The 144,179-nt window shown below is 38.5% G+C and overlaps 1 protein-coding gene, 7 non-coding genes and 1 pseudogene across 9 annotated transcripts; 3 read left to right on the top strand and 6 right to left on the bottom strand.

The window, feature by feature from the left end:
* Positions 1-26,795: 26,795 nt before the first annotated feature.
* Positions 26,796-33,408, bottom strand: LOC130969791 (uncharacterized). Of its 2 annotated transcripts, none has more exons than XM_057895679.1 (12): positions 32,843-33,401; positions 32,422-32,582; positions 32,178-32,255; positions 31,570-31,649; positions 31,197-31,281; positions 29,292-29,711; positions 28,748-28,855; positions 28,252-28,319; positions 28,044-28,131; positions 27,860-27,931; positions 27,716-27,769; positions 26,796-27,359 (listed from the first exon to the last, which is right to left on the bottom strand). In XM_057895679.1, the coding sequence occupies exons 1-12, from the start codon at positions 33,273-33,275 to the stop codon at positions 27,279-27,281; spliced, it is 1,728 nt and encodes a 575-aa protein (XP_057751662.1). In that variant the 5' UTR covers positions 33,276-33,401; the 3' UTR covers positions 26,796-27,278. The 2 variants fall into 2 exon arrangements, 1 of the variants encoding a protein (XP_057751662.1); XR_009081920.1 differs by having other exon boundaries at positions 27,343-27,359; positions 28,245-28,319; positions 32,843-33,408.
* A 96-nt stretch (positions 33,409-33,504) lies between these two features.
* Positions 33,505-33,577, bottom strand: TRNAA-CGC (transfer RNA alanine (anticodon CGC)). Its single transcript has one exon. It is a non-coding gene; the product is annotated as a tRNA-Ala (tRNA).
* A 7,809-nt stretch (positions 33,578-41,386) lies between these two features.
* On the bottom strand, positions 41,387-41,494 carry LOC130971401 (small nucleolar RNA R71). Its single transcript, XR_009082622.1, has one exon. It is a non-coding gene; the product is annotated as a small nucleolar RNA R71 (small nucleolar RNA).
* Positions 41,495-42,435: 941 nt separating this feature from the next.
* Positions 42,436-99,051, bottom strand: LOC130966614 (zinc finger BED domain-containing protein RICESLEEPER 1-like; annotated as a pseudogene).
* LOC130972315 (small nucleolar RNA R71) lies at positions 51,609-51,716 on the bottom strand. Its single transcript, XR_009083502.1, has one exon. It is a non-coding gene; the product is annotated as a small nucleolar RNA R71 (small nucleolar RNA).
* LOC130970898 (small nucleolar RNA R71) lies at positions 65,353-65,456 on the top strand. Its single transcript, XR_009082144.1, has one exon. It is a non-coding gene; the product is annotated as a small nucleolar RNA R71 (small nucleolar RNA).
* LOC130970913 (small nucleolar RNA R71) lies at positions 72,310-72,417 on the top strand. The gene has a single exon (XR_009082158.1). It is a non-coding gene; the product is annotated as a small nucleolar RNA R71 (small nucleolar RNA).
* LOC130972062 (small nucleolar RNA R71) lies at positions 79,871-79,974 on the top strand. The gene has a single exon (XR_009083263.1). It is a non-coding gene; the product is annotated as a small nucleolar RNA R71 (small nucleolar RNA).
* A 7,284-nt stretch (positions 99,052-106,335) lies between the features above and the next one.
* Positions 106,336-106,439, bottom strand: LOC130972240 (small nucleolar RNA R71). Its single transcript, XR_009083432.1, has one exon. It is a non-coding gene; the product is annotated as a small nucleolar RNA R71 (small nucleolar RNA).
* Positions 106,440-144,179: the final 37,740 nt, after the last annotated feature.

Below are 144,179 nucleotides of genomic sequence, written 5' to 3'. Positions count from 1 at the left end.
TTACAAGGTAACCATAGCTTGCTTCAAGCCGACAATCTCCGTGGGATCGACCCTTGCTCACGCAAGGTATTACTTGGACGACCCAGTGCACTTGCTGGTTAGTTGTGCGGGATTGCAAAAGTGTTATTGCAATTTTGTGCACCAAGTTTTTGGCGCCGTTGCCGGGGATTGTTCGAGTTTGGACAACTGACGGCTTATCTTGTTGCTTAGATTAGGACTGTTTTATTTTTGTTGGTTTAGAGTCTTTTAGTTGAGTCTAGTCTCATATTTTAAGTTTGGTGTCCATTGCATGCCTTTGTTTTTCTTCTGGTTTTTCGAAATTGCATGTTCTTAGTTCCTTTTTGATTCATAAAAATTCTAAGTTTGGTGTCCTCTTTGTGTTTTTCCTTTAAAATTTTCGAAAATTAGTGTTTGATTTTCTAAAAATCTTAAGTTTGGTGTCTTTTTGTTGTTTTTCTCTTTCCTCTTTTTAAAAATCAAATCTTTTTCATAAAAACTTTTCAATCATATCTTTTTAATTGCTGTTTTCAAAATCTTTTTAATTAACTGATTGATTTAGCTCTCAATTTGCTTTGATCTTATTTGCTTTTTGATTTTCGAATTTGTTTTTTTTAATTTCCTTTTGTTTTATTTTAATTTTTCGTTTAAAATTCAAAAAAAAAAAACAAAATTTATCTCTTTGCAATCATTATCATTTCCCTTTTGTCCACTATGGACTCAAGTGGAATTAATCAGTCCAAGAGGACTCTGGGGTCATATGCTAACCCCATTACAGCTGCATATGGGAGTAGCATCTGTATACCTCCCATCAAAGCAAGCAGCTTTGAACTAAACCCTCAACTCATTATCATAGTGCAGCAAAATTGCCAGTATTCCGGTCTTCCACAGGAAGAACCTACTGAGTTTCTGGCACAGTTCTTACAAATTGCTGACACAGTACATGATAAAGAGGTAGATCAGGATGTCTACAGACTATTACTGTTTCCATTTGCTGTAAAAGATCAAGCTAAAAGGTGGTTGAATAACCAACCTACAGCAAGCATAAAGACATGGAAACAGTTATCAGACAAATTCCTGAATCATTTCTACCCTCCAAAGAGGATGACACAGCTAAGGCTGGACATCCAAGGCTTTAAACAAGAGGATAATGAATCCCTTTATAATGCCTGGGAGAGGTATAGAGGTATGCTTAGAAAATGCCCCTCTGAAATATTTTCAGAGTGGGTACAGTTAGACATCTTCTACTATGGGCTCACAGAAAAAGCTCAGATGTCTTTAGACCACTCAGCTGGTGGATCTATACACATGAGGAAGACAATTGAAGAAGCTCAAGAGCTTATAGACACTGTTGCTAGAAACCAATACTAATATTCTAGCAGTGAGTTCGTTCCAAAAGAGGAGGTCATGGCATTAGTCACTGATCCTAATCCTCAAGAACAGATGAATGAGCTTAATCAACAATTGCTCCTGATGACAGAACAGTTAGCAGAATTTAAAGAAATGCTCCATGATACTAAAGTTGCTAACAAGAACATAGAACTGCAGTTGAATCAAGCAAAACAGCAAATATCTAAACAGATAACAGAAGGATGTCAAGCAGTTCAACTGAGGAGTGGGAAGACACTAGTTAACACTGCTCAAAAGAGCAAAAAGCCAAACAAGGAACAATTGACAGAGGATAACCAAACCACTATTCAAAATCCCTCTGAGGACAGTAAGAGCCCAGAGAGGAATGTTATTGGCGTTCAAACGCCAGAAAAGGGGGAAAAGCTGGCGTTTAACGCCCATACCCTGCCCAGTTCTGGCGTTCAAACGCCAGAAAAGGGGGAAAAGTTGGCGTTAAACGCCCATTTTCCTCCCAATCCTGGCGTTCAAACGCCAAGGGAGAATCAGACACCTGAGAGTGCTGATAATAATCCTTCCAACAAGGCCTCTTCAACCACTTCTGTAAGGAATAAACCTGCAGCATCTAAGGTTGAAGAATATCAAGCCAAGATGCCTTACCCTCAGAAACTCCGCAAAGCGGAACAAGATAAGCAATTTGCCCGCTTTGCAGACTATCTAAGGACTCTTGAAATAAAGATTCCGTTTGCAGAGGCACTTGAGCAAATACCTTCTTATGCTAAGTTCATGAAAGAGATCTTAAGTCATAAGAAGGATTGGAGAGAAACTGAAAAAGTGTTTCTCACTGAAGAATGCAGTGCAGTCATTCTGAAGAGCTTACCAGAAAAGCTTCAAGATCCTGGAAGCTTTATGATACCATGCACATTAGAAGGTGCTTGCACCAAGACAGCCCTATGTGATCTTGGAGCAAGCATCAATCTAATACCTGCATCCACTATCAGAAAGCTTGGGTTGGCTGGAGAAGTCAAACCAACCAGGATATGCCTCCAACTTGCTGATGGCTCCATTAAACACCCATCAGGCATAATAGAGGACATGATTGTCAAGGTTGGGCCTTTTGCCTTTCCAACTGACTTTGTGGTGCTGGAAATGGAGGAGCACAAGAGTGCAACTCTTATTCTAGGAAGACCTTTCCTAGCAACTGGATGAACTCTCATTGATGTACAAAGAGGGGAAGTAACCCTCAGAGTCAATGAGGATGAGTTCAAGTTGAATGCTGTAAAAGCTATGCAGTATCCAGACACACCAAATGACTGCATGGACACTGACATTATTGACTCTCTGGTAGAAGAGATCAATATGGCTGAAAGCCTAGAATCAGAGCTTGAGGACATCTTCAAAGATGCTCAACCTGATCAAGAAGAACTAGAGGAAGTAAAGGAATTTTCGAAAATTCCTCAGGAGGAGGATAAACCTCCCAAACCTGAACTCAAACCTCTACCACCATCTCTGAAATATGCATTTCTAGGAGAGGGTGACACTTTTCCAGTGATTATAAGCTCTGCTTTAGACCCACAGGAAGAGGAAGCACTGATTCAAGTACTAAGGGCGCACAAGACAGCTCTTGGGTGGTCCATAAGTGATCTTAAGGGCATTAGCCCAGCTAGATGCATGCACAAGATCCTATTGGAGGATAATGCCAAACCAGTGGTCCAACCACAGAGGCGGCTAAATCTGGCCATGAAGGAGGTGGTGCAGAAAGAGGTCACTAAATTACTAGAGGCTGGGATTATTTATCCTATTTCTGATAGCCCCTGGGTGAGCCCTGTCCAAGTTGTCCCCAAAAAGGGAGGCATGACAGTGGTTCATAATGAAAAAAATGAACTGGTTCCTACAAGGACAGTCACAGGGTGGCGTATGTGTATTGACTACAGAAGGCTCAATACAGCCACCAGAAAGGATCATTTTCCTTTACCATTCATAGACCAAATGCTAGAAAGACTAGCTGGTCATGACTATTACTGCTTTTTGGATGGCTATTCAGGCTACAACCAAATTGCAGTAGATCCCCAGGACCAAGAGAAAACAGCATTTACCTGCCCTTCTGGCGTGTTTGCCTATAGGAGAATGCCTTTTGGTCTGTGCAATGCACCTGCAACCTTTCAGAGGTGCATGCTCTCTATCTTCTCAGACATGGTAGAGAAATTTCTGGAAGTCTTCATGGATGACTTTTCAGTATATGGAGACTCATTCAGCTCCTGTCTTAACCACCTAGCACTTGTCCTGAAAAGATGCCAAGAGACTAACCTGGTTTTAAACTGGGAGAAATGTCACTTTATGGTGACTTAGGGAATTGTCCTTGGACACAAAATTTCAAGCAAGGGAATAGAGGTGGATAAGGTAAAGGTAGAGGTAATCGAAAAATTACCACCACCTGCCAATGTTAAGGCCATCAGAAGCTTTCTTGGGCATGCAGGATTCTACAGAAGGTTTATAAAGGATTTTTCAAAAATTGCCAAACCTCTAAGTAATCTGCTAGCTGCTGACACTCCATTTATCTTTGATAATGAGTGCCTGCAGGCATTTGAGACCCTGAAAGCTAAGCTGGTCACAGCACCAGTTATCTCTGCACCAGATTGGACATTGCCATTTGAATTAATGTGTGATGCCAGTGATCATGCCATTGGTGCAGTGTTGGGACAGAGGCATAACAAACTTCTGCATGTCATTTACTATGCTAGCCGTGTTCTAAATGATGCACAGAAGAATTACACAACCACAGAAAAAGAATTACTTGCAGTGGTTTATGCCATTGACAAGTTTAGATCTTATCTAGTAGGATCCAAGGTGGTTGTGTACACTGACCATGCTGCTCTTAAATACTTACTCACAAAGCAGGATTCAAAACCCAGGCTTATCAGATGGGTGTTGCTTCTGCAAGAGTTTGATATAGAAATAAGAGACAGAAAAGGGACAGAAAACCAAGTGGCTGATCATCTGTCCCGAATAGAACCAGTAGCTGGGGCGTCCCTCCCTTCTACTGAGATCTCTGAGACTTTCCCAGATGAGCAACTCTTTGCCATTCAGGAAGCTCCATGGTTTGCAGATATGGCAAACTATAAAGCTGTGAGGTTCATACCCAAGGAGTACAGCAGAGTGCAAAGAAAGAAATTAATTTCAGATGCCAAGTACTACCTCTGGGATGAACCATATCTCTTTAAGAGATGTGCTGACGGAGTGATCCGCAGATGTGTACCCAGAGAAGAAGCACAAAGGATCCTATGGCACTGCCATGGATCACATTATGGAGGACATTTTGGAAGTGAGCGAACAGCCACTAAAGTCCTCCAGTGTGGCTTCTACTGGCCTACTCTCTATAAAGACACCCGAGAGTTTGTGCGTAACTGTGACAGTTGCCAAAGAGCTGGTAACCTGCCTCACGGATATGCCATGCCTCAACAAGGGATATTAGAGATAGAATTGTTTGATGTATGGGGAATTGACTTCATGGGGCCATTCCCACCATCATACTCAAACACTTACATTCTGGTGGCAGTAGACTATGTATCTAAGTGGGTAGAAGCAATTGCTACACCCACTAATGATACCAAGACCGTGCTAAAGTTCCTCCAGAAAAACATCTTCAGTAGATTTGGTGTTCCCAGAATACTAATCAGTGATGGGGGCTCTCATTTCTGCAACAAACAGCTATACTCTGCTATGGTTAGATATGGAATCAGCCATAAAGTGGCAACTCCGTATCATCCACAGACAAATGGGCAAGCAGAAGTCTCTAACAGAGAGCTAAAAAGAATCCTAGAACGGACTGTGATGGCCCGAAGAAAGGATTGGGCAAAGAGCTTGGATGATGCTCTGTGGGCATACATAACAGCATTCAAGACTCCTATAGGAACCTCTCCATACCAACTGGTGTATGGGAAGGCCTGTCATTTGCCTGTGGAACTGGAACATAAAGCCTATTGGGCAACCAGATTCCTAAACATGGATGCTCAGTTAGCTGGTGAGAAAAGACTGCTCCAGCTAAATGAGCTAGAGGAGTTCAGACTCAATGCCTTTGAAAATGCAAAAATTTATAAGGAAAAGGCAAAGAAGTGGCATGACAAGAGATTGTCAACCAGAGTCTTTGAGCCAGGACAAAAAGTTCTGCTCTTCAACTCCAGGCTCAAATTGTTTCCAGGAAAACTCAAATCCCGGTGGAGGGGTCCGTATGTGATTACAGGAGTGTCACCATATGGATATGTTGAGCTTCAGGATATTGATTCAGACAGAAAGTTCATTGTTAATGGACAGAGAATCAAGCATTATCTTGAAGGCAATTTTGAGCAGGAATGCTCAAGATTGAGACTTGAGTGATTCTTAGCAGAAGTCCAGCTAAAGACAGTAAAGAAGCGCTTGCTGGGAGGCAACCCAGTCATTAGGAGGGTATATGATTAGTTCTTACAAGGGCAAGTATCAAAAATGAAGGAATTCACAGAGTTACAGAAGGATTCAGCTCAAAAAGCAGAGAAAATGAGCTTACTGGCGAAAAAACGCCAGTAAGGGGCATTTTGGGCGTTAAACACCAGAATGGGTACCATTCTGGGCGTTTAACGCCAGGAATGGTGCCATTTTGGGCGTTAAACGCCAGAATGGGCACCATTCTGGGCGTTTAACGCCAGGTGTGCAGCGTCCTGGGCGTTCTGAAAAACGCCCAGTGACAAAGGATTTCTGGCGTTTAACGCCAGCCAGGGCACCTGGCTGGGCGTTAAACGCCCAAAAGGGGTAGCAAATGGGCGTTAAACGCCAGAATGGGTGCCATTCTGGGCGTTTAACACCAGCTTGGTGGGGGGACCACAATTTTGTTTTCAATTCAATTTTTTTTCAAACTTTCCTTTTCTCACCCATACTTTTCTACAAAATCACACTTCAATCATTCATCATTCACTTTTAAATCTTCAAAAATCAAAACCACTCTTCAAATTTATTTCAAATCAATTACAAACATTGTTCAAAAATTTCACCCTTTTCTCAATTTTTTTTCCATATCTTCTCAAATCTCCTTTCAAATTTCTCTCTTCTTTTTCGAAAACTCCCCTCCCCACCTTATAAATAAACGTTTGGCTCCCTCATTCCATCACACCATTCGAATTTCCTCTTCCTCCCCCTCTCTCTCTTTTCTTTTGCTTGAGGACAAGCAAACCTCTAAGTTTGGTGTGCTTTTCCGTGATCACTAAGCCAAGATTCATCAAGATCATGGCTCCTAAGGGAAAACAAACCAATTTAAGAGGAAAGAAAGAGACTAATCCAAAGAATCTTTGGAATCAAGAGAAGTTCTTAACCAAAGAACATGAAGACCATTATCACAAAATAATGGGTCTGAGGTCAGTGATCCCGGAAGTAAAATTTGATCTGAAAGAAGATGAATATCCGGGGATCCAAGAGCAAATTCGAAACAGAGGCTGGGAAGTTCTAACCAATCCTGAGACAAAGGTTGGAAGGAACATGGTTCAGGAATTCTACTCAAATCTGTGGCTGACAGATAAGCAGAGAATAACTGGAACCGCTTACCATACCTATAGAACCATGGTCAGAGGGAAAGTTATGTACTTCCATCTGGACAAAATAAGAGAAATCTTCAAGTTGCCTCAACTGCAAGATGATCCTGACTCCTTTAATTGGAGGATGGTGAGAGTAGACAAAGGGTTGGATCAAGTTCTAGAGGACATATGCCTCCCTGGAACTAAGTGGATAACCAATTCTAAAGGTGTCCCAAACCAACTCAAGAGAGGAGACCTCAAACCAATTGCAAGAGGGTGGCTAGACTTCATTGGGCGTTCCATACTGCCCACTAGCAACCGTTCTGAGGTTACCATCAAGAGAGCAGTGATGATTCATTGCATTATGCTTGGAAAAGAAGTGGAGGTTCATCATGTGATTGCCTGTGAGATCTACACAATAGCAAATAGGAACTCCACTGTAACCAAATTGGCGTACCCAAGCTTGATCTCCTTGCTCTGTAAAGAGGCTGTGGTGAAGATAGAAGCAGATGAATTCATACCCATTGAACATCCAATCACCAAGAAGTCAATGGAAGGAGCAAGAGGAGCAGGGGCGTGAAATTCAAGAGATGAAACGCCAAAAACTCTCCTCCCAAGCTGAGGGAGCATCCACTTCTCAAAATCAAGGTTGTTGAGTCCTAACTCTGTGAAAACCTCTATCATTAGGAGCCTATTTTTTTTTCTCGTTTTTCTTATTTTATTTTGTTTTTCTATTTCTAGTTTCATCTTATATTTATTTTCTGAGTCTTGTTCTTAATTCATAATTAATAAAATTAAAGTTTATGCCTTAAAGCTATGAATGTCCTATGAATCCTTCACCTCTCTTAAAAGAAAAATGCTTTAATCACAAAAGAACAAGAAGTACAGGATTTCGAAATTTATCCTTGAAACTAGTTGAATTAGATTGATGTGGTGACAATACTTTTTGTTTTCTGAATGAATGCTTGAACAGTGCATATGTCTTTTGAATTTGATGTTTTGAGAATGTTAAATTTGTTGGCTCTTGAAAGAATGAGGAGAAAGAGAACTATTATTGAGGATCTGAAAAATCATCAAATTGATTCTTGAAGCAAGAAAAAGCAGTATTCAAAAAAAAAATTTCGAAAAAAAAGAGAGAAGAAGAAAAGAAAAAGAGAGAAATAAAGTTGTGAACCAAGGCAAAAAGAGTGTGCTTAAGAACCCTGGATACCTCTAATTGGGGACTTTAGCAAAGCTGAGTCACAATCTAAAAAGGTTCACCCAATTATGTGTCTGTGACATGTATGTATCCGGTGGTAATACTGGAAGACAGAGTGCTTTGGGCCACAGCCAAGACTCATACACTAGCTATGTTCAAGAATCATTATACTTAACTAGGAGAATCAATAACACTATCTGAGTTCTGAGTTCTCATAGATGCCAATCATTCTGAACTTCAAAGGATAGAGTGAGATGCCAAAACTGTTCGGAGGCAAAAAGCTACTAGTCCCGCTCATCTAATTGGAGCTATGTTTCCTTGATATTTTGGAGTCTATAGTACATTCTCTTCTTTTTATCCTATTTTGATTTTCAGTTGCTTGGGGACAAGCAACAATTTAAGTTTGGTGTTGTGATGAGCGGATAATTTATACGCTTTTTGGCATTGTTTTTAGTATGTTTTTAGTATCTTTTAGTTAGGTTTTAGTATATTTTTATTAGTTTTTAGTTAAAATTCACTTTTCTGGACTTTACTATGAGTTTGTGTGTTTTTCTGTGATTTCAGGTATTTTCTGACTGAAATTGAAGGTTCTGAGCAAAAATCTGATCCAGAGACTGAAAAGGACTGCAGATGCTGTTGGATTCTGACCTCCCTGCACTCGAAGTGGATTTTCTGGAGCTACAGACGCCCAATTGGCGCTCTCTCAACGGCATTGGAAAGTAGACATCCTGGGCTTTCCAGCAATATATGATAGTCCATACTTTGCCCAAGATTTGATGGCCCAAACTGGCGTTCAAAGTCACCTACAGAAATTCCAGCGTTAAACGCTGGAACTGGCATAAAACTTGGAGTTAAACGCCCAAACTGGCATGAAAGCTGGCGTTTAACTCCAGAAAAGGTCTCTACACGAAATTGCTTCATTGCTCAGCCCAAGCACACACCAAGTGGGCCCGGAAGTGGATTTTTCTGTCATTTACTCATTTCTGTAAACCTTAGGATACTAGTTTACTATTTATAGGATCTTTTGACATTGTAATCGGTACCTTATGACCTCATAACACTTTTTACACGTTTCTTGTACCTTCCACGGCATGAGTCTCTAAACCCCATGGTTGGGGGTGAGGAGCTCTGCTGTGTCTTGATGGATTAATGCAATTACTACTGTTTCTTATTCAATCATGCTTGTTTCCATTCTAAGATATCACTTGCTCTTAACCCGGATGAATGTGATGATCTGTGACACTCATCATCATTCTCAACTATGAACATGTGCCTGACAACCACCTCTGTTCTACCTTAGATTAAGTAGATGTCTCTTGGATTCTTTAATCGGAATCTTCGTGGTATAAGCTAGACTTGATGGCGGCATTCAAGAGAGTCCGGAAGGTCTAAACCTTGTCTGTGGTATTCTGAGTAGGACTCAATGATTGAATGACTGTGACGTGCTTCAAACTCCTGAAGGCGGGGCGTTAGTGACAGACGCAAAAGAATCACTGGATTCTATTCCGGCCTGATTGAGAACCGACAGATGATTAGCCTATACTGTGACAGAGCATCAGGGACGTATTTTCACTGAGAGGATGGGAGGTAGCCATTGACAACGGTGAAACCCTACATACAGCTTGCCATGGAAGGAGCCTTGCGTGTTTGATGAAGATGACAGTAGGAAAGCAGAGATTCGGAAGATGGAGCATCTCCAAAGCCTCAGCCTATTCTCCACTACTGCAAAACAAGTACCTTTTTCATGTTCTTTTGCTTTTTACAATCAATCCTGATAATTTCTGATATCCTGACTAAGATTTACAAGGTAACCATAGCTTGCTTCAAGCCGACAATCTCCGTGGGATCGACCCTTGCTCACGCAAGGTATTACTTGGACGACCCAGTGCACTTGCTGGTTAGTTGTGCGGGATTGCAAAAGTGTTATTGCAATTTTGTGCACCATAGGGTAAGGTAGGGTAGGGTTTAGAATTTTAGGGTGCAGGTAGGGTTAGGGTTGAGAGATTCTCAACCAAGCGGGTAGGGTAGGGTAAAATTTTATTGAGATTTTCAACCTGCTGATGCGTGAGCATCTTTTCTATCTTTTCCTAGTGAATTTGCATTTAACTTGATAAGTTTAAGAAATAATTCATTATCTTTTAGCCACTATGGATGCTACTTTAAGTCTTGTGCAATTCAATTTATTTTAGGTAGCATTTGGTTGGATTCGATGGAAAGGAAGCATGCAAAAATAGAAGGAATCGCAAAGCTGTCCAGCCTGACCTCATCGCATTCAATCGATCATAATTTAAGCTACAGAGGTCCAAATGAAACGGTTCCAGTTGCATTTGAAAGATAACATCCGGGGCTTCGCAACGATATACAATTTACCAAAGTTGACTTGGAGTTTAAGGGCATGCACGCGCACATCACGCGCGCGCGCACATTGAGGAAAAGTCCATCGGTCCGCACGTGCACCTGGTGCGTACGCGCGACATGCGCGACGTACTGCAAACTCAGAATTCACCCCCAGTGATTTCTGGGCTGCTTTTGACCCAGTTTTTAGCCCAGAAAGCACAGATCAGAGGCTGCAGAGTGAAGGAATCAAGTGGTCCCCATCCATCAATTGAAGGCTTGCTGATTGTCATAATTAATTCTAATTTAAATTTAATTTTTAAATAGAAAAAGATATTATTTAGTTTTAGAAAATGGTAAGTATGGTTTTGGTCCCTAACGTTGAGGGCCAGAATCGAAATCGTCCCTCATCTAACTTTCGATTTAGAATCGTCCTTAACGTTTTTTCGTATTAAAATCGTCCTTTTTATTTAAATTTTTTATTTTATTTCTAAACTACCCCTGCTTTAAAAAAATTATAAATTTTTTTTAAAAAAAAGGGGAGAGGGGGTGGGGGTGGGGGAAGGGGGAAGGGGACACGGGGGTGGGGGGAAGGGGAGAACGGGGACGGGGATGGGGAGGGGGAGGGGTGGGGGGAAGGGGAGCTGGGGTTGAGGTTGAGGTGGGGGGAGGCGGAGGGAAAAAGGGGAAAGGCGGAGGGTATTTTTGTCCAAAAAAATAAAAAGGACGATTTTAATACGAAAAAAACGTTAAGGACGACTCTAAATCGAAAATTAGATGAGGAACGGTTTCGATTCTGGCCCTCAACGTTAGGGACCAAAACCATACTTACCCCTTTTAGAAAGTAGATTTTAAATTTATTAGGATTAGATATAAAAAGATATGCAACATTGAACTTTTCATGGAATTCCATCTCAGACAATTTACCTGAATCCTTATTTTTCACTCTTTTCCATGAGCAACTAAACCTCCACTGTTAAGGTTAGGAGCTCTGTCTATTGTATGGATTGATACTATTATTTTTCTATTTTAATTCATGTTTTGATTCATATTTCAATAATTGTTTTCATTCTTTATTTTATGAATTTGGGTGGAACGGAAGTATGACCCATGTTCTAATTGAGTTTTTGTATAACTTGAAAAAGCTCTTTACTTGAACAACAGCTTGAAAACATATTATCCTGAATTTCTAATTGTTTGTATTTAACGGGATACGTGACATATAATCCTCTTATTTTTGGATAATTAGGATTCGTGTGGCATATAAACTGGAATTTGATCATCACCCTCTAATTGGAATTAATTGACCAAGGAATTGGCAGTTGATGAATTTTAGAGGAGACTAGAAAGGTCTAAGGAATTAGGGTCTAGTCACAAATAGTTTGCCATGAATTAAATCTTGCATGATTAAAATAGTTAATAAGAAAAGTCAACCAGGAAAATAGATAACTCTGAAGCCTTAACTGTTTTCTCCTATATTTTATTTTCAACTTGATTACTTGCTGCCTTCTGATATTTAGAAGTCACTTTTTAAACCTTTTGAACATCTCAAAACCATTTTCTGCTTGCCTAACTAAGTAAGTCATTTAACCATTGTTGCTTAGTCCATCAATTCTCGTGGGATCGACCCTCACTCACCTGAGGTATTACTTGGTACGACCCGGTGCACTTGCCGGTTAATTTGTGGATTGTAAATTATCGCATCAAGTTTTTGGTGCCATTGCCGGGGATTGATAATGATTAATAACTATTAGTTGTTTGATTTCTTAGATTATGCGTTTTTGCTTATTTCTTTAAATTTTCAAAAAAAAAATAAAATAATTTTCTTCATTTCTGAAATTAAGTTTGGTGTCCCCTTAGTTGTTGTATTCTTCCCAATTAATTATTGAGTTTAAATCTCCTCTATGTTCTTTCTTTGTTGTTTGCCTGTTTACCACATGGTGCGTTTAATTCTGTTTGGTGTTTTGTGCTAAGGAAAAATAATGGAGAGAGATCACATGGGTTACTACTCACACTCAAGTAGTGATTCATATTATGATGGATGGAGGAACTATCCAAATTTTGGTTGGCAAAGTCAAAACCAAAGAGACTTCAATGCTCTATGTTCTAACTATCAAGAGCCACCACCTCCATATTCATATCAAGAACCATCATCTTTCTATCCATACCAAGAACCATCATCTCCTTATTCATATCAAGAGCCACCATCTCCTTATTCATCTCAAACACCATCAGATCTTGAGCTCCTCATGAAAGAATTCCTACATGATATAAAGACGAGTGTCAAAAATGTAGAGAAACATGTGTAGTCGCTAATCAAGAACCAGGAAGAGGAATAAGCAAATTCCTTCCCAAAAGATACAATGCAAGATCCTATGGAAGAAAGTGAGGAAATCAATCAAAGGAGTTTATACTCCAGTGAATTAGAGAACTTTCCACCCTCACATATGGAAGAAGAGGAAGATGCACAACCTCTCATGCCCTTTGTAAGCAATGAAGAAGAGATTGAATTAGAAGAAAGCTACCGAGAGGAAGAGGTTGAAATTGAGGAAGCTTGCAAAGAGGTGGAAGAATTCAAAGAAGAACACAAGGGAGTGGAGCTTGCAAGACCTCTCCCAAAGCCATTACCATCCAATACAACATAACCCTGGAATTCATTCCCACAATCAACACTCTTAGTGCCTTGTCACTTGCTTCAACTTGCTCGAAGGCATTATGCACCTAGTTTGGAACCCCGGTGGCCATTGGAATTACAAACATTGGTGGAGATTCCTGGATCAGTACAAGCACAAGCCACCATGACAAGGAGCTCACCACATGTCTAACTTAAGGACTTTAACTAAAAGTGCTTGGTGGGAGACAACCTACCGTGGTATGATCGTTCCTTTTCATTCTTAGTTATTTTTCGTAGTAGTAGTTTTCTTACTTATTTGAATTTTATTGAGTTTCCACTATTTTTCTGATCATGCAGCTATTTTAGAACAGGAACCTGATATTCAAAAAAAAGAGGGGATCGACGCGCACGCGCCTAGTGCGCATCCGCGTCCATAGTGAATGCAAATTGAGGAGATTGAACAGAAATTTGCGCTGGAGTTATGCAGGAACTATGCTTCGCGCACCAGCTCACCCATGCGTATGCGCACCAGACGCGTACGTGTCCCACTGGTTCTCGGCAATCCACGCGGGAGCGCACATGGCGCGCGCACGTGCCTTGAAAAATCGACATAAATGGGTGCATGGCCGAGAATTGTGCTGACCTCGCGCTGGATTTATGCTAGAAGCACAGATTGACCCACGTGTACACGTGCCTGACGCGTACGCGCCATTTTCACCACTTGGCAATCCACGCGCAGGCGCACTGGACGCATCCGCGTCCCTTCCCTTTTTGCAACCCGCGCGCACGCACGCAGTGCGCGTCCGCATCGGTTGCGCCGCATCAATTACTCAGAGCGCCGCCCTGTTTTCATTCTCTCTCCTCCCAAATCCTAATTCTCTCCCATTCTTTTCCCCTCTTATTCTTCTTTTATCATACTAATTGTTTATTTTTCCTTTCCCTCTCTATTTCCAGTTCTTCTTTGCTTGAGGACAAGCAAACCTTTAAGTTTGGTGTTGACGCTTCGCTTATGGCTTTTCTGTTTAGCACCAAAGGGAGATGAATGTTCTTCATGGAGGAATGAGATGGCCACCAGCATAACTGAGGTGGTTGAGTTCCTTTCATTCTATTTCTCTTCCGTTCTTATTGTGTTGTCTTCTGTTCTCTGTTGCTTTGATTGCCTGTATGATCTTTAGTACTATATATATATATTACTCACTAAGCTTGAATTCAAAAGAAAAAGAAGTGATGTATTGCATGAGAGATTGAGTTTAATTTTTAGAGTAGTCTTATTTACTTAAATGTGGTGGTATTATTTGTTATTTGAATGCATGACATCAATAGTGCGTATTTGAATGTGAATCAAAGAATATTGATGTATAAGGAATAGGAATTTAGATAATTATTATGACTTCTCTGAAATAAACAAAAATTTAATCCTTGAAGCAAAAGAAACAGCAAAAGAAAAAAAAACTATAAAAGCAAGGTCCAAGGCTCTGAGCATCAATGACTAGGGAGGTTAGACATGATTAAAAGCTCAAAGAGTTGTTTTCCAAGTCATCTGCTTGTGGTGTGATTGTGTCAAGTAATCCTTGAGACAAAACACTTAGAGTCGAGACCAAGTCCATTCAACAGAGTATGCCAAAGGCTTTGAGCACCACTGTCTGGGAGTAACTGAAAGAAAAATCAGAACTTAAAGAGAGTTTCCCAGTTAAGTGCTTGTGGTGTTTCTGTGTCAAGTAACCTTGAGACAAAACATTTAAAGTCACGGCTAGGCTCAAGGTGCAAAGCACCAAAGAAAAATAAATTAAAGAAATTATGTTGTGTTCAAGGATTAAACTGGAGTATAAAGATCAGAGAATTCATAATATGATCCGGATTCTAATTCCGATGACACTGACGTTCCTCTGATTCAAAGGAGAGTGAGATGCCAAAACTGTTCAAAATTACAATGAATAAACCCCATTTTAAGAATAGACTTGAGCTTAATCGAACTATCATTCTCATGCAAATTCTCATTCTAAGCCTATATTAGTTTGGTTGCTTAAGGACAAGCAATAATTCAAGTTTGGTGTTGTGATCCGTGAGCATCTTTTCTATCTTTTCCTAGTGAATTTGCATTTAACTTGATAAGTTTAAGAAATAATTAATTATCTTTTAGCCACTATGGATGCTACTTTGAGTCTTGTGCAATTCTGTTTATTTTAGGTAGCATTTGGTTGGATTTGATGGAAAGGAAGCATGCAAAAATGGAAGGAATCGCAAAGCTGTCCAACTTGACCTCTTTGCATTCAATCTATCATAACTTGAGCTATAGAGATCCAAATGAGGCGATTCTAGTTGCATTGGAAAGATAACATCTGGGGATTCGCAACGATATACAATATGTCATAGTTGATTTGGCTTTTAAGGGCGCGCACGTGCACATCACGCGCACGCGCACATTGGCAAAAAATCCATCGGGGCGAACGCGCACCTGGCGCGTACGCACGATATGCGCGACGTACTCCAAACTCAGAATTCGCCCCTAGCAATTTCTGGGCTACTTTTGACCCATTTTTCAGCCCAGAAAGCACAGATAAGAGGCTGTAGAGTGAAGGAATCAAGTGGTCCCCATCCATCAATTGAAGGCTTGCTGATTGTCATAATTAATTCGAATTTAAATTTAATTTTTAAATAGGAAAAGATATTATTTAGTTTTAGAAAGTAGATTTTAAATTTATTAGGATTAGATATAAAAGGATATGCAACATTGAACTTTTTAAGGAATTCCATCTCAGACAATTTACCCGAATCCTTATTTTTCACTCTTTTCCATGAGTAACTAAACCTCCACTGTTAAGGTTAGGAGCTCTGTCTATTATATGGGTTGATACTATTATTTTTCTATTTTAATTCATGTTTTGATTCATATTTCAATAATTATTTTCGTTCCTTATTTTATGAATTTGGGTGGAACGGAAGTATGACCCATGTTCTAATTGAGTTCTTGTATAACTTGGAAAAGCTCTTTACTTGAATAACAGCTTGATAACATATTATCCTAAATTTCTAATTGTTTGTATTTAACGGGATATGATGATTAGATTTTTGACGGTTTAGAATTTCACAAATGAAATCTCGTTGAAGTATAGTTTCTAAACCAACAATAATCCTTTCATGCAAAAAGTTGTTTGTCACTACTACAAACCCCTAAAATTTATAAACCGAAGTATTCAAACCTCGGGTCGTTCTCCCTAGGAATTACAATAAAGTGTCTTGTTATTGGTTGTGAGTTATTTTGGGGTTTTGATAAGAGGCATGAAAGATAAATGGCAAGAAAGTAAACTAGTGGCAAAAAAAGGTCTTGGCAAGGGTTGGTGGTCAAGGATCTCTATCCTAATCACTAACCACAATATGAGAATTGGCAAGAATTAATCTCATTAAATCATCCTCTAACTAGTAGTAAAGGAATGTCAAATGAGCTATATCAATCCTAGTCCATAAGTCCTAACTCTCCACTAATTCAATTAGTGAGAACTAGAGTCAATGGATCCCAATCATCAATTACTTGGACATTAGTAACTCAAGAGTTTCTAAGTTACCTTTCCAAGCCAAGAACATAAAATTCTACTCTAAAATCCAACCAAACATTTCATCAAACACTTGGAAGGCACAAAAGAAAAGCATAGTAAATCAACAACAAGAATTAATTCTAACAACAATCAAATGTAAAGAATTAGCAACAACAATTAAAGAAAACAAGATCTACATGAATTACCTCTTATTGAATTGAAAGAAAATGGAAGAAACAATAGTAGATCTACAACAAAACATAAGAACAACATAAAGGAAATTACAACAAAAGAATAGAAGAAGATGAATGTAACAATAAAGAATTGAGAAGTAGAAGTAGAAGAGAACATGAATTAAAACCTAGATCTAAGAACTAAACCTAATCCTAATCCTAATTCTAGAGAGAAGTGAGAGCTTCTCTCTCTAGAAACTACTTCTAAAACTAAACTAGGCTAATGGGTTAAAAGTATGTAAAGTATGTAAAAGCCTCCTGATTCCCCTTTAATCCTTGGTTTAAATAGCTTCAGAAATGAGTTGGATTGGGCCCACAAGGCTTCTAAAATCGCTGGCCACGTGTTGCATTAAGTGGGTCATGTGCCACCATCGGCGCGTCCGCGTACCGTGCGCGTGCGCCCCTATGTGAGATGCAACTATGGCAAATCTTATATCATTTCGAAGCCTCGGATGTTAGCTTTCCAACCCAACTGGAATCGCATCAATTGGACCTCTGTAGCTCAAGTTATGGTCATTTAAGTGCGAACAGGTCGGCTTGATAGCTTTCCGGTTCTTTTATTTCTTCATGAATTCTCCAACTTTTCATGCTTTCTTTCTTCATTCCCTTGATCCAATCTTTACCTCCTAAACCTTAAATCACTTGACAAACATATCAAGGCATCTAATAGAATCAAGGTGAATTAAATTTAGCTATTTTGAGTCCTAAAAAGCATGTTTTCACATTCAAGCACAATTAAAGGAGAATATACAAAACCATGCTATTTCTTGAATAAATGTGGGTAAAAGGTGATAAAATCCCCAAAAATCAATACAAGATATACCCTAAAAATAGGGTTTATCAGGATACGTGACATATAATCCCCTTATTTTTGGATAATTAGGAATCGTGTGGCATATAAACTGGAATTTGATCATCACCCTCTAATTGGAATTAATTGACCAAGGAATTGGCAGTTGATGAATTTTAGAGGAGACTAGAAAGGTCTAAGGAATTAGGGTCTAGTCACAAATAGTTTGCCATGAATTAAATCTTGCATGATTAAAATAGTTAATAAGAAAAGTCAACCAGGAAAATAGATAACTCTGAAGCCTTAACTGTTTTCTCCCATATTTTTTTTCAACTTGATTACTTGCTGCCTTCTGATATTTGGAAGTCACTTTTTAAACCTTTTGAACATCTAAAAACTATTTTCTGCTTGCCTAACTAGGTAAATCATTTAACCATTGTTGCTTAGTCCATCAATCCTTGTGGGAGCGACCCTCACTCACCTGAGGTATTACTTGGTACGACCCGGTGCACTTGCCGGTTAGTTTGTGGGTTGTAACTTATCGCATCACCCGCGGGTAGGGTTAGGGTAGGGTCCGAACCCTACCCTACCCTACCCATTGCCAGTCCTATATCGCATGCCCCATACCTGGTGTGTTGCACACCCACTCCTTGCCTTGGCCTGGGAGACTTGTTTTAGGCATGTGGAATGCCCTATGCCTGGCATGTTGCACGACCCTTTTAGTGCAAGAGTTGGCCCTTTGGGACTTTGGCCCAGGGTGCCACTTACTATGACTGGCATGTGGCACGCCAACTCCCCTGTTTTAGTTGTGTGGGCCAGTGGCAAGTCCTCTTGCTGGCATGTTGCACGCCACCCTCTTTGCCTCCTAAAGGTTGCTTTCCTTGTTGGCTCTCTTTGGTCATGCTTTGCTCTCCTTTTTCTATCATTCACCTACAATTATCAAGAAATTAAAGCACTCAAAGTACTCATTCTCCTTTTGCTATCTTCTCTAATCTTATCATCAATAACCAACCTCAAAATTCTTCTCATTTAATCTCATATATCATTCTTTAATTAATCACTTTAAGGACTAAGTAAACCCAACTTTCAAGATTCTCAAGTTCCATTCAATTTATAGCTAAATTTCCTTAGCTCTCATCTCAGAATTCTTAAAAAATCATAACTTATTAAATAAAACTCATTTTTGTTTAACCAATTCCCAAAACAAATTTCAACTTCATTCATCAAATTCAATTTCTTTTAAATTCACTAAAAACTTTTCAAAACATAATTCTTCAATCCAAATTTTCCAAATAAAGCTTCAAAAAAAGTCTCTAGTGTTTTATGAAAATAAAAACCTTTATTTGAGTCAACCCATTTTTAACATAACCCTCAGTCTTACACTTATTATTTCTAAAACCCTTAAATTGATAATTAATAAACTTTTTAATTCTTTAATCAATTACACTTCTTTGCAGGTTAGCTTTAATTACTTATATATATTCTTTTCGTTATTAATCTAATCAAGTAAGTTAATCCATCGAATAACTTCACAATTCAACTCAACCAAATAGAAACTCATTTGATTTTAACAAAATTATCACACTAACTTCAACTCCATGTTAAACTTATTTTAATCACCCCTTACTTTAAATTCATTCAAAACCCACAAAGACATAGCCCTTCAATCGGAATTAATCAAGTTAAATTCCACAAAATATCTAGGCTTTATAGACATAACGATTCTCATCATCCTTATTATTCAATATCATTCAAGTCTTATTAAATGTCTGCAGCATATCTCCTAAAATTTTAACTTTTCCACCCTCTAAAGGTTTCCTCCAAACCAACATCTCTCAACCATTTCCAATACCAATCTAGTTTTCAATATATACAAATTAATTTCTATCAAATTTTCACTAAACCACTGCCACAACAACACCAACTCAAAGAAATCAACATAATCACCAACTCAAGGAAATCAATAGAATCTAGAATTCTAACAACCAAATCAAATCAATCACTTTCAAACAATCAGGTAAACAATCACAGTTCATAACCACAAACAATCCAACTTCTCATTTAATTTTATTGCTTAAAGACCAAAATCACTTAACCTGTTCCATTTATCCAAAATAGTTCAGTTTAATTCATAAAACTCACATAGTCACAAAGTTATATTTTTCACATTGATATCAATTTATAACCATTCCTTGAAATAAAAGTGAGTTTTGAAAAAATTCCTACCTCAATTAACTAAAACCCATTTAAATGCAATAATTTCTCTTTTATCCTTATTTCACAGTAGCAACATCAGCTCCAACCATTTCCTGTGGCAGTAACAACCACAAACATAGTATGCAATGACAGTAACTCAACCCTGATACATTAATGTTGTAAAATCCTTAATAATCTATAATAAAACACTAACAACGAGGGTTCCAGAACAAAAAAAAACTTAATGTACTAAAAAGGGATAAAGAAATCGGGCAGCAACACCTCCGACGGTGCTTCCGGCGACCACAATGCCATTTTTTTGACGACCAAGCACGGTGGCACAATTCGAATCGAACCAGAAGAAGCGATAGCGATCCCAAGAAGTTTCGATGAACTCCAGCGATGACGGATTCCACTAGTGACAACCCAGACAACGGCGATAACGCAAAAGGTTCAGCTGCGATGATCGAGTGGCTTGACGGTGACAGGAACGACGGTAACGAAGCTGGCTCATGACTTTCTCTCTCCTCGCGCTCTGTTCCTCCTGCGTCGATTTCCTCAACGACAGCCATAACCAAGATGATGACGACAATCTCGACGGCGAAAGCTTCTTGTGGTAGCAGCGGGGCGCAACGACGGTGGCCAGGCTCCTTCCTCTCTTCGCGATTTTTCTCTCATGGGTGTGACACTCTCTCTCCCTCTCTGTATTGGTGATGGCACACCAATTTCTACCAACGTTGTCCTCTTCTTCTACCGCTCTTCCTTCTCTTCTTCCATGTATGTGTGTGTGTTGAGTTTTAGGGTTAGGGTTATGGGAAAAGGGGTGGCAGCAATGAGGTGTGTGTGTGTGTGTGTGTTGTGTTTGTTGAGTTTAAGGTTAGGGTTTGTTTTGGGTAAAGGGGTAATAGCAGTTTGGTAATTTTAATAAAATTAGGGGATATAGTAGTAATTAAAAATCAAATATAATTATTTTTGGGAATACTATTTAATTATCAGCTTATAAATTATTTTTAGATAAATACTCTAATTTAAAAATTAGAGATAATCAAATTAATTTTTCTTTATTCATAAAATAATACTCGATATCTCAATATTTGATTTAATTTATTTTGGTATATAATTTTCTGAAAATAAAATCATAATTAAGTATAATAATTCACAAATAACTCATTATTTAATTTCTAAATATTTGGGGTCTTATAAGAAGCATGATGGTAGCTGAGTACACCTGAAAGTTTGGGAACTTGTGTCGATTTTTGAAGGTATGCCAATAAAATCTTGCAGAATATAAAGAGTAGAAGTGTATTAATTATGAAGGAGGACTTAGGAAGGAACTAATGGCTTCAGTGGGACCGATGGAGATTAAGAATTTTGTGGAGTTGGTAAATTAGAGCTAGTTAACTTAGGAATGCACCAAAAAGTTGGTAGTGACCTGAGCAAACCGTCAGAATTTTTTCTTCAGGAACTTCAACAGAAACCTGGCACCGCATGGAAGGAACATTAAAAGCAATGGTTAGCTACAATGTCGAGATCCACCCAGCAGAAACCCAAACCCTCGACTTAATCTGGCAAGTCAGAACTAGAGACAGGACCCAGGGAGGCAGTCCCCGATTGCTCAGGCAGATCCCACTTGTGCTAAGTGCGGGAAGAACCATGAGAGCAGGTCATGCTAGCATGGAGCGAGTATTTGCTATAATTGTGGTAGGCCAGGGCACATAGCGAGAGATTGCCACGTTAAGTGGAATGGACTAGTATCCCATTAACCTCAAAAATAGGGAAAGTTTTTTGCGATGACCACCGAGGATGCTTCTACGTCGGATTCCCTCATCCAAGGTAAGTGATTTGTTAACAGCAAGACCCTAACTGTATTTTATGATTCAAGTGCATCTCATTCTTTTATATCTATAGAATGTGCACGCATGCTAGGACTAGGACCCTCTATACTTCAATATGATTTAACTGTCCATACACCCACCGTACAAAATGCTGTTAACAGCTTAGTTTATAGATGTGTACCCTTCGTTTTTAGAGAGAGATCATTTACACTTGACTTAAGTTGTTTGCCTTTGCTTGGTATTGATATCATACTAGTATTAGATTAGTTATATATGCATCATGTCTTTCTTGATTGCTCTAAGAAAATTGCTTTGATTTTGTCTGTTAATAAGTTTGTCACTATCTATAGTTATTATCTAAACTCAATAATAGTAAACCTTATTGGGAGAGAGTGTAGAGGTTTTGTTCTCTTAGCGGCTAGCTCAACAAAAACTGAACAGAATCTAGAGTGAATTCCAATAGTAAAGGAGTTCCCTGAGATTTTTTCGGACGATATTCCTGAGTTTCTTCCATAGTACGAGATAGAGTTTACCATTGAACTAGTGCCAGGACTGGGACCAATCTCAATTGCTCCTTACAGAATGTCACCTCTAGAACTCTAGAACTCAAGAAATTGAAGTCACAAATAAAAGAATTGATGGAGAAGAAATTTATCCGACCAAGTGCATCGGGGAGCACCAGTCCTACTAGTAAAGAAGAAAAATGGTAGTTTCAGGTTCTGCGTTAACTACTGATATCTAAACAAGATCACCATCAAGAGCAAGTACTCTCTTCCCAAGATTGACGATTTGATGGACTTGTTGTGCGGAGCTTCAATTTTCTCTAAAATTGATTTAAGGCCGGGATGCCATCAGATTCGAGTCAGAAAATCAGATATACGAAAGCCTACTTTCTAAATAAGATACGATCACTATGAATATATTGTTATGTCCTTCAAACTAATGAATAATCCTGCTGTATTCATGGGCTATATGAACAGAATTTTTCGCCCGTATCTGGACAAGTTTGTAGTAGTGTTCATCGACGATATTCTGATTTACACAAGGATAGAGGAAGAGTATGAGGAACACCTGAGGATGGTATTACATATTCTAAAGGGAAAGAAATTATATGCCAAACTCTCTAAGTGTGAGTTTTGGGTGAAAGAAGTTAAGTTTCTGGGACATATAATATAGAATGGAGGTATAGAAGTGGATCTTGCTAAGATAGAAGCTGTGGGAACAACCTAAGACGGTCACTAAGATTCGGAGTTTCCTCAAACTAGCTGGATATTATCGAAGGTTCATCAAAGGATTTTCTTAGTTACCTTTACCGCTAACTCAACTCACCAAGAAAGAGGTACCCTTTGTTTGGATGGATGAATGTGAGGAAAGTTTCAGGACCCTCAACGTAAGGTTGACAACAGCACTGGTATTAATTCTCCCAGACCCCCAAGGACCATTCAAAGTTTACTACGATGCTTTGCTTAAGGGATTAAGGTGTGTATTGATGCAAATTAAAATAGGAACGTGGTAACTTATGCATCAAGACAACTCAAACCTCATGAATAGAATTACCCGACTAATGACCTGGAGTTGGCAGCTATAGTATTTGCTTTCAAGATTTGGAGACACCACTTGTATGGAGTCAATTTTGAGGTTTTCTCCAACCACAAGAGCTTGAAATACATTTTTTACCAAAAGGAACTCAACACGAGGAAGAGGAGATAGATTGAATTCTTTAAGGACAACGACTTCAAACTAAACTACTATCCCGGGAAGGCAAATGTGGTAACAGAGGCCCTTAGTAGGAGAATGCAAGTCTCTCCTGGATAAAAATTAAGGAAGAATAACTGAGGACATCATTTGAGGGACTCAAGCTAAGACTAAGAGAGACTTCACGGGGAACGTGTTTAGCACATATGCAGTTAACTCATGGCTTTAAGATGACAATCTGGCAAGCTCAAGCTCAAGAGTCGGAGATGACCAAGTTTTCGTCATGTGTTGACAAAGACCAATAGGGAGAAGTAAGATAAGACGCTGAAGGACTATGGCCATTCAAAGGTAAGATATGGATTTCGGATGCTGATAATCTGTGACAAGAGATATTAAAGGAGGCACAAGATGGCAGATTTTCGATCCACCTGGGCATCACTAAGATGTACCAGGATTTGAGCCAGATGTTCTAGTGGCCCGAAATAAAGAAAGACATAACTACCTTTGTTTCGAAGTGTCTCACATGTCAGAAGGTTAAGATTGAGCACTAAAAATGTCAGAAACTCTTTAGCCTCTGGAAGTGCCACGGTGGAAATGGGAGGCGATTACTATGGACTTTGTTTTTGGACTGCCAAAAATCACATCTGGGAATGACGCTATCTGGGTAATTAGTTCTTATAAAATGATCTCTGTTGGGGTTAAAGTCCTTGAATATGCTTTGAAAAAACCACACACATGCACCTTCAAAGCTTCAATATCCTCTGCCCATTCTCCACTCTCCCCTCTAAATTTAAGAATTTTATTTTTCTCCTCCTAATAAGGGGTTCTTGTATGATAATACTTTGTATTCCTATCTCCTTGAATCATCTAATTTTCTCTGGATTTTTGGAGCCAAAATAATTGCTTTCTGTCCAGAATATTTTCTAGATCGCCGCTAAGTTCTTCCTCTAAGTTTTTAAGGAAGACACTCTTACCATACCTGGGAGAATTTTGTTGCCTTTTAATCTGTTGAGTAACGATTTTTTTTGCTTAAATAGATGTCCGAAGATATCACAATTTCAGATTTTGAACTTCTCCATAAAAATACGAGTGGCAAGAACCAAAGGCTGGTAGTTTTGGCCACGCCTCAGTTATAAAAAATTGAAAATTCTCATGCTACATCCACATAAACTTAAACATGAAGGGTTTGATTTTAGGGGTATGGTACTTGCCTCTGCAATATATGAGCAGTGAATGGTGATCAGAACAGATTTTGACAAAATTTCAACAAATGATTTGTTAAACTTTATTTGCCAGTCTTGGTTGCTCCGAGCTCTATCAAGTCTCTTAAAAATTCTTTCTCCATCATTCCAAACAGGTCCATCAAGGTGAATTTAGTCATGGACCAAGATCAAGAAGGTTGCATCTATCCACCCAATTATTAAAATGTCTAATCTGGGCTAGGTCCGATCTCGCTCCACCCTTTTTCTCATTCACATCCCCAATAACGTTAAAGTCACCACACAACATCTAAGGTAGTTGAATAGAATCGGCAATGTCAGAAATAAAGCCTCTATCCTCATTCCGGCAAGCCTCCTGGGAATATGCATAGACAATCATTAGACACCACTTCCCATCATCTTCACAGATCAAGACATGCAATGCTTGGTTATGGCGACTTATTTTCTGCACCTTCAAGTTCAGATTGTTCCACAAGAGCCAAATTCTCCCAGAGAATCCCTGAGCATCAACGATGATAGAGGAGTTGAATCTAGCTCTCTCAATGGATTTCTTCACTACATCCCCACTACATCTTGTTTCTTGAATAGCAATCAAATTTGGCATATATTGGCCTACGGCCCCCTAGCATTCCAACGATAATAATTGTAAACTAAAAAAGAAGCAGCCAAGCTTCAACGATCACGCAAGAAAGGCCAAAACCTGAGCAAGCCCATTAGGCCTTGTATGTAGCATCCCCCAATGGGGCTTTTCCTTTCCCCATTCCATCACTGCAACAGTACCTTCCGCCATAATAACATCAAGGTCTGACCCTGAAAAGGAAGGTTCAACTGGGTTAGGTGGTTTGAACTTTGGGTTAAGTTCAAGCAGTGTTTCCATCACCATACAAACATCCATAGAATTAGTAATGGGTGAAGGGTGCATTTGCGTTATCAAGCTCAAGTTACATTATCTAGTGCATCTGTGGTTTGATTATGTGGTTGGTTAAGAACTGGGGTTGGGGTTTTTCTCTTCGAAGATTGGGCTGGAGTTACCTGGGATGTTTGGACCTCAAGATTGGGTTGGGCTGCAGAACTAGCCTTGAATTTTCTCATCTGGCTCCCTGAAAGGAATTCCTCTTGTATTTCATCCACTTGTCTCCTAATAGGGGACATGGGTTGTACGTTGGGGTTGCCTGAATCATTTGCTGTGTGGTCCCCATTTCCTTTTACTAAAACCTCATAACGTGACCTCTCTCCTACTACCTCCATTTCGCCCTTCTATTTGTCTCCTCGTTGTCTATTGTCATTTTCATACCATTGTTGTCCTTTCTGTTGTTGCTCCTTCCTGCATGTTCTGGACACTTCCTTCATTTGCACCCAGAATATTCTCTTCTCCGTCCTGGTTCAGGACATCCTCCCTTTCTTCTCTACTGTTAGCTTGACCAGATGTGTTCATACAGCTATCATGCACATGGCCAAATCACAACTAAAACAAATCATATGAAGCCCTAAATTCGATGTAGTAAGTGCTACCATTCACAATGTATTTAGCTTCCAGCAGCTTGCTTAGGTCCAACTCGACACACAATCTTGCAAACTTGCCTCGAGATCGGTTAGCCGTGTTCATGTCTACCTTTAACGTCTTTCCTATTTGATCACCTACTGTTTCCAAGAATTGTTTATCGTAGTACTCTATCGGCAAGTCCGGTAGTCTAACCCAAGCAGTGACTTTGTTGATCTCAGCACCAAATGCGTTGAAGTCAAGAGCCCATTGATGTATGGTCAGATAGTGGTCGAAGAGGAGCCATAGACCTCCCTCTAATACGTTCCAGTAGTCTTCTTCGCTATAGAATCTCACCACAAAGAATCCTCTTCCATACTAACACGATATTCATCTTTAGACAAGCTGTCTTCCGAATCAGACTGTGACTCAGTGCTACCATTTATCACCAGATTAGCATATGTTCTTTTCCTGCCGTTAGCACCTACAAATGCTGCCTTATCACACATCTAGTCTTCATCTCTAGCGAATCGATGGTTGCAATAGGATAGGTCGGTGGAATCGAGCCAAGCAGAAGCTATTCCTTTTATGCCATTCATTTGTCAGCGAAGAATTAGCTTCCTTTTATCCCATTCATTTGTCAACGAAGAATGAAGGTGGTCCGTTTTTTTTTTGGGCCAGTTACATTAGATGAGGCTCGAACTTGAGAACACTTAGCAGGGAGTGGGGACATATGGCGTCTGAGCTATGACTCATTGGCAAGATGGTCCTAGTTGATTGGGCATCATTGCATAAACGGATAATTTAAGTGGTATCAAGCCGGGTTGAATTGCTGCTGGCCTTTGTTTTTTTTGATGCATATTTCATTGCTCGACTCTTTTTCATTGTACTATTATTCAATACCAAACCTCCAATTAAACCCATGTCAAGGAGAAGTTCTGCGGGAGGAAATCATGCAACAAGTGACATGATTGATTTTCATTAATAATTTTCCTGTCTGACGTAGCATTTTCAGTAGTTTTTAGGACCCCTAAGGATGTTTTCACTTTCCAGTGGCAACAAAGATATTTGCATCAGATGCCACATTGACACTGACACCCTTTTCCATATATGATCACAAGAAAAAGACAAAAAAAAAAAAATGCAAGCCTTCTCCAGACAAAGTTGACCCTTGCTGCTCTATTACTCAGTCAAGAATAATAGGCCATTAAGCTGGGGAGTTAAGCTCAAGTGATGATGCAGCAGCACGAGCCAGTTGCATATACGAAATTAAACGTCCTCAGAAGGCATAGGTTGAGAACTAAGGATTCTTTCGGCCTCGTCATTGGCTTCTGCTTCTATTTTCCATCTCTGCATAAGAAAAATGGTATGAAAATATTCATCTATGAGCACGTGTAAATAGTACTGTAATCCATTGAAGGATATGCTGCAATCTTAATTGCTTAGCCAGGAATTCAGGTCAAACAAAAATGTCCAAAATAGAGATGGTATCATTGTTGACTTTCTACTTCCTACCCTAAGAATTTGATATTCATCTCGGAGATATTTTTCTAAGCTATTGTGGAAAAAAAATATATCAAAATCATTAGAAAGAGCATGAGAGGTATAATCATTGATAAAAGTTTACACATGACTAATGAAAAGATCCATTCCAATTTTCTTTCCTACAAATCCAGGTAAGAGGTTTGCATTTTAGGAGAATATACCTCCTCCAGATTTTCCATCTCCATAATTTGCTCTATCTGTTCTGTGATAGTATCCTGCAAAACAACCATCCCTCTGCTAGGTAATTAAACTGTTTTTGGCGAGATATTATGGCCCAAAAATAAAGAGATGATTAAGTGGTTCACCGCATTGCTAGCAGTTTCAGCAGCAAGAACATCTGTTTCCATCTCCACTTCAATTTCAATCATTGAAGAAATCTGGGTAAAGAGAACATTCAACACATATATTTATTCAAATTTTGCAGAGAACTACCACATAGTTTCAGGATGAGAAAATATTTCCCATTATACTTTTTTCTGAGAAGCATACCCTGGCATAGCTATCAATTAATTCAATCCTTCCCCTGAGGGAGTTTTGCAGGCTCTCTCGCACCCTTTTGACTTTACTTCTACGAGTCCTGCATAAATGGTCAATGAGGAGAAAATGATTATTTCAACAACATATTTATTTATTTAAAAACTATTTCATGAACATATCAGAAACAAAGAATCTATGATGCTGCGGATTCACAGTTCACCGATAAGAAGGTTCTCCAACAGCTGAAATTTTGTTCTCGAGTTGGCACATTCGAGCTAACATCCAGATCTACAAAGGAGGAAGTAAATATAACTGGTACAGGTAAAAATCCACATAAGGATAGGAAACAAAGTGCCTTTTTTCAATAAAGATTTTCGCACACTCTTTTATTCGGTGATAAATAAAATATACAATCAATGAGCTGTACTCAGACAATTTCTGGAGGAAACTGTGACATATTCAAGTATTTTCTATATGTTACTTATAATTAGATTGCTAGTGTATTATTTAGATGATTCAGTTCAGCATTCTGCATTCCTTTTCAATCAGGATGATTTTTCTACAACATAATGTAAATTATAGTCAGACATAACTATATCTTTCCCTCTTTACAGCAAAATATTCACACGAACATGCAGGATGGTTCAAACTGGATTATGTATGAATTATTAAATCATATATCACCATGCTAATTTCAAATCATGAATGTAGCACACCTCTTTTTCAGCAGCCTCTTTTAGGTCTTTGATGCGTGACAGAATCACATCATACTGAGATAGAAGTCGTTGTTTGATAGCAGTAACCTCAACCGACCCTTGTGGAAGCTGTGGTGGACAGAATAAAGAGCAGATGAACTAATTATATCTTCTTGAGAACCCTCATAATTGAGTAATGTAAGCAAAGTTAAGATAAGGGGAAATCAAGCCACACTGATTCCTCCATATTGCAATAACTTCCATCGAAGGAGCCCACAAGTCATGAACTAAAAAAAGTTGCACCCTTTTGTTTCCTATTTCTCACATTCAAGGACAAGTAGTAAAAAAACAAAGCACAAACCGATGTGGATAGAGTTTAAACCACCAAAAGAGTGAAAGTAACAACTGCAGACACATTGCCATTTTTAAGTTATCTTTTCAAAGGGGAAACAACAATATAAGCATCATCAACAAGATTGCCTCTTTTAAGTAAAACTGGATAGACAAAAGATAGGCAAACAAGCATCTATCAATGGGAACAAAACTGATGAACTAACAGCAGTACCTGCTTCAACTGTGGAAAAACTACGGAATTTAACGTGGCTCCAACAGCAAGCGATGAAACTGCAACAACTGATAGGACTTGGGGCAAGCCGGGGTCAATAAGTCCAGAGGCAGCATCACCAGTGGCAAACACAGCAAGAAGGGGAAAGAGGACTGAGGGATTAAGTAATGATGAATTTCCTTCTTTTGTTGGGGCTCTTAACAGAATTGATTCTCGCCCATCTTTGTGGTTTGTTATGCACATAGCCTCGCCAGGATAGAGATCAGGGGCCCTTGGGCTAAATTTAAAGAGCCCCACCTTTCTATATACATTTAATGGAGCTGCCACCGCAACTGTTACCCTTTCACCTTCTTGTGCTGGAATATCAACCGTCTCGGTTGCAAATCTGTGGGTGCGAGCCATACCAGAAGGGGTTTGCACCTAAATGGCAGGAAAGTTATAGGTGGAAAGAGACATAGAAGTAAACCATCATAAAAAGAATTATAGCAACAATTTTTTGTTTTAAAAATTAAGAAATTCAAGCAATAGTTTCTCAAATCTAAGAGCTCGCTTTTATATGACATATTTTCATGACAGGCTTGCAACATTGTAAAAAGTAGATAAAAAGAAAAGAAATGTTGAAATAACAAAAATCTTGCATCAAAATAACCTTTGCATGGTTAATTGTTGAGTTAAGTTTCAAAGTAGCCTTTGAGGCATTTTTCTTTCATTAGAACCGTAAAACCACGTTGTTTTAAAAAAAGAAAAGAAAGATAAAAGATAAAAGAAAAAGCATAGAAAAACGTCTCCTCCCAAAATCCCCAACCCGTTCCTTTCCCCTTCCCCTCCCCTCCCCCAACCCTTCCCCTTCCTCTTCTGCTTCCCCAACCTAACGTTCTTTTCCTTTTTCTTGCTCTTCTGCTTCCTCAACCTGAGGTCCTTCCCCATTTCCTTCTTCTTCCCAACCTGACGCCTTCCCCCTCCCCAACTATACTCTCATACTCACAAGAGCTCTTGTTAACCCTCGTTGTCGTCGCGTCTCGCCAGCCTCCGTTTCAGTGTCGCGCCGCTCATCCCCCACCCCAACCTAATCTCTCACACTCACACAAAGCCTCAACCTTCTCTCTCATCGTTGCGCCGCTCGCCAGCCTCCATCTTCGCTCTGGCACAATTCTCTCTCTCAGCCATAATGATTTATTTTTTAAGTTTTTTAGTTATTCAATCATTGTTCTTTAATCTTCTTGGTGATTGTTGCTGCTGATCCTGTTTCAATATAACAACAATGATTAATTTTAGTTGTTTTCTATTTTATAATTATTAGTTTTTTTTTATTGTTGCTATTTTTTCGCTTGTTACTGTTTAGATTGATTGATGCTTGCTATTTAAGTTATTTGATCTTTTCTGATTAATGTTGGTTTTTTTGTGATATTTTGTGTTGGTTTTTATTTTTGTGATCTGTTGAAGAAGAAGAAGAGAATTGAAGAAGAAGGGGATTTTTTTTTAATATAAAACGACAATGTTTTTCTAATCTTTTTTTTTCTTCAAAACGACGTCGTTTCAAGGTTCCGATGAATGGAAAATGTCTCAACGACTACTATGAGTCTTAGAGTGCAACTTCGAGGATAAATTTGGGCAATTATTAACTTCAGGAATTACTTTAAGACTCGAGTGCAACTTCAGAGACTACTTTGAGATTTAACTCAATAATTGTTTGCAGTGAAAGTTTTACTACTTGAACAATGAGCATGTATTTGTATGTCATGGAAGCTATAGGTAAGGTGTCTGTTGTTTAAATGGCTTCTCTCGGATGACTAACCCACTTATACACAAGTCATATATAGGTCCTCGATTACAACTCTTGCATTAATCAGAGAAAGACGCCAACATTAGATGTCAAAGACTCAAAGGTGAGTGGAGGGTATATACCACCATAGAGTGAACAGCCGCAGGAATGCTTTGCTTCTTCAATTTCAGGAATCTTAACCCCCTTTCCCACGCTGTAATGTCCATGCTGCGTTCGGCAGGAGGAGATCCTTAGAAAAAGTGAATATTCCATGATCAACACCATGCACATACATAGCATTATATTAACTTAAGAGACAGACACTCAGACACTGGTTATACCAAAAATAAAACGGGAAGAAAAAAGATGATATTGAATGGCTCATGTATGGTGCTTCGAGCAGCAAATATAGAAAATACAAAAGTTTATAAAAACTCAAATCATCCAACAAAAAGATTACATATATCCTAACTAAAAGTAAAATCAAAGGGAAAGAAAAAAGAGGACGATACCAACCTGATTTCTTCTGACTGAATACTAACTATGTCACCTGAAACAAGCTCATACTGGTAGCGACACTTTGAACAAGATACAATCTGCAGAAGAATTGTCCATATACACCTTATAACTATCACAAAGATCAAGAGTCGTAATCATACGAGATCTATCCAGAATTTGACTAATAGACAGATGTCAATCAAGGCCTATATAGCATAACATTACTTCACTTGCTCTTGTCATATAAGTTTGGCCTTAATGTCATCATAGCAGGCATGAAGGTTTGGCAAGAAGTTTTAGTAGCCGAGTTTTCTTTTTAGTTTTTACAGATCCCATGGGTGGTAGGGATACACAATTTATTTGGTGATTAGACAGATATTGACTCATCCTTGACTTATTCCATTATTTGTGGCCCGTATATTTTACAGAACATCAAGATCTCTACTCTACAGAAAGAAGGATCAATAAACTGTCTGCGTGTATTGATCAAAGCAATAATACAAGTACCATGTATCATAATTCAAATAACCAATGAAATCATCAATATGTCTGCCACTCAAAATGATTGCATCCGTACCCTAAAACCGGTTATGGGCATCATAAATTCACAGTTGACATGGAGTTACCTGAATACCTTGTTGTGGCTGTGCAACTGCAACAGCTATCTGACAACTAGGACACCTCACTACCTTTCCAAATCGGACCTGTGATAAGATAAAAGGAATATACAACAATATATAAATGAAATTTACATCAGTGAAACAAATTCAAGAGCCGAATATATCACATGCACGTGTATAAATTAGTAAGAATGCAGAACCATAAATAAAGCAGTGAAAGACGTTGGAGGATATAAGTGCTTAACCATACCTCCTCACCAGGGGATACCCCAACCTCACAGATATATTTGAGCACCCTAAGGGCATCAGAAACCCTCAGAGATGCCGCCAAACCCTGAATCAAGATCGTATATACATGTGCATTTGGCCTCGACCACTTCCATCCCTCAACAAAAGGTCCATTCCCGCCAACTGATCATAAAGCAAGCAAGTATCATTAAATTGCAGCTAAACGCTAAGCAAAGACGACACAATGAATACACAACAACACCACAATAAAAAGGCTTCTTCAGCAAAATAACCTCTCAGGTTTCAGCAGCAACATGAACTTCATCTTCTTTCATTGTTAAAAGAAATTAAAGGATAATACTATACAGTGTGAAATGAGCTAAAATTAAAGGAGAAATTAAGCTTAAAGAAAAGAAAGATATAGCGATGGAAGCATTCGTGACCTGAATCGAGACTTGAGCGCATGGCATAGAAAATGGACAACGCGAGCTCGGAATTGTTCCGCTGAAGCGCGGCGGAGATGATGGTGGAAGAATCGTCCGCGGAAACGACGCCGCCTCCGTTTCTTGAAGAGTTTTGTGCGATCATGAGCAAGGCATCATCGGCGTCTTTGGCAGAGGCGGCGACTCGGAGGAGGAGCTGGTAGTGATCGAGCTGGCCGGCATCCTGAGAAATCTCATTGTGGCTTTCACTGAGGGAAGCCCTGGAAAGGTTGTTGGAAGTGAAGGGAAGAAACGGAGAAGAGGAGAAGACGAGAGTTGGAAGAAGAGTGTTGGAGCTGTGGTTTGCACAGGTTTCGGGGAGTTTGTTGAGCGGAGAAGAAGAGTGATGAAGGAGGAGGCGAGAGAAGCATGGAGAGCACAAGTTCAGTGTCATAACGGGAATCTTCTAGTAGGACCGGGGCGAAGCTAAGGTTGGTTTTGAAGCAAGTGGCGGTTATGGGGGCGGGGGTTGATGTTTGTTGGTATGCAATGATGAGATGAGGAACGAGGGGCTGTCAGGATTTTTGTGGGGAGTGAAACTTGAGTGAGAGTCCGTGCTGCAAAATTGGATAACGAACTTTTTCGGCCGTTGGATCTTTTCAATAACAAAAAGGTTAAGAAAATGGAGGTGCGGGGAATCGAACCCCGTGCCTCTCGCATGCGAAGCGAGCGCTCTACCTTATGAGCTACACCCCCTGGATAATATCAAGATAAACAACCCTGATTAAAAATATTTAGAGTATAAGTTTATGCAAATTTAACACCGAAGACACATTTCGTTTCCCATAACATATGTTTTATAGGCACATGAAGTACCAAAAATTTATAAAAGTTATTTGCGGTTTTCCAGTTGATTCTAATTTATATAACCTTCCAAATCAACTCCAATTAGTTTGACACCATTCCAAAAATGTGTTTTTGTATTTTAGGGTTAGGTACGATTTAAGCCGAAAAATTTTTTTATCTCTAACTTTTTTTTGTATATAAAACGTCCTTAAAGTTTAATTTAGTCTTAAAATCGTCTTTCTCATCAAAATTTTAATTTTTATTACTAAACTACCCATAATTAAAAAATATATAAAAAAAAAGAAAAAACGAAAGAGAACACGGAAAAAGGGGAAAGGACAGAAAGGAAAAAGAAGAAGAAGAAGAAGAAGAAGAAGAAGAAGGGAGAAGGCCAGAGGAAAAGACGAAGAAGGGAGAAGAGGAAGGGCGAGAGACAGACGAGGGGAAGAAGAAAGGGGAAGGGCGAGGGACAGATGGACGTCGACGCCAACATTCGACGTCGACGCCAACAGATCCGTGAGGGTGGACGTCGCATGTCGCTCGCCATTTCTGCTCCTCCTCCTCGCTGGTCGTCGCTGCTCCTCACCAGTCGCCGCTGCTCCTCGTCACTTGCCGTTGTACTTCGCATCCTCACAGCTGTGCTTCGCGTCCTTGCCACAACTTCGCGTCCTCACCGCTGGTCCTCCCTAGGGTTCTAATTCTGCTTTTGATTTGTTGATTTTGTTAATTACATTATTTCTGATTCTATTATTATTGTTGATTCTAATTCTATTCTACTTCTATGGTTATTTTGCTTCTGCTTCTTCTGCTTCTGACTCTGAGTCTATTATTCATTGTTGTTGTTGATGCTTCTAGTTGCTTCTACTTTAGTTTCTTTTGTTGTTTTTGTTCTTTGGAGTTGAGGGAGATAGTGATAGAGATTATACAGATTTATTTTTTATTTTTATTTTTGCTTTTTTTTATGTTTATTACATTGTTTTATTTTTGTTGTTGCTGATGCTTTGATGAAAAAGAAGAAAAAAGAAAAAGAGGTGATGCTGTGATAGAGAAAAAGAAAAAGAAAAATAGAAAATAAGGATTTTGGTGAAGAATGGGAGGGGTATTTTAGTTCGAATGACGATTTTAAAATCAAGTTAAATTTTAGGGATGAATTCGAATGAAAAAAAAAAGATTGAAAACAAAAAAAAAAATTTTCCTTACCTTAAGGATCAAAATCATACTTAACCTTCTATCTTACTAACGCTTGGCTTTTGACCTTTCTATACATTTTATGGTTTTAATAAAGCTTGTTTTATGTTTGTGTTTGGAGTGTAAAAAATAAGACGATGATAAACTTGTTCTATCTTTTATTTTTTCTGATTTTTTAAATCATTATATTTTTTAAAACAGATAGTATTCTAATACTAAAAATATTGTTGTGATGTATTTTGGTATTAGTATGCATACCTCTCCCTCTTCAATTTATTTTAAAAAGATATAATTTTTGTAATTATATGAAATCAGTATTTAATAAATAATTATACTAATTATCAATCATTTTTATTATCAATCATTCTAATTATACTACTTTTCAATTATACATAATTAGCATTTATATGATATTTATATTAATAACATCTCTCTCTTCTCATCTTATTTTAAGAAAATACTTCCTTATAATGATATGAAAATCAATATTTAATGAATAATTAAACAAATTATCAATCATTCTAATTATATTAATCATCAATCATTCTAATTGTCAATAATTATAATATAATTAGTATTTATATTATATTTACATTAATAACACATAAATTGATATATTATGCACATGTGTATTAATAACACATAAATTGATATACTAAAGGTTATATATAATACCATATACGAGGTTTATGAGTCTAACTTTACACGACAAGAATATATTCTTCGTTTTTCATCGAAATTGATTCTTTAAAGGTATAACCTATAACTTTTTACGATATCTTATTAATGTACATTCTATTATTCTTTTGATAATTTGATTATTGTTCTTACTTGAGCTTTTTTTTCCATCTAACCTTACCAACGTAATTATTCTTTTTTGCAATCATTTACAATGCACCACATCTATCAAATATTTCCTCGAATTATATTCACTAATCCGGGTTCTATTTACATGGATGTAAGAGTTCAACGAATGGTCAGTAAACTCTATTTTATTGAAAAATGGTTGGATCTACTCATATATTATGACAAATCTAATGGAATGTGATTAATGTTAGTTTTCTTAGGAGGAGCTCGACTTTTAATTGAGCAACTACTTCTAAGGAACTTTATAGGCCAAATTCAAATTCCATACTCTACATGCTTTTTACGTGTGCCACCAAATTTTCAAAGTGGAGATGCAATTTCAAATATTGATATTATGTTTAAATTTTCTTCTTTTAAACTTTTCATAATCAAAATATTTTTATAACATATTATGATTTTTTTTCCAGAAACTACCACCTTTTTTGTACCAATGCAATGTCATTGATGATGGAATTAAAGGTCAATTTATTTTTCGGTGTGCTTATTCTATACCTTGCCATATTATATAATTAAATAGCGGATGATGAAGCTTATTTAACAAGAAGATACTTTAAATTTGCACGAATTCTAAATGTTTAAGTTGATGACATTATTTCAGTTGATTATCGTTACAAGAATTACTCTAATTTATATGTGTCTAATGTCTAGAATAGTTTAAATATTATTTAAATAGTTTAGTTCAAATGTTAGCATTTTATTAAATTACTTTTAGAAAAATTTTAATTGTTATCTCAATTTATATATTATGACTATTATTTTTTAATGTGCTATTTTTTTATTTTTTAATATACATTTTTATTTTTATTTTGATTTATAAATTTATTTTTATTGACTTCCAGTATAACTAAAAAAAAATCAATAATTAAGTTAAAAAAATGTTGCTAACAATAACTTATATTTTTCAATTATTAATTTAACAAAAACTAAATACTAAAAAATACTATGAGTTGTATTAAAAAATTTTATTGACGTTGTAATAAAATATCTGTATAGAATAATTTAAGATATGACAAACATTTTAATCAATTATGTGAAGTTATTGTAAATAAATAATAAATAGTGGCTTTTTTTATAATTTTAAATAATCAATACACAAAAAAAATTAATAAAATTTTAATAGTTGCACTAAAAAGTTTATAAACATATAAGAAAATAATTATTTGGTTAAAATTTATATATAAAAGAAAATAATCATAGGTATAAAATATATTAAGTTAATAGCTATAATTAATGACTATATTAAATATATAATTATACTAATTGTCAATCATTTTAATTGTTAATTTAGTATTAATTAAAAATTTATTTATTCTATTTTAAAGCATATCACTTAGTCGAAGAATTTTTCAATTGAAGAGTTCGTTAATCGAAGGGTTGTTGGTCAAAATTTTAAGAGTGCCCACTCGAAAAATGGATATTGATAGAAGGGTTGTTAATTTGACATAGCTCATCAAAGAATGAAGCTAACAGACAACATTTTAAGATTGATGATGCGGTGCATAAGGGTAATTACTTGGTTTTGCATTTGGTGGAAACAGTTATTTTTTGAATTCTTCAGAAGCAAGACTTGGTAAGACAAGATTGATCAGATTAATCTATAAATTAACGGGCTCAGAAGAGACAAGTAGTTGGAATTTGTCTTCAGAAAACACTTTTGCACACTCACATTTTAGCGACTATTTGAATCTGCCACGAGTTTATTTTTTATAGGATTTCTTTCATGTCTTTTACATTTCTTTTCAATTTCCTGTAATTTCTTTTCAATGCAATTTACCTTTTAATGAGCGGATATTTTATACGCTTTTTGGCATTGTTTTTAGTATGATTTAGTTAGTTTTTAGTATATAATTATTAGTTTTTATGTAAAAATCACATTTCTGAACTTTACTATGAGTTTGTGTATTTTTCTGTGATTTCAGGTATTTTCTGGCTGAAATTGAGGGACCTGAACAAAAATCTGATTCAGAGGCTGAAAAAAGACTGCAGATGCTATTGGATTCTGACCTCCCTGCACTCGAAATAAATTTTCTGGAGCTACAGAAGCCCAATTGGCGCGCTCTCAATTGAGTTGGAAAGTAGACATCTTGGGCTTTTCAGAAATGTGTAATAGTTCATACTTTGCCCGAGATTTGATGGCCCAAACTGGTGTTCCAAGTCAGCATAAAAATTCTGGCGTAAAACGCCCAAACTGGCACTAGAATTGGAGTTAAACGCCCAAACTGGCACCAAAGCTGGCGTTTAACTCCAAGAAAAGCCTATGCACGTGAAAGCTTCAATGTTCAGCCCAAGCACACACCATGTGGGCCCCGGAAGTGGATTTCTGCATCATTTACTTATTTCTGTAAACCCTAGGTTACTAGTTCACTATAAATAGGACCTTTTACTATTGTATTTTCATCTTTTGATCATCTTTGATCTTGGGATCAGGTCTTTGACCCCTTGTTCTTATGTATTTTCAACGGTGGAGTTTCTACACATCATTGATTAAGGTGTGGAGCTTTGCTGTTCCTCATGAATTAATGCAATTACTACTGTTTTTTATTCAATTCAAGCTTATTCTTGTTCTAAGATATTCACTCGTACTTCAACCTGATGGATGTGATGATCCGTGACACTCATCATCATCCTCCCTTATGAACGCGTGCCTGACAACTACCTCTGTTCTATCTGTGAGAGCTTGAGTGTGTATCTCTTGGCCTCCTGGTTCACGACGCATGGTTGCCTCTCCTGACAATAGAGCTTCCATTCCGTGCGATCAGAGTCTTCATGGTATAAGCTAGAATCAATTGGCAGCATTCTTGAGATCCGAAAAGTCTAAAGCTTGTCTGTGGTATTCCGAGTAGGATCTGTGATGGGATAACTGTGACGAGCTTCAAACTCACGAGTGTTGGGCGCAGTGACAGTGTGCAAAAGGATCAATGAATCTTATTCCGACATGATCGAGAACCGACAGATGATTAGCCATGTTGGAAACCGTAGAGGACCATTTTTACTGAGAGGATGGATGGTAGACATTGACAACAGTGATCCACCTACACACAGCTTACCATAGAAAGGAGTATGAATGATTGGATGAAGACAGTAGGAAAGTCGAGATTCAGGAGGAACAAAGCATCTGCATACGCTTATCTGAAATTCCCACCAATGAATTGCATAAGTATCTCTATCTTATTTTATGTCTTATTCAGCTTTTAATTATTAAAACTCCATAACCATTTGAATCTGCTTGACCGAGATTTACAAGGTGACCATAGCTTGCTTCAAGGCGACAATCTCCGTGGGATCGACCCTTACTCACATAAGGTATTACTTAGACGACCCAGTGCACTTGCTGGTCAGCTACACGGAGTTGTGAGAGAAGTGTGAACTCATGATTTCGTGTACCAAGTTTTTGGCGCCGTTGCTGGGGATTGTTCGATTTTGGACAACTGACGGTTCATCTTGTTGCTTAGGTTAGGTATTTTTTCTTTTTATTTTGTTCTACAGAATTTTTAAGAATGAACTCTAGAGTTTCAGATGATGTTTTTATCATCACATGAGCTAGTTGATTTCCATCAATTTGGCTGTTGTATGTAATGTCCTGCTGAAGCTTTGTTAGCCATGTCTAATCTTTTTAGACTGAAGTTTTAGACTAACATTGCATGATTCCTGGAATTCTTATTAAAAATTTTGAGTTTCTTATTTTCTTTTTCAAAATAATTTTCGAAAAAAATAAAAAAATTTATAAAATCATAAAAATAAAAAATATTTTGTGTTTCTTATTTGAGTCTAGTGTCAATTTTTAAGTTTGATGTCAATTGCATGTTTTCATTTTTCTTGCAAATTTTTGAAAACTCATGCATGGTGTTCTTCATGATCTTCAAGTTGTTCTTGATGATTTTCTTTGTCTGATCTCTAAATTCTCTTGTTTTGTGTCTTTTGTTGTTTCTCATGTGCATTCTCAATTTGTTAGTGTCTCTAGTATGAAAATTTCTAAGTTTGGTGTCTTGCATGTCTTTCTTTTCTTAAATTTTTTTTTCAAAAAAAAATTATCTGTTCTTGATGTTCATCTTGACATTCAAAGTGTTCTTGCATGCATTGTTTGTTTGATCTTAGTTTTTCATGATTAGTTTCATTTTGTTGTTTTTCTCTCTCATCATTAAAAATTCAAAAAAAATTTCAAAATTATGTCTTTTCAAGTCAATAATACAGAGAATTGAAGATTCAGAACATACAGCAGAGGAATCACAGAGAAAAAACTGGGCGTTCAAAATGCCCAATGAAGAAGGAATTCTGGCGTTTAAACGCCAGTCAGGGTACCTGGCTGAGCGTTTAACGCCCAAGAAGGTAGACAAGTGGGCGTTAAATGCCAGAATGGATACCATTCTGGGCGTTTAATGCCAGGATAGCACCAAGGAGGTAGTTTTGTTTTCAATTCAAATCTTTTTCAATTTTTCAAGTTTTAAAACTAATTTTTCAAAATCTTATCTTTTTCATATCCTCTCTTATCAATCATATCTTTTTCAAAATCAAATCTTTTCCCTTTTTCTTTTAAGATTTTCGAAAATCCTTGCTAACAATTAATGTTGTGATTCAAAAATTTCAAGTTTGTTACTTACTTGTTAAGAAAGGTTCAATATTTGAATTCTAGAATCATATCTTTTAATTTCTTGTTAGTCAAGTCATCAATTTTAAAAATCAAATCTTTTTTTTTTAAATTTGTTTTTCAATCATATCTTTTCAAACATATCTTTTTCAATCAAATCTTTTTCAAATCATATCTTTTTCAAATTTTGATTTCAAAAATCTTTTCTAACTTCTTATCTTTTCAAAAATTGATTTTCAAATCTTTTCACTAATTCTTATCTTTTTCAAAATCACCTAATCACTTTTTCTCTCCCAATTTTCAAAAATCACTAACCACTTTTTCAAAAATCTTTTTAATTTTCAAAAACTCTCTCTCTCATCTCCTTCTATTTAATCACTAACACTTATCCTCCTTTGATAATTCGGACCCCCTCTCTCTTTATAAGTTCGAATTCTCTACCTCATCCTTCTATTCTTCTTTTCCTCTGACACATCAAGGAATCTCTATACTGTGACATAGAGAATTCCATACTTCCTTGTTCTCTTCTCTTTCATATGAGTAGGAACAAAGATAAAGGCATTCTTATTGAAGCTGATCCTAGACCTGAAAGGACTCTGAAGAGGAAGCTAAGAGAAACTAAAACACAACTCTCTGGAGAGGACCTGACATAAATCTTCAAAAAAGAAGAAGATATGGCAGCCAAAAATAACAACAATGCCAATAATGCAAGAAATGTGCTTGGTGACTTTACTGCACCAACTCCCGACTTCTATAGGAGAAGCATCTCTATTCCTGCTATTGGAGCAAACAACTTTGAGCTTAAGCCTCAATTAGTTTCTTTGATGCAATAAAATTACAAGTTTCATGGACTTCCATTCGAAGATCCTTATCAATTCTTGGCTGAATTTTTACAAATCTATGACACTGTTAAGACCAATGGAGTTGATCCCGAGGTCTACAGACTTAAGCTTTTCCATTTTGCTGTAAGAGACAGAGCTAGTATATGGTTGAACTCACAACCTAGAGACAGCCTGAACTCTTGGGAAAAGCTGGTCAATGCCTTCTTAGCTAAATTCTTTCCACCTCAAAAGATGAGTAAGCTTAGAATGGAAGTTCAAATCTTCAAACAGAAGGAAGGTGAATCCCTCTATGAAGCTTGGGAAAGATACAAGAAATTGATCAGAAGGTGTCCTTCTGACATGCTTTCAGAATAGAGCATCATAGGTATCTTCTATGATGGTCTTTCTGAGTTATCTAAGATGTCATTGGACCATTCTGTAGGTGAATCTATTCATCTAAAGAAAACGCCTACAGAAGCCCATGAACTCATTGAAATGGTTGTAAATAACCAGTTCATGTAACTTCTGAAAGAAATCCTATGAACAATGGGACAACTCAGAAGAAAGGAGTTCTTGAGATTGATACTCTGTATGCCATATTGGCTCAGAACAAAATATTGACCTAGCAAGTCAATATAATTTCTCAGAATCTGATTGGATTGCAAGCTGCATCTGGTAGTGCTAAAGAAGCTTCCTCTGAAGGAGAAGCTTATGACCCTGAGAATCCTACAATGAAAGAGGTGAATTACATGGGAGAACCCTATGGAAACACCTACAATTCTTCATGGAGGAATCACCAAAATTTCTCATGGAAGGATCAACAGAAGCCTCAACAAGGCTTCAACAACAATAATGGTGGAAGAAATAGGTTTAGCAATAGCAAGTAGGGGTGTTCGCGGTGCGGTTTGGATCGGTTTTAAGGGAAAAAGTCATCCGATCCGAACGTTTAATTTATGTGCGGTGTGGTTTGGATTGGATGATCTTTTTTGGAAATCCAATCCGATCCGATCCGATTACAAGCGGTTTGGATCCGCAGTTTTTTAAATAAAAAAACTAATAACTTAATTTATAGAGTTAATAACCTGTCCAACAATCTAACATAATAATAAAACATAAATTCCATAAAACATTATAAAGCAACCTGTGCAAATATCCAACAATCCAATTATCCAACAGCAAGTCTTGAATAATAATTCTTCAACATAAAAATAACTAAACAAGTCTCAATAACATAAAATTAAATAACATAACAAAGTCTTAATAAAACAACATAAAAAACTCCAAGCTGAGAAGTGAAGCACCGATCACTAATCAGATTCATCACCAAAGTCTTCTTCATCTATTAGTTGAGGAATTGGCTCAAGTTCTACAATAAAATATAATAAAATAAATATTAGTAACTTAAACATATTATCAAGTAGTAAAGTTAATCAATATATGTAGATAGAATAAAACATAATAATAAAGAACATTACCTTTCTCAAGTTTTTCAAATTCTTCAAAAGACTCATCAAGGTCAATTGGCAATGAATTGGCTCGAAACCAATTTTGTGCACAAATCAAAGCTTCAACAGTTTTTGGGGTAAGAGAGCTTCAATATTGACTAAGCACTCTACCTCCAGTGCTAAAAGCAGATTCAGAAGCAACCGTTGACACCGGCATAGCTAGAATATCTCTCGCAATTTGACTTAGAACAGGATATTTGTAATTGTTAGAGCTCACTTTCCACCAAGTTAAAATATCAAAACTACTTGGATCAACTGGTTTCTCCAAGGACTCCATGAGATATAAATCCACTTCATTTGTGTTGACACTCTCACTTGCTTGTACATTATTTTCAAATGCTGCTGCAAAGCGAACATCATCAAAGGCACTATCATCCATATCCACCTCTTGGCTGTGTTGTGCAGATTGGTGTGCTTGATCATTATTGAGAGCAACCCTATAGCTGTTGAACAAGCCATTGAATACTTCCTTCACCTTACCACATAAGAAATCAGCATCCTCCTTCTCAAACAACCTTTGAAAACTCCACTCAACAAACTTAATCTTATATCTAGGGTCAAGTACCACAACAACAAAAATCATCATATTCATGTTCCTCAAGTTATCCCAATATTTATCATGCTTAGCCTTCATTTTTGTAGCCATACCCTTAAGTAATATGTCATTACTATCAGCCCAAGTTTTTAAAGAATTAAGAATTGAACAAAAGTGATGAAAATATGAAGAAGAGGTCACAAATGTGGAACCCGAGACTTTTTTTGTTACATCAGAAAAAATCTTCAAAAACCTCACAAAGCATCTTGCATTATCCCAATCTTCAGTCTTTGGAATGCCCCTTGCATCATTACAAACTCAGCATCCCTCTCACTTAATCTCTTAAAGGCTTTTGGAAATTTTAAAGCACTATCAAGCATTATGTAAGTGGAATTCCACCTAGTGGGGACATCTAATTGCACACAAGAGCAGTCTTGAATCCTAGCCTCTTTAATACAACTTTTGAACCTATCCATGCAACTAGGAGAAGCACGAACATATCTAACAGCATTCCTAATTTTACTAATTGAAGAATGCATATCCTTCAAACCATCATTCACCACCAAGTTCAAGATATGAGCACAACACCTAACATGCAAATGTTCACCTTTTAAAGGATGTGAATTCCAATCCTCCATTCTACCTTTGAAGTAACAAATGGCAACATCATTTGAACTAGCATTATCAACTGTAATGCTAAAGACCCTACTTATTCCCCAATTTAAAAGACATTTTTCTATCTTTCTACCAATTGTTTCACCTTTATGATTCTTGATAAGGCAAAAGTTAAGAATTCTCTTTTGAAACTTCCAATCTTGATCAATAAAATGTGCAGTGAGGCAAAGATAGTTTAGATTTTGTACAGAAGTCCAACAATCAGTGGTCAAACACACACTTTGATTTGAATTTATAAAGACACTCTTCAACTTATGTTTTTCATTCATGAACAAGTTCCAACAATCCCTAGCAACTGATATTCTGCCCGGAATATGGAGTTTTGGCTGCAAAACACTCATGAAATAACGAAACCCCTCTCCTTCGACAAATCTAAAAGGCAACTCATCTACAATTATCATTCTAGCAAGAGCTTGTCTACATACATCAGGATCAAAAGATACAGCAGTCAAACAATTACCCATCCCATTTCCTTCTTCTTTTTTAAGTTGCTGCATAACAAGTGCTTTTTGTGTGGGATGAAGTGAATCTTTTGGAAATTTTCTACACTGACTCAATAAGTGACTTTTAAGATTGCTAGTACTATTTTTATGTGAATCAGCAGCATAAGATGCTCCACACCACTTACATATAGCCCTAGGTTTAGGACCACTTTCATCTTTTTTAAAATGCTCCCAAGTCCAAGATCTAGGTCTAACGGGTTTTTTAGTGTTACCTGTACCTGGTTCCTCAGACTGGCTAGGATTAGTTGACTCATCAGCAACATTTGCTTTTCCCCTCCTCCTCTTAGATCTAGTTCCTTCATTATTCTGATCACTGCGTGGCGGCAGCGGCGGCAGTGATGGTGGCTGCGTCTGTGTCTGTATTTGTGGCTGGGACTGCGGCTGTGGTAGCGGCATCGACTCCGACTGTCCCGAAGATCGAACTGATTCAAAAGTGGACGGAGTAGCACTAGTAAATCCTGGATCACTACTTTGAACATCCTGTGATAACCAAAAACAGTTTATGTTATTTTAATATTTTTTCAAATAATCAACATATTGAATTGTTACTAACATAAATATTCCAAAATAAGAATATTACCTCAGGATATGAAGCTGACATTGTTGACCTTCAGATTAAAAGTTAAAATCAATTGAAAAAATATGAAATCTGCAAAAGTACAACAAAAAATTTAATATAACAGATTCTCAAAGATAATAATAATAGATTGTCAAAGATAACAAATTTAACATAATAAATTGTCAAAGTAAAAAGAACAGATTGACTTAAAATTCAATACATTAACAGAAAATTAGAAATAGAGAAAAAATTGTTTCTTTTTATTTTTAATAAAAATGTCATCAAGAAAACAGAGTTGGTGGTGGTTCGTAGATATTATTATTACAACAATGGTTTGAACATCAAAGACACAGATAATGTTGATCATCATATAAAAAAATAAAAAATAAAAACTCACCGAAAAGAGGAGGTGGAAATGACGTCAAAGAGGAGCGGCGGATGGCGTCGACAACTTGGCATGTGATGGTGAGAGTGAGTGAGGTCTGAGCAGAGGTGTATGTAACGTGAGACAGTGACGGTGAGGTACAGGGCTCGTGTTTCTTAGGGTTTGTGTTTCTTTGTGGGAAAGGGAAAAATGGGGAATGAGTGAATGACTGAATGACTAGTGAGTGTGTGCAATGCAGTGCTGTGGGTGATTGGGTTTGGGCTTGATGGGGAAAATTAAAGAAAATGGACTAAGGAACTAAGGCCTAAGGGAGTATGGGGCTATGGGCTGCCGCTGTATGCATATGCCACTAGGCCGTATGGGAATGGGACTATGGGTATCATTATTATTATTATTATTATTATTATTATTATTATTATTATTATTATTATTATTATTATTATTATTATTATTATTATTATTATATGCGGTTTGGTTCAGTTCGGTTCGGTTGTGCAGAATGAAACCGAAAATCAAACTGAACCGCAACAAAACCGATCCAAAATCCAAAAAATCCAATATTGCGCGGTTTAAAATGGTTTTCGGTTTGGATCGGTGTGGTTTCGCAGTTTTTTTTTACCGGTTTGGATGTGAACACCCCTAATAGCAAGCCTTTTCCATCATCTTCTCAGCAATAGACAGAGAACTCTGAGCAGAGTCGTTCTGGCTTAGCAACCATAGTTTCTGATCTATCTAAGACCACACTAAGTTTCATGAATGAAATAAGATCCTCCATTAGAAATTTGGAGGCACAAGTGGGTCAGCTGAGTAAGAAGGTTACTGAAACTCCTCCTAGCACTCTCCCGAGCAATATAGAAAAAAATCCCAAGAGAGAGTGCAAGGCCATAACCATGAACAACATGGCCGAGCCTGGAGAGAGTGAGGAGGACATGATTCCCAGTAAAAAAAACCTCATGGGATGTCCTCTGAACAAAAAGAAGTTCCCCTTTGAGGAACCAAGGGAATCTGAGGCTCGCATACAAAGACCATAGAGATTCTATTGAACCTACTTCTGCCATTCATGAGCCTTGATGAGTATTCTTCCTCTGAAGAGGATGAAGACATTACTGAAGAGCAAGTTGCTAAGTACCTTGGAGCAATCATGAAGTTGAATGCCAAGTTATTTGGTAATGAGACTTGGGAGGATGTTTTAGTGAAGGTTGAGGGCCTTTACATCCCTGCTGACTTCATAATCCTGGATACTAGGGAGAATAAGGATGAATCCATCATCCTTGGCAGACCCTTCCTAGCCACAGCAAAAGTTGTGATTGATGTTGACAGAGGAGAGTTGGTCCTTCAAGTGAATGAGGAATACCTTGTGTTTAAGGCTCAAGGATCTCCTTCTGTACACATGGAGAAGAAGCATGAAAAGCTTCTCTCAATACAGAGTCAAACAATGCCCCCACATTCAAAGGGCATTTACACGCCAGAATGGTGCAGGGATGAAAAATCCTTGACACCTTAGGATCTGTGGAACCCACAAGATCCCCACCTACCTCAACTCACTCTCTCTCTTCTTCACACATTCCAATAACACCCTTCCCCAAATACCCTTCACCAATCACCTCCATCCACTCTTCCCCAAACACCCCACCTACCTCAACATTCAAATTCACATCCTTTCCCTCCCAAACCCAACCCTAATGCACGAACCCTAACCTTCTCTCCACTTCTATATAAACCCCTTATCCCTCCTTCATTTTCACACATCATAAACACTTCTTTCCCCCACTTGGCCGAACCATTCAAACCTCTCCATCTCCTCCATTTTCTTTTTTTCTCCTCCATTCTTTCTTCTTTTGCTCGAGGACGAGCAAACTTTTTAAGTTTGGTGTGGAAAAAGCATTGCTTTTTGTTTTCAATAGCCATTAATGGCACCTAAGGCCGAAAAAACCACTAGGAAGAGGAAAAAAAGAAGGCAGTTATTTCCAACTCCGAGTCATGAGAGATGGAGAGATTCATCTCAAAAGCCCATCACTAGAAAGAGGATGGAGCAAACAAGAGAGCCCACTCATGGACCTCAACAAGAGCATGAGGAATTCTCTCATCAAAAAATTCCTGAGATACCTTAAGGGATACATTTTTCTCCACACAACTATTGGGAGCAACTAAGGATAGGAGCATCAAAAGCACTAAGGATGGAGCACCAAAAGCACTCCAATATTCTCCATGAAATTAGAGAGGATCAAATAGCCATGAGTGAAGAGCAACAAAGGCAAGGAAGAGACATAGAGGAGCTCAAGCGTTCCATTGAATCTTCAAGAAGAAGAACTAGCCGCCATCACTAAGGTGGACCCGTTCTTTGATTTTCTTGTTCTTATCTTTCTGTTTTTCAATTTTTATGCTTTATGTGTGTCTATGTTTGTGTCTTTGTTACATGATCATTAGTGTCTAGTGTCTATGTCTTAAAGCTATGAATAATTCTATGAATCCTTCACCTTTCTTAAATGAAAAATGTGCCTAATTACAAAAGAATAAGAAGTACTTGGATTTCAAATTTTATCTTGAAATTAGTTTAATCATTTTGATGTGGTGCCAATACTTTTTGTTTTCTGAATGAATGCTTGAACAGTGTGATGAGCGGATAATTTATACGCTTTTTGGCATTATTTTTAGTATGTTTTTAGTATGTTTTAGTTAGTTTTTATTATATTTTTATTAGTTTTTAGTTAAAATTCACTTTTTTGGACTTTACTATGAGTTTGTGTGTTTTTCTGTGATTTCAAGTATTTTCTGGCTGAAATTGAGGGACCTGAGCAAAAATCTGATTCAGAGGCTGAAAAGGACTGCAGATGCTGTTGGATTCTGACCTCCCTGCACTCGAAGTGGATTTTCTAGAGCTACAGAAGCCCAATTGGCGCGCTCTCAATTGCGTTAGAAAGTAGACATCCTGGGCTTTCCAGCAATGTATAATAGTTCATACTTTGTCCGAGATTTGATGGCCCAAACCGGCGTTCCAAATCAGCTCAAAACTGCCCGGCGTTAAACGCTGGAACTGGCACAAGAATGGGAGTTATACGCCCAAACTGGCACAAAAGCTGGCGTTTAACTCCAAGAAAAGTCTCTACACATAGATGCTTCAATGCTCAGCCCAAGTACACACCAAGTGGGCCCGGAAGTGGATTTTTATGTCATTTACTCATCTTTGTAAACCCTAAGCTAGTAGTTCTCTACAAATAGGATCTTTTGCTGTTGTATTTTCATCTTTAGATCTTTGAATCTTTTCTTCACTTTAGATCTTTTGATCATGTTTTTATGATTGAACCCTCATTAGGAGGCTGGCCATTCGGCCATGCCTAGACCTTGTTCTTATGTATTTTCAACGGTAGAGTTTCTACACACCATAGATTAAGGTGTGGAGCTTTGCTGTACCTCGAGTATTAATGCAATTACTATTGTTCTTCTATTCAATTCAGCTTATTCTTATTCTAAGATATCACTTGTTCCTCAACTTGATGAATGTGATGATCCATGACACTCATCATCATTCTCACTTATGAACGTGTGCCTGACAACCACCTCCATTCTACCTTAGATTGAGTGGATATCTCTTGGATCCCTTAATCAGAATCTTCGTGGTATAAGCTAGAATTGATGGCGGCATTCAAGAGAATCCGGAAGGTCTAAACCTTGTCTGTGGTATTCTGAGTAGGATTCAAGGATTGAATGACTGTGACGAGCTTCAAACTCACGATTGTGGGGCGTTAGTGATAGACGCAAAAGAATCACTGGATTCTATTCTGACATGATCGAGAATCGACAGCTGAATAGCCGTACTGTGACAGAGCGTGTTGAACATTTTCACTGAGAGGATGGGAGGTAGGCATTGACAACGGTGAAACCCTACATACAGCTTGCCATGGAAAGGAGTAAGAAGGATTGGATGAAGACAGTAGGAAAGCAGAGAGATGGAAGGGACAAAGCATCTCCATACGCTTATCTAAAATTCTCACCAATGAATTACATAAGTATCTCTACCTTTATTTTATGCTTTATTCATAAATCATCCATAACCATTTGAATCCGCCTGACTGAGATTTACAAGATGACCATAGCTTGCTTCATACCAACACTCCCCGTGGGATCGACCCTTACTCACGTAAGGTTTATTACTTGGACGACCCAGTGCACTTGCTGGTTAGTTGTGTGAAGTTGTGATAAAGAGTTGAGATTGCAATTGAGCGTACCATGTTGATGGCGCCATTGATGATCACAATTTTGTGCACCAAGTTTTTGGTGCCGTTGCCGGGGATTGTTTGAGTTTGGACAACTGACGGTTCATCTTGTTGCTTAGCTTAGGTATTTTTCTTCAGAGTTCTTAAGAATGAATTCTAGTGTTTCAAGGTGATGTTCTTATCATCACCAAAGCTGATTGATTCTCATCAATTTAGCTCTTGAATGTAATGTCCTGCTGAAGCTTGGCTAGCCATGTCTAATTTCTTTAGACTGAAGCTTTAGACTAACATTGCATGATTCCTGGAATTCTCATTAAAAATTTTGATATCTTAAAACCAAAAATATTTTTGTTTCTTGTTGAGTCCAGTGTCTCATTTTAAGTTTGGTGTCAATTGCATGTTTCTTTTCTTCTTGCATTTTTCGAATTCATTCATGTGTCTTAATTGATCTTCAAGTTGTTCTTGATGATTTTCTTGCTCTGATCTTTAAATTCTCTTATCTTGAGTGTTTTGTTGTTTTTCATATGCATTCTCAATTTGTTAGTGTCAGTAGTATACAAACTTCTAAGTTTGGTGTCTTGCATGCATTTTAGTTGCATTTTGATTATTCCTCATCATTAAAAATTTAAAAAAAAATTTTCTTTGTGTCTTTTTAAGTCAATAATACAGAGAATTGAAGATTCAGAACATACAGCAAAGGAATTACACAGAAAGAGCTGGGCGTTCAAAACGCCCAGTGAGGAAGGAAAACTGGCGTTTAAACGCCAGCCAGGGTGCCTGGCTGGGCGTTTAACGCCCAAAAGGGGTGAGTTTTGGGCGTTAAACGCTAGAATGGATACCATTCTGGCCGTTTAACGCCAAGATGGCACAAGAGGGAAGATTTTGTTTTTAATTCAATTTTTTTTCAAGTTTTCATGATTTTTCAAAATCAAATCTTTTTCAAATCATATCTTTTCAATCATACATTTTCAAAATCAATTTCTTTCCATTTTCAAAAATACTTGCTAACAATTAATAATTTGATTCAACATTTCAATTATGTTGCCTTTTCTGTTGAGAAAGGTTTAATGTCTGAATCATATCTTTTAAATTTCTTGTTAGCCAAGTCATTAATTTTCAAAATCAAATCTTTTTAAATTGTTTTTCAATCATATCTTTTCAATCATATCTTGTTAAAACCATAACTTTTCAATCATATCTTATTAATCACATCTTTTTCAAAATAGTTTTCAATCATATCTTTTTGATTTCTAATTTCAAAATCTTTTTCAAAAATCACTTTATATCTTTTCCAATCATATTTTTCGAAAATCATTCTTCAATTTTTCAAAATGTTTTTAAAATCTTTTTAATTTATTTTCGAAAATTTTTTCCCCTCTTCTCACATCCTTCTATTTATGGACTAACACTCCTCCTCAATGCACAATTCGAACTCTATCTCTCTTGATAAGTTCGAATTCTTCTACCTCCTCCTTCTATTTTTCTTTTCCTCTGACACCTCAAGGAATCTCTATACTGTGACATAGAGGATTCCATACTTTCTTGTTCTCTTCTCTTTCATATGAGCAGGAGCAAAGACAAAAGCATTCTTGTTGAGGCTGACCCTGAACCTGAAAGGACCTTGAAGCGAAAGCTAAGAGAAGCTAAAGCACAACTCTCTGTAGAGGACCTAACAGAAATCTTCAAACAAGAAGAAGACATGGCAGCCGAAAATAACAACAATGCCAACAATGCAAGGAAGGTGCTGGGTGACTTTACTGCACCTACTCCCGACTTTTATGGGAGAAGCATCTCTATCCCTGCCATTGGAGCAAACAACTTTGAGCTTAAGCCTCAATTAGTTTCTCTAATGCAATAGAATTGCAAGTTCCATGGACTTCCATTGGAAGATCCTCATCAGTTTTTAGCTGAATTCTTGCAAATCTGTGACACTGTCAAGACTAATGGGGTTGACCCTGAGGTCTACAGACTTATGCTATTCCCTTTTGCTGTAAGAAACAGAGCTAGGATATGGTTGGACTCACAACCTAAAAAAAGCCTGAACTCTTGGGAAAAGCTAGTCAATGCCTTCTTGGCAAAGTTCTTTCTACCTCAAAAATTGAGTAAGCTTAGAGTGGAAGTCCAAACCTTCAGACAGAAGGAAGGTGAATCCCTCTATGAAGCTTGGGAAAGATACAAACAATTAATCAGAAAGTGTCCCTCTGACATGCTTTCTGAATGGAGCATCATAGGTATCTTCTATGTTGGTCTGTCTGAACTGTCCAAGATGTCATTGGACAGCTCTGCTGGAGGATCTCTTCATCTGACGAAGACGCCTGTAGAAGCTCAAGAACTCATTGAAATGGTTGCAAATAACCAATTCATGTACACTTCTGAAAGGAATCCTGTGAACAATGGGACGAATCAGAAGAAAGGAGTTCTTGAGATTGATACTCTGAATGCCATACTAGCTCAGAACAAAATATTGACTCAGCAAGTCAATATGATTTCTCAAAGTCTGTCTGGAATGCAAGCTGCACCAGGCAGTACTAAGGACGCTTTATCTGAAGAAGAAGCTTATGATCCTGAGAACCCTTCAATGGAAGAGGTGAATTACATGGGAGAACCCTATGGAAACACCTATAATCCTTCATGGAGAAATCATCCAAATCTCTCATGGAAGGATCAACAGAGACCTCAACAAGGTTTCAACAACAATAATGGTGGAAGAAACAGGTTTAGCAATGGCAAGCCTTTTCCATCATCTTCTCAGCAACAGACAAAGAATTCTAAGCAGAGCCACTCTGACTTAGCAACCATGGTCTCTGATCTAATCAAAACCACTCAAAGTTTCATGACTGAAACAAGGTCTTCCATTAGAAACCTGGAGGCACAAGTGGGTCTGCTGAGTAAGAAAGTTACTGAACTCCCTCCTAGCACTCTCCCAAGCAATACAAAAGAGAATCCAAAAGGAGAGTGCAAGGCCATCAATATGGCCGAATTTGGAGAGGAGGAAGAGGCAGTGATCGCCACTGAGGAAGACCTCAATGGACGTCCACTGGCCTCCAATGAGTTCCCCAATGAGGAATCATGGGAATCTGAGGCTCATGCTGAGACCATAGAGATTCCATTAGATTTACTTCTGCCATTCATGAGCTCTGATGAATATTCTTCCTCTGAAGAGGACGAAGATGTCACTGAAGAGCAAGTTGCTAAGTACCTTGGAGCAATCATGAAGCTAAATGACAAGGTATTTGGTAATGAGACTTGGGAGGATGAACTCCTGTTGCTCACCAAAGAACTGGATGACTTGATTAGGCAGAGATTACCTCAAAAGAGACAGGACCCTGGGAAGTTCTCAATACCTTGTACATTTGGCACCATGACCTTTGAGAAGGCTCTGTGTGACCTAGGGTCAAGTATAAACCTCATGCCTCTCTCTGTAATGGAGAAGCTAGAGATCTTTGAGGTGCAAGCTGCAAGAATCTCACTAGAGATGGCAGACAATTCAAGAAAACAAGCTTATGGACTTGTAGAGGATGTTCTGGTAAAGGTTGAAGACCATTACATCCCTGCTGATTTCATAGTCCTAGAGACTGGAAAGTGCATGGATGAATCCATCATCCTTGGCAGACCCTTCCTAGTCACAGCAAAGGCTGTGATTGATGTTGACAGAGGAGAATTGATCATTCAAGTGAATGAATAATCCTTTGTGTTTAAGGCTCAAGGATATCCGTCTGTTACCATGGAGAGGAAGCATGAAGAGCTTCTCTCAAAACAGAGTCAAACAGAGCCCCCACAGTCAAACTCTAAGTTTGGTGTTGGGAGGCCACAACCAACTTCTAAGTTTGGTGTTGAACCCCCACATTCAAACTCTAAGTTTGGTGTTGGGAGGTTCCAACATTGCTCTGAACATCTGTGAGGCTCTATGAGGGCCTACTGTCAAGCTACTGACATTAAAGAAGCGTTTGTTGGGAGGCAACCCAATGTTATATTTATCTATTTTCCTTTGTTATTTTATGTTTTCTATAGGTTGATGATCATGGAAAGTCACGAAATTAATTGAAAAAGTAAAAACAGAATGAAAAATAGAAAGAAAAACAGCACACCCTGGAGGAAAACCTTGCTGGCGTTTAAACGCCAGTAAAGGCAGCAAATGGGCGTTTAACGCCCAGTCTGACACCATTCTGGGCGTTTAACGCCAGAAAGGGGCACCAGACTGGCGTTTAACGCCAGGAATGGGCATCAAGCTGGTGTTAAACGCCAGAAATGGGCACCAACCTGGCGTTTAACGCCAGGATTGGCAGAGAGAGCAATTTTGCTCGCCACTTGGTGCAGGGATGAATTATCCTTGACACCTCAGGATCTGTGGACCCTACAGGATCCCCACCTACCCCACCTCTCTCTCTCTTCTTCTTCTCCATTCACCAATCACCTCAACACCTCTTCCCCAAAAACCCCTCACCTATCAAATCTTACCATTCTCTTCACCACTCACATCCATCCTTCATAAAACCCCACCTACCCTACCATTCAAATTTAAACCACTTTCCCTCCCAAACCCACCCATACATGACCGAACGCTACCCCTCTCTCCACCCCTATATAAACCCATCTTCACCACCTCATTTTCACACAACCTAAACACTACTTCTCGCACTTGGCCGAACCACAAAGCCCCCTCCATCTCCTATATTTCTTCTTCTTCTACTCTCTTCTTTCTTCTTTTGCTTGAGGACGAGCAAACCTTCTAAGTTTGGTGTGGTAAAAGCATTGCTTTTTATTTTTCCATAACCATTTATGGCATCTAAGGCCGGAGAAACCTCTAGAAAGAGGAAAGGGAAGGCAAAAGCTTCCACCTCCGAGTCATGGGAGATAGAGAGATTCATCTCAAGGGTGCATCAAGACCACTTCTATGAAGTTGTGGCCATGAAGAAGGTGAACCCCGAGGTCCCTTTCAAACTCAAAAAGGGTGAATATCCGGAGATCCGACATGAGATTCAAAGAAGAGGTTGGGAAGTTCTTACCAACCCCATTAAACAAGTTGGAATCTTAATGGTTTAAGAGTCTATGCCAATGCATGGATCACCAAGAACCATGATCAAAGTGTGAACCCGGACCCAAAGAATTGGCTCACAATGGTTCGGGGGAAATGCTTAGATTTTAGTCCGGAAAATGTAAGGTTGGCATTCAACTTGCCCATGATGCAAGGAGATGAACACCCTTACACTAGAAGGGTCAACTTTGATCAAAGGTTGGACCAAGTCCTCATAGACATTTGTGAAGAGGGCGCTCAATGGAAGAGAGATTCAAGAGGAAAGCCGGTTCAACTGAGAAGGCATGACCTCAAGCCCTTGGCTAGGGGATGGTTGGAGTTTATCCAACGCTCAATCATTCCCACTAGCAACCAGTCCGAAGTTACTATAGATCGGGCTATCATGATTCATAGCATCATAATTGGAGAGGAAGTAGAAGTTCATGAGGTTATAGCCCAAGAACTTTATAAGGTGGCAGACAAGTCTTCTACCATGGCAAGGTTAGCCTTCCCTCAAAAATGACGTAAAAATGAGTAGCTTGGGGTTTACAAAGATGAGTAAATGACGTAAAAATCCACTTCTGGGACCACTTGGTGTGTGCTTGGGCTGAGCATTGAAGCTTTCATGTGTAGAGACTTTTCTTGGAGTTAAATGCCAGCTTTTGTGCCAGTTTGGGCGTTTAACTCCCATTCTTGTGCCAGTTCCGGCGTTTAACGCCGGGCAGTTTTGAGCTGATTTGGAACGCCAGTTTGGGCCATCAAATCTCAGGCAAAGTATAGACTATTATATATTGCTGAAAAGCCCAGGATGTCTACTTTCCAACGCAATTGAGAGCGTGCCAATTAGACTTCTGCAGCTCCAGAAAATCTACTTCGAGTGCAGGAAGCTCAGAATCCAACAGCATCTGCAGTCCTTTTCAGCCTCTAAATCAGATTTTTGCTCAGGTCCCTCAATTTCAGCCAGAAAATACCTGAAATCACAAAAAAACACACAAACTCATAGTAAAGTCCAGAAAAGTGAATTTTAACTAAAAACTAATAAAAATATAATAAAAACTAACTAAAACATACTAAAAATATACTAAAAACAATGCCAAAAAGCGTATAAATTATCTACTCATCACAACACCAAACTTAAATTTTTGCTTATCCCCAAGCAACTGAAAATCAAATAAGATAAAAAGAAGAGAATATGCAATGAATTCCAAAAACATCTATGAAGATCAGTATTAATTAGATGAGCGGGACTTTTAGCTTTTTGCCTCTGAACAGTTTTGGCATCTCACTCTATCCTTTGAAATTCAGAATGATTGGCTTCTATAGGAACTCAGAATCCAGATGGTGTTATTGATTCTCCTAGTTAAGTATGATGATTCTTGAACACAGCTACTTTATGAGTCTTGGCCATGACCCAAAGCACTCTGTCTTCCAGTATTACCACCGGATACATACATGCCACAGACACATAACTGGGTGAACCTTTTCAGATTGTGACTCAGCTCTGCTAGAGTCCCCAATTAGAGGTGTCCAGGGTTCTTAAGCACACTCTTTTTGCCTTGGATCACGACTTTATTTTTACCCTTGCCTTTTGGTTTAAAGGGCTGTTGGATTTTTCTGCTTGCTTTCTCTCTTTTTTTTTTCGCACATAATCTCTTTTTTTTATTCACTGCTTTTTCTTACTTCAAGAATTATTTTTATGATTTTTCAGATCCTCAGTAACATGTCTCCTTTTTTCATCATTCTTTTAAGAGCCAACATTCATGAACAACAAATTCAAAAGACATATGCACTGTTCAAGCATACATTCAGAAGTCAAGGTGTTGCCATCACATCAAAATAATTAATCTGTTATAAAATTCAAAATTCATGCAATTCTTCTCTTTTTCAATTAAGAACATTTTTTCATTTAAGAAAGGTGATGGATTCATAGGACATTCATAACTTTAAGGCATTGACACTAAGACACTAATGATCATAAGACACAAACATAGATAAACATAAGGCATAATTTTTCGAAAAAATAGAAAAATAAAGAACAAGGAGATTAAAGAACGGGTCCACCTTAGTGATGGCGGCTTGTTCTTCCTCTTGAAGATCTTATGGAGTGCTTGAGCTCCTCAATGTCTCTTCCTTGCCTTTGTTGCTCCTCTCTAATGATTCTTTGATCTTCTCTAATTTCATGGAGGAGGATGGAATGTTCTTGGTGCTCCACCCTTAGTTGTCCCATGTTGGAACTCAATTCTCCTAGGGAGGTGTTGATTTGATCTTAATAGTTTTGTGGAGGAAAGTGCATCCCTTGAGGCATCTTAGGGATTTCATGATGAGTGTGATCTCTTGTTTGCTCCATCCTTTTCTTAGTGATGGGCTTGTCCTCATCAATGAGGATGTCTCATGAAATCCCTGAGATGCCTCAAGGGATGCACTTTCCTCCACAAAACTATTGGGAGCAAATCAACACCTCCCTAGGAGAATTGAGTTCCAACATGGGACAACTAAGGGTGGAGCACCAAGAACATTCCATCCTCCTCCATGAAATTAGAGAAGATCAAAGAATCATGAGAGAGGAGCAACAAAGACAAGGAAGAGACATTGAGGAGCTCAAGCACTCCATAAGATCTTCAAGAGGAAGAACAAGCCGCCATCACTAAGGTGGACCCGTTCTTTAATCCCCTTGTTCTTTATTTTTCTGTTTTTCAAAAAATCATGCTTATGTTTATCCATGTTTGTGTCTTATGATCATTAGTGTCTTAGTGTCTATGCCTTAAAGTTATGAATGTCCTATGAATCCATCACCTCTCTTAAATGAAAAATGTTCTTAATTGAAAAAGAGAAGAATTGCATGAATTTCAGATTTTATAACAGATTAATTATTTTGATGTGGTGGCAATACTTTTGTTTTCTGAATGTATGCTTGAACAGTGCATATGTCTTTTGAATTTGTGGTTCATGAATGTTGGCTCTTGAAAGAATGATGAAAAAGGAGACATGTTACTGAGGATCTGAAAAATCATAAAAATGATTCTTGAAGCAAGAAAAAGCAGTGAATACAAAAAAAAAAGAAAAAAAAAAGAGAAGAAGCGAAAAAAAAAGAAAAAGAACGAAAAAAAAGGGGAGAAAGAGAAAAAGAAAGAAATAAAGTTGTGATCCAAGGCAAAAAGAGTGTGCTTAAGAACCCTGGACACCTCTAATTGGGGACTTTAGCAAAGCTGAGTCACAATCTGAAAAGGTTCACCCAATTATGTGTCTGTGGCATGTATGTATCCGGTGGTAATACTGGAAGACAGAGTGCTTTGGGCCACGGCCAAGACTCATAAAGTAGCTGTGTTCAAGAATCATCATACTTAACTAGGAGAATCAATAACACTATCTGGATTCTGAGTTCCTATAGAAGCCAATCATTCTGAATTTCAAAGGATAGAGTGAGATGCCAAAACTGTTCAGAGGCAAAAAGCTAAAAGCCCCGCTCATCTAATTAATACTGATCTTCATAGATGTTTTTGGAATTCATTGTATATTCTCTTCTCTTTATCTTATTTGATTTTTAGTTGCTTGGGGACAAGCAACAATTTAAGTTTGGTGTTGTGATGAGCGGATAATTTGTACGCTTTTTGACATTATTTTTAGTATGTTTTTAGTAGATTTAGTTAGTTTTTATTATATTTTTATTAGTTTTTAGTTAAAATTTACTTTTCTGGACTTTACTATGAGTTTGTGTGTTTTTCTGTGATTTCAGGTATTTTCTAGCTGAAATTGAGGGACCTGAGCAAAAATCTGATTCAGAGACTGAAAAGGACTGCAGATGCTGTTGGATTCTGACCTTCCTGCACTCGAAGTGGATTTTCTGGAGCTACAGAAGCCCAATTGGCGCGCTCTCAACAGAGTTGGAAAATAGACATCCTGGGCTTTCCAGAAATGCTTAATAGTCTATACTTTGCCCAAGATTTGATGGCCCAAACTGGCATTCCAAATCAGCCCAAGAATGCCCGGCGTTAAACGCCGGAACTGGCACAAGAATGGGAGTTAAACGCCCAAACTGGCACAAAAGCTGGCGTTTAACTCCAAGAAGAGTCTCTACACGAAAATGCTTCAATGCTCAGCCCAAGCACACACCAAGTGGGCCCGAAAGTGGATTTTTATGTCTTTTACTCATCTTTGTAATTCTTAAGCTACTAGTTCCCTATAAGTAGGACCTTTTACTAGTGTATTTTTCATCTTGGTAGCTATCTTTAGTCTTATGCTATCTTAGATCATTGGGAGGCTGGCCTCACGGCCATGCCTAGACCTTGTTCTTATGTATTTTCAACGGTGGAGTTTCTACACACCATAGATTAAGGTGTGGAGCTCTGCTGTACCTCAAGTATTAATGCAATTACTATTGTTCTTCTATTCAATTCAGCTTGTTCTTATTCCAAGATATTCATTCTCACTCAAGAACTTGATGAATGTGATGATTATGTGACGCTCATCATCATTCTCACTTATGAACGCGTGACTGACAATCACTTCCGTTCTACAAGCAAACAAGGCTCTAATGTTTATCTCTTGGGTTCTTTAATCGGAATCTTCGTGGTATAAGCTAGAATTGATGGCGGCATTCAAGAGAATTCAGAAGGTCTAAACCTTGTCTGTGGTATTCTGAGTAGGATTCAATGATTGAATGACTGTGACGAGCTTCAAACTCGCGATTGTGGGGCGTTAGTGACAGACGCAAAAGAATCACTGGATTCTATTCCGACATGATCGAGAACCGACAGCTGGATAGCCGTGCCGTGACAGGGTGCGTTGAACATTTCCACTGAGAGGACGGGACTGTAGCCATTGACAACTGATGCTACGATTTTAGGAAATTGCACGATCGGCAAAAATTCCTTCCGGCAAGTGCACCGGTTATCGTCAAGTAAAAACTCACAATAGAGTGAGGTCGAATCCCACAAGGATTGGTTGAGTGAGCAATTCGGATTAGAAGTGTGTTCTAGTTGAGCGGAATCAAGATTTAGATGAGAATTGCGGAATGTAAAATTGGCGGGAAACGTAAATGGCAAGAAATTGAAATTTCGGAATCTTAAATTGCATGAATTAAAGAGCGAGAAGCTAAATTGCTGAAATTAAAAAGGGATCGGGGTGATTGCATGAATTTAATTGCAGAATGTAAAGAGAAAGTGGTAGATCAGAAATGGGGAATTCATTGGGTTTCAGGAGATATTGAGATCTCCGAATCAAAACATTTTTATCCCTTCCTCAACCAATGCGTTCATTGAATTTTGCTTGGCAATCTGATATGATTGGATCCCAATCCCTTGGCTCACCAATTCTCTCTAAAAACAAACAAATTCCCAATCCCTTGGTTTAAATGTTCATAAGAAGAGATGACGCTCGATCACTGATTATACCACACAGTTTCATGAACCACAATTTGGTAGTATTACATGTCACAATATCCATCCAAACCCCAATCCAATTCACTGTGAGAAAGCTTCTCTAGCATGAATCCTCCATTCCTTTCCCAAGGTTCCGAAGGATTCCAATTATGGATAGTTTCTTTCCCAAGACAACTAACCAATGGAATTAGATCGAGAAGCTTTCTAACAAAATTCAAGAGAAAAGATTGAAGAAGAAGATAAAAACTATTATTGATTCATTGAATTACAATAGAGCTCCCTAACCCAATGAAAGGGGGTTTAGTGAGTCATAGCTCTGAATTCAATTACAAAAAGTATGAAAACTAGAAAAATGATCCAAAGTCCTCTAACTAACTTAAATTCTATCCTATTTATACACTTTCTAAATTGAGCTTCTGTTGTGTTTCTTGGGCTTTGAGGCCTTTCCCTGATTTCCTTTTGCTTTGGGTTTATGATCCATAATCCTGATGAGGCTGCTGATCCAATTCTATAACATTCATTGAGCCAACTTAGTGATAATCAAGTAATGACACATGACTCAACAAATTGAAATTCCAGACTCATCAATTCTTCAGGCCCAATCCCATAAACCATGATATTCAATTGGGTTTCATACCAGAGTACGTTTAAGTTAATGTTTGTGCTCAAATGCTAACTTAAAACTGCAATATCTTTGGCCCAGAAACCTTTTCAAATAGTGGCGTTTAAGTTGCAGTTTAAGCTTAAACTGCAACTTAAACGCCAGACACTTCCAGTGATGCCTTTTGTGGAAGCACGTTTAAGTTCCAGTTTAAGCTTAAACTGGAACTTAAACGTTGGACACTCCTGGAGGTGGTATAACTCAAGCACGTTTAAGCTTCAGTTTAAGGTTAAACTGAAGCTTAAACGTGGAAATGGAAGAAAGCAACCCTGGAGGGTAAAGTAGTCGAACACGTTTAAGCTTCAGTTTAAGGTTAAACTGAAGCTTAAACGTGGAAATGGAAGAAAGCAACCCTGGAGTGTGGAATGGTCGAACACGTTTAAGCTCCAGTTTAAGCTTAAACTGGAGCTTAAACGTGGAAATGAAGAAAGCAACCCTGGAGGAGAATTTTGGTCGAACACGTTTAAGCTCCAGTTTAAGGTTAAACTGGAGCTTAAACGTGGAAATGGCTCCCTGGTGCATTTCTCATTTCTGGCGTTTAACTTCCAGTTTAAGGTTAAACTGGAGGTTAAACGCCACTTTCAGCTTTTCCTCAGCTTTCATGATTTTGGCGTTTAAGCTCCAGTTTAAGCTTAAACTGGAGCTTAAACGCCACTGATAGTTCCCAGCATTATATGGCTTGGCAGTTTAAGTTCCAGTTTAAGCTTAAACTGGAACTTAAACTCCACATGTGATATTCAAGCTTCCTTTATTGATTTTGTTGCTTCCTTGCCTAACCTCTTCTTCCCTGAAATCATCCAAACAACTGCATCAAAGTCTTGCAAAAATTTCATGAGAAATCTTCCATTCATAGCATTCAAGTAATATAACTAAAAACTCATGGAATTTGCATCAAAATCATACTGTTTGGATGGTTCATTGCTTTGTTATTCATTTAACCATTCTTGGTTACTTTAAGCTCAAGAAAATGCATAAAACAACTAAAACTAATAGAAAAATGCTAGTGAAACTAGCCTAAGATGCCTTGGCATCACAACACCAAACTTAATACTTGCTTGTCCCTAAGCAAGTCCTGAGTTATTTGAGAAGAAAGTATGAAACAGAAAGCAATTACATTGGCTATATTAGTAAGCACTTGAAGTTCATCAGAAGGGTTTTATGCAGAAAGTTGCAGCATCACTTTTTCATTCTTATCAGGTAAGATTATCACTTTTTCATTGCATCCATCAAACACTGCTATGGCCTCTTGTTATTCTTATGTCCTTGGCACTTTTCCCTTCTTTATTTTTCTTTTTCTTAGAGCTCCTTTGCTCCTTGTTTGCTCAGTGTCATGTGTTGCACAAGCCTTTGGCATTTTCTTTTTCTTATCAGTGCACTACACATATCCACTACAGGCATTTTAGTTCACATTTCTTCTTGAGACATTGGTGCCCAGCACCTCTTTGTGTGACTAAATGTTTTGTATTTAGGTTGCTCTTGATAATGGACTTTTGGTTGATAATCCCGGGTTAGTTAACCCAAGTTACCAAGTGTTGAAACACTCCTCAGAACCTATTCATCCAAGCATATCCTTAATACATAAACACCACAGGCATTTGTCTCAGAAGTTCAAACCATTGGTGCCTAGCTTATTTTCTCAATTTTTTTTTGCTTTTTGGTTGCCCTTTTTCAGTGGCTTTTTCTTCTTCTTTTTCTTTCTTTTTCATGGCCAAAGACATTTATTCATCAAGATCCATAGACAGTATTCAAACTTCTACACAAAAATGATAATTCTACACTCAATTTCCAGTGATCTGACTAAACAATCAAGCATGCATACCACCACTTAATTCTACTTGATTTGTCACTAATTGAGCCAAGTTACTTTTGTTCAAACTTTTCTTTTATTTTTGGAAACAGAACAAGCATGGCAAGCATTTGTTTAAGAAGGTGAAGTTATATCCAAACATCTAGGCATTCACTTTATTCAAAGCAGTAAACCAACACTCATACTAAAAACTTCACATTCCAGAAAGATTCAACAATTACAGTTTAAACCAGAACAAGCATGCTTTTGTTTGCCTTTTAAAGAATGGTCAAGGAACAACACCACCTTGTGAAATTTCTTGTTTTCTCTTTGTTGCCAGGAAACAATTTGATTTCTCCTTCTTCTCCTAGTTGTTGCTTCATGTTCTTTCTAAGATCCTTGTTTCCTTTCCTGCAAGGAGTGATGAAGTTGCTTGCTTCTCAAGCACTTGAATGGTTAGCTCAACTATGTATGAGCAAGTGTCTGAGTCTTAAGTTGGTGTGTGAACACCAAACTTAGTCTCCTACTTACTCCTCTGCTCTTTGAATCCTTGAATTCTCCTTGGAATGAAGTTGCTGCTAAGGATTTTAAGCATTTCTGTGCTTGCTTAGAATGGTTGTTCCTTTCATATAATTCAAAGGTTGTTGTGTTCAGTTGATCTGTATGGTGGAACACCAAACTTAGAGTCACACATTCCCCTTTGAATTATTGATCCACGAATTCATTGTTTGGTGTGAAACACCAAACTTAATTCTTTGCAATGCACAGAAACTACTTCACCTTTTTATTGAAACAAATAAAAGAAACAGCAAAGGAGTATTACCTCAGGTTGGGTTGCCTCCCAACAAGGGCTTCTTTAACGTCACTAGCTTGACGGTTGTCCCTTGTTAAGGTGGATTGTAGTGCTTGATGTCCTCTCCTCTCACTATGAAAACGTCCCCATTTGATTCCTTCATGATTTCCAAATGTTCCATAGAAAGAACTTTCCTGATTGTGAACACTTGAGGGAGCTGGGAAGGAATGGTTTTGAGGCCAGGTGGGATTGGCAGATAATGACTTGATATCACTTTATCTCCCGGAGAGAAACCTTCAGTGGGAATTTTTTTGTTTCTCCACCCTCTTGGCAATTTCTTTACAATTCTTCCCTCTCTCTTGAGGATTTCTTCATTGACCCTTATGCCAGGAGGATCCTTCTGAGCTGTTTCTATTGATTCTTGTGGCTTTAACTCTTGCAATTCTTGTTTGCCTTCCAAGGACTGTTTCAGAGTTTCAGCTGCTGGGTTGCTTTCCTCCAAACACAGATGGCTACTATCATCCTTAGGCTTTTCAGGTTCTGGTTCAGGCTCAGATGCAGGTTTGAAAACATGGAAAATGAGCTGTTCATCATGTATTCTCAAAATTAGCTCTCCTTGTTCTACATCTATGAGCGCTCTAGCAGTGGCTAGAAATGGCCTTCCCAGAATGATAGGGTGTAGGTAGCTTTCCTCCATGTCCAAAATGACAAAGTCTGTGGGGAAGAAATAATTTCCCACTTTCACCAGCACATTCTCAACTACCCCTTCAGCTTGCTTCTGAGTTTTGTCAGCCAGTTGTATGATTACATCAGTGGATCTCACCTCATTCAGTTGTAGCCTCTTCATATGAGTCAGAGGCATCACATTTATGCTAGCTCCTAGATCACAGAATCCTCTGTCAATTTTTGTTTCCCCTATGATGCAGGGGATATGAAAACTTCCTGGGTCTGTTTTCTTAGAGACTATGTCCTTCTTGATGAGGGCACTGCATTCTTTGTTCATTATTACAGTTTGTCCTCCCTTCAAAACTCTTTTCTTGCTCAGCAATTCCTTCAAATACTTGATATGTGTAGGCATCTGCTGGAGAATCTCAAGAAAGGGAATATTGATATGGAGAGACTTAAATGTCTCTAAAAACCTTGAATATGTTTTCCCTTTTTCACCTCCTCCTAACCTCTGAGGAAATGGTGCTTTTGGTTGGTATGTTTCCAGCATGCCTTTATTTTGCAGTTCCTTGGCTTGCTCAGTTTCACTTTCCTGCTTAGCTTCTTCCACACCTTCCTTCAAGATTTCTGGCTCCTGTTCTGAGGGTCTGATTCCTTCTTCTTCTGAGACTTCCTTCAATATGGTGATGGCCTTGCATTCTTCCCATCTCACTCCCTTTTGTTCCCCTTTAGGATTCTTTTCTGTGTCACTAGGGAACACTGCAGTTGACTTGGGGGCCTGTTGAGATAGCTCTCCTACTCGAGACTCCATCCTCTTGAGTTTTTCACCATGGTTCCTTAAGGTAGATCTCACATCATCCCTAAAGCTTTTTAACTCACTTATGTCCTGACCCATGTTTGCAAGCATTCCTTCTATCCTGTTTAATTGATCTTGAAATTGTTGGTTCGGATTAGGTTGGGCAGGTTGATTATTTTGGCCATGATATGGTGGTTGGGAGTAAGTGTTTTGTGTGGCTTGTTATGATCTTTGGTTGGAGTTTTGGTATGTGGAATTGTTATGTTGGTTGGGGTTGTAAGGTTTGTGGTTTTGTGGTTGGGTTTGCTGGTTTCCCCACCCAAAGTTTGGGTGGTTTTTCCAGCCTGGGTTGTAAGTATTGGAATCTGGATCATATGGTTGCCTTTGTTGATTTCCCACATAGTTGGCCTCTTCCCAATCACCTCCTTCAGTGCTTACCTCCTCTTGATCTTGTGTGTGTATTGCAGCCACTTAATTTGTTTCTAATTTCCTGGTGAGCTCTGCTAGTTGCTTGGCAAACACCTTGTTTTGGGCTAGAATTGTATCAACATGGTTCAGCTCCATGACTCCCTTAGTGTTGTATCTCTCTGAAGCATAGTAGTACTCATTCTCAGCCACTGTCTCAATCACTTCAATGGCTTCTTCCACAGTCTTTTTCCTGTTCAATGAACCTCCTGATGAATGGTCTACAGCCTTCCTTGATTCATAAGAAAGTCCATCATAGAAAATATGCAATTGCACCCAGTCATGGAACATGTCTGGTGGGCATTTCCTTGTCAAATCCTTGAACCTCTCCCATGCCTCGTAGAGAGTTTCACCATCTTGTTGTCTAAAAGTCTGAACCTCAGATCGAAGCCTATTGACCTTTTGTGGGGGGTAGAAACGTGCCAGAAACTTGCTTTCCACCTCATCCCAGGTTGTTAGGCTCCCCCTTGGGAATGATTCCAGCCACTTAGCTGCCTTGTCCCTAAGTGAAAATGGGAACAAGAGCAGTTTATAGGCATCTTCCTGGACTCCATTGGACTTCACAGTGTCGCAAATTCTCAGGAATTTTGTGAGATGTTGGTTTGGATCTTCATTAGCACTCCCACCAAATGAACAATGATTCTCCACCAGTGATATTAGCTGTGGTTTGAGTTCAAAATTGTTGGCCTGAATGGGTGGTTTCTGAATGCTGCTACCACAATTCCCAGAGGTTGGGTTTATGTATGAACCAAGAACCCTCCTCTCGGGAATGGCATTGTTTCCATTAGCTCTCTCATGGTTGTGAACTTCTCTATCCATGTTGAGATCTAGAGCTTCCTCAAAATTGTCCTCAGATTCTCCTTCAGATTCTTCTTCTCCCAGTACTCTCTTCCCTCTTGCTTCCCTTCTAAGTTTATGAAGGGTCCTCTCTGGTTCGGTATATGGATGAGTTGATGTCTCTCCTCTCCTACCTGTCATACAAGAACACAGCACAGGCAACAAACAAGTGAAATACTCTTGGTTAATGGAAGAGTATGGTTAGAGCAGTTGAGGAATTAATTCAAATAGTTAGTGAGTCAGTGAGTTAGTTGCTTGAATTTAAAGGCATAAAGAAAGAAAGCAAGTAACAGAGTGCAGAAATTAAAATTCAACAAGTAACTTGAACTGAATTAACAAAACAAGAAAAATGCTCAATCTAGTTAACTTCCAATTTGAGAATTGTCAATCGAAAACCAATCCCCGGCAACGGCGCCATAAACTTGATGCTACGATTTTAGGAAATTGCACGATCGGCAAAAATTCCTTCCGGCAAGTGCACCGGTTATCGTCAAGTAAAAACTCACAATAGAGTGAGGTCGAATCCCACAAGGATTGGTTGAGTGAGCAATTCGGATTAGAAGTGTGTTCTAGTTGAGCGGAATCAAGATTTAGATGAGAATTGCGGAATGTAAAATTGGCGGGAAACGTAAATGGCAAGAAATTGAAATTTCGGAATCTTAAATTGCATGAATTAAAGAGCGAGAAGCTAAATTGCTGAAATTAAAAAGGGATCGGGGTGATTGCATGAATTTAATTGCAGAATGTAAAGAGAAAGTGGTAGATCAGAAATGGGGAATTCATTGGGTTTCAGGAGATATTGAGATCTCCGAATCAAAACATTTTTATCCCTTCCTCAACCAATGCGTTCATTGAATTTTGCTTGGCAATCTGATATGATTGGATCCCAATCCCTTGGCTCACCAATTCTCTCTAAAAACAAACAAATTCCCAATCCCTTGGTTTAAATGTTCATAAGAAGAGATGACGCTCGATCACTGATTATACCACACAGTTTCATGAACCACAATTTGGTAGGATTACATGTCACAATATCCATCCAAACCCCAATCCAATTCACTGTGAGAAAGCTTCTCTAGCATGAATCCTCCATTCCTTTCCCAAGGTTCCGAAGGATTCCAATTATGGATAGTTTCTTTCCCAAGACAACTAACCAATGGAATTAGATCGAGAAGCTTTCTAACAAAATTCAAGAGAAAAGATTGAAGAAGAAGATAAAAACTATTATTGATTCATTGAATTACAATAGAGCTCCCTAACCCAATGAAAGGGGGTTTAGTGAGTCATAGCTCTGAATTCAATTACAAAAAGTATGAAAACTAGAAAAATGATCCAAAGTCCTCTAACTAACTTAAATTCTATCCTATTTATACACTTTCTAAATTGAGCTTCTGTTGTGTTTCTTGGGCTTTGAGGCCTTTCCCTGATTTCCTTTTGCTTTGGGTTTATGATCCATAATCCTGATGAGGCTGCTGATCCAATTCTGTAACATTCATTGAGCCAACTTAGTGATAATCAAGTAATGACACATGACTCAACAAATTGAAATTCCAGACTCATCAATTCTTCAGGCCCAATCCCATAAACCATGATATTCAATTGGGTTTCATACCAGAGTACGTTTAAGTTAATGTTTGTGCTCAAATGCTAACTTAAAACTGCAATATCTTTGGCCCAGAAACCTTTTCAAATAGTGGCGTTTAAGTTGCAGTTTAAGCTTAAACTGCAACTTAAACGCCAGACACTTCCAGTGATGCCTTTTGTGGAAGCACGTTTAAGTTCCAGTTTAAGCTTAAACTGGAACTTAAACGTTGGACACTCCTGGAGGTGGTATAACTCAAGCACGTTTAAGCTTCAGTTTAAGGTTAAACTGAAGCTTAAACGTGGAAATGGAAGAAAGCAACCCTGGAGGGTAAAGTAGTCGAACACGTTTAAGCTTCAGTTTAAGGTTAAACTGAAGCTTAAACGTGGAAATGGAAGAAAGCAACCCTGGAGTGTGGAATGGTCGAACACGTTTAAGCTCCAGTTTAAGCTTAAACTGGAGCTTAAACGTGGAAATGAAGAAAGCAACCCTGGAGGAGAATTTTGGTCGAACACGTTTAAGCTCCAGTTTAAGGTTAAACTGGAGCTTAAACGTGGAAATGGCTCCCTGGTGCATTTCTCATTTATGGCGTTTAACTTCCAGTTTAAGGTTAAACTGGAGGTTAAACGCCACTTTCAGCTTTTCCTCAGCTTTCATGATTTTGGCGTTTAAGCTCCAGTTTAAGCTTAAATTGGAGCTTAAACGCCACTGATAGTTCCCAGCATTATATGGCTTGGCAGTTTAAGTTCCAGTTTAAGCTTAAACTGGAACTTAAACTCCACATGTGATATTCAAGCTTCCTTTATTGATTTTGTTGCTTCCTTGCCTAACCTCTTCTTCCCTGAAATCATCCAAACAACTGCATCAAAGTCTTGCAAAAATTTCATGAGAAATCTTCCATTCATAGCATTCAAGTAATATAACTAAAAACTCATGGAATTTGCATCAAAATCATACTGTTTGGATGGTTCATTGCTTTGTTATTCATTTAACCATTCTTGGTTACTTTAAGCTCAAGAAAATGCATAAAACAACTAAAACTAACAGAAAAATGCTAGTGAAACTAGCCTAAGATGCCTTGGCATCAACAACGGTGATGCCCAACATACAGCTTGCCATGGAAAGGAGTAAGAAGGATTGGATGAAGCCAATAGGAAAGCAGAGAGACGGAAGGGACAAAGCATCTCCATTCGCTTATCTGAAATTCTCACCAATGAAATACATAAGTATCTCTATCTTTATCTTTATGTTTTATTCATATATCATCCACAACCATTTGAATCTGCCTGACTAAGATTTACAAGGTGACCATAGCTTGCTTCATACTAACAATCTCCGTGGGATCGACCCTTACTCGCGTAAGGTTTATTACTTGGACGACCCAGTGCACTTGCTGGTTAGTTGTGCGAAGTTGTGTTTATGCCATGGTATTGAGCACCAAGTCTTTGGGGCCATTACTAGGGATTATTTGAGTTGTGAAAAGTAGTGATCACAATTTCGTGCACCATCTCCCTCTATGTTAATTCCAACTGAATTACAGAGGTGACAAATGAGATGAGGATAGGCTAACCTTGCCAAGGTAGAAGACTTGTCCGCCACCTTATAAAGTTCTTGGGATATAACCTCATGAACTTCTACTTTCTTTCCAATCATGATGCTGTGAATCATGATAGCCCGGTCTATAGTAGCTTCGGACCGGTTGCTAGTGGGAATGATTGAGCATTGGATAAATTCCAACCATCCCCTAGCCACGGGCTTGAGGTCATGCCTTCTCAGTTGAATCGGCTTCCCTCTTGAATCTCTCTTCCATTGAGTGCCCTCTTCACAAATGTCTATGAGGACTTGGTCCAACCTTTGATCAAAGTTGACCCTTCTAGTGTAAGGGTGTTCATCTCCTTGCATCATGGGCAAGTTGAATGCCAACCTTACTATTTCTGGACTAAAATCTAAGCATTTCCCCTGAACCATTGTAAGCCAATTCTTTGGGTCCGGGTTCACACTTTGATCATGGTTCTTGGTGATCCATGCATTGGCATAGAACTCTTGAATCATTAAGATTCCGACTTGTTGAATGGGTTTGGTAAGAACTTCCCAACCTCTTCTTCGGATCTCATGTCGGATCTCCGGATATTTATTCTTTTTGAGTTTGAAAGGGACCTCGGGGATCACCTTCTTCATGGCCACAACTTCATAGAAGTGGTCTTGATGCACCCTTGAGATGAATCTCTCCATCTCCCATGACTCAGAGGTGGAAGCTTTTGCCTTCCCTTTCCTCTTTCTAGAGGTTTCTCTGGCCTTAGATGCCATAAATGGTTATGGAAAAACAAAAAGCGACACTTTTACCACACCAAACTTAGAAGGTTTGCTCGTCCTCGAGGAAAAGAAGAAAGAAAAGAGTAGAAAAAAAAGAAATAGAGGAGATGGAGGTGGCTTTGTTTTTCAGCCAAGGGGGAGAAGTAGTGTGTAGGTTGTGTGAAAATGAAGGAGTGAAGATGGGTTTATATAGGGGTGGAGAGAGGGGTAAGGTTCGACCATTATGGTTGGATTTGGGAGGGAAAGTGGTTTGAATTTGAATGGTGAGGTAGGTGGGGTTTTATGAAAGATGGATGTGAGTGGTGAAGAGAATGGTGGGATTTTATAGGTGAGGGGTTTTGGGGAAGAGGTGTTGAGGTGATTGGTGAATGGGTGAAGAAGAGAGAGAGTGGTGGGGTAGGTGAGGATCCTGTGGAGTCCACAGATCCTGAGGCATCAAGGATAATTCATCCCTGCACAAAGTGGCGAGCAAAAATGCTCCTTCTGCCAATCCTGGCGTTAAACGCTGGGCTGGTGCCCATTTCTGGCGTTTAACGCCAGCTTCTTGCCCATTCCTGGCGTTAAACGCTAGTCTGGGCGTTAAACGCCCATTTTGCTATCTTCACTGGCGTTTAAACGCCAGCAAATTTTCCTCCAGGGTGTGCTATTTTTCTTTCTGTTTTTCATGCTGTTTTTGCTTTTTCAATTGATTTTGTGACTTTCCATGACCATCAACCTATAAAAGACATAAAATAATAAAGGGAAATAGATAAATATAATATTGGGTTGCCTCCCAACAAGCGCTTCTTTAATGTCAGTAGCTTGACAATGGGCTCTCATGGAGCCTCACAGATGTTCAGAGCAATGTTAGAACCTCCCAACACCAAACTTAAAGTTTGAATGTGGGGGTTCAACACTAAACTTAGAAGTTGGTTGTGGCCTCCCAACACCAAACTTAGAGTTTGACTGTGGGGGCTCTGTTTGACTATGTTTTGAGAGAAGCTCTTCATGCTTCCTCTCCATGGTTACAGAGGGGTATCCTTGAGCCTTAAACACAAAGGATTCTTCATTCACTTGAATGATCAATTCTCCTCTGTCAACATCAATCACAGCCTTTGCTGTGGCTAGGAAGGGTCTGCTAAGGATGATGGATTCATCCATGCACTTCCCAGTCTCTAGGACTATGAAATCAGCAGGGATGTAATGGTCTTCAACCTTTACCAGAACATCCTCTACAAGTCCATAAGCTTGTTTTCTTGAATTTTCTGCCATCTCTAGTGAGATTCTTGCAGCTTGCACCTCAAAGATCCCTAGCTTCTCCATTACAGAGAGAGGCATGAGGTTTATGCTTGACCCTAGGTCACACAGAGCCTTCTCAAAGGTCATGGTGCCTATTGTACAAGGTATTGAGAACTTCCCAGGGTCCTGTCTCTTTTGAGGTAATCTCTGCCTAGTCAAGTCATCGAGTTCTTTGGTGAGCAAATGGGGTTCATCCTCCCAAGTCTCATTACCAAATAACTTGTCATTTAGCTTCATGATTGCTCCATGGTACTTAGCAACTTGCTCTTCAGTGACATCTTCATCCTCTTCAGAGGAAGAATACTCATCAGAGCTCATGAATGGCAGAAGTAAATCCAATGGAATCTCTATGGTCTCATTGTGAGCCTCAGATTCCCATGGTTCCTCATTAGGGAACTCATTGGAGGCCAGTGGACGTCCATTGAGGTCTTCCTCAGTGGCGCTCACTGCCTCTTTCTCCTCTCCAAATTTGGCCATGTTGATGGCCTTACACTCTCCTTTTGGATTCTCTTCTGTATTGCTTGGAAGAGTGCTAGGAGGGAGTTCAGTAACTTTCTTACCCAGCTGACCCACTTGTGTCTCCAAGTTTCTAATGGAGGACCTTGTTTCAGTCATGAAACTTTGAGTGGTTTTGATTAGATTAGAGACCATGGTTGCTAAGTCAGAGTGGCTCTGCTTAGAATTCTCTGTCTATTGCTGAGAAGATGATGGAAAAGGCTTGCCATTGCCAAACCTGTTTCTTCCACCATTATTGTTGTTGAAACCTTGTTGAGGTCTCTGTTGATCCTTCCATGGGAGATTTGGATGATTTCTCCATGAAGGATTATAGGTGTTTCCATAGGGTTCTCCCATGTAATTCACCTCTTCCATTGAAGGGTTCTCCGGATCATAAGCTTCTTCTTTAGATGAAGCGTCCTTAGTACTGCCTGGTACAGCTTGCATTCCAGACAGACTCTGAGAAATCATATTAACTTGCTGAGTCAATATTTTGTTCTGAGCCAATATGGCATTCAGAGTATCAATCTCAAGAACTCCTTTCTTCTGATTCGTTCCATTGTTCACAGGATTCCTTTCAGAAGTGTACATGAAGTGGTTATTTGTAACCATTTCAATGAGTTCTTGAGCTTCTGCAGGCGTCTTCTTCAGATGAAGAGATCCTCCAGCAGAGCTGTCCAATGACATCTTGGACAGTTCAGACAGACCATCATAGAAGATACCTATGATGCTCCATTCAGAAAGCATGTCAGAAGGACATTTTCTGATCAATTGTTTGTATCTTTCCCAAGCTTCATAGAGGGATTCACCTTCCTTCTGTCTGAAGGTTTGGACTTCCACTCTAAGCTTACTCAATTTTTGAGGTGGAAAGAACTCTGCCAAGAAGGCATTGACTAGCTTTTCTCAAGAGTTCAGGCTTTCTTTAGGTTGTGAGTCCAACCATATCCTAGCTATGTCTCTTACAGCAAAAGGGAATAGCATAAGTCTGTAGACCTCAGGGTCAACCCCATTGGTTTTGACAGTGTCACAGATTTGCAAGAATTCAGCTAAAAACTGATGAGGATCTTCCATTGGAAGTCCATGGAACTTGCAATTCTGTTGCATTAGAGAAACTAATTGAGGCTTAAGCTCAAAGTTGTTTGCTCCAATGGCAGGGATAGAGATGCTTCTCCCATAGAAGTCGGGAGTAGGTGCAGTAAAGTCACCCAGCACCTTCCTTGCATTGTTGGCATTGTTGTTGTTTTCGGCTGCCATGTCTTCTTCTTGTTTGAAGATTTCTGTTAGGTCCTCTACAGAGAGTAGTGCTTTAGCTTCTCTTAGCTTTCGCTTCAAGGTCCTTTCAGGTTCAGGGTCAGCCTCAACAAGAATGCTTTTGTCTTTGCTCCTGCTCATATGAAAGAGAAGAGAACAAGAAAGTATGGAATCCTCTATGTCACAGTATAGAGATTCCTTGAGGTGTCAGAGGAAAAGAAGAATAGAAGGAGGAGGTAGAAGAATTCGAACTTATCAAGAGGGATAGAGTTCGAATTGTGCATTGACGAGGAGTGTTAGTCCATAAATAAAAGGATGTGAGAAGAGGGGAAGAATTTTCGAAAATAAATTAAAAGATTTTAAAAGAATTTTGAAAATTGATTGATGATTTTCGAAAACTAAGAGTGGGAAAGAAATTAAGTGATTTTTGAAAAAGATTTTGAAAGTAGAAATAAAAAAGATATGATTGAAAAGTTATGGTTTTAAAAAGATATGATTGAAAAGATATGAGTGAAAAACAATTAAAAAGATTTGATTTTTAAAATTAATGACTTGGCTAACAAGAAATTTAAAAGACATGATTCAGACATTAAACCTTTCTCAACAGAAAAGGCAACACATTTGAAATGTTGAATCAAATCATTAATTGTTAGCAAGTATTTTTGAAAATGGAAAGAAATTGATTTTGAAAATATATGATTGAAAAGATATGATTTGAAAAAGATTTGATTTTGAAAAATTATGGAAACTTGAAAAAATTTGAATTAAAAACAAAATCTTCCCTCTTGTGCCATCCTGGCATTAAACGCCCAGAATGGTATCCATTCTGGCGTTTAACGCCCAAAATGCTACCCTTTTGGGCGTTAAACGCCCAGCCAGGTACCCTGGCTGGCGTTTAAACGCCAGTTTTCCTTCCTCACTGGGCATTTTGAACGCCCAGCTTTTTCTGTGTAATTCCTCTGCTGCATGTTCTGAATCTTCAATTCTCTGTATTATTGACTTGAAAAGACACAAATTAAAAATTTTTTTTGAATTTTTAATGATAAGGAATAATCAAAATGCAACTAAGATCAAATAAACAATGCATGCAAGACACCAAACTTAGAAGTTTGTATACTATTGACACTAACAAATTGAGAATGCATATTAGAAACAACAAAACACTCAAGACAAGAGAATTTAAAGATCAGAACAAGGAAATCATCAAGAACATCTTGAAGATCAATGAAGAACATAATGCATGTAATTTTTGAAAATTAGAAGAATAAAGACATGCAATTGACACCAAACATAAAATTAGACACTAGACTCAAACAAGAAACATAAAAATATTTTTGATTTTAAGATTTTATGATTTTTTTGAATTTTTTCGAGAATTATATGGAAAAGAAAATAAAGAGATTCAAAATTTTTAATAAGAATTCCAGGAATCATGCAATGTTAGTCTAAAGCTTTAGTCTAAAGAAATTAGACATGGCTAGCCAAGCTTCAGCAGGACATTGCATTCAAGAGCTAAATTGATGAGAATCAATCAGCTTTGGTGATGATGAAAACATCACCTTGAAACTCTAGAATTCATTCTTAAAAATTCTAAAGAAAAATACCTAATTTAAGCAACAAGATGAACCGACAGTTGTCCAAACTCAAACAATCCCCGGCAATGGCGCCAAAAACTTGGTGCACGAAATTGTGATCATCAATGGCGCCATCAACATGGTACACTCAATTGCAATCTCAACTCTTTATCACAACTTCGCACACCTAACCAGCAAGTGCACTGGGTCGTCCAAGTAATAAACCTTACGCGAGTAAGGGTCGATCCCACGGAGATTGTTGGTATGAAGCAAGCTATGGTCATCTTGTAAATCTCAGTCAGGCGGATTCAAATGGTTATGGAGGATTAATGATTAAAAGATAAATAAAACATAAAATAAGGATAGAGATACTTATGTAATTCATTGGTGAGAATTTCAGATAAGCGTATTGAGATAATTTGTCCCTTTCGTCTCTCTGCTTTCCTATTGTCTTCATCCAATCCTTCTTACTCCTTTCCATGGCAAGCTGTATGTTGGGCATCACCGTTGTCAATGGCTACAGTCCCGTCCTCTCAGTGAAAATGTTCAACGCGCTCTGTCACAGCACGGCTATTCAGCTGTCGGTTCTCGATCATGTCGGAATAGAATCCAGTGATTCTTTTGCGTCTGTCACTAACGCCCCACAATCGCGAGTTTGAACGTCGTCACAATTATTCAATCCTTGAATCCTACTCAGAATACCACAGACAAGGTTTAGACCTTCCGGATTCTCTTGAATGCCGCCATCAATTATAGCTTATACCACGAAGATTCTGATTAAGGAATCCAAGAGATAAACATTCAAGCCTTGTTTGCTTGTAGAACGGAAGTGGTTGTCAGGCACGCGTTCATAAGTGAGAATGATGATAAGCGTCACATAATCATCACATTCATCATGTTCTTGGGTGCGAATGAATATCTTAGAACAAGAATAAGCTGAATTGAATAGAAGAACAATAGTAATTGCATTGATACTCGAGGTACAGCAGAGCTCCACACCTTAATCTATGGTGTGTAGAAACTCCACCGTTGAAAATACATAAGAACAAGGTCTAGGCATGGCCGAATGGCCAGCCTCTTAAAGAGGGTTCAATCATAAAAACATGATCAAAAGCTCTAAAGTGATCCAAAGATGATAATACAATAGCAAAAGGTCCTATTTGTAGAGAACTAGTAGCTTAGGGTTTACAAAGATGAGTAAATGACGTAAAAATCTACTTCCGAGCCCACTTGGTGTGTGCTTGGGCTGAGCATTAAAGCTTTCATGTGTAGAGACTTTTCTTGGAGTTAAACGCCAGCTTTTGTGCCAGTTTGGGCGTTTAACTCCCATTCTTGTGCCAGTTCCGGCGTTAAATGCTAGAATTCTTGAGCTGACTTGGAACGCCTGTTTGGGCCGTCAAATCTCAGGCAAAGTATAAACTATTATATATTGCTGGAAAGCCCAGGATGTCTACTTTCCAACGCAATTGAGAACGCACCAATTAGGCTTCTGTAGCTCCAGAAAATTCACTTCGAGTGCAGGGAGGTCAGAATCCAACAGCATTTGCAGTCCTTTTCAGCCTCTGAATCAGATTTTTTCTCAGATCCCTCAATTTCAGCCAGAAAATACCTGAAATCACATAAAAACACACAAACTCATAGTAAAGTCCAAAAAAGTGAATTTTAACTAAAAACTAATAAAAATATAATAAGAACTAACTAAAACATACTAAAAATAATGCCAAAAAGCGTATAAATTATCCGCTCATCACTACTTTTATGAGTCTTGGTCGTGGCCCTAAGCACTTTGTCTTCCAGTATTACCACCGGATACATAAATGCCACAGACACATGACTGGGTGAACCTCTTCAGATTGTGACTCAGCTTTGCTAAAGTCCCCAGTTAGAGGTGTTCAGAGCTCTTAAGCACACTTTTTTTGATTTGGATCACGACTTTAACCACTCAGTCTCAAGCTTTTCACTTGGACGTGCATGCCACAAGCACATGGTTAGGGACAGCTTGATTTAGCCGCTTAGGCCTAGATTTTATTTCCTTGGGCCCTCCTATCCATTGATGCTCAAAGCCTTGGATCCTTTTTACCCTTGCCTTTTGGGTTTAAGGGCTATTGGCTTTTTCTGCTTGCTTTTTCTTTTTCTTTCTATTTTTTTTGCCAATTTTTTTTGCAAGCTTTGTTCTTCACTGCTTTTTCTTGCTTCAAGAATCAATTTCATGATTTTTCATATTATCAGTAGCATTTCTCTTTGTTCATCATTCTTTTAAGAGCCAACAATTTTAACATTCATAAACAACAAGATAAAAAATATGCACTATTCAAGCATTCATTCAGAAAACAAAAAGTATTGTCACCACATCAATATAATTAAACTAATTTCAAGGATAAATTCGAAACTCATGTACTTCTTGTTCTTTTGAATTAGGAACACTTTTCATTTAAGAGAGGAGAAGGATTCATGGAATTATTCATAGCTTTAAGACATAGTTACTACATACTAATGATCATGAAGTAGAGACACAAAATATAAACAAACATATAGCATAAAAACCGAAAAGCAGAGAAATAAGAACAAGGAATGAGTCCACCTCAATGATGGTGGCGCTTTCTTCTTGAAGAACCAATGATGTCCTTCAACTCTTCTGTGTCTCTTCCTTGCGTTTGTTGCTCCTCCCTCATTGCTCTTTGATCTTCTCTAATTTCATGGAGAATGATGGAGTGCTCTTGATGTTCCACCCTTAATTGATTCATATTGTAACTCAAATCTTCTAGAGAAGTGTTGAGTTGTTCCCAATAATTGTTGGGAGGAAAGTGCATCCCCTGAGGTGTCTCAGGGATCTCTTGATTTGCAGTCAAATGCTATACTACTGAGCTATGGATCCTTGAGATGAATCTCTCCATCTCCCATGACTCAGAGGTGGAAGCTTTTGTCTTCCCTTTTCTCTTTTTTTTTTGAGGTTTCTCTGGCCTTAGGTGCCATCAATGGTTATGGAAAAACAAAAAAGCTATGCTTTTATCACACCAAACTTAGAATGTTGCTCGCCCTCGAGTAAAAGAAGAAAGAAGAGAAAAAGAAGAAGTGGATATGGAGGAGAGGAAGAGAGGTTTGTATTCGGCCATGTAGGGTGGGTTTGGGTGAGAAAGAGATGATGGATGTGAGTGGTGAAGAGGTAATGGGGAAGAGAGTTATTGGATTGTGTGAAAAGGGGAGAAAAGGTGAGTTGAGGTAGGTAGGGATCCTGTGGGGTCCACAGATCTTGAGATGATCCTGTGGGGTCCATAGATCCTGAGGTGTCAAGGATTATCATCCCTGCACCAATGAGGCATGTAAAATGCCCTCTACATACAATCCTGGCATTTAACGCCAGATTGATGCTTGTTTCTGGCGTTAAACGCCACATGCTTGTTTTGGGCGTTTAACGCCAGTCTGTAGCATGTTTCTGGCGTTGAACGCCAGCTTTCCTCAGTGTGCAATCCTGGCGTTTAAACGCCAGATTGCTGCATGTTTCTGGCGTTCAATGCCAGATCCATGCTCTGTTCTGGCGTTGAACGCCAGCCAGATGCTCCTTACTGGCGTTTACCTTCCTCCAGGGTGTGCTTTTTCTTCTGCTATTTTTGATTCTGTTTTTAATTTTAGTATTTATTTTAGGACTCTACATAATCATGAACCTAATAAAACATAAAATAAAAATAAAAATAAAAATAGAATTAGATAAATAAAAGTTGGGTTGCCTCCCAATAAGCGCTTCTTTAATGTCAATAGCTTGACAGTGGGCTCTCATGGAGCCTCACAGGTGATCAGGTCAATGTTGTAGACTCCCAACACCAAACTTAGAGTTTGGATGTGGGGATTCAACACCAAACTTAGAGTTTGGCTATGGCCTTCCAACACCAAACTTAAATTTTGATTGTGGGGGCTCTGTTTGACTCTGTACTGAGAGAAGCTTTTCATGCTTCCTCTCCATTGTTACAGAAGAACACCCTTGGGTCTTAAACACAAGGTAGTCCCCATTCAATTGAAGGACTAATTCTCCTCTGTTAACATCTATCACAGCTCTTGCTGTGGCTAGGAAAGGTCTTCCAAGGATGATGCATTCATCCTCCTCCTTTCTAGTGTCTAAGATTATGAAATCAGTAGGGATGTAAAGACCTTCAACCTTTACCAACACGTCCTCTACCAATCCATAAGCTTGTCTTACTGACTTGTCTGCCATTTGTAATGAGAATATGGTAGGCTGTACCTCAATGATCCCCAGCTTCTCCATTACAGAGAGTGGCATAAGATTTATGCCTGACCCTAAGTCACATAGAGCCTTCTCAAAGGTCATGGTGCCTATGGTACAGGGTATTAAGAATTTGCCAAGATCTTGTCTCTTTTGAGGTAAAGTTTGTTGAACCCATGTATCTAGTTCACTAATGAGCAAGGGAGGTTCACCTTCCCAAGTCTCATTACCAAACAATTTGGCATTCAGCCTCATGATGGCTCCTAGATATTGAGCAACTTGCTCTCCAGTTACATCTTCATCCTCTTCAGAGAAAGAATAGTCTTCAGAGCTCATGAATGGCAGAAGGAGATTTAATGGGATCTCTATGGTCTCTACATGACCTTCAGATTCCTTTAAGTCCTCAATAAGGAACTCCTTCTTGCTTGAGAGACGTCCCCTGAGGTCTTCCTCATTGGGATTCACGTCCTCTCCTTCCTCTCTAGGTTCGGCCATGTTGATTATGTCAATGGCTTTGCACTCTCTTTTTGGATTCTCCTCAGTATTGCTTGGGAGAGTACTAGGAGGAGTTTCAGTGACTTTCTTACTCAGCTGGCCCACTTGTGCCTCCAAATTTCTGATGGAGGACCTTGTTTCACTCATGAAGCTTAGAGTGGCCTTAGACAGATCAGAGACTATATTTGCTAAGATAGAGGTGCTCTGCTCAGAATTCTCTATCTGTTGCTGAGAAGATGATGGAAAAGGCTTGCTATTGCTAAACCTGTTTCTTCCTCCATTATTAAAGCCTTGTTGAGGCTTTTGTTGATCCTTCCATGAGAAATTTGGATGATTTCTCCATGAGGGGTTATAGGTGTTGCCAAAGGCTTCCCCCATGTAATTTACCTCTGCCATTACAGGATTTTCAGGATCATAAGCGTCTTCTTTAGGAGAGGCCTCTTTAGTACTATTGGATGCATTTTGCCATCCATTCAAACTTTGAGAAATCATGTTGACTTGCTGAGTCAATATTTTGTTCTGAGCCAATATGGCATTCAGAGCATCAATTTCAAGAACTCCCTTCCTTTGAGGCCTCCCATTACTCACGGAATTCCTCTTAGAAGTATACATGAATTGGTTATTTGCAACCGTGTCAATGAGTTCTTGAGCTTCTGCAGGTGTTTTCTTTAGGTGAATGGATCCACCTACAGAATGATCCAGTGACATCATAGAGAACTCAGACAGACCATAATAGAATATATCTATCTTAGTCCACTCTGAAAACATGTCAGAAGGACACTTTTTGGTCATTTGCTTGTATCTTTCCCAAGCTTCATAGAGGAATTCACCATCTTTTTGCTTGAAGGTCTGAACATCCACTCTAAGCTTGCTCAGCTTTTGAGGAGGGAAGAATTTAACCAAGAAGGCCATGACCAGCTTATCCCAAGAGTCCAGGCTATCCTTAGGTTGTGAGTCCAACCATGTTCTAGCTCTATCTCTTACAGCAAAAGGGAAAAGCATGAGCTTGTAGACTTCAGGATCTACTCCATTAGTCTTAACAGTCTCACAGATCTGCAAGAACTTAGTTAAAAACTGGTAGGGATCTTCTGATGGAAGTCCATGAAACTTGCAGTTTTGTTGCATTAGAGAAACTAGTTGAGATTTCAGCTCAAAATTGTTTGCTCCAATGGTAGGAATTGAGATGCTTCTTCCATCAAACTTGGAAGTAGGTGTAGTAGAATCACCAAGCATCCTCCTTGCATTATTGTTGTTGGGCTCGGCTGCCATATCCTTTTCTTGTTCAAAAATTTCAGTAAGGTTATCTCTGGATTGTTGTAATTTAGCTTCTCTTAGTTTTCTCTTCAGAGTCCTTTCAAGTTCAGGATCAGCTTCAACAAGAATGCCTCTTTCCTTGTTCCTGCTCATATGAGAAAGAAGAGAACAGAAAAGGAAAAGGAATCCTCTATGTCACAGCATAGAGATTCCTTTATGTTAGTAGAAGAAGAAAGGGAATAAGAGTGAAAAAGAATGAAGAATCCAAACACAAGGGTGAAGATAGGTTCGAGTTCTTGAGATGAAGAGAAGTGTTAGTAAATAAATAAATAAATAGAAGAAGATGAGAGGGGGAGAATTCGAAAATTAATTTTGAAAAAGGGTTAGTGATTTTTGAAAATTAAAAGAAGAATTAAAATTAAAATTAAAATTTAAAACAATTAGTTAATTAAAAGAATTTTGAAAAAGAGGGAGGTAATTTTCGAAAATTAGAGAGAGATGAAAGTAGTTAGGTAGTTTTGAAAAAGATAAGATATAGTTAAAACAAACAAAAAGTCAACTAGTTATTTGAAAAAGATTTGAAATTCAATTTTGAAAAGATAAGAAGTTAGAAAAGATATTTTGAAGTTGAATTTAAAAAAAAAGATGTAATTTGAAAAAGATATTTTAAAAAGATATGATTGAAAAAAGATATTTTGAAAATATATGGTTTTAAAAAGATATGATTGAAATTAGTTTTGAAAAAGATTTCATTTTTAGAATCATAATTAATGATTTGAGTCACAAAAAACCACAAGATATGATTCTAGAATTTAAAGTTTGAATCTTTCTTAACAAGAAAGTAACAAACTTGAAATTTTTGAATCAAAACATTAATTGTTGATGATATTTTCGAAAATATGATGTAAAAGATAAGAAAAAGATTTTGAAAAATTTTGAAAAATATTTTTGAGAATTTCCGAAAAACAAAGATAAAATTGAAAAGATATGATTTTTGAAAAAGATTTTGAAAAGATAGGATTTTTAAATTTTTGAAATCTTTGACTTGACTCATAAGAAACAACCAATTTTGAAAATTTTTGACTAAGTCAACCCAAAGATTTCGAAAATTGTGAGTAAAATAAGGAAAAGATATATTTTTTATTTTTGAATTTTAATGATGAGAGAGAAAAACAACAAAAAGACTCAATGCATGGAAATTTTAGATCAAACACATGATGCATGCAAAAATACTATGAATGTCAAGATGAACACCAAGAACAATTTGAATATCATAATGAACATCAAAAACTTATTTTTGAAAAATTTTCAACAAAAGAAAACGTGCAAAACAAGAATATGAATGCAAGAATGCATATGAAAAACACCATACAACACAAAACAATAAATTATGAAGATCAAACAAGAAAATTCATCAAGAATAACTTGAAGATCATGAAGAACACTATGCATGCATGCAATTTTTGAAAATTATTTTTTTAAAAAAAATTAAAACATGCAATTGACACCAAACTTGTGATTTGACTCTAGACTCAAACAAGAAACACAAAATATTTTTGGTTTTTATGATTTTATTAATTTTTTTGTATTTTATTTTAATCTTTTTTGAAAACATATAGGAAAAAGGAAGTAATGAATTCAAAGTCCTTAATCAAAATTCCAGGAATCATACCAGGTTAATCTAAAGCTTTGATGACAAGTCATCTTAGCCTAGTTATTTCACTAGTCTTTTTTCTTTGTTTTCATTTAGTTTTATGCACTTTCTTAAGCCATAAGTAAGCCAATTGGGTTGAAATTCATGTTTCCTTTGATTCAATCAACCATGGATAAATTGATGCATTTTCATGAGTTTTTGCACCATAATTGCTCACATGACAAGAAGAAGAATAACTCTCATGATTATGGCATAGCTTTGATACAATTGTTGATTGATGACAGGAGGAATAAAGCTTGGAAGAAGGTTGCAAGAATGGGCTTGGAAAGAAGGGATTCACGTTTGAGCTAACGTTTGCCTCAAACGTTAACTCAAACGTGAGAAGCAGATGAAGAACACCCTAGGAAGGCAACGTTTGCGCCAACGTTTGCCTCAAATGTGAGGTCAAACGTTGGCGCCAAAAAGAATGAAAAAGAGCACTCCTGGGCACGGCAACGTTTGAGCCAACGTTTGCCTCAAACGTGAGGTCAAACGTTGGCTACATTTTGGTAAGGAAGAGCATGGCAAAGCACCCCTGATTGATGGTTTAATTGAGCAACGTTTGTGCCAACGTTTGCCTCAAACGTTGGGCCAAACATTGGCTAGAAGAGAGGCATGGGAAAGTCCATGTTTGAGCTCACGTTTGACCTCAAACGTTGAGCCAAACGTGGATGACAGCACCTTGGCCTAGCTGTATAATTTTACATGCGAAGACGTTTGAGTCAACGTTTGCCTCAAACGTGGACTCAACGTGAATGGTTCATGGCCCGGTTCACAAGTGGATTTCTTCCCAACACCAAGAGCAATCAACGGAGGCCACTATCAACCTAATTCCATCAAGACTAAAGGCCCAATTCAAGGCTTAATGATCATTTGAAGAAAGTGTATAAATAGCTTAGGATTCGAAGTTTTAGAAGAGCTTTTCCTTTAAGAGTTTTCTTTGAGAATTTTGAGAGTATTCACAGTAGAGAGCTTTTGGGTTTTGAGCTATTTTGAGATTCTGAGTCTTGGGGAAGGAGAATTGAATTTTCTTCCTCTTAGTTTTCTTGTTTTCAATTTCAATTGCAACTATCTTGAGTCTTGGGTGTTGAAGAATTGAGGAAATTCTGTCTCAATCACACCTTGAGATCTCTCTGTTTTTCTTACTGCAACTTCTGGAAATTGAAATTGGATTTACATTTCTACATTGCTCTCTTCTTTAATTTTGCATTTGCTCTCTGAATTTGGATCTAGGAAGGCATTGAGATCTAGACTTAGTTATCTAGTCTCTTGGGTCCTGAGATCTATTGGTTTCCATTTTAATTTCCTTGCTTAATTACTACACAAGCTTATTTTCCTTTTAGTTTGAGATCCGATTCAACTAATTCCTTCAATTACTCTTCATTCTGTTGAATTTTGCTTTTCCTTGTTTAATTCCTGCAGATCCAATTCCCATTCCCCTTTTATTTTTCAAGTCATTTATATTTCTTGCACTTTAAGTTTCTGCAATTTACATTACTTGCACTTTAAGATTCAGCTCTTTTTCTTTTTATTCCATTTAATTTCCTGCAAATCACCCTCTCCCCTTTACATTCTCTGCAATTTAATTCCTGTCAACACAATTTCACACAATCAACACTTGTTTGCTTGACTAAATCAACCACTAAACTAAAGTTGCTCAATCCTTCAATCCTTGTGGGATCGACCTCACTCCCGTGAGTTTTATTACTTGATGCGACCCGGTGCACTTGCCGGTGAGTTTTGTGTCGGATCGTTTTCCGTACATCAAGCTTGATGGCCAACCAAGCTTCAGCATACCATTTTGAAACTCTAGAATTCATTCTTAGAACTCTGAAGGATTTTTCGAAAATAGAGGGAGAAAATTTTTTTGAAAAATTTTTTGAAAATAAATGAAAAGAAAATTACCTAATCTGAGCAACAAGATGAACCGTCAGTTGTCCAAACTCGAACAATCCCCGGCAACGGTGCCAAAAACTTGGTGCACGAAATTGTGATCTCTAATAATGGCATTCAACTTGGTATGCGCGTTTATAACTCAGCACTTTCTTCACAACCTCGCACAACTAACCAGCAAGTGCACTGGGTCGTTCAAGTAATAAACCTTACGTGAGTAAGGGTCGATCCCACGGAGATTGTTGGTATGAAGCAAGCTATGGTCATCTTGTAGATCTCAGTTAGGCAGATAATAAATGGTTATGGAGTTTTTGAATAATAATAATAAATAAACAGAAAATAAAGATAGAAATACTTATGTAAATCATTGGTGGGAATTTCAGATAGGTGTATGAAGATGCTGTGCTCCTTTTGAATCTCTGCTTTCCTACTGCCTTCATCCAATCCTTCCTACTCCTTTTGGATGGTAGCCATTGACAACGGTGATCCACCTACACACAGCTTGCCATGGAAAGGAGTATGAATAATTGGATAAAGTCAGTAGGAAAGCAGAGATTCAAGAGGAACAAAGCATCTCCATATGCTTATCTGAAATTTCCACCAATGAATTGCATAAGTATCTCTATCTTATTTTATGTCTTATTCAGCTTTTAATTATTAAAACTCCATAACCATTTGAATCTGCCTGACTGAGATTTACAAGGTGATCATAGCTTGCTTCAAGCCGACAATCTCTGTGGGATCGACCCTTACTCACCTAAGGTATTACTTGGATGACCCAGTGCACTTGCTGGTCAGCTGCACGGAGTTGTGAGAGAAGTGTAAACTCACAATTTCGTGTACCACCTTTCTTTTGTAAAGTCTTTTTCTTTTTTCTTTAAAGTTCTTAATTGTCATTTTAATTTCAAAGCCTTTCGACTTTGTTGAAGGCATTAGTTACTTTCTTTAAATTGAAGCATTTATTTTTCTATAATCTCTTTCTTTTTGAATTTAAAGATCTTTATTCTAGTCTACATTTTGTTTCATGTTCACTTTTCATTTTTTCAAAGTAAAGTCTTTGGTACATAAAGGAAAACTAGTACTCACAAAAGAGGAGTAGGTTTCGCTCTCAGATAATAGATATCGAACCAACTAAGATTTATAAAATCTGCATAACAAATTGGCACACCTAGTAAAATAGTTTTTGTGAATTATGTTAAAGATCTTTCTTTTTGATATGGTATTAATTTATTGCATGTGATGCGAGAGCATCTTTCCTATCTTTTCCTAGTGAATTTGCATCTAATTTGTTGAGTTTAATCAAGAATTAATTATCTTTTAGCCACTATGGATGCTACTTTGAGTCTCGTATAATTCTGTTTATTTTAGATACCATTTGGCTGGATTTGGAGCACAAGAATTAAAGAAGATGACCAGCGAGGAGCAACGCGTGCACGTACCTGACGCGTACACGTGACACCCGAAAAAGACCATCGACGCGTACGCGTGACTGACGCGTACGCGTGACATGCGCTACGTGCAGAAAACGCAGAAAATGCTGGGGGTGATTTCAGGGCCCCATTTTGGCACTCAAGTAAAGCGCAGCTCTCTGCCAAGTTAGGCGCGAATTCAGTGAAGCCGAGTGGTCCCCACGTTACAAGACGCGGATTATTTAATTAATTCTGATTTAAATTTAAATTTCAAAATAGGAAAAAATATTATTTTAATTTTAGAAATTAGATTTTCAATTAATGAGGATTAGATATAAAAGATAATGGGTTTCTATTCCAATTAACATTCCATACTTTACAGTTTACCTGAATCCTTATTTCTCTCTGAATCATGAGCAACTAAACCTCCATTGTTAAGGTTAGGAGCTCTATCTATTGTATGAATTGATACTATTATTTTTCTATTTTAATTTATGTTTTTTATTTATATTTCAAGAATTGTTTTCGTTCTTTATCTTATGAATTTGGGTGGAATGGAAGTATGACCCTCTTTCTAATTGAGTTCTTGTATAACTTGGAAGAGCTCTTTACTTGAACAACAGCTTGAAAAAAATTTCTCCTAAATTTTAATTATCTGGACTTAACGGGATACGTGACATATAATCCTCTTATATTTGGATAATTAGGATTTTTGTGGCATAATAACTAGAATTAAAGTTCACCCCTGGTGCACGGAATTGTGATTCACACTTTTTACAACTCCGATACAACTAACCAGCAAGTGCACTGGGTCGTCCAAGTAATAAAACCTTACGCGAGTAAGGGTTGATCCCACGGAGATTGCCGGCTTGAAGCAAGCTATGGTCATCTTGTAAATCTTAGTCAGGCGGATTCAATTGGTTATGGGTTATGATAATTTAAAGATAAATAAAACGTAAATTAAAATAAAGATACTTATGTAATTCATTGGTGGGTGGTGCACGAAATTGTGATCTCTAATAATGGCATTCAACTTGGTATGCGCGTTTATAACTCAGCACTTTCTTCACAACCTCGCACAACTAACCAGCAAGTGCACTGGGTCGTCCAAGTAATAAACCTTACGTGAGTAAGGGTCGATCCCACGGAGATTGTTGGTATGAAGCAAGCTATGGTCATCTTGTAGATCTCAGTTAGGTAGATAATAAATGGTTATGGAGTTTTCGAATAATAATAACAAATAAATAGAAAATAAAGATAGAAATACTTATGTAAATCATTAGTGGGAATTTCAGATAGGCGTATGAAGATGTTGTGCTCCTTTTGAATCTCTGCTTTCCTACTGCCTTCATCCAATCCTTCCTACTCCTTTCCATGGCAAGCTGTATGTAGGGCATCACCATTGTCAATGGCTACATCCCATCCTCTCAGTGAAAATGGTCCAAATGCTCTATCACAGCACGGCTAATCATCTATCGGTTCTCGATCATGCCGGAATAGAATCCATTGATTCTTTTGCGTTTGTCATCACGCCCAACAATCGCGAATTTGAAGCTCGTCACAGTCATTCAATCCCTGAATCCTACTCGGAATACCACAGACAAGGTTTAGACTTTCTGGATTCTCATGCATGCCGCCATCAATTCTAGCTTATACCACGAAGATTCTGATTAAGGAATCTAAGAGATATGCGCTCGTTCTAAGGTAGAACGGAAGTGGTTGTCAGTCACGCGTTCATAGGTGAGAATTATGATGAGTGTCACGGATCATCACATTCGTCATGGTGAAGTGTAACGAATATCTTAGTACAGGAATAGAATGAATTGAATAGAAAATAGTAGTAATTGCATTAAAACTCAAGGTACAGCAGCGCTCCACACCCTTAATCTATGGTGTGTAGAAACTCCACCGTTGAAAATACATAAGTGATGGTCCAGGCATGGCCGAATGGCCAGCCCCCAAAATGTGATATGAATTTGAAAATAGGGAGAAGGATCTGGTCTAAGGACTAGGCTTCTAAAGATGTGGTCAAAGACGACTAATACAATAATAAAATGTCCTATTTAAACTAGACTAGCTACTAGGGTTTACAGAAGTAAGTAATTGATGTAGAAATCCACTTCCGGGGCCCACTTGGTGTGTGTCTGGGCTGAACTTGAGCTTTACACGTGTAGAGGCTTCATTTGGAGTTGAACGCCAAGTTGTAACGTGTTTTTGGCGTTCAACTCTGGTTCGTGATGTGTTTCTGGCGTTTGACTCCAGAATGCAGCATGGAACTGGCGTTGAGCACCAGTTTACGTCGTCTAATCTCGAATAAAGTATGGACTATTATATATTGCTGGAAAGCTCTGGATGGCTACTTTCCAACGCCGTTGAGAGCAAGCCATTTGGAGTTTTGTAGCTCTAGAAAATCCATTTCGAGTGCAGGGAGGTCAGAATCCAACAGCATCAGCAGTCCTTTGTCAGCCTTCTTATCAGAGTTTTGCTCAGGTCCCTCAATTTCAGTTAGAAAATACCCAAAATCACAGAAAAATACACAAACTCATAGTAAAGTCCAGAAATGTGAATTTAGCATAAAAACTAATGAAAACATCCCTAAAAGTATCTAGATCCTACTAAAAACTACCTAAAAATAATGCCAAAAGGCGTATAAATTATCCGCTCATCAGTGGGAATTTCAGATAAGCGTTTGGAGATGCTTTGTAGCTTCTGAACCTCTGCTTTCCTATTATCTTCATCCAATCACGCGTGCTCCCTTCCATGGAAAACTGTATGTTGGTAGATCACCGTTGTCAATGCCTACCATCCTTCCTCTCAGTGAAAATGGTCCAGCTACGGTTTCTGTACGGCTAATTAACTGTCGAATCTCTCGTCTCAAATGAAAAATACCAGGCACAGCTACCGCACGGCTAATCATCTGTCGGTTCTCACTTGTGTTAGAATAGGATCTCTCTATCCTTTTGCACACTGTCATTGCGCCCAACATTCGTGAGTTTGAAGCTCGTCACAGTCATCCCATCCTAGATTCTACTCAAAATACCACAGATAAGGTTTAGACTTTCTGGATCTCAGGAATGCTGCCAATTAGTTCTAGCCAATACCACGAAGGTTCTAACCTCACGAACTCGGTCCGTGGATCAGATACCCAAGAGACTATACTCCGGTTGTCATCCAATGACTACGTTGAACATCATGTAGACCGCTTGTGGTTGTCTGGCACGCGGATCTTGGCTAAGCGAGTAACGAAGATAGTGGGTGATTGTCACGGATCACCCTTTCATTCTGACTTAACTAAATTAAGTACGAGAGTATATCTTGGAGAAGAAGTACGCGTGAATTGAAAGAGAAACAATAGTACTTGCATTAATTTATGAAGAACACCAGAGCTCCGTACCTTAATCTATGAGGTGTACAAACTCCACCGTTTGAAAATACATAAGAGAAGAAGGTCTAGGCATGGCCAAATGGCCAGCCTCCCCCCAAATAAGAAATTGCATAAAAGTTTCCAAAGGTTCCTAATACAATAGTAAAAAGTGCTATTTATACTAAACTAGTTTCTAGGAAATACAGAAAATAAGTAACTAAGTGCAGATAGTGCAGAAATCCACTTCTGGGGCCCACTTGGCGTATGCTTGGGCTGAAAATTAAGCTTTACACGTGCGTAGGCCTTTTCTGGAGTTAAACACTAGCTTGGATGCTAGTTTGGACGTTTAACTCCAGTTCTGGTGCCAGTTCTGGTATTTTACGCCAGAAAAGAGTCTCTCGTGGGCGTTTGAACGTCCATTTGGGCCATCAAATCTCGGGCAAAGTATGGACTATTATACATTTATGGAAAGCCCAAGATGTCTATGTTCCAACGCAGTTAAGAGCGCGCCAATTGGGCTTTTGTAGCTCCATAAAATCCACTTCGAGTGCAGGAGGGTCAGAATCCAACAGCATTTGCAGTCCTTTCTCAGCCTTTGATTCAGACTTTTGCTCAGGTCTCTCAATTTCAGCCAGAAAATACTTGAGATTTCAAAAAATGCACAAAATCATAGTAAAGTCCAGAAATGTGATTTTTGCATAAAAACTAATAAAAATATAATAAAAAGTAACTAAAACATACTAAAAACTATGTAAAAATAATGCCAAAAAGCGTATAAATTATCCGCTCATCACAACACCAAACTTAAATTGTTGCTTGTCCCCAAGCAACCAAAAACAAAATAGGATAAAAAGAAGAGAATATACAATAAATTTCAAAATATCAATGAAGCTTAGTTCTAATTAGATGAGCGGGACTAGTAGCTTTTGCTTCTGAACAGTTTTGGCATCTCACTTTATCCTTTGAAGTTCAGAATGGTTGGCATCCATAGGAACTTGGAATTCAGATAGTGTTATTGATTCTCCTAGTTTAGTATGTTGATTCTTGAACACAGCTACTTATGAGTCTTGGCCGTGACCCTAAGCATCTTGTTTTCCAGTATTACCACCGGATACATAAATGCCACAGACACATAACGGGGTGAACCTTTTCAGATTGTGACTCAGCTTTGCTAGAGTCCCCAGTTAGAGGTGCCTAGAGTTCTTAAGCACACTCTTTTTGCTTTGAATCATGACTTTAACCGCTCAGTCTCAAGCTTTTCACTTGGACCTTCATGACACAAGCACATGGTTAGGGACAGCTTGAATTAGCTGCTTAGGCCAGGATTTTATTCCTTTGGGCCCTCCTATCCATTAATGCTCAAAGCCTTGGATCCTTTTTACCCGTCCCTTTTGGTTTAAAGGTCTATTGGCTTTTTCTGCTTGCTTTTTCTTTTTTTTTTCTTTTTCTTTATTTTTTGCCATTTTTTTCGCAAGCCTTGTGTTTTTCACTGCATTTTCTTACTTCAAGAATCAATTTTATGATTTTTCAGATTATCAATAACATTTCTCTTTTTTCATTATTCTTTCAAGAGCCAACAATTTTAACATTCATAAACTTCACTATAAAAAATATGCACTATTCAAGCATTCATTCAGAAAACAAAAAGTATTGCCACCACATCAAAATAATTAAACAAATTTCAAGATAAATTTCAAAATTCATGTACTTCTTGTTCTTTTGCAAATAGAAACATTTTTCATTTAAGAAAGGTGAAAGATTCATGGAATATTCATAGCTTTAAGACATAGACACTAATGATCATATAATAAAGACACAAACATAGACAAAGCATAAAGCATAAAAATCAAAAATAGAAAAATAAGAACAAGGAAATTAAAGAACAGGTCCACCTTAGTGACGGTGGCTAGTTCTTCCTCTTGAAGATCCTATGGAGTGCTTGAGCTCCTTAATATCTCTTCCTTGCCTTTGTTGCTCCTCCCTCATGGCTCTTTGGTCCTCTCTAATTTCATGGAGGATAATGGAGTGCACTTGGTGCTCCATCCTTAGTTGTTCCATGTTAGAACTCAATTCTCCTAAAGAGGTGTTGAGTTTCTCCCAATAGTTGTGTGGAGGGAAATGCATCCCTTGAGGCATCTCAAGGGTTTCTTGATGAGGGATTTCCTCATGCTCTTGTTGAGGTCCATGAGTGGGCTCTCTTGTTTGCTCCATCCTCTTTTTAGTGATGGGCTTTTGAGATGAATCTCTCTATCTCTCATGACTCAGAGTTGGAAGCAATTGCCTTCCCTTTTCTCTTCCTAGAGGTTTCTCTGGCCTTAGGTGCCATTAATGGTTATGGAAAAACAAAAAAAAGCAGAGCTTTTTTCCACACCAAACTTAAAAGGTTTGCTCATCCTCGAGCAAAAGAAGAAAGAAAGGATTAGAGGAAGAAGAGATGGAGGAGATGGAGGTGTGTGAATGGTTTGGCCAAGGGGGTTTTAGGTGGTTATGATGAGTGAAAATGAAGGAGTGATGAGGGGCTTATATAGGAATGGAGTGGAGAGGGAATTCTTGTAATAGGGGTTGGGTTTAGGAGGGAGATGGTTTGAATTTAAATAGGTGGGGGTAGGTGGGTTGTATGATGGTTTTGGATGAGAAATGGAGGTGATTGGTGGAGGTTATTTTGGGGAAGCGTGTTATGGAAACGTGTGAATAGGAGAGAAAAAGAGTTGGGGTAGGTGGGGATCTTGTGGGGTTCACAGATCCTGAGGTGTCAAGGAATTTTGGTCCTTACACCTTTCTGGCGATTAAACGCCCTCTGTGTGCCATTTCTAGCGTTTAACGCCAGCTTTGCTGCCCATTCTGGCGTTAAATGCCAGCGTGATGCCCCTTTCTGGCATTTAACACCAGCCAGACACCAGACACCCCTTTTCTGGCATTAAACGCCAGTCTGTCTGCCAATTCTGGCATTTAACGCCCAAAATACTGCCAAAATGGGCGTTAAATGCCCATTCTGCTATCCTTACTGGCATTTAAACGCCAGTAAGCCTGTCCTCCAGGGTGTGCTATTTTTTATGTTTTTTTGATTCCGCTTTAATTCTGCAGCTATTTTTGTGACTCCACATGATCATCAACCTAAAGAAAATATAAACTAATAATGGAAAATAAAATGAAAAAGTAATTAACATAGATAAATAAGATTGGGTTGCCTCCCAATAAGCACTTTTTTAATGTCAATAGCTTGACAGTAAGCGCTTTCAAAGCTTCACAGATTCTCAGAGCATGATTGTGGCCTCCCAACACCAAACTTAGAGTTTGAATGTGGGGACTCTACTTTACTCTGTATGGATAGAATTGGATGAATCTTTTTATGCTTCTTCTCCATGTTTATAGAGGAAGATCCTTGAGCCTTAAACACAAGGTAGTCCTCATTCAATTGAAGGACTAACTCTCCTCTGTCCATATCAATCACAGCCCTTGCTGTGGCTAGGAAGGGTCTTCCAAGGATGATGGATTCATCCTTATCCTTCCCAGTGTCTAGGATTATGAAGTCAGCAGGGATGTAAAGGCCTTCAACCTTCACTAAGACTTCCTCTACAAGTCCATAAGCCTGTTTCATTGATTTGTCTGCCATCTCTAGTGAGATTCTTGCAGCTTGTACCTCAAAGATCCCTAGTTTCTCTATCACAGAGAGTGGCATGAGGTTTATACCTGACCCCAGGTCACACAGAGCCTTCTCAAAGGTCATGGTGCCTATGGTACAATGTATTAAGAACCTTCCGGGATCCGGTTTCCTTTGAGGTAATGTCTGCTGAACCCAGGTATTCAGTTCATTGATGAGCAATGGAGGTTCATCCTCCCAAGTCTCATTACCAAATAACTTGGCATTCAGCTTCATGATTTCTCCTAGGTATCGAGCAACTTGCTTCAATAATATCTTCATTCTCTTTAGAGGAAGAATACTCATCAGAGCTCATGAATGATAATAGGAAGTTTAGTGGAATCTCTATGGTCTCTATATGAGCCTCAGATTCCTTTGGTTCCTCATTAGGGAACCCCTTAGTGGTCAGTGGACGTCCATGAGGTCTTCCTCACTGGAAATCACTGGCTCTTCCTCCTCTATAGGTTCGTCCATTTTGGCTATATTGATGGCCTTGCACTCTCTCTTTGGATTCTCTTCTGTATTGCTTGGGAGAGTACTAGGAGGAGTTTCAGTAACTCTTTTACTCAGCTGACCCACTTATGCCTCCAAATTTCTGATGGAAGACCTTGTTTCAGTCAAGAAACTGAGAGTGGCCTTAGATAGATCAGAGACTATGGTTGCTAAGCCAGAGAGGCTTTGCTCAGAATTCTCTATCTATTGCTAAGAATATGATGGAAAAGGCTTGCTATTGCCAAACCTATTTCTCCCACCATTATTGTTATTGAAGCCTTGTTGAGGCTTCTGTTGATCCTTCCATGAGAAATTTGGATGATTTCTCCATGAAGGATTATAGGTGTTTCCATAGGATTCTCCCATGTAATTCACCTCTTCCATTGCAGGATTCTCAGGGTCATAAGCTTCTCCATCAGAGGAGGCTTCTTTAGTACTGTCGGATGCAGCTTGCAATTCAGTCAAATTTTGAGAAATCATATTGACTTGCTGAGTTAATATTTTGTTCTGAGCCAATATGGCATTCAGAGTATCAATCTCAAGAACTCCTTTCTTCTGATTCATCCCATTACTCATAGGATTTCTTTTAGAAGTTTACATGAACTGATTATTTGCAACTACTTGAATAAGTTCCTGAGCTTTTACAGAGGTTCTCTTCAGATAAAAAGATCCACTAGAAGAGTGGTTCAATGACATCTTGGACAATTCAGACAGACCATCATAGAATATATCTAAGATGCTCCATTCTGAAAGCATGTCAGAAGGACACCTTCTAATCAATTGCTTGTATCTTTTCCAAGCTTCATAGAGGGATTTACCTTCTTTCTGTCTGATGGTTTGGACGTCCACTCTAAGCTTGCTCAGTTTTTGAGGTGGAAAGAATTTGGCCAAGAAAGCAGTGACCAACTTGTCCCAAGAGTTCAGGCTTTCTCTAGGTTGTGAGTTTAACCATATCCTAGCTCTGTCTTTTACAGCAAAGGGGAAAAGTATAAGTTTGTAAACCTCGGGATCAACTCTATTGGTCTTAACAGTATCATAGGTCTGCAAAAATTCAGCTAAGAACTGATGAGGAGCCGATGAAAGTCCATGAAACTTGTAATTCTGCTGCATTAGAGAAACTAATTAAGGCTTAAGATCAAAGTTGTTTGCTCCAATGGCAGGAATTGAGATGCTTCTTCCATAGAAGTTGGAAGTTGGTGCAGTATAGTCACCAAGCATCTTCCTTGCATCTCTAGTATTGTTGTTGGGTTCGGCTGCCATGTCTGCTTCTTTTCTTAGATTTTCTGTAAGGTCCTCTCCGGAATGTTGTGCTTTACCTTTTCTTAGCTTCCTCTTCAGAGTCCTTTCAGGTTCAGGATCAGCTTTCAACAAGAATGTCCTTATCCTTGTTCCTACTCATATGAAAAAGAAGAGAACAAAGGGAGTAGTAGAATCCTCTATGTCACATTATATAGATTCCTTTATGTGAGTATAAGAATAGGAGAATAGAAGAATGAGAAGAGAGAGAAGATGAGTAATTCAAACAGAGAGAAAAGAGAGGGGTTCGAATGATGAGTAGAAGAGAAGTCTTAGTAATTAAATAGAATAAATAGAAAGAGATGAGAGAGAGAGTATTCGAATTTTAAAAGAGGGAAAAGAAAAATATTTTTATTTTTATTTAATTAATTAAGTTAGTTTTGAAAATATTAAAAGAACTAAATTAAAATTAGAATTTAAAACAATTAGTTAATTAAAAAGAATTTTGAAAAAGTGGTGGGTGATTTTCGAAAATTAGAACTGAAAGAAATAGTTAGGTGGTTTTGAAAAAGATAAGAAATAGTAAGCTCCTTTAAAATTAAAGCAAACAAGTCAAGTGGTTAGTTGAAAAAGATTTGAAAATAATTTTGAAAAGATAAGAAGTTAGAAAAAGATTTTGAAATTAAAATTTTAAAAAGATATGATTGAAATTTATTTTGAAAAAGAGTTGAAAGAGAAATTAAAAAGATTTATTTTTAAAATTAAAGTTGATGACTTGACTAATAAAAAACTAAAAGATATGATTCTAGAATTTAAAGATTGAACCTTTCATAACAAGAAAGTAGAAAACTTGAAATTTTTGAATCAAAACAATAATTGTTAGCAAGGATTTTCAAAAATATGAAATAAAATTAAGAAAAAGATTTTTGAAAGATGAATGTTTAAAATATGTTTGATGCAAAAAGTTATGAATTAAAACATGAAAAATTGAAAAAAATCGAATTGGAAACCAAAATTACCTCACTTATGTCATCCTGGTGTTAAACGCCCAGAATGCCATCCATTCTGGTGTTTAACGCCCACTTGACTGCCTCTTTGGACATTTAACGCCCAACCAGATACCCTGGCTGGCGTTAAACGCCAGGAATCCTTCTTTACTGGGCGTTTTTCTAAATTCCCAGAATGCTGCCATTTCTGGCGTTAAACGCCCAGAATGATACCTTTACTAGCGTTAAACGCCCAGAATGCTGTCATTTCTGGCGTTTAACGCCCAAAATGCCTCTTTACTGGCGTTTTAACGCCAGTGAGCTCTTTTTCTTCGTGATTCCTGTGCTTTATGTTCTGATCCTTCATTTCTCTGTATTATTTATTGAAAAGACATATATATTATTTCTTTTTTTTAATTTGAAATTTTGACTTGACTAACAAGAAACAACTAAATTTTTAAAATTTTTGACCAAGTCAACTCAAAATTTTGAAAATTATGAGAAGAAAAAGGGAAAGATATTTTTTTTTACTTTTGAATTTTCGATGAGGAGAGAGAAAAACAACAAAATAAAACAAAACTTAAAATTTTAAGATCAAAACAAATAATGCATGCAAGAACACTTTGAATGTCAAGATGAATACCAAGAACACTTTGAAGATCATGATGAACATCAAGAACATTTTTGAAAGTTTTTAAGAAAAGAAAGACATGCCAGACACCAAACTTAAGAACTTTTGTACTAGGGACACTAACAATTCAAAAATGCACAAGAAAAATAAGAAAACACACAAAAGAAGAAAATTTAAAGATCAAACAAGGAAAATTATCAAGAATAACTTGAAGATCAAGAAAAACACAATGCATATATTTTTGAAAATTAAGAAAAATTAAAACATGCAATTGACACCAAACTTAAAATTTGACACAAGACTCAAACAAAAACACAAAAAATTTTTTGGTTTTTTGATTTTATAAATTTTTTTTGAAAAGTTTTTGAAAAGAAAATAAAGGTTGAAACAAGAAAGAAAGTTACCTAATCTAAGAAACAAGATGAACCGTCAGTTGTCCAAACTCGAACAATCCCCGGCAACGGTGCCAAAAACTTGGTGCACGGAATTATGATTCACACTTTTCACAACTTCGATACAACTAACCAGCAAGTGCACTGGGTCGTCCAAGTAATAAAACCATACGCGAGTAAGGGTCGATCCCACGGAGATTGCCGGCTTGAAGCAAGCTATGGTCATCTTGTAAATCTTAGTCAGGCAGATTCAATTGGTTATGAGTTTTAATAACTGAAAGATAAATAAAACATAAATTAAAATAAAGATACTTATGTAATTCATTGGTGGGAATTTCAGATAAGCGTTTGGAGATGCTTTGTTGCTTTTGAACCTCTGCTTTCCTATTGTCTTCATCCAATCATGCGTGCTCCCTTCCATGGCAAGCTGTATGTTGGTGGATCACCGTTGTCAATGGCTTCCATCCGTCCTCTCATTGAAAATGGTTCAGCTATGGTTTCTATACAGCTAATTAACTGTTAGATCTCTCATCTCGGATGAAAAATACCAGGCACAGCTACTGCACAGCTAATCATCTATCGATTCTTACTTGTGGTGGAATAGGATCTCTCTATCCTTTTGCACACTATCACTGCGCCCAACATTCGTGAGTTTGAAGCTCGTCACAGTCATCCCGTCCCAGATCCTACTCGGAATACCACAGACAAGGTTTAGACTTTCTAGATCTCAGGAATGCTGCCAATTAGTTCTAGCCTATACTACGAAGGTTCTAACCTCACGGACTCGGTCCGTGGATCAGAGACCCAAGAGACTATACTCTGGCTGTCATCCAATGACTACGTTGAACATCATGTAGACCGCTTGTGATTGTCAGGCACGCGGATCTTGGCTAACCGAGTAACGAAGATAGTGGGTGATTGTCACGGATCACCCCTTCATTCTGACTTAACTGAATTAAGTACGAGAGTATATCTTGGAGAAGAAGTACGCGTGAATTAAAAGAGAAACAATAGTACTTGCATTAATTCATGAAGACCAGCAGAGCTCCGCACCTTAATCTATGAGGTGTAGAAACTTCACCGTTGGAAAATACATAAGAAAAGAAGGTCTAGGCATGGTCGAATGGCCAGCCTCCCCCCAAATAAGAAATCACATAAAAGTCTCCAAAGGTTCCTAATACAATAGTAAAAAGTGCTATTTATACTAAACTAGTTACTAGGGATTACAGAAATTAAGTAACTAAGTGCAGATAGTGCAGAAATTCACTTCTGGGGCCCACTTGGCATGTGCTTGGGCTGAGCATTGAGATTTACACGTGCATAGGCCTTTTTTGGAATTAAACGCCAGTTTGGATGCCAGTTTGGCCTTTTAACTCCAGTTCTGGTGCCAGTTCCGACATTTTACGCCAGAAAAGGGTCTCTAGTGGGTGTTTGAATATCAGTTTGGGCCATAAAATCTTGAGAAAAGTATAGACTATTATACATTGCTGGAAAGCCCAAGTAGTCTACTTTCCAACGCAATTGAGAATGCACCAATTGGGCTTCTGTAGTTCCAGAAAATCGACTTCGAGTGCAGAAGGGTCAGAATCCAACAGCATCTGCAGTCCTTTCCCAGCCTCTGAATCAGACTTTTGCTCAGGTCCCTCAATTTCAGCCAGAAAATACCTGAGATTACAGAAAAATGCACAGACTCATAGTAAAGTCCAAAAATGTGATTTTTGCATAAAAACTAATAAAAATATAATAAAAAGTAACTAAAACATACTAAAAACTATGTAAAAACAATGCCAAAAGCGTATAAATTATCCACTCATCAACCCCCTAATTGGAATTGATTGACCAAGGAATTGGTGATTGATGAAAGTTAGAGGAGACTAGAAAGGTCTAAGGAATTAGGGTCTAGTAACATATAGTTTGTCATGAATTAAATCTTGCATGATTAAAATAAATTAATAAGAAAAATCAATCCGGAAAATAGATAACTCTGAAGTCTTAACTGTTTCTCCATATTTGGTTTTCAACTTATTTACATACCTATCTTCCGATTTTCTGAATTTATTGTTAATGCTTTTGAATTTTCAAAACCATTTTCTGTTTGTCTGACTAATTAAATCAATCAATTATTGTTGCTTGATCCATCAATCCTCGTGGGATCGACCCTCACTCACCTGAGGTATTACTTGGTACGACCCAGTGCACTTGCCGGTTAGTTTGTGGTTATAAAATCCGCACCAAGTTTTTGGCACCGTTGACGTGGATTGACAGTGATTGACAACTACTAGTTGTTTGATTTCTTAGAATAAGCATTTTTGCTTTAATTTCATTTAACTTATTTCTTTAAATTTAAAAAAGAAAATTATTTTGATTTATTTTATTTAAATTTTTTTCTTTTCTCTTAATTTCTGAAATTAAGTTTGGTGTCCCCTTAGTTGTTTTATTCTTCCTAGTTATTTTACTTATTGAGTCTAAATTGTATACTCCTTTTTGCTTATTAGTTATTTTATTTTCTTAATTATTCAGTTTATTTTCTTTATTTTATTTTTCTTTATGTTCTTTCTTCTTTGCTTGCCTGTTTACCACATGGTGCATTTAATTCTTTTTGGTGTTTTGTGCTGAGGAAAAATAATAGAGAGAGATCACATGGGTTACTACTCTCACCCGAGTAGTGACTCATTATTGTGGATGGAAGAACTATCCAAATTTTGGTTGGCAAAGTCAAAACCAAGGAAACTTCAATGTTCCATGTTCCAACTATCAAGAACCACCATCTCCATATTCATACCAAGAACCACCATCTCCATATTCATGCCAAGAGCCACCACCTCTCTATCCATATCAAGAACTATCATCTTTCTACCCATATCAAGAGCTACCATCTCCCTATTTATACCAAGAACCTTCTTCTTTTTACTCTTATCAAGAATCATCATCTCCTTCTTATTCATATCAAGTACCATCAGATCTTGAGCTTCTCATGAAACAATTCATACATGATATAAAGACAAGTGTAAAAAAATATAGAGAAATATGTGCAGTCGATTATCAAGAACCAGGAAGAGGAACAAGCAAATTCCTTTCCAAGAGATACAATGCAAGATCCTATGGAAGAAAGTGAGGAAATCAATCAAAGGAGTTTATACTCCAGTGAATTAGAGAACTTTCCACCCTCACACATGAAAAAGGAGGAAGATGCACCAACAAAGAAGGAAGATGCACAAACAAAGGAGGTTGAAAAGGATGAAAATAATTATGGGAATCTACATTCCAATGAAGCAGAGAGTGGTATAGAGGGTGAGTTTATTGAACCACCAATTCAAGAAGTTCTTGATGAAGGGTACACTTTAACCATCACACAACACCAAAATTTTGAAATCAAAGAAGTGAAGGCAACCAAAGAAAGCATTGAAAGGGAGATTGTGACCAAGAAATAGAAGAAAATATCGATGAAAAAGAGAAGGTCAGCAAAAAACAATCCAACCTCTACTCCAACAAGCAAGGTGAATCAAGCTAATCACAATAAAAGAAAGCTTGTTATGAGGACTTTATATCAGGGGGCACTAGTCTTCACCTCTTCCCCCTTGGAGTCATTTCTTTTAACCACTGGAAAAAGAGGAAGAAAATTCAACAATCAAGTGTTAAGCTAGTGATATTAAAGAAGCGCTTGTCGGGAGGTAACCCGATAAATTCGTATCCTTAGTTATTTTTTGTAGTAGTGGTTTTCTTATTTATTTAATTTGTATTGAGTTTTATTGTTTTTCTTTTGTTTTACGTGTGTTTTGATCATGCAACTCTTTTAGAACAGGAACCGAACACTTCAAAAGAGAGAGAGAGAGAGAGAGAGAGAGAGAGAGAGAGAGAAGGTGTTCGACGCGCAAGCGTCGCTGACGCACACGCGTCATGCCTGAATTTGCAACACCTAGCATTGAACAGAGAGTTGGGCAGGAGTGGAGCTGGAAGCATACTAGAAGCACAAACACAACCACACGTACGCGTCCCTCACGCGTACGCGTCACTTGCGCTTTCAGTAGTCCACGCGTACGCGTCACCCTAGAAATCGGCGTAAATGGGTGCACGGCCGAGAGTTGTGCTGGTCCCGCGTTGGTACTGTGCTAATCGCGTAATTCAGACCACGCACACGCGTCCCTGACGTGTACGCGTCACCCTCACCATATGGCCACCCACGGGACGAGTACTCGTCGAACGCGCTGCAGCACTTACCCAGCGCGCCGCCCTGTTTTTCATTCTTTCCCTCCCAAATCCTAATTCTCTCTTGTTCTTTTATCCTTTTATTATCATACTAATTGTTTTTTTCATGTCTCTTTTTTTGTCCCTCTCTTATTTCAGTTCTTCTTTGCTTGAGGATAAGCAAACTTTTAAGTTTGGTGTTGCCACTTCGCTTATAGATTTTTTATTTATTTTAAAGGCACCAAAGGGAGGCGAATCATTTTTACGGAAGAGCACAACCTAAAGAATGAGATGGCCACTAGGATAACTAAGGTGGTTGAGTTCCTTTCATTCTATTTCTCTTCCGTCCGTATTTTGTTGTCTTTTGTTTTCTGTTGCTTTGATTGTTTGCATGATCTTTAGTACTTTCAGTTCTTAGATTTAGTTTCATTTTCTTATTTGTTTTAGTATAAAAAAATGTTTCATGTATCACTCACTAAACTTGAATCTAAAAAGAAAAGAAAAGAAGTGATGTATTGCTTGAGAAATTGAGTTTAAATTTAAGAGTAATCTCATTTATCCAAATGTGGTGGTATTTTCTGTGACTCTGAATGCATGACATGAACAGTGCATATTTAAATTTGAATTAAAGAATTTTGATGTACAAGGAACAGGAATTTAGAGAACTATTATGAATTCTCTACAATAAGTGAAAGTTTAATCCTTGAAGCAAAAGAATCAGCAAAAAAAAATTATATAATAATAAAAGCAAGGTCCAAGGCTCTGAGCATCAATGACTAGGAAGGTCAGACATGATTAAAAGCTCCAAAAGTTGTTTTCCTAATCATATGCTTGTGGTGTGATTGTGTCAAGTAATCCTTGAGATAAAACACAAAGAGTCGAGATCAAATGCATTTAACAGAGTATGCCAAAGGCTTTGAGCACCATTGTCTGGGAGTAACTAAAAGAAAAATTAGAACTTAAAGAGAGTTCCCCAGTTAAGTGCTTGTGGTGTTTTTGTGTCAAGTAAAGCTTGAGACAAAACATTTAAAGTCAAGGCTAGGCTCAAGGTGCAAAGCACCAAAGAAAAAAGAGAATCAAAGAAAAATTGCTATATTCAAGTATTAAATTGAAGTACAAAATATTTGAGAATTCATAATATTATCCAGATTCTAATTCTGAATGACAGTAACATTCTTCTGATCCAAAGGATAGTGAGATGCCAAACCTATTCAGGATTGTAGTTGTAAACCCCACCTCAAGAAGAGACATGAATTTACTTGAACTCTCACTCTCATGCAAATTCACATCTTAAGCCTATATTAGTTTTGGTTGCTTGAGGACAAGCAACAATTCAAGTTTGGTGTTGTGATGCGTGAGCATCTTTCCTATCTTTTCCAAGTGAATTTGCATCTAATTTGTTGAGTTTAATCAAGAATTAATTATCTTTTAGCCACTATGGATGCTACTTTGAGTCTTGTGTAATTCTGTTTATTTTAGGTAGCATTTGGCTGGATTTGGAGCACAAGAATTAAAGAAGATGACCAGCGAGGAGCGATACGTGCGCGTACCTGACGCGTGCACGTGATATGGAGATTTGCACACCGACGCGTGCGCGTACCTGACGCGTATGCGTGACACCCGAAAAAGACCATCGACGCGTGCGCGTACCTGACGCGTATGCGTAACACCCGAAAAAGACCATCGACGCGTACGCATGACATGTACCACGTATAGAAAATGTAGAAAATGACGGGGGCGATTTCTGGGCCCCATTTTTGCACTCAAGTAAGGCGCAGCTCTCTGCCAAGTTAGGCACGAATCCAGTGAAGCCAATTGGTCCCCACGTTACAAAGCACGAATTATTTAATTAATTCTGATTTAAATTTAAATTTCAAAATAGGAAAAGATATTATTTTAATTTTAGAAATTAGATTTTAAATTAATGAGGATTAGATATAAAAGATAATGGGATTCTATTCCAATTAACATTTCGCACTTTACAGTTTACCTAAATCCTTATTTTCTCTCTGAATCATGAGCAACTAAACCTCCATTGTTAAGGTTAGGAGCTCTGTCTATTGTATGGATTGATAATATTATTTTTCTATTTTAATTCATGTTTTGATTTATATTTCAAGAATTATTTTCGTTCTTTATCTTATGAATTTGGGTGGAACGGAAGTATGACCCTTGATGAGCGGATAATTTATACGCTTTTTGGCATTGTTTTTAGGTAGTTTTTAGTAAGTTCAAGCTACTTTTAGGGATGTTTTCATTAGTTTTTATGTTAAATTCACATTTCTGGACTTTACTACGAGCTTGTGTGTTTTTCTGTAATTTCAGGTAAATTCTGGCTGAAATTGAGGGACTTGAGCAAAACTCTGAAAAAGGCTGACAAAAGGACTGCTGATGCTGTTGGAATCTGACCTCCCTGCACTTAAAATGGATTTTCTGGAGTTACAGAACTCCAAATGGCGCTCTCTCAACGGCGTTGGAAAGTAGACATCCAGGGCTTTCCAGCAATATATAATAGTCCATACTTTATTCGGAAATTGATGACGTAACTAGGCGTTGAACGCCAAGTACATGCTGCTGTCTGGAGTTAAACGCCAGAAAAACGTCATGATCCGGAGTTGAACGCCCAAAACACGTCATAACTCGGAGTTCAACTTCAAGAGAAGCCTCAGCTCGTGGATTGATCAAGCTCAGCCCAAGCATACACCAAGTGGGCCCCGGAAGTGGATTTATGCATCAATTACTTACTCATGTAAACCCTAGGAGCTAGTTTATTATAAATAGAACATTTAACTATTGTATTAGACATCTTTTGACAGTTTAATCTCTTGACTGTTTAGCCTTTGATTATTCGGTCTCTTGATCACTCAAGGGGGCTGGCCATTCGGCCATGCCTAAACCTTTTACTTATGTATTTTCAACGGTGGAGTTTCTGCACACCATAGATTAAGGGTGTGGAGCTCTGCTGTACCTCAAGTTTCAATACAATTACTATTACTTTTTATTCAATTCTCACTTATTCTTATTCCAAGATATTCATTTGCACCCAAGAACATGATGAATGTGATGATTATGTGACGCTAATCATCATTCTCACTTATGAACGCGCGTGATTGACAACCACCTCTGTTCTACATGCAACCGAGCTTGAATGTGTATCTCTTAGATTCTCCAATAGAATCTTCGTGGTATAAGCTAGATAGATGGCGGCATTCATGAGGATCCGGAAAGTCTAACCTTGTCTGTGGTATTTCGAGTAGGATCCTGGGAATCCGGAAAGTCTAACCTTGTCTGTGGTATTCCGAGTAGGATTCCGGTAATGAATGACTGTGACGTGCTTCAGACTCGCAAGTGCTGGGCGTTAGTGACAGACGCAAAAGAATCAAGGGATTTTATTCCAGCAGGAGCGGGAACCAACCAGTGATTAGCCGTGCTGTGACAGAGCGCGTGAGCGTAGTTTTCACTGCGAGGATGGGATGTAGCCTTCGGCCAGTGTGATGCCTCCAGACGATTAGCCATGCGAGTGACAGCGCAGAGGACCATTTTCCAGAGAGGATACAAAGTAGCCATCGTCGAACGGTGAACCCTTATACACAGCTTGCTATGGAAAGGAGTAAGAAGGATTGAGTTGAAGCAATAGGAAAGTAGGCGTTCTTGAGCCATACAGTATCTCCATTCGCTTATCTGAAATTCCCACCAATGAATCTGCATAAGTATTCTATCCCTTTTATTATTTCTATTTTATTATTAATTTTCGAAACCATAAACCAATTTAATCTGCCTAACTGAGATTTACAAGGTGACCATAGCTTGCTTCATACCAACAATCTCTGTGGGATCGACCCTTACTCACGTAAGGTTTATTACTTGGACGACCCAGTACATTTGCTGGTTAGTTGAACGGAGTTGTGTCCACTCGTGCCAATTTCAAATTCCATAAAAGTACAAGGAGTGCAACTTAAAGAATATGGATCACAATTTTGTCCACCAAGTTTTTGGCGCCGTTGCCGGGGATTGTTCGAGTATGGACAACTGACGGTTCATCTTGTTGCTCAGATTAGGTAATTTTCTTTTCAAAAATCTTTTTCAAAATTTTTCTTTTATTTTCCGTTTTTCTAAACTTTATTTTCGAAAAAAATTTAATAAAAATCCAAAAAAATCATAAAATCTTAAAAGTCAAAAAATATTTTGTGTTTCTTGTTTGAGTCTTGAGTCAATTTTTAAGTTTGGTGTCAATTGCATACTTTTAAAAAAAATTTTCTTGCATTTTTCGAAAATTCATGCATTCATAGTGTTCTTCATGATCTTCAAGATGTTCTTGGTAAGTCTTCTTGTTTGATCTTGATGTTTTCTTGTTTTGTGTCTTTTCTTGTTTTTCATGTGCATCTTTGCATTCATATTTTCCAAGCATTAAAAATTTCTAAGTTTGGTGTCTTGCATGTTTTCTTTGCATCAAAAATTTTTCAAAATTATGTTCTTGATGTTCATCATGATCTTCAAAGTGTTCTTGGTGTTCATCTTGACATTCATAGCATTCTTGCATGCATTCATTGTTTTGATCTAAAAATTTCATGCATTGAGTATTTTTGTTGTTTTTCTCTCTCATAATTAAAAATTCAAAAATCAAAAAAATATCTTTTCCTTATTTCCCTCCAAATTTTCGAAATTTTGGGTTGACTTGGTCAAAAAATTTTTAAAATTAGTTGTTTCTTACAAGTCAAGTCAAAATTTCAATTTTAAAAATCTTATCTTTTTAAAATCTTTTTCAAAAAATCATATCTTTTTCATTTTTTCTATTTTTCGAAAATTTCAAAATTACTTTTCAAATTATTTTCAAAATCTTTTTCTTATCTTTTATATCTAATTTTCGAAAATTAGCTAACAATTAATGTGATTGGTTCAAAAAAATTTGAAGTTTGTTACTTTCTTGTTAAGAAAGGTTCAATCTTTAAATTCTAGAATCTTATCTTGTAGTTTCTTGTTAGTTAAGTCATTTTAAAAATTTAAATCTTTTTCAAAATATCTTGTTCTTATCTTTTTATCTTATCCTTTTCAAAATTTTATCTTTTTCGAAATTTGATTTCAAAAATATCTAACTTCTTATCTTCTTATCTTTTTCAAATTTGATTTCAAATCTTTTTCAATCAACTAACTAACTTTTTGTTTGTTTCTTATCTTTTTCAAAACCACCTAACTACTTCTCCCTCTTCTATTTTCGAAAAATATCTCTCTCTTTTCAAAAATTCTTTTTAATTAATTAATTGTTTCAAATTTTAATTTCAATTACATTTATCTCTAATTTTCGAAAATTACTAACCCCTTTTAAAAATTATTTTCGAAATTCTTTTTCTCTTTCCTCCTTCTATTTAATTATTTGTTTACTAACACTTCTCTTCACCTCTCTTCATCTAAAAATCCGAGTTCTTCTTCATTCTTCTACTCCTTTCTTTTTCTACTAACATAAAGGAATCTCTATACTGTGACATAGAGGATTCCTCTTTCTTTTCTTGTTTTCTTCTCTTTCATATGAGCAGGAACAGGGAAAAATGCACTCTTGTTGAAATTGATCCAGAACCTGAAGGACTTTAAAGAGAAAATTAAGAGAAGCTAAATTACAACAATCCAGAAACAACCTTTCAGAAATTTTCGAACAAGAGAAGGAGATGGCAGCTGAAAATAATAATAATGCAAGGAGAATGCTTGGTGACTTCACAAAGCCAACGTCCAAGTTTGATGGAAGAAGCATCTCCATTCCTGCCATTGGAGCCAACAACTTTGAGCTGAAACCTCAGCTAGTTGCCTTAATGCAACAACAATGCAAGTTTTATGGACTTCCATCTGAAGATCCTTATCAGTTTTTAACTGAGTTCTTGCAGATCTGTGAGACTGTAAAGACGAATGGAGTTGATCCTGAAGTCTACAGACTCATGCTTTTCCCTTTTGCTGTAAGAGACAGAGCTAGAATATGGTTGGATTCACAACCCAAGGATAGCCTGGACTCATGGGATAAGCTGGTCACTGCCTTCTTGGATAAATTCTTTCCTCCTAAAAAGCTGAGCAAGCTGAGAGTGGATGTTCAAACCTTCAAACAAAAAGATGGTGAATCCCTCTATGAAGCTTGGGAAAGATACAAGTAGCTGACCAAAAGATGTCCATCTGACATGTTTTCAAAATGGACCATATTAGATATATTCTATTATGGTCTCTCTGAATTTTCGAAAATGTCATTGGACCATTCTGCAGGTGGATCTATTCACCTGAAGAAAACGCCTGAAGAGGCTCAAGAACTCATTGACATGGTTGCAAATAACCAGTTCATGTACACTTCTGAGAGGAATTCCGTGAACAATGGGATACCTCAGAAGAAAGAAGTTCTTGAAATTGATACTCTGAATGCCATATTGGCTCAGAACAAAGTGTTGACTCAACAGGTCAACATGATCTCTCAAAATCTGAATGGATGGCAACATGCATCCAACAGTACTAGAGAGGCAGCTTTTGAAGAAGCTTATGATCCTGAGAACCCTGCCATGGCAGAGGTTAATTACATGGGTGAACCTTATGGAAACACCTATAACTCATCATGGAGAAATCATCCAAATTTCTCATGGAAGGATCAACAAAAGCCTCAACAAGGCTTTAACAATGGTGGACGCAACAGGCTGAACAATAGCAAGCCATATCCATCATCTTCTCAGCAACAGACAGAGAATTCTGAACAAAACACCTCTAATTTAGCCAATGTAGTCTCTGATCTGTCAAAGGCCACTTTCAGTTTCATGAGTGAAACAAGAGCCTCCATTAGAAATCTGGAGGCACAAGTGGGCCAGCTGAGTAAGAAAGTCATTGAAACTCCTCCCAGTATTCTCCCAAGCAATACAGAAGAGAATCCAAAAGGAGAGTGCAAAGCCATTGACATAGTCAATATGGCCGAATGCACAAGGGAGGAGGAGGACGAAAATCCTAGTGAGAAAGACCTCCTGGGACATTCCTCAAGCAAGAAGGAGTTTCCTATTAAGGATCCAAAGGAATCTGAGGCTCATACAGAGACCATAGAGATTCCATTGAATCTCCTTCTGCCATTCATGAGCTCTGAAGACTATTCATCCTCTGAAGAGGATGAAGATGTGACTGGAGAGCAAGTTGCTCAATATTTAGGGGCTATCATGAAGCTGAATGCCAAGTTATTTGGTAATGGGACTTGGGAAAGTGAACCTCCCTTGCTCATTAATGAACTGGATACTTGGATTCAGAAAATTCTACCTCAAAAGAAATAAGATCCTGGCAAGTTCTTAATACCTTGTACCATAGGCACCATGACCTTTGCAAAAGCTCTGTGTGATCTGGGGTCAGGGATAAATCTTATGCCACTCTCTGTAATGGAGAAGCTGGGGATCATTGAGGTACAACCTGCCTTGTTCTCATTACAACTGGCAGACAAGTCATTGAGACAAGCTTATGGAATAGTAGAGGACGTGTTAGTAAAGGTTGAAGGCCTTTACATCCCTGCTGATTTCATAATCTTAGACACTAGGAAGGAAGAGGATGATTGCATCATCCTTGGAAGACCTTTCCTAGCCACAGCAGGAGCTGTGATAGATGTCAACAGAGGTGAATTAGTCCTTCAATTGAATGGGGACTACCTTGTGTTTAAGGCACATGGCCATCCCTCTGTGACAGAAGAGAGTAAGCATGAAGAGCTTCTCTCAGTTCAGAGTCAAGAAGAGCCCACACAGTCAAACTCTAAGTTTGGTGTTGTGAGGCCACAACCAAACTCTAAGTTTGGGGTTGGCAACTATACAACATTGACTTGATCACCTTGTGGCTCCATGAGAGCCACTGTCAAGCTATTGACATTAAAGAAGCGCTTGTTGGGAGGCAACCCAATTTTATTTATCTAATTTTTATTTTATTCTATATTATTGTTATTTTGTGTTTTATTAGGTACATGATCATGAGGAGTCATGAAAAAATCATAAAAATTAAAAACAGAATCAAAAACAGCAGAAGAAAAAAATTTGCACCCTGGAGGACGCACAGACTGGCGTTCAACGCCAGTAAGATGCATCTGGCTGGCGTTCAACGCCAGAACAGAGCACCATTCTGGCGCTGAAGGCCAGAAACAAGCAACATTCTGGCGCTGAACGCCAGGAATGTGCCCAGAGAGGAAAAACTGGCGCTGAACGCCAGTAACAAGCATGAAACTGGCGTTCAACGCCAGAAACATGCTTTACATGGGCGTTGAACGCCCAGAATGTGCACCAATGGGCGTTTAATCGCCAGAATGGTGTGCAAAGGCCTTTTACATGCCTATTTGGTGCAGGGATGGAATTCCTTGACAACTCAGGATCTGTGGACCTCACAGGATCCCCACCTACCTCGCCCTCTCTCTTTCCATTCATGGTCATCCCTTCTGTTTTTCACTCACCACCTACATCTATCCACTCTTCCCCATACACCCCACCTACCTTTACAATTCAACTTCTCTTTCCCACCCAATCCCACCCATATAGCCGAATCCATCTCCCCTCACTCACCTCCATTTTCTTCTTCTTCTTCTTCCTCTCTTCTTTCTTCTCTTGCTCGAGGGCGAGCAATATTTTAAGTTTGGTGTGGTAAAAGCATAGCTTTTTTGCTTTTCCATTACCATTAATGGCACTAAGGCCAGAGAACCTCAAGGGAAGACAAAAGCTTCCACTTCTGAGTCTTGGGAGATGGAAAGACTCATATAAAGCCGTCATAGCTCAGTGGTAGAACATGTGCTGCAAATCAAGAGATCCCTGAGATACCTCAGGGGATAAGTTGTCCTCCACACAAATATGGAAGCAACTAAGGGTAGAAACACAAAATTACTAGGAATCATTCAACAGAAGCAAGGAGAGACATAGAGGAGCTCAAAAGCACCATTGGACCTTCAAGAAGGCGCCACCCTCACTCAGGTGGATTCATTCCTTGTTCTTTATTTCTTTCTATTTTTTGGTTTTTAATGTTGTGTTTATCTATATTTTGTGTCTCTACTTCATGATCATTAGTATGTAACCATGCCTTAAAGCTATGAATAAATTCCATTAATCCTTCACCTCTCTTAAAAGAAAAATGTTTTAATTCAAAAGACAAGAAGTACATGAATTTCGAATTTATCCTTGAATTTAATTTAATTATATTGATGTGGTGACAATACTTTTGTTTTCTGAATGAATGCTTGAACAGTGCATATGTCTTTTGATCTTGTTGTTTATGAATGTTAAAATTGTTGGCTCTTGAAAGAATGATGAACAAGGAGAAATGTTATTGACAATCTGAAAAATCATGAAATTGATTCTTGAAGCAAGAAAAAGCAGTGAATAGCAAAAGCTTGCGAAAAAAAAAGTGGCGAAAAAAAAATAGAAAGAAAAAAGAAAAAGCAAGCAGAAAAGCCAATAGCCCTTAAAACCAAAGGCAAGGGTAAAAAGGATCCAAGGCTTTGAGCATCAATGGATAGGGAGGGACCAGGAAATAAAATCCAGGCCTAAGCGGCTACATCAAGCTGTCCCTAACCATGTGCTTGTGGCATGCAGGTCCAAGTGAAAAGCTTGAGACTGAGTGGTTAAAGTCGTGATCCAAAACAAAAAGAGTGTGCTTAAGAGCTCTGGATACCACTAACTGGGGACTCTAGCAAAGCTGAGTCACAATCTGAAAAGGTTCACCCAGTTATGTGTCTGTGGCATTTATGTATCCGGTGGTAATACTGGAAAACAAAGTGCTTAGGGCCACGGCCAAGACTCATAAGAAGCTGTGTTCAAGAATCAACATGCTTAACTAGGAAAGTCAATAACACTATCCGAAAATCTAAGTTCCTAGAGAAGCCAATCATTCTAAACTTCAAAGGAAAAAGCGAGATGCCAAAACTATTCAGAAGCAAAAAGCTACAAGTCCCGCTCATCTAATTATAATTAATATTCATTGATATTCTGGAATTTATAGTATATTCTCTTCTTTTTATCCTATCTAATTTTCAGTTGCTTGGGGACAAGCAACAATTTAAGTTTGGTGTTGTGATGAGCGGATAATTTATACGCTTTTTGGCATTATTTTTAGGTAGTTTTTAGTAAGTTCAAGCTAATTTTAGGGATGTTTTCATTAGTTTTATGTTAAATTCACATTTCTGGACTTTTACTATGAGTTTGTGTGTTTTTCTGTAATTTCAGGTAAATTCTGGCTGAAATTGAGGGACTTGAGCAAAACTCTGAAAAAGGCTGACAAAAGGACTGCTGATGCTGTTAGAATCTGACCTCCCTGCACTCAAAATGGATTTTCTGGAGCTACAGAACTCCAAATGGCGCGCTCTAAACGGCGTTAGAAATTAGACATCCAGGGCTTTCCAGCAATATATAATAGTCTATACTTTATTCGGAAATTGATGACATAACTTGGCGTTGAACGCCAAGTACATGCTGCTGTCTGGAGTTAAACGCCAGAAAAACGTCATGATCCGGAGTTGAACGCCCAAAACACGTCATAACTCGGAGTTCAACTCCAAGAGAAGCCTCAGCTCGTGGATTGATCAAGCTTAGCCCAAGCATACACCAAGTGGGCCCCGGAAGTGGATTTATGCATCAATTACTTACTCATGTAAACCCTAGGAGCTAGTTTATTATAAATAGAACATTTAACTATTGTATTAGACATCTTTTGACAGTTTAATCTCTTGACTGTTTAGCCTTTGATTATTCGGTCTCTTGATCACTCAAGGGGGCTGGCCATTCGGCCATGCCTGAACCTTTTACTATGTATTTTCAACGGGGGAGTTTTCTGCACACCATAGATTAAGGGTGTGGAGCTCTGCTATACCTCAAGTTTCAATACAATTACTATTACTTTTTATTCAATTCTCTCTTATTCTTATTCCAAGATATTCATTCGCACCCAAGAACATGATGAATGTGATGATTATGTGATGCTCATCATCATTCTCACTTATGAACGCCGTGATTGACAACCACCTCCGTTCTACATGCAACCGAGCTTGAATGTGTATCTCTTAGATTCCCCAACAGAATCTTCGTGGTATAAGCTAGATAGATGGCGGCATTCATGATCCGGAAAGTCTAACCTTGTCTGTGGTATTCCGGTAGGATCTTGGGAATCCGGAAAGTCTAACCTTGTCTGTGGTATTCGAGTAGGATTCTGGTAATGAAGACTGTACGTGCTTCAGACTTGCAAGTGCTGGGCGTTAGTGACAGACGCAAAAGAATCAAGGGATTTTATTCCAGCAGGAGCGGAAACCAACCAGTGATTAGCCGTGCTGTGACAGAGCGCGTGAGCGTAGTTTTCACTGCGAGGATGGGATGTAGCCTTCGGCCAGTGTGATGCCTCCAGACGATTAGCCATGCGAGTGACGGCGCAGAGGACCATTTTCCAGAGAGGATACAAAGTAGCCATCGTCGAACGGTGAACCCCTATACACAGCTTGCTATGGAAAGGAGTAAGAAGGATTGAGTTGAAGCAATAGGAAAGTAGGCGTTCTTGAGCCATACATCTCCATTCGCTTATCTGAAATTCCCACCATGAATCTGATAAGTATTCTATCCCTTTTATTATTTCTATTTTATTATTAATTTTCGAAACCATAAACCAATTTAATCTGCCTAACTGAGATTTACAAGGTGACCATAGCTTGCTTCATACCAACAATCTCTGTGGGATCGACCCTTACTCACGTAAGGTTTATTACTTGGACGACCCAGTACACTTGCTGGTTAGTTGAACGGAGTTGTGTCCACTCGTGCCAATTTCAAATTCCATAAAAGTACAAGGAGTGCAACTTAAAGAATATGGATCACAATTTCGTCCACCAACCCTCTTTCTAATTGAGTTCTTGTAAAACTTGGAAAAGCTCTTTACTTGAACAACAGCTTGAAAACAATTTCTCCTAAATTCTAATTATCTGGACTTAACAGGATACGTGACATATAATCCTCTTATATTTGAATAATTAGGATTTTTGTGGCATAATAACTAGAATTAAACTTCACCCCCTAATTGGAATTTATTGACCAAGGAATTGGTGATTGATGAAAGTTAGAGGAGACTAGAAAGGTCTAGGGTCTTGTCACATATAGTTTGCCATGAATTTAATCTTGCATGATTAAAATAAATTAATAAGAATAATCAATCCGGAAAATAGATAACTCTGAAGCCTTAATTGTTTCTCCATATTTGGTTTTCAACTTATTCACATACCTGTCTTTCGATTTTCTGAATTTATTGTTAATGCTTTTGAATCTTCAAAACCATTTTCTATTTGTCAGACTAAGCCAATCTCTCAATCATTGTTGTTTGATCCATCAATCCTCGTGGGATCAACCCTCACTCACCTGAGGTATTACTTGGTACGACCCAGTGCACTTGCCGGTTAGTTTGTGGTTATAAATTCTGCACCAGCATGCAACTTCGGAGTGGTAGGATTATCAGTATTGCTGATGAGACTTCAAACAACAATATAGAATCTTCATCAAACAATAATGTCCCTAAAGTTGCAGCACAAACTTCTGCAAGTTTAACATCCTATGTAGAAGGAAATATAAAAATTCTGGGAATGGTTTTAGGGAGAATATTATGGTTAATAATGTGACCATTGGGGTAGTGGACATAACCCACGTCCTCGAGTTTCTCCAACTCAAATTCAATCATCGATAACTGCAGATTGGCCTCCTTTTGGTCTTCCTCCAAGTTAACCCAACCCATGGATAGTTTTAAGCCTTCAGTTAGAATTGGAAATGCGCTAGGTGCGGTTAATAATCAATTGAGTTTTTCTCATTCTTAGATGAGTCGAGACATCAGTTTGACATCCAATAACTCAGTGTCTATGGCTGCTTTTTGACAACATATTGACGAGAGTCATTATGATTTAGTCTATTTGTCAACTCAACAAATGACTACCATTTTAATTCATACAATGGCTTATAATAAAATAAAGTATGAGTGTTTGGCTAGGTAAGTCGAACAGATTGCTCGAATTGTTGATTATGATGAGTGTAAGACCCAGAACTTTTGAAAAGGTTTATTATAAACTAATTTTAAATTCAATCATTTTTGTAACTTTAATTTCAGAAATTTCTTTATTAAAGATAATTAAAGCAAATTTTGATTAATTGAATTTGAAATAAATTAAGATCCTTATTCAATTTTATAATTATTGAATTATTTTCTACATTTAAAAAATTATAACGTTAGTAGTTATGAAATAATAAGAAAAAATAAAGAAAATTAATCTTAATATCTTATAATTTCAATTACAGTATTTGATTTTAAATTAATTAGTATTTTGGCACAACAAATAATATTGTAAAATAATTTTTAAATATTTAATTAGATTTCAAATTAATACCCTATGTCCTAATTTTATTAAAATTTACCCTACTCTAATTAAACCTAAAATCCCCAAATCAAAATCCTAATTTTTACATCTAATCCTAACCCTAATTTTCACACACACTCACCTCACCAAATCCTAACCTAGCCGCCACCCTCCCCCAAATCACAACACACACATGCAGCTTCAATTGAAAGGAAAAAGAAAGAAGAAAGAAAGGAAAACGGGGGGAAGGGAGCTGCGGGAAAGGGAGAAGGGGGAAGAAGAGGAAGGCGGTGTGGAGGGTGTTACTGCCACCACCGCCGCCGCTGTTGGCAAGGGAAAGAGGAGATCCGAGAGAGAAGGAGAGCACCGGTGGAGAAGGGAAGAGCTCACGCCATCCTCGTGAACCGCTGTTGCCTTGCGTCTATCGTCATCTTCACGGGGTCCCTGTCACCGCCGTTGTCCTCACTGTGAAGCCCGTTGATGAGCGGATAATTTATACGCTTTTTGGCATTGTTTTTAGTATGTTTTTAGTATGATTTAGTTAGTTTTTAGTATATTTTTATTAGTTTTTAGTTAAAATTCACTTTTCTGGACTTTACTATGAGTTTGCGTATTTTTCTGTGATTTCAGGTATTTTCTGGCTAAAATTGAGGGATCTGAGCAAAAATCTGATTTAGAGGCTGAAAAGGACTGCAGATGCTGTTGGATTCTGACCTCCCTGCACTCGAAGTGGATTTTCTGGAGCTACAAAAGCCCAATTGGCGCGCTCTTAATGGCGTTGGAAAGTAGACATCCTGGGCTTTCCAGCAATGTATAATAGTCCATACTTTGCCCGAGATTTGATGGCCCAAACTGGCGTTGCAAATCAGCCTCAGAATTTCCAGCGTTTAACGCTGGAACTGGCATAAAAATTGGAGTTAAACGCCCAAACTGGCATGAAAGCTGGCGTTTAACTCCAGAAAAGGTCTCTACACATGAAAGCTTCAATGCTCAGCCCAAGCACACACCAAGTGGGCCCGGAAGTGGATTTTTCTGTCATTTACTCATTTCTGTAAACCTTAGGTTACTAGTTCACTATTAATAGGATCTTTTGACATTGTAACTGTACCTGATGACACTTTACACGTTTCTTTGTGTACCTTCCACGGCATGAGTCTCTAAACCCCATGGTTGGGGTGAGGAGCTCTGCTGTGTCTTGATGGATTAATGCAATTACTACTGTTTCTCATTCAACCATGCTTGCTTCTGTTCTAAGATATCACTTGTTCTTAACCCGGATGAATGTGATGACCCGTGACACTCATCATATTCTCAACTATGAACGCGTGCCTGACAACCACCTCCGTTCTACTTTAGATTGAGTAGATATCTCTTGGATTCCTTAACCAGAATCTTCGTGGTATAAGCTAGAACTGATGGCGGCATTCAAGAGAATCCGGAAGGTCTAAACTTGTCTGTGGTATTCTAAGTAGGATTCAATGATTGAATGACTGTGACGAGCTTCAAACTCCTGAGGGCGGGGCATTAGTGACAGACGCAAAAGAATCACTGGATTCTATTCCGGCCTGATCGAGAACCGACAGATGGATAGCCGTGCCGTGACAGGGTGCGTTGAACATTTCCACTGAGAGGATGGGAGGTAGCCACTGACAACGGTGAAACCCTTGCATACAGCTTGCCATGGAAGGAGCCTTGCGTGCTTGAAGAAGAAGACAGTAGGAAAGCAGAGATTCAGAAGATGGAGCATCTCCAAAACCTCAACCTATTCTCCATTACTGCTAAACAAGTACTTATTTCATGTTCTTTTGCTTTTCACAATCAATCCTGATAATTTCTGATATCCTGACTAAGATTTACAAGATAACCATAGCTTGCTTCAAGCCGACAATCTCCGTGGGATCGACCCTTACTCACGTAAGGTATTACTTGGACGACCCAGTGCACTTGCTGGTTAGTTGTGCGGGATTGCAAAAGTGTGATTGCAATTTCGTGCACCAAGTTTTTTTGGCGCCGTTGCCGGGGATTGTTCGAGTTTAGACAACTGACGGCTTATCTTGTTGCTTAGATTAGGACTGTTTTATTTTTATTGGTTTAGAGTCTAGTTTCATATTTTAAGTTTGGTGTCAATTGCATGCTTTTGTTTTTCTTCTAATTTTCGAATTTGCATGTCTTTAGTCCCTTTTTGATCCGTAAAAATTCTAAGTTTGGTGTCCTCTTTGTGTTTTTCCTTTAAAATTTTCGAAAAAAATTGTGTTTGATTTTCTAAAATTTTAAGTTTGGTGTCATTTTGCTGTTTTTCTCTTTCCTCTTTTCAAAAATCAAATCTTTTTCATAAAAATTTTTTCAATCATATCTTTCTAATTGATAATCTCAAAATCTTTTTGATTAACTAATTGATCCAGTTTTCAATTTGCTTTGATCTTATTTTCTTTTACTTTTCGAATTTTTATTTTATTTTCCTTTTATTTTATTTTATTTTATTTTTTTCGGTTAATTCAAAAAAAAAAAGTTTTTCTACTTGCAATCCATATCATTCCCTTTATCCATCATGGACCTAAGTGGGATTGATCAGTCCAGAAGGACTCTGGGGTCATATGCTAACCCCATTACAGCTGCATATGGGAGTGGCATCTGTACACCTCCCATCAAAGCAAGCAGCTTTGAGCTAAACCCTCAACTCATTATCATAGTGCAGCAAAATTGCCAGTATTCCGGTCTTCCTCAGGAAGAGTCTACTGAGTTTCTGGCACAGTTTTTACAAATTGCTGACACAGTACATGATAAAGAGGTAGATCAGGATGTCTACAGACTATTACTGTTTCCATTTGCTGTAAAAGATCAAGCTAAAAGGTGGTTGAATAACCAACCTATAGCAAGCATAAAGACATGGAAACAGTTATCAGACAAATTCCTGAATCATTTTTACCCTCCAAAGAGGATGACACAGCTAAGGCTGGACATCCAAGGCTTTAAACAAGAGGATAATGAATCCCTTTATAATGCCTGGGAGAGGTATAGAGGTATGCTAAGAAAATGCCCCTCTGAAATGTTTTCAGAGTGGGTACAATTAGACATCTTCTACTATGGGCTTACAGAAAAAGCTCAGATGTCTTTAGACCACTCAGCTGGTGGATCTATCACATGAGGAAGACAATTGAAGAGGCCCAAGAGCTTATAGACACTGTTGCTAGAAACCAATATTTGTACTCTAGCAATGAGTTTTTTCCAAAAGAGGAAGTCATGGCAGTAGTCACTGATCCTAATCCTCAAGAACAGATGATTGAGCTTAATCAACAATTGCTCCTGATAACAGAACAGTTAGCAGAATTTAAAGAGATGCTCCATGAAACTAAAGTTGCTAACAAGAACATAGAACTGCAGTTGAATCAAGCAAAACAGCAGATATCTAAACAGATAACAGGAGAATGTCAAGCAGTTCAGCTGAGGAGTGGGAAGACACTGAACAACACCACTCAAAAGAGCAAAAAGTCAAATAAGGAACAATTGACAGAGGATAACCAAACCACTGTTCAAGATCCCTCTGAGGACAGTAAGAGCCCAGAGAGGAATGCTATTGGCGTTCAAACGCCAGAAAAGGAGGGAAAGCTGGCATTAAACGCCCATTCCCTGCCCAGTTCTGGCATTCAAACGCCAGAAAAGGGGGAAAAGTTGGCGTTTAACGCCCATTTTCCACCCAATCCTGGCGTTCAGACGCCAAGGGAGGATCAGACATCTGAGAATGCTGACAGTAACCCCTCTAAAAAGGATTCTTCAACCACTTCTGTAAGGAATAAACCTGCAGCATCTAAGGTTGAAGAATATCAAGCCAAAATGCCTTATCCTCAGAAACTCCGCAAAGCGGAACAGGATAAGCAATTTGCCCGCTTTGCAGACTATCTAAGGACTCTTGAAATAAAGATTCCATTTGCAGAGGCACTTGAGCAAATACCTTCTTATGCTAAGTTCATGAAAGAGATCTTAAGTCATAAGAAGGATTGGAGAGAAACTGAAAAAATAGTTCTCACTGAAGAATGCAGTGCAGTCATCCTGAAAAGCTTACCAGAAAAGCTTCAAGATCCAGGAAGCTTTATGATACCATGCACATTAGAAGGTGCTTGCACTAAGACAGCCCTATGTGATCTTGGAGCAAGCATCAATCTAATACCTGCATCCACTATCAGAAAGCTTGGGTTGACTGGAGAAGTCAAACCAACCCGGATATGCCTCCAACTTGCTGATGGCTCCATTAAATATCCATCAGGCATAATAGAGGACATGATTGTCAAGGTTGGGCCATTCGCCTTTCCAACTGACTTTGTGGTGCTGGAAATGGAGGAGCACAAAAGTGCAACTCTCATTCTAGGAAGACCTTTCCTAGCAACTGGACGAACTCTCATTGATGTGCACAAAGGGGAAGTAACCCTGAGAGTCAATGAGGATGAGTTCAAGTTAAATGCTGTAAAAGCTATGCAGCATCCAGACACACCAAATGACTGCATGAGCGCTGACATCATTGACTCTCTGGTAGAAGAGATCAATATGACTAAAAGCCTAGAATCAGAGCTTGAGGACATCTTCAAGGATGCTCAACCTGATCAAGAAGAACCAGAGGAAACAAAGGAATTTTTGAAAATTCCTCAGGAGGAAGATAAGCCTCCCAAAACTGAACTCAAACCACTACCACCATCCCTGAAGTATGCATTTCTGGGAGAAGGTGACACTTTTCCAGTGATTATAAGCTCTGCTTTAAATCCACAGGAAGAGGAAGCACTGATTCAAGTGCTAAGAACACACAAGACAGCTCTTGGGTGGTCCATAAGTGATCTTAAGGGCATTAGCCCAGCTAGATGCATGCACAAGATCCTGTTGGAGGATAATGCCAAACCAGTGGTCCAACCACAGAGGAGGCTAAATCCTGCCATGAAGGAGGTGGTGCAGAAAGAGGTCACTAAATTACTAGAGGCTGGGATTATTTATCCTATTTCTGATAGCCCCTGGGTGAGCCCTGTACAAGTTGTCCCCAAGAAGGGAGGCATGACAGTGGTTCATAATAAAAAAAATGAACTGGTTCCTACAAGAACAGTCACAGGGTGGCGTATGTGTATTGACTACAGAAGGCTCAATACAGCCACCAGAAAGGATCATTTTCCTTTACCATTCATAGACCAAATGTTAGAAAGACTAGCTGGTCATGATTATTACTGCTTTTTGGATGGCTATTCAGGTTACAACCAAATTGCAGTAGATCCTCAGGACCAAGAGAAAACAGCATTTACTTGCCCTTCTGGCATGTTTGCCTACAGGAGGATGCCTTTTGGTCTGTGTAATGCTCCTGCAACCTTTCAGAGATGCATGTTATCCATCTTCTCTGATATGGTGGAGAAATTCCTGGAAGTCTTCATGGATGACTTCTCGGTATATGGAGACTCATTCAGCTCCTGTCTTACTCACCTAGCACTTGTCCTGAAAAGGTGCCAAGAGACTAACCTGGTTTTAAACTGGGAAAAATGTCACTTTATGGTGACTGAAGGAATTGTCCTTGGGCACAAAATTTCAAGCAGGGGAATAGAGGTGGATAAGGCAAAGGTAGAGGTGATTGAAAAATTACCACCACCTGCCAATGTTAGGGCAATCAGAAGCTTTCTGGGGCATGCAGGATTTTACAGAAGGTTCATAAAGGATTTTTCGAAAATTGCAAAACCTTTAAGTAACCTGCTAGCTGCTGACACACCATTTGTGTTTGACACACAGTGTCAGCAGGCGTTTGAGACCCTGAAAGCTAAGCTGGTCACAGCACCAGTCATCTCTGCACCAGATTGGACATTGCCATTTGAATTAATGTGTGATGCCAGTGACCATGCCATTGGTGCAGTGTTGGGACAGAGGCATAACAAGCTTCTGCACGTCATTTATTATGCCAGCCGTGTTCTAAATGACGCACAGAAGAATTACACAACCACAGAAAAAGAGTTACTTGCAGTGGTCTATGCCATTGACAAGTTTAGATCCTATCTAGTGGGATCCAAAGTGATTGTGTACACTGACCATGCTGCTCTTAAATACTTACTCACAAAGCAAGATTCAAAACCCAGGCTAATAAGATGGGTGTTGCTTCTGCAAGAGTTTGATATAGAAATAAGAGACAGAAAAGGGACAGAGAACCAAGTAGCTGATCATCTGTCCCGAATAGAACCAGTAGCTGAGACGTCCCTCCCTTCTACTGAGATCTCTGAGACTTTCCCAGATGAACAACTCTTTGCCATTCAGGAAGCTCCATGGTTTGCAGATATTGCAAACTATAAAGCTGTGAGGTTCACACCCCAGGAGTACAGCAGAGTGCAAAGAAAGAAATTAATTTCAGATGCCAAGTACTACCTATGGGATGAACCATATCTCTTTAAGAGATGTGCAGACGGAATGATCCGTAGATGTGTACCCAGAGAAGAAGCACAAAGGATCCTATGGCATTGCCATGGATCACAGTATGGAGGACATTTTGGAAGTGAGCGAACAGCCACTAAAGTCCTCCAATGTGGCTTCTACTGGCCTACTCTCTATAAAGACTCCCGAGAGTTTGTGCGTAACTGTGACAGTTGCCAAAGAGCTGGTAACTTGCCTCACGGATATGCCATGCCTCAACAAGGGATATTAGAGATAGAATTGTTTAATGTATGGGGAATTGACTTCATGGGTCCATTCCCACCATCATACTCAAACACTTACATTCTGGTGGCAGTGGACTATGTATCTAAATGGGTAGAAGCAATTGCTACACCCACTAATGATACCAAGACCGTGCTAAAATTCCTCCAGAAACACATCTTCAGCAGGTTTGGTGTTCCCAGAGTACTAATCAGTGACGGGGGCACTCATTTCTGCAATAGACAGCTATACTCTGCTATGGTCAGATATGGAATTAGCCACAAGGTGGCAACTCCGTATCATCCACAGACAAATGGGCAAGCTGAAGTCTCTAACAGAGAACTAAAAAGAATCCTAGAACGGACTGTGATAGCCCGAAGAAAGGATTGGGCAAAGAGTTTGGATGATGCTCTGTGGGCATACAGAACAGCATTCAAGACTCCTATAGGAACCTCTCCATACCAACTGGTGTATGGAAAGGCCTGTCATCTGCCCGTGGAACTGGAACATAAAGCCTACTGGGCAACCAGATTCCTAAACATGGATGCTCAGTTAGCCGGTGAAAAAAGATTGCTCCAGCTAAATGAGCTAGAAGAGTTCAGACTCAATGCCTTTGAAAATGCAAAAATTTATAAGGAAAAGGCAAAGAAGTGGCATGACAAGAAGTTGTCAACCAGAGTCTTTGAGCCAGGACAAAAAGTTCTGCTCTTCAACTCTAGGCTCAAATTGTTTCCAGGAAAACTTAAATCCCGATGGAGGGGTCCGTATGTGATTACAGGGGTGTCACCATATGGATATGTTGAGCTTCAGGATATTGATTCTGACAAAAAGTTCATTGTTAATGGACAAAGAATCAAGCATTATCTTGAAGGCAATTTTGAGCAGGAATGCTCAAAACTGAGACTTGAGTAATTCTCAGTAAAGGTCCAGCTAAGGACAGTAAAGAAGCGCTTGCTGGGAGGCAACCTAGTCATTAGTAGGTTATATGTTTTGTTTTTACAAAGGCAAGTATCAAAAATGAAGGAATTCACAGAGTTACAGAAGGATTCAGCGCAAAAAGCAGAGAAAAAGAGCTTACTGGCGAAAAAACGCCAGTAAGGGGCATTTTGGGCGTTAAACGCCAGAATGGGCACCATTCTGGGCGTTTAACGCCAGTAAAGGTGCCATTTTGGGCGTTAAACGCCAGAATGGGCACCATTCTGGGCGTTTAACGCCAGGTGTGCAGCATCCTGGGCGTTTAGCAAAACGCCCAGTGACAAAGGGGATTCTGGCGTTTAACGCCAGCCAGGGCACCTGGCTGGGCGTTAAACGCCCACAAGGGGCAACAAATGGGCGTTAAATGCCAGAATGGGTGCCATTCTGGGCGTTTAACGCCAGAAAGGTGGGGGACCCAGATTTTGTTTTCCAATCAAATTTTTTTCAAACTTTCCTTTTCTTACCCATACTTTTCTACATAAACACACTTCAACCTTTCATCATTCACTTTCAAATCTTCAAAACCATTCTTCAAATCTCTCTCAAATCAATCCCATATCTTATTCAAAAAACCACCCTTCTCTCAAATTCTTTCCATATCTTCTCAAATCTCTTTTCAATTTTATCGAAATCTCCTTCCCCCCCTTATAAAAACACGTTCGGCCTCACCATTCCCCCACACCATTCGAATTTGCTCTTCTCCTCTCTCTCTTCTTTCCTTTCTTTTGCTTGAGGACAAGCAAACCTCTAAGTTTGGTGTGCTTTTCCGTGATCACTAAGCCAAGATTCATCAAGATCATGGCTCCTAAGGGAAAACAAACCAATTTAAGAGGAAAGAAAGAGAATAATCCAAAGAATCTTTGGAATCAAGAGAAGTTCTTAACCAAAGAACATGAAGACCATTATCACAAAATAATGGGTCTGAGGTCAGTGATCCCGGAAGTTAAATTTGATCTGAAAGAAGATGAATATCCGGGGATCCAAGAGCAAATTCGAAATAGAGGATGGGAAGTTCTAACCAATCCTGAGATAAAGGTTGGAAGGAATATGGTTCAGGAATTCTACTCAAATCTGTGGCTAACAGATAAGCAGAGAATGACTGGAACTGCTTACCATACCTACAGAACCATGGTCAGAGGGAAAGTTATGTACTTCCATCTGGACAAAATAAGAGAGATCTTCAAGTTACCTCAACTGCAAGATGATCCTGAATCCTTTAATAGGAGAATGGTGAGAGCAGATAAAGGGTTGGATCAAGTTCTAGAGGACATATGCCTCACTGGAACTAAGTGGATAACCAATTCAAAGGGTGTCCCAAACCAACTCAAGAGGGGAGACCTCAAACCAATTGCAAGAGGTTGGCTAGACTTTATTGGGCATTCCATACTACCCACTAGCAACCGTTCTGAGGTCACTATCAAGAGAGCAGTGATGATTCATTGCATTATGCTTGGAAAAGAAGTGGAGGTTCATCATGTGATTGCTTGTGAGATCTACACAATTACAAATAAGAATTCCACTGAAGCCAAACTGGCCTACCCAAGCTTGATCTCCTTGCTCTGTAAAGAGGCTGGGGTAAAGATGGGAGTAGATGAATTCATACCCATTGAACATCCAATCACCAAGAAGTCAATGGAAGGACAAATGCAAGACAACTCTATCAAAAGGAGGGCGCAGGAGCTCCTCCCTGAATTCCCTGAAATTGGCTACTGGGCCAGCCTAGAAGCATCTATCACCAAGTTGCAAGAAACTATGGAGCAACTTAAGTGATACGTAAAAATTTGATTTCACGTACAACCGGCAAGTATACCGGGTCGCATCAAGTAATAAGACTCACTAGGAGTGAGGTCGATCCCACGGAGATTGGTAGATTGAGCAACTTTAGCTAATGGTAGATTTAGTCAAGCAAATAGGATTTTGATTTTGTGATTAATGTAACTTTTGAACATAAGTGCAGGAATTTAAATTGCAAGGAATTTAAGAACAGGATAATAGAAATAAAATGAAAGTAAATAACGGAAACTTAAAGTGCAAGAAACTTAAATGACATCAAAGATAAATTGCAAGGAATTAAAGGTTGCAGAAATTTAAAGAACATAAGAGTAAATGGCAATAAGTAAATGAACAGAATGTAAATAGCAAGAGTAGTAAATAGACAGAATGTAGAAGGGGATTGGGAGATGGGTAATCAAATAACTAGAGCAAGAGAAATGAGAATTAATGATAGAGAGGATCATTAGGGATCAGAGATGCAAGTTATCATGAATTGATGTTAGTCAAATCCTTCTCAATCATGGGTATAGATCTATGGCAAGTGGGTGATTGAATCCCAATCTCTTGGTGATTCAATCTCTCTCAACATAACCAATTGCCACTCTCGTGATCTAATTGTTCATGAGAAGAGATGAAGCTCAAATCTAATCCAGCCACACAATTCCTATAATCTCAACCAAGGAGAGTTACATCTCACATACTAACCAAGGTATATTGATTAAAGAGATCATGAAAGGATGAACTCTAAACTGAATTATGTGGCTCATCCCTCAAACTCACCACATAATTCATATAGATTAACCCCTCTCTCGATGGTGGTTGAATCTTTGAAGATCAAGAGTTCCCTCTTTAGATCAACCACTAGAGTTGAGGAGGAGAAGATGGGTTCACCAATTCATTCCAACAAACAGAGCTCCTCCCCCTAATGAAAGTGGGGTTTAGTGAGTCATTGCTCCAATTTCAACAACAGTTGCCATAAACAAGAATTAAACTAAGTGTAAAGGAAGAAGAAGAAGAAGAATGAAGTGCTTAAAACTTGAAGATGAAGAAGAACAATTCCAATAGAAAACCAAAGATGAGCTTTCCGGGAGAGTACCCGGAAGTTCTAACAAAAGCCAAGTAAAAGTGCTAAAAGTGAATAAAAATTCTAAGTGTTAAAAAGTATTCAAAAAGTACAAACTCAATCTCTTTTTATACTAGTCCCAAAACTCTTTCAAAGATCTTGAATTGGGTTAGCAATATGGGCTTCCTCTTTGTTGAATTCTTGGCTCAATTGGAAGAAGTGTTGCTAGATTTGGAAAGGAATAGTTCATCATGCTTCTGGCCCATTGGCTTGGCGTTTTTGTCAATAACGCAGGCCTTAATGCACGTTGGCAACGTGCATCATCATTTCCTGGAAGTGAGTTTGAGACTTGGGCGTTGCTAGCCCAAGTTGTTGCTAACAACTTGCTTCTCCTCTTCTTGGCTCTACTTTCATGCTAAATGTAGCTCAGAATTTGAGTGTCAACCTTCTACTTCAATATGGACTACTATACATCATTGGAAAGCTCTTGATGTCTATTTTCTAATGCCACTGGAATCACCTCAATTGGACTTTTCTAGCTCAAGTTATGGTTCCTCAAAGAAGGTAAGGTTAAGCTGCCAAGTTGTTGCCAAAAACGCACCTTCACTCCCAAGTTGGCAACGTGCCCGTGCCTTAACCTCCCAAGGCAGGGACTTGGGGCTGGCATTGTTGCAAAACACGCACCCTTATATGCACGTTGGCAACGTGCTCGTGCCACACTCCAAGGCTAATCTCTAGCCTTCTTGAATTTCACTTCATGTTCTTATTTTTAGGGCCTAAAGATGACTCTGGTTTGGCTTCAATTTTGTGCTCCACCATAGACTATTATATATGGTGGGAAAGCTCTGAATGTCAGCTTTCCAATGCAACTGGAAGCACGCGATTTGGATCTATGTAGCTTAAGATATCTTCCATTGAAGTGGACATGGTCAGGCTGCCTTGTTGGAGTTGTTGTGGATAACGCCCCTACATTCCAAGTTAGCAACGTGCATCACAATTTCCTCACCATCCTGGCGTTGTTGCCAAACACTCCTTCTCTTCAGCACGTTGGCAACATGCTCGAGCCTTTCTCAAGGCTCCAAGTTTGCTTCCTGGCGTTGGCAACGTGCATGGCAAGGCTTGTGGGCGTTGGCAACGTGAATGGTGAGGCTTGTGGGCGTTAGCAACGTGAATGGTGCCTCTCCCTGGCGTTAGCAACTTGGTTGGCAAGGCTTGTGGGCGTTGGCAACTTGGTTGGTGCTCCTCTCTTCATTTTGGGCGTTGGCAACTTGGTTGGGCGTTGCCAACTTGGTGAGCAATCCAGAAACAATACTTTCCATGTTTGAGGCTCTAAATGAAGCCAACATTTGAACCTTCAAATGAACTCCAATTTCATATTGTGATATATGGTTGAAAAGCTCTTGATGTCTAGTTTCCAATGCCACTAATTTCACCTCAATTGGAGTTTTCTAGCTCAAGATACACGTTCTTGAAGAGAGCATTCTCAAGCTGCCTGGGCGTTGTTGCCCAAGTTGTTGGCAAACACGCCAGCAACAACGCCAGGCTCTTCTTCAACTTGGCTTGGGCGTTGCCAACTTGGTGTTGGCGTTGGCAACATGCTACTCTTCCCCTGGTGGCTTCCCCTGATGGCTCCTGGCGTTGCCAACTTGCTGCTCAAGTTGGCAACTTGCAATGCTTCATTTCCTTGCTCTTGGGGCTTGAGTTTCCCTCTGATTTGAGCTTCCATTCCTCGCCACATTATGGACTATTATATATCGTTGGAAAGCTCTTGATGTCAGCTTCTCAACGCAATTGGAATCATGCCAATTGGATCCTTGTGGTTCAAGATATTCATCCTTGAAGAGGGGGAGGTCAAGCTGCCAACTCTGCTGGACACACTCTAGCAAGTTGCCAACTTGATTTCCAAGTTGCCAACTTGCTTGTTCTTCCTTTCTCCAATATTTTCTTGCTCCATTGTCTTCTTGCTTCATCACCTAACATAAACCAAAGAACTTTCCTCAAAGTTTTGCCATCTTATGCAATAATTTTCAAGGGAATCATTCACATCAACTTGTATATAAACTCCTTGATTTATTTGCATGAATTATGCCAAATTTCACTTAATTCTTGGTTCATGGATGCATGGAGGAAAACTCACAAAATTGCTCATTTATTTCAAAGAAAGTGAATGAACCTAAGCTAAAACTAACTAAACTAACTAGTTAAAATGGCAAATATGCGAATGCATCACAACACCAAACTTAAACCTTGCTTGTCCTCAAGCAAGAAAAGAATCATGCAATAGAGATTGACAATCCAAGGTTAGAAGAATAGCAAGTTAATGTTCATGGCAAGCTAGTTTTCTATGCATGCTACAATCACAAAAGAAATGTAAATGATTGATGCTTCTATCTAGCTCACTTTATGAAATCTTTTTCTTATAATTCTTCCTTGAAACAAGCTTTTGATTTTTCTTATTAGCTTCTCCTTTTGGGTGCTTTGCCCCATGAGTTAATAACAAAGCTACGATTCTAAATGCTTTGTTTTCAAGTATTACCACTTGATACATAAGCACCACAAGCATTTAATTAGAGGACTTCATTAGGCTCAATTTTTTATTTTCTTTTCTTGACTCTCTAATCATTGATGCTCAGAACCTTGAGCTTTGAGGGAGTGCTTTTGCACTTGAGCCTAGCCTTGACTTCTAAGTGTTTTGTTTTCAAGCATTTTACTTGATACATAAACACCACAAGTACATAACCATGAAATTGTCATTGGTACTCAGAGCCTTCAGCTTTCTCATTCTTTCCCTTTTTCTTTTCTTGCCTTAATTGCATTTGCTTCTTCAAGGTTTTCATGATTTTCAAAAGATTTCACAAAATGTCCTAGATGAAAACTTCAATTAAATAAAATCTAATGTACTTGAGCAACAATCAATCATACTAGCCTTCCAATACTTGTATGCACATGCCAAGTTCTTCTTTAATTCCTTGTTTGTTTATGATCATGATGCCTTTTTTTGCTTTTGAATTCACAAAACTCAAGTTGGTAGTCATAATGCCACAGCAACATATTGCAAATCAAAATTCAAGCTATGCTTATTCATACCACACATGCATATAAAGAAGGTAATAAGACAATCATGCAATTTAAAGTGCTGGAAACAAATGAGAGGAAAAAGAACTTTACAACCTTGTAATTTATCTTCTCTATTGTTGTCCTTCTCCTCCTTTTCTTTCCCTTCCCACACCAAACTTAGAATGATTGCTTGTCCTCAAGCAACAATTAGAACCATGGCTATGGGGCTAAGATAGATCATGAATTTCTTACACAATGAAACATTAGTAGCACATGTGTTTCAAGTAAGCAAAATTAAAGATAACAATTAAGGAAATAAAATCTAAATTAAAAGTAGCAATTGTTAAGTAATTTTTCTGATTGTTTGGAGCTAGTGACTAATCATGCAAAGGGTTAAAATGTGTCTTTAATGAAACTTTTTGGTGGAACACCAAACTTAGCACCTCACATTCACCTTTGAATTCTGTTGGTGTGTAACACCAAACTTAGCTCCTTGCAATGCAGATAAATATACTTAACTCTTTTATTGAATTAACTAAGAAAAAAAAACTACCTTTGGTTGGGTTGCCTCCCAACAAGCGCTTTTTTATCGTCATTAGCTTGACGGTTGTCCCTCTTTAGGGCGGATGATGATCATAGTGCCTTAATCCTTCCCCTCTCACCGTGAGCTTCCTTCCAGTATCATTCTTGATGATTTCCACATGTTCAAGTGAGAGGATTTTGTTCACTGTGTAGTATCCAGAAAAGTGTGGAGATGTCTCTATTGGTTGGTAAGTTAGCATCACTTTATCCCCTGGTGAGAAGTCTTCAGTGGAGATTTTCTTGTTTCTCCATCCTCTTGGCATTTTCTTCTTGGGACTCTCTTCTTTTCTAGGAGATAGTTCAGGTTTTGGGATCTCAATTTTTGGACTGTCCTTGCTATGAATCTTAACTGCTGACTTTGATTGCAGCTTCTCCTCTATTCTTTGAGCTTGTTGCAGCACCTCCACCTCTTCATTTTCTTTCCAGCATGAGCTTGGAAGTGCCTCATCAGGTGCCTCTTTCAAGTTTGGATCTTTGGAATCAATTTTCATACACTCTTCCTCTTGGGTGGAGTCTTGCAAATTCTTGAAGACATGGAACACTATATGCTCATCATGCACCCTTAGCATTAATTCTCCTTTTTCGACATCTATCAATGCCCTGGCAGTGGCTAAAAAGGGCCTCCCTAGAATAATGGGAGTGTTGTCATCTTCCTCTATGTCTAGGATGACAAAGTCAACTGGGAGGAAAAATTTGTCCACCTTTACTAATACATTCTCTACAACCCCGAGTGCTTGCTGAATAGATTTATCCGCCATTTGAAGGGCTATCTTTGTAGGTTTCAATTCATGAATCTGAAGCTTCCTCATCAAAGATAGAGGCATCAGATTTATGCTTGCACCAAGATCACAAAATGCTCTCTCAATCATCATGTTGCCTATTGTGCAGGGGATGTGAAAGCTCCCTGGGTCTTTCATCTTCTTTGGCAACTTTTTCTGGATGATGGCACTACACTCCCTGGTCATCATAACCGTTTGTCCCTCTTTCAAGGATCTTTTCTTTGTCAACAATTCCTTCATGAACTTAGCATATAGGGGCATCTGTTCAAGTGCTTCAATGAAGGGGATGTTGATGTGTAGTGTCTTGAATATTTCCAAGAATTTGGAATATTGCTTCTCTTTGTTCTCTTCTTTGAACCTTTGAGGGTATGGGAGCATTGGTTGGTATGCTTTCACTGCCTCCTTCTTAGCTAATTTCTCACTTTGTGTGTAGGTTTCTTGCTCCTGCTTTTGTTCCTTCACCTCTTCTTTTAAGCCTTCTTTGATGTGCTCTTCCTGAGTAATGGCTTCTGTCTCCACTTTCTTCCCACTTCTTAGGGTAATTGCTTTACACTCCTCCCATTTTATGGCTTTTTCTGTGTCTCTTGGGTTGGGTATCGTATCACTTGGAAGAACATTGGTTGGCCGTTCAGCTTGTTTGGCTAATTGTCCCACTTGTCTCTCAATATTCTTCATGATGACCTCATGTTCCTTGTGTCCCTTAGCTAAGGCTTGAGTGGTTTGAGCAAGTGCTTGCAAGGTTGCTTCAAGACTTGAGATTCTAGTTTCATAATGGTCAATTGGGGGTATGATGGGGGTTGATTGTTGTTGGAAGTTGTTGGGTGGATTAGTGTGGAAATTTTGTGAGTTGGATGATGGTGCAGAGAAGTTATTTTGGTGAGTTTGTGAATTGTGATGGGGTGGTTGATATGTGTTTTGTGTTTTTCTATATTGGTTAGTGTTGTTGGCATGGTGATTTTGGTTATTTGTGTTACGGGTTTGATGGTGGTTGCTATTCCTTTGCCAATGGTTTTCACCCCACTTTAGATTGGGATGATTTCTCCAAGATGAATTGTATGTATCACCATGAAATTCATCCTGAGAATTTGAAGTGTTCTGCATGTATTGAACTTGTTCTTGTGGTTGCTCAACCGTGGCCCCTTCACCTTGGCTCCATTCAAGTGATGGTTGATTTGTTGTGTTCACTGATGCAAGTTGCATACCATCCATTCTCTTTGTTATCATCTCCATTTGTTGTTGAATTTGTTGGTGCATTAACTTGTTTTGTGCCAAGATAGCATCAACACCTTCAAGCTCCATTACACCTTTCTTTGGGGGCGGATTGTGTTGCCTCTCTGATGAGTAATAATATTGATTGTTTGCCACAATCTCAATGAGGTCTTGGGCCTCCTCGGCAGTTTTTATCATGTTGAGTGATCCTCCTGATGAGTAGTCTAGTCCCTTCCTTGCTTCGAAGTTTAAGCCTTCATAGAAATTTTGGAGCTTAACCCAATCACTAAACATGTCAGGGGGGCATCTTCTCATTAGTGCCTTGTACCTTTCCCAGGCTTCATATAGCGACTCCCCTTCCATTTGCCTGAAAGTTTGAACCTCTGTCTTCAACTTGATGATCTTTTGAGGTGGGTAGAATTTTGCTAGAAATTTGCTCATCACTTCATTCCAATCATTGAGGCTTTCCTTGGGGAATGATTCTAGCCATTGAGTGGCCTTGTCCCTCAAAGAGAATGGAAATAGTAACAACTTGTAGACATCTGGATGCACTCCATTTGTCTTCACTGTATTGCATATCCTCAGAAAAACAGATAGATGTTGATTTTGGTCTTCAAGAGGTCCCCCTCCATAAGAGCAATTGTTCTGTACCAAAGTGATGAGCTGAGGTTTTAACTCAAAGTTATTGGCCTGAACATTTGGAGTGGCTATACTACTCCCACAATGTCTTGGGTCAGGGATAGTATACGAGGATAACACCCTTCTAGCTTGTCCACCATTATTGTTGACCCCTCCAGGAGGATTGTGCATCTCATCCTCCATGACTTGATCTCCTCCCTCTGATTCCTCTGACCCTTCTTCACCAACTATTCCCTTTCCTCTTTCTGCTCTCCTTATCCTTCGGCGGGTTCTCTCGTCCTCAATATTATGTCTATTAGCTCCTGACATACACAAATAAAACCAAAATCACAAGTGAAATATTCTAGAACTAGAGTGGAATTGGGGTTAGTGAAACAAAGTATCAAACAGTTAGTAGGCTTAACAAAAACACTAAAAAAAAATGCTTAATCTAAACCACCTTTCACTTAATCATTGTCAATCTTTTCCAATCCCCGGCAACGGCGCCAAAAACTTGATACGTAAAAATTTGATTTCACGTACAACCGGCAAGTATACCGGGTCGCATCAAGTAATAAGACTCACTAGGAGTGAGGTCGATCCCACGGAGATTGGTAGATTGAGCAACTTTAGCTAATGGTAGATTTAGTCAAGCAAATAGGATTTTGATTTTGTGATTAATGTAACTTTTGAACATAAGTGCAGGAATTTAAATTGCAAGGAATTTAAGAACATGATAATAGAAATAAAATGAAAGTAAATAACGGAAACTTAAAGTGCAAGAAACTTAAATGACATCAAAGATAAATTGCAAGGAATTAAAGGTTGCAGAAATTTAAAGAACATAAGAGTAAATGGCAAGAAGTAAATGAACAGAATGTAAATAGCAAGAGTAGTAAATAGACAGAATGTAGAAGGGGATTGGGAGATGGGTAATCAAATAACTAGAGCAAGAGAAATGAGAATTAATGATAGAGAGGATCATTAGGGATCAGAGATGCAAGTTATCATGAATTGATGTTAGTCAAATCCTTCTCAATCATGGGTATAGATCTATGGCAAGTGGGTGATTGAATCCCAATCTCTTGGTGATTCAATCTCTCTCAACATAACCAATTGCCACTCTCGTGATCTAATTGTTCATGAGAAGAGATGAAGCTCAAATCTAATCCAGCCACACAATTCCTATAATCTCAACCAAGGAGAGTTACATCTCACATACTAACCAAGGTATATTGATTAAAGAGATCATGAAAGGATGAACTCTAAACTGAATTATGTGGCTCATCCCTCAAACTCACCACATAATTCATATAGATTAACCCCTCTCTCGATGGTGGTTGAATCTTTGAAGATCAAGAGTTCCCTCTTTAGATCAACCACTAGAGTTGAGGAGGAGAAGATGGGTTCACCAATTCATTCCAACAAACAGAGCTCCTCCCCCTAATGAAAGTGGGGTTTAGTGAGTCATTGCTCCAATTTCAACAACAGTTGCCATAAACAAGAATTAAACTAAGTGTAAAGGAAGAAGAAGAAGAAGAATGAAGTGCTTAAAACTTGAAGATGAAGAAGAACAATTCCAATAGAAAACCAAAGATGAGCTTTCCGGGAGAGTACCCGGAAGTTCTAACAAAAGCCAAGTAAAAGTGCTAAAAGTGAATAAAAATTCTAAGTGTTAAAAAGTATTCAAAAAGTACAAACTCAATCTCTTTTTATACTAGTCCCAAAACTCTTTCAAAGATCTTGAATTGGGTTAGCAATATGGGCTTCCTCTTTGTTGAATTCTTGGCTCAATTGGAAGAAGTGTTGCTAGATTTGGAAAGGAATAGTTCATCATGCTTCTGGCCCATTGGCTTGGCGTTTTTGTCAATAACGCAGGCCTTAATGCACGTTGGCAACGCGCATCATCATTTCCTGGAAGTGAGTTTGAGACTTGGGCGTTGCTAGCCCAAGTTGTTGCTAACAACTTGCTTCTCCTCTTCTTGGCTCTACTTTCATGCTAAATGTAGCTCAGAATTTGAGTGTCAACCTTCTACTTCAATATGGACTACTATACATCATTGGAAAGCTCTTGATGTCTATTTTCTAATGCCACTGGAATCACCTCAATTGGACTTTCCTAGCTCAAGTTATGGTTCCTCAAAGAAGGTAAGGTTAAGCTGCCAAGTTGTTGCCAAAAACGCACCTTCACTCCCAAGTTGGCAACGTGCCCGTGCCTTAACCTCCCAAGGCAGGGACTTGGGGCTGGCGTTGTTGCAAAACACGCACCCTTATATGCACGTTGGCAACGTGCTCGTGCCACACTCCAAGGCTAATCTCTAGCCTTCTTGAATTTCACTTCATGTTCTTATTTTTAGGGCCTAAAGATGACTCTGGTTTGGCTTCAATTTTGTGCTCCACCATAGACTATTATATATGGTTGGAAAGCTCTGAATGTCAGCTTTCCAATGCAACTGGAAGCACTCGATTTGGATCTATGTAGCTTAAGATATCTTCCATTGAAGTGGACATGGTCAGGCTGCCTTGTTGGAGTTGTTGTGGATAACGCCCCTACATTCCAAGTTAGCAACGTGCATCACAATTTCCTCACCATCCTGGCGTTGTTGCCAAACACTCCTCTTCAGCACGTTGGCAACATGCTCGAGCCTTTCTCAAGGCTCCAAGTTTGCTTCCTGGCGTTGGCAACGTGCATGGCAAGGCTTGTGGGCGTTGGCAACGTGAATGGTGAGGCTTGTGGGCGTTAGCAACGTGAATGGTGCCTCTCCCTGGCGTTAGCAACTTGGTTGGCAAGGCTTGTGGGCGTTGGCAACTTGGTTGGTGCTCCTCTCTTCATTTTGGGCGTTGGCAACTTGGTTGGGCGTTGCCAACTTGGTGAGCAATCCAGAAACAATACTTTCCATGTTTGAGGCTCTAAATGAAGCCAACATTTGAACCTTCAAATGAACTCCAATTTCATATTGTGATATATGGTTGAAAAGCTCTTGATGTCTAGTTTCCAATGCCACTGATTTCACCTCAATTGGAGTTTTCTAGCTCAAGATACACGTTCTTGAAGAGAGCATTCTCAAGCTGCCTGGGCGTTGTTGCCCAAGTTGTTGGCAAACACGCCAGCAACAACGCCAGGCTCTTCTTCAACTTGGCTTGGGCGTTGCCAACTTGGTGTTGGCGTTGGCAACGTGCTACTCTTCCCCTGGTGGCTTCCCCTGATGGCTCCTGGCGTTGCCAACTTGCTGCTCAAGTTGGCAACTTGCAATGCTTCATTTCCTTGCTCTTGGGGCTTGAGTTTCCCTCTGATTTGAGCTTCCATTCCTCGCCACATTATGGACTATTATATATCGTTGGAAAGCTCTTGATGTCAGCTTCTCAACGCAATTGGAATCATGCCAATTGGATCCTTGTGGTTCAAGATATTCATCCTTGAAGAGGGGGAGGTCAAGCTGCCAACTCTGCTGGACACACTCTAGCAAGTTGCCAACTTGATTTCCAAGTTGCCAACTTGCTTGTTCTTCCTTTCTCCAATATTTTCTTGCTCCATTGTCTTCTTGCTTCATCACCTAACATAAACCAAAGAACTTTCCTCAAAGTTTTGCCATCTTATGCAATAATTTTCAAGGGAATCATTCACATCAACTTGTATATAAACTCCTTGATTTATTTGCATGAATTATGCCAAATTTCACTTAATTCTTGGTTCATGGATGCATGGAGGAAAACTCACAAAATTGCTCATTTATTTCAAAGAAAGTGAATGAACCTAAGCTAAAACTAACTAAACTAACTAGTTAAAATGGCAAATATGCGAATGCATCATTAAGGAAGAACAGCAGAATCAGAACTGCATGCTCTGCAAATTGCTGAAGGAACAAGAGAAGCAGGGGCGTGAACTTCAAGAGATGAAACGCCAAAAGCTCTCCCCTCAAGTGGAGGGAGCATCCACTTCTCAAAATCAAGGTTGTTGAGTCCTAACTCTGTGAAAACCTCTATCATTAGGAGCCTATTTAAATTTTCTGTTTTCTATTTTTTTTCTCTAGTCTCATCTTATATCTATTTTTGAGTCTTGTTCTTAATTCATAATTAATAAAATTTAAAGTTTATGCCTTAAAGCTATGAATGTCCTATGAATCCATCACCTCTCTTAAAAGAAAAATGCTTTAATCACAAAAGAACAAGAAATACAGGATTTCGAATTTAGCCTTGAAACTAGTTGGATTAGTTTGATGTGGTGACAATACTTTTTGTTTTTTGAATGAATGCTTGAACAGTGCATATGTCTTTTGAATTTGTTGTTTTGAGAATGTTAAAATTGTTGGCTCTTGAAAGAATGAGGGAAAAAGGGGAACTGTTATTGAGGATCTGAAAAATCATCATTGATTCTTGAAAAAAAGAAAAAGCAGTGAATACAAAAAAAATTTGAAAAAAAAAGAGAGAAGAAAAAGAAAAGGAAAGAAAAAGAAAGAAATAAAGCTGTGAACCAAGGCAAAAAGAGTGTGCTTAAGAACCCTGGACACCTCTAATTGGGGACTCTAGCAAAGCTGAGTCACAATCTGAAAAGGTTCACCCAATTATGTGTCTGTGGCATGTATGTATCCGGTGGTAATACTGGAAGACAGAGTGCTTTGGGCCACAGCCAAGACTCATGCACTAGCTATGTTCAAGAATCATTATACTTAACTAGGAGAATCAATAACACTATCTGAGTTCTGAGTTCCTAAAGATGCCAATCATTCTGAACTTCAAAGGATAAAGTGAGATGCCAAAACTGTTCGGAAGCAAAAAGCTACTGGTCCCGCTCATCTAATTGGAACTATGTTTCTTTGATATTTTGGAGTCTATAGTATATTCTCTTCTTTTTATTCTATTTTGATTTTCAGTTGCTTGGGGACAAGCAACAATTTAAGTTTGGTGTTGTGATGAGCGGATAATTTATACGCTTTTTGGCATTGTTTTTAGTATGTTTTTAGTATGATTTAGTTAGTTTTTAGTATATTTTTATTAGTTTTTAGTTAAAATTCACTTTTCTGGACTTTACTATGAGTTTGCGTGTTTTTCTGTGATTTCAGGTATTTTCTGGCTGAAATTGAGGGATTTGAGCAAAAATCTGATTTAGAGGCTGAAAAGGACTGCAGATGCTGTTGGATTCTAACCTCCCTGCACTCGAAGTGGATTTTCTGGAGCTATAGAAGCCCAATTGGCGCGTTCTTAACGGCGTTGGAAAGTAGACATCCTGGGCTTTCCAGCAATGTATAATAGTCCATACTTTGCCCGAGATTTGATGGCCCAAACTGGCGTTGCAAATCAGCCTCAGAATTTCCAGCGTTTAACGCTGGAACTGGCATAAAAATTGGAGTTAAACGCCCAAACTGGCATGAAAGCTGGCGTTTAACTCCAGAAAAGGTCTCTACACATGAAAGCTTCAATGCTCAGCCGAAGCACACACCAAGTGGGCCCGGAAGTGGATTTTTCTGTCATTTACTCATTTCTGTAAACCTTAGGTTACTAGTTCACTATTAATAGGATCTTTTGACATTGTAACTGTACCTGATGACACTTTACACGTTTCTTTGTGTACCTTCCACGGCATGAGTCTCTAAACCCCATGGTTGGGGGTGAGGAGCTCTGCTGTGTCTTGATGGATTAATGCAATTACTACTGTTTCTCATTCAACCATGCTTGCTTCTGTTCTAAGATATCACTTGTTCTTAACCCGGATGAATGTGATGACCCGTGACACTCATCATATTCTCAACTATGAACGCGTGCCTGACAACCACCTCCGTTCTACTTTAGATTGAGTAGATATCTCTTGGATTCCTTAACCAGAATCTTCGTGGTATAAGCTAGAACTGATGGCGGCATTCAAGAGAATCCGGAAGGTCTAAACCTTGTCTGTGGTATTCTAAGTAGGATTTAATGATTGAATGACTGTGACGAGCTTCAAACTCCTGAGGGCGGGGCATTAGTGACAGACGCAAAAGAATCACTGGATTCTATTCCGGCCTGATCGAGAACCGACAGATGGATAGCCGTGCCGTGACAGGGTGCGTTGAACATTTCCACTGAGAGGATGGGAGGTAGCCACTGACAACGGTGAAACCCTTGCATACAGCTTGCCATGGAAGGAGCCTTGCGTGCTTGAAGAAGAAGACAGTAGGAAAGCAGAGATTCAGAAGATGGAGCATCTCCAAAACCTCAACCTATTCTCCATTACTGCTAAACAAGTACTTATTTCATGTTCTTTTGCTTTTCACAATCAATCCTGATAATTTCTGATATCCTGACTAAGATTTACAAGATAACCATAGCTTGCTTCAAGCCGACAATCTCCGTGGGATCGACCCTTACTCATGTAAGGTATTACTTGGACGACCCAGTGCACTTGCTGGTTAGTTGTGCAGGATTGCAAAAGTGTGATTGCAATTTCGTGCACCACCCGTCGCCGCTGCTACAGCTGTTTGCGCCATCGTCCTTGTCACGAAGCCAGAGCCTCCATCACCATCATCACGGACTACTGCTACGCATGGTGTCGCCGCCACCTCTGAGTCAGTCGCTGTCAAGCAGAGCCAAGGAAAGAGAGAGGATCCACGAGTGAGAGAGAAAACTTGGAAGGGAAGCCGCTGTCGGAGGAGGAACCAACAGTGCTGTCATGCTTTGCCGCCGAGAAATGCTGCTGCCGTCGCCGGGAAATACTACCGGTAAGGGGTTTTAAGTTTAGTTTTTTGTTCTTTTGGGGTTCCGGCATGATTTTTACTGCGTGGTTATTACAGTCACCGTCACTGGGGTTTTTGCCTACCGCTGTCGCTCGAGGTTATTGTCAGAGCTGCTGCCGGTCAATTTGGAGTCACGGCTGCTTCGTTTTGTTATTACAGTAAGTGTTTTTGTTTCGAAAATCCCTGCATTAGTATTCCATTATGTTTGGTTATAGACTCTGAAGTTTTGGTAACTTAGAGTTGAGTCTTGATTATTATATGTTGCGATTAGAGTCATTGTGGTTGCTGAAAAAGTAGGTTGGAGCTGAGGTTGCAGCTGCCGCAGTTGTGGGCCGAGAGAAAATGAGTTGTGACGCGTCTTAGAGTTTTCAAGTTTCGATAATCGAGGTAGGGGATTTTTCTAAAAACTATTTTATAATTTAGAATTGTTATAAATGGATATTGATGAGATAATTATACTTTTTAGTGATTGTATAAGTTTTATGTATTGTCTGGCTGTGTTGGATAATTATGATTGTTGTTTGATTTAATTATTGACTGATTTTGATAAACTGGTGGTTGTTGAATTAATTCTTTAAAGTTTTGAAAAGGATTTTGATTCGTAGAAATTGATTTGATTTTGAATCAGTTTCCTTGAGATATGAATTGTTGGAATCAGCTTTATTTTTGAACTGATTTGGTCTTGAACCCGTTGAAAAGGGTTGTGAAATGGTTTGGTTGGGACCCGAAAAGGGTGGCAAAGTCCAAGTTTTAGCTGAGCTGCTGCCGAAATTTATATAAAAATATGAGACTTTGTTTGAAAGGTTATTTAGAACGGTTTGGATTTGGAAAATTGTATCATTTGACTTATTAATAAAATATTTATGTTTTCGAGTTTAATTTATTTAAGAAAACTATATGTCTTGAGTTTGATTTATTTAGAAAAGAATTACTTTTCAATTTTCACTGAAGGAAAGAATTATGTTCTAATATCGATTTTAAACATAAAAAAGGGATTATGTTTTTAGTTGGACTTAAGGATTTTGTTCAGAGGAGCTCTTAGTGATTTTAAAGGAAATTGAACTTTGATTGAATAATTACATTTGTGACGTTTTGGAAGAAGTCAGAGAATTGGTTTTTGAGAGGGAACCTGAAAGTGGTTTTGATTTAAATGAATTGATTTCATTTTAAGTGAATTGTTTTTGAATTGGGTTTGGGACTTGTTGACTTATAAGATTCGGTTTTATAATAAATTTTGTTTCTATTTACTCATACCAAGAAGCTATGATTTTAAGAGTTTTCAATAAATTTTTATGGAATTGAGATAGGTTGTTCTCCCCTAAAGCTTTGAGACAATGCTGTAAAATTTCATTACCAAATCTTGATTTAAAATGAATGATTTTGATGACTTTTGGAAGAGATTTACAATTGATATGATTTTGAATTTGTTTGGAGTTTCAGAAAATGTTACCAAGGAAATGAGTTTTGGTTTTAAAGAAAATTGATTTGAGAAATTGGAAATTGATGATGAGTTTGAGTATGTGGTTATAAAGTGCCTTGTCCACCATCGTACGGGCAGTTTCCCACCTACGTTCGGATGTGAGGATTGTGGCAGTCTCTTGCTCACGTGACATGCATTGATTTTTGGAAAGTCGTTATGCACCTTTGGCAAGGACTGTGGCAGTCTCCCACTTGTCGAGGTAGCAGTGCCGGCGTAGGGGCCGAGGCAGTCTCCCACCTATATTGAGATGTGAGGGTTGTGACAGTCTCCCGCTCACATAACCTTTCTGCTGCCAGAGTGAACTCAGGCACTATAACCCGAAAGAGTGTGCCGGGCACTATAACTCAAGAGGCGCAAGATAAAGAAAGAGTGAGCAGGGATCTATATCCCTGGTCGTGGCAGAAAGGCAACATCCCGGGGATGTGTCGGGTTGGCATTTTGAACCGACAAGTGATATCACGAGCCAATAGGGTAGACATTCATCATATGCATCTATGTGACATTATTTGGGTGTGCATATTGTAATTGGTTTGCCTATGTGAATAATTCTGCTTAACTGCTAATTGCTATACTTGATGTAACTACTTTGTTTGTGTTTGAATCTCTCTACTTGTGTTTGTAATTGAAATTGGTTTGATTGTGGTGAATTGAATGCTGGTTTGAGTTGTTTGGGTCTGAGGCCGTGATTGATTGATTCTGTGATGGGCCAGAGGCCGTGATTGGTTTGAGTTTCTGGTTTAGTAAAGTATGAAAAATCAAACTGGTTCAGATAGACTTAATGAACCTATACTTCGAATAGCTTGGTCATTCATACTATCTATAAAAGACTTTTACTATTTGATACAAAAGGTTTTGGATTTTGAAGAATAAATGGGTTTCTCTTTTAAAAATGACTTCAGATTTTTGAATATAAACCTTTGGTTTTGAAACGATACATAAGGCGAACAACGATCACTGTACCCTAAAAACAGTTTTATTTTACATATCTTATTATAACAATTCTCTAACCCTATAGTGATAACCCTTTTGAGGACGATGTTCTCACTCCCCTATAGGTGTTTCCTTTTCAGGATATGGGCGAAGAAGTCTCAAAGAGTTTATTTTCTTTTTCGTTTACAGGATGTATTGTATTGTTTTAGGTATTATGTTTTCCCTCACCTTAATCTTTATACATTTTGTAAGAGGGATAGGAATTTGTGATATGTATGTTTGTAAGTTATTGTAATATATATATATATGTATACAGACCAGATACAATACTTTAGAAATATATATATGTGTGTGTGTGTGTGTGTGTGTGTGTGTGTGTGTGTGTTTTCACGAAAAAGTGTTTTTGAAGGCTATACGGTTTTAAGTTTCAAATAGGCTTCTGCCTTAGTATTAAATATATTAAGAATAGTCGTAATATCCGAGCTATCAGAGTGGCGCAGCCGAAAGTATGACAATCTGGTAGCAAGGGTGAGGGGTAACCTCATCATCAAAATTTTAGGATAGATCTTGAAAACTTAGGTATGATCAAGGAAATTTACATGTTAACTGATGAGCGGATAATTTATACGCTTTTTGGCATTGTTTTCAGTATGTTTTTAGTAGATTTTAGTTAGTTTTTATTATATTTTTATTAGTTTTTATTTAAAATTCACTTTTCTGGACTTTACTATGAGTTTGTGTGTTTTTCTGTGATTTCAGGTATTTTCTGGCTGAAATTGAGGGACCTGAGCAAAAATCTGATTCAGAGGCTGAAAAAGGACTGCAGATGCTGTTGGATTCTGACCTCCCTGCATTCGAAGTGAATTTTCTGGAGCTACAGAAGCCCAATTGGCGCGATCTTAATTGTGTTGGAAAGTAGACATCCTGGGCTTTCCAGAAATATATAATAGTCCATACTTTTCCCGAGATTTGATGGCCCAAACCGGTGTTGCAAATCAGCTTCAGAATTCCTGGCGTTTAACGCCGGAACTGGCACAAAAATTGGAGTTAAACGCCCAAACTGGCATAAAAGCTGGCGTTTAACTCCAGAAAAAGTCTCTACACATGAAAGCTTCAATGCTCAGCCCAAGCACACACCAAGTGGACCACGGAAGTGGATTTTTACGTCATTTACTCATTTCTGTATATCCTAGGTTACTAATTCACTATTAATAGGACCTTTTGACATTGTATCTCTACCTCATGACACTTTACACGTTTCTTTTTGTATCCTCTACGGCATGAGTCTCTAAACCCCATGGTTGGGGGTGAGGAGCTTTGCTGTGTCTTGATGGATTAATGCAATTACTACTGTTTTTCATTCAAACATGCTTGCTTCTATTCTAAGATATCACTTGTTCCTAAACCTGATGAATGTGATGATCCGTGACACTCATCATCATTCTCACCTATGAACGTGTGCCTGACAACCACCTCCGTTCTACCTTAGATTGAGTAGATATCTCTTGGATTCCTTAATCAGAATCTTCGTGGTATAAGCCAGAATTGATGGCGGCATTCAAGAGAATCCGGAAGGTCTAAACCTTGTCTGTGGTATTCTGAGTAGGATTCAAGGATTGAATGACTGTGACGAGCTTCAAACTCCTGAAGGCTGGGCGTTAGTGACAGACGCAAAAGAATCACTGGATTCTATTCCGACCTGATTGAGAACCGACAGATGAATAGCCGTGCTGTGACAGAGCGCGTTGAACATTTTCACTGAGAGGATGGGAGGTAGCCATTGACAACGGTGAAACCCTACGTACAGCTTGCCATGGAAGGAGCCTTGCGTGCTTGATGAAGAAGACAGTAGGAAAGCAGAGATTCAGAAGATAGAGCATCTCCAAAACCTCAACCTGTTCTCCATTACTGCAAAACAAGTACTTATTTCATGTTCTTTTACTTATCACAATCAAACCTGATAATTATTGATATCCTGACTAAGAGTTACAAGACAACCATAGCTTGCTTCAAGCTGACAATCTCCGTAGGATCGACCCTTACTCACGTAAGGTATTACTTGGACGACCCAGTGCACTTGCTGGTTAGTTGTGCGGGATTGCAAAAGTGTGATTGTAATTTCGTGCACCATTAACCTTTGCAAAGAAGAAGATAGGCCTCATGTAGTTCGAAGTAATCAGAATGCTGATGAGGTGTTGAACAAAATCCGCGCTAACTAGCTTGGAGATCATTATCAAATGACTAGGATCGTCGAAAATGTTCTCAATCAAGTAGGTATTAATGTAGGGTTTATAAATCAATCCTATTTTGTGTCACCTTTCCCTACTGAAGTTTAGATAGCTGAAGTGCCAAAAGGTGTGAAAAATCCTAAGATAGCAACTAAGTTTGCAGGGAAGGTTGGAGAGTCTACTATCGAGCATACTGCTCAATATATGGCTGACTTAGAAAATTCGGCAAATGGCAAAAATTTGAAAATGAAGTTTTTCCCTCCTCTTTAACAAAAATACTTTCACATGATTTTCAAATGTGAGGCCAAATTCGATTCTGACTTGGACATAATTAGAGAATGCTTTTCATGCTCAGTTTTATAGAGGGCAAGTAAATATTACAATAACTGATTTGGTTGCAATTAAGCGTGACATTGGTGAATCAATCGATGATTTTATGATTATTCGATCCAAAAACATGCATAATCAATGCTATGTATCACTTCCTAAAAGTGAAGTAGTTAAAATAACGATCATGGGATTGGGCTTTTACATGCGTAAAAAATTGTTAAATGTTCATATTCCTGATTTGGCTCATGTAGCTGAAAGGGTTAGACAAGTCGAGTTACTTAAGAAAGAAAAAGAAGCATTTAAAAGCGAAAAGAAATTTAAGAACTATAACTCTCTTGCTCAAAAAGAAAAAGTTTCTTATGTTGAAATGGAATCTTCATGTGAAGATTTTGAACACGAATATTTCAAAGTCGATTTGGCTGCATTGAAGAATGGGTCACCTTATGTTTGTGCTTCGCTGAAAAAAGTTGCAAATATTGATAAAGTTAGTGATGCTAAGTACAAAGGTGGTAAGAAATATAGTTCCAAAATTTCAAAATCGGAACAAATATTTGATCTGTTACTTAAAGATAAATAATTAGTTTTTCCTAAAGGGAAGAATTTACCCTCTATCAAAGAATTAAAAAGAAAACCTTTTTGTAAATTTCATTAAGCAACTAGCCATTCGACTAATAATTGTGTTTGTTTCAGAGATTTGATTACGGAGGAAAGATTGAAGTTTGACGAAGGAAAAAAGGACATGAACACTACAAAAAAGGTCAATGGTCATGGTAGTTAGTGAAAAGGGTGACCATAGGTCTATGGTCACGGTTTTTCCATCATGGCCTATTCTGTCGTGGCCATAGACCTATGGTCACGATTTTTTTATCTATGGTCACAGTTGCAGTATTCAAATTCTGCCACTTTAGGCCACATTTTGTTACCATGACCCTAGATTACTCTATGGTCACACGTAAAAACTGTGACCATAGGTTGATTTATGGTCACCCTTTTATTAAAATTGTGATTATAGCCTAATCTATGATCACAGTTTAGGTGTGACACTAGCTTTTCTATAGTTACCCTTTTGTAAAACCGTGACCATAGCTTACTCTATGGTCACCTCTGTTTTATACTGTGACCATAGCCTAATCTAGGGTCACGGATTTAACGTGACCATAGGTATCTATGGTCACCCTACTTTAAAATCATGACCATAGCTTAGTCTATGGTCACGCTTTTATGAAGATTGTGGCCATAGCCTTATCTATGGTCATGGTTTTAGCTTCTATGGTCACCCTACTTTAAGATCGTGACGATAGTCTTATCTATGGTCACAGTTTTTAGCTTATCTATTGTAACCCTACTTTTAAACTGTGACCATAGTTTATCTATGGTTATTCTACCTTAAAACTGTGACCATAGCCTTACCTATAGTTTGGAAATCTTTTAAAATTTGAATATGAAGGGTTTTCGTTTAATTTAAAACCGTTGAAAATTGAAGTTTGGAAGAGAGAGAAGAAAGCAATTAATTAGATATGCGTGAAATGTGCGTAATTAATGGGATCGTGATGATGTGGACGGTTATCAAGCATAAAAACGAACTCTCTTTATCTTTATTTTTATTTATTTTTAGGATTTAAAGTGAATCCTATTTAAGGATTAGTTATTTCATACTCAAAAGATTTCATAGATAATAACAATCCTAGGGAGTAATTTGTTAGTCGAAGAGTTCATTAATCGAAGGATTGTTGGTCGAAGTTTGATGAACGGATATTTTATACGCTTTTTGGGGGTAATTTCATGTAGATTTTAGTATGTTTTAATTAGTTTTTAATAGAATTTTATTAGTTTTTAAGCAAAAATCATATTTCTGGACTTTACTATGAGTGTTTGTATTTTTCTGTGATTTCCGGTATTTTCTGGCTGAAATTGAGGAAGCTGAGCAAAAATCTGACTTAGGCCGAAAAAGGACTGCTGATGCTGTTGGATCTTGACCTCCCTGCACTCGAAATGGATTTTCTGGAGCTACAGGAGTCCAATTGGCGCGCTCTCAACGGCGTTGGAAAGTAGACATCCAGGGCTTTCCAGCAATATATAATAGTCCATACTTTGCGCGAAGATAGACGACGTAACTTGGCGTTGAACGCCAAGTACATGCTGCTGTCTAGAGTTAAACGCCAGAAAAACGTCATGATCCGGAGTTGAACGC

The sequence above is a fragment of the Arachis stenosperma genome, chromosome 3 (assembly GCF_014773155.1).
Source record: "Arachis stenosperma cultivar V10309 chromosome 3, arast.V10309.gnm1.PFL2, whole genome shotgun sequence".
Taxonomy (NCBI): domain Eukaryota; kingdom Viridiplantae; phylum Streptophyta; class Magnoliopsida; order Fabales; family Fabaceae; genus Arachis; species Arachis stenosperma.
This window is presented reverse-complemented; position numbering and strand designations above follow the sequence as displayed.

Excerpts from the sequence above, each read along its gene's own strand:
- LOC130969791 (XM_057895679.1), bottom strand. The coding sequence starts at position 33,275 with ATGACACTGAACTTGTGCTCTCCATGCTTCTCTCGCCTCCTCCTTCAT. Across the intron at positions 28,132-28,251 it reads GTTGGAGAACCTTCTTATCG|GACTCGTAGAAGTAAAGTCA; the intron begins GTGAACTGTGAA and ends CCATTTATGCAG. Across the intron at positions 27,360-27,715 it reads AGATGGAAAATCTGGAGGAG|AGATGGAAAATAGAAGCAGA; the intron begins GTATATTCTCCT and ends TTTCTTATGCAG.